Source organism: Schistocerca nitens, chromosome 11 (genome assembly GCF_023898315.1).
Source record: "Schistocerca nitens isolate TAMUIC-IGC-003100 chromosome 11, iqSchNite1.1, whole genome shotgun sequence".
Taxonomy (NCBI): Eukaryota; Metazoa; Arthropoda; class Insecta; order Orthoptera; family Acrididae; genus Schistocerca; species Schistocerca nitens.
The window spans coordinates 194,405,235-194,549,413 of NC_064624.1; the positions used below are offsets into that span (position 1 = coordinate 194,405,235).

At 44.0% G+C, this 144,179-nt stretch overlaps 1 protein-coding gene across 2 annotated transcripts; it reads left to right on the plus strand.

The window, feature by feature from the left end:
• Nucleotides 1-21,052: 21,052 nt before the first annotated feature.
• LOC126213595 (facilitated trehalose transporter Tret1-like) lies at nucleotides 21,053-75,878 on the plus strand. 2 transcript variants are annotated; one of them, XM_049941456.1, is made up of 5 exons: nucleotides 21,053-21,193; nucleotides 46,971-47,086; nucleotides 61,254-61,516; nucleotides 66,958-67,485; nucleotides 71,766-75,878. In XM_049941456.1, exons 2-5 carry the CDS (start codon nucleotides 46,984-46,986, stop codon nucleotides 72,327-72,329), a joined length of 1,458 nt encoding a protein of 485 aa, XP_049797413.1. In that variant the 5' UTR covers nucleotides 21,053-21,193; nucleotides 46,971-46,983; the 3' UTR covers nucleotides 72,330-75,878. The 2 variants fall into 2 exon arrangements, with proteins under 2 accessions (XP_049797413.1, XP_049797414.1); XM_049941457.1 differs by having other exon boundaries at nucleotides 46,974-47,086.
• The last annotated feature ends 68,301 nt before the right edge of the window (nucleotides 75,879-144,179 follow it).

Here is a 144,179-nt window from a genome sequence, read left to right on the forward strand (position 1 = left end):
GCGGTATGCAAACGTAGCTTCTTGTGCTGCCAACTGCCTATCCATTTCTGTTACTGATTTTAAGTTTCCATAGTAGTCACTCACGCATTTATTTGCTCTTTTCGTTTGATCACTCATGCGGTGTTTCTTAGTCTTAATGTGATTCACAATGTCAGACCTTCCACCATGACCAATAGCAAATTTTGATCTGCACAACGTACATTCTAAGTTTCTCCACTACCACTGATAAAAGGAAACTTGCTTTTTATGTTGCTGTTAAAATTACACTTTCGTTTGGCATAATGAAACACTGATTGCACAGTGCAAAACATTAACAGTGTGACGACGAAAGCCAGATAGCAAGTGTTAGTGGTGTAGAGTATCTCTGGAGCGAAAGGACGGATTCAGTGGATCGATTTAGAAGAGAAGAATCTCCCTTGTTATTCGTAACCTATAGTGCGTTTAAAATTACTTGCGAATTGTGACAGTTCGATACATGTTTGGGGTACGTTGAAAGTCATCACACGCTTCCTAGCGTAAATAATTGAGCAGTTAATAGCAAGTCAAACAACCAGTAGAGTAAAATACTCTAGCGTAGCGGAATCATAAAAAAACGGGACATTTGAGCGTCCCCAAAAAAACTTTCGGGACAGCGGGACATTTTGGTAAAAAACGGGACTGTCCGGAGAAAAACGGGACGAATGGACACCCTAGTCTACATGCGTCTATTGATACAGTAGAAAGAAGTTTTTTCAACATTGCGGCGTGCAGAGACATGGCTGAAGTCACAATGAGGGGGGATCGACTTAACAGCTTAGCTCTGTTCAACACTCACCCTGTCACTGATTCTTCTATTGACGATGTAATAAACCAGTTCGACAGGAAGGATAGGCGCATAGAATTCATCATTTAAGGGAGAGAATCACAATTGCAACTTTTTTATATCATAAGATAGCATTGTCTTGTATATGTGTATAATCAGTTTAATTAAAACTTTCCTAAACTTTGAATGTCACTTTATTTTTTATTACGGTAAAAGTAAAGGGAGCTCAAGATACCTTTAGTGCCCCCTCGATGTTTTTCTGTATCCGCCATTGCAGTCATGCGGCCATATGGCTATCAACGCTAGATGACAAAGGCACAGGATTCACACCTCAGCCAATTAGCACCAGATATCCGTAAATTAAACATACGAACCTATCTCGTGAATCACGTCACCTATTACAGAAAAACCGATCAATATCCCTACCACAGTTACTGATATTTTTGACAGATTGCAAGTGTGATGTAAGTTTGTAATGGCAAAAAATATTTTTTTATACGATATAATTATAGTTTAACAATTTTCGGAATTTCCCCTTTACTTATACAGCGAAACCTTGCTTCTTGCCAAAATTAATGATTCTAGATCAAGCGGAAGTGCCCTATAGGTTTTGATGGTGAGTTTGACAAATATCAAAATATGTGACATTGCTGTTGTTGTGGTCTTCATTCCAGAGACTGGTTTGATGCAGCTCTCTATGATACTCTGTCCTGTGCAAGCTTCTTCATCTCCCAGTACCTACTTCAACCTACATCCTTCTGAATCTGCTTAATGTATTCATCCCTTGGTCTCCCTCTACGATTTTTACCCTCCACACTGCCCTCCAGTACTAAATTTGTGATCCCTTGATGCCTCAGAACATGTCCTACCAACCGATCCCTTCTTCTGCTCAAATTGTGCCACAAATTTCTCTTCTCTCCAATTCCATTCAATACCTCCTCATTAGTTATGTGATCTACCCATCTAATCTTCAGTATTCTTCTGGATCACCACATTTCGAAAGCTTCTATTCTCTTCTTGTCTAAACTGTTTATCGTCCACGTTTCACTTCCATACATGGCTACACTCCATACAAATACTTTCAGAAACGACTTCGATGTTTACAAATTTCTCGTCTTCAGAAACGCTTTCCTTGCCATTGCCAGTCTACATTTTATATCCTCTCTAATTCGACCATCATCAGTTATTTTGCCGCCCAAATAGCAAAACTCCTTTACTGCTTTAAGTGTCTCATTTCCTAATCTAATTCCCTTAGCACCACCCGATTTAATTCGACTACATTCCATTATCCTCGTTTTGCTTTTGTTGATGTTCATCTTATATCATCCTTTCAAGACACTGTCCATTCCATTCAACTGCTCTTCCAGGTCCTTTGCTGTCTGTGACAGAATTACAATGTCATCGGCTGACCTCAAAGTTTTTATTTCTTCTACATGGATTCTAATTCCTACTCCGAATTTTTCTTTTGTTTCCTTTACTGCTTCCTCAATATTTGGATTGAATAACATCGGGGATAGGCTACAACCCTGTCTCACTCCCTTCCCAACCACTGCTTCCCTTTCATGTCCCTCGACTCTCATAACTGCCATCTAGTTTCTGTACAATAAATGGCAGTAACTTTTGATTAAACTGGGTTAGGAGCTTAAATTTTTAACACTGCCAACGGACCGTAGACCTTAGTGTGTCATATGAATTTCAACCTGATACGTCTGTCCATTTCTCAGAAAAAGAGGTTTTAACAGTCAGATAGACAAACGGATAGCACAATGATAAGAGTTCTCACTTTACCGATTGGCTTAAGGAACCTTTCTCTCTCTCTCTCTCTCTCTCTCTCTCTCTCTCTCTCTCTCACTCTCACATACACACAAACCTAATCTCCTATTGTTTTCCCTCTATATTTCCACATCATCCCCACCCTTCACCCAATCGAGATAGCTCGGTCAGCGAACTGCGTAGTACCTCAAAATAAAATGCATCTCTCAGATAACAAGACGTGCGGAATTCACTGATAAAGAGATAAGACCATTTCAAGTACCTTTTCAGACTTAATAACGTGGAAAAAGAGTCCATTTCCTTATGATGGACAGCGAATTGTCAACACCACGATAGCTAACATCCAGGGTTTCACAACGCTCCGTCTAGTCGATGGTCACAAAGTGTCCGCACAATCAGTGTCTGATGATCAGACTGTTCTTTAGAGGAAAGGTCTTGTTTTTGATTAGTCGTAGGAAATTTCAGAACTACATCTGCATCTACATATACATACATACTCCGCAATCCACCATACGGTGCGTGACGGAGGGTACCTCATACCACAACTAGCATCTTCTCTCCCTGTTCCACTCCCAAACAGAACGAGGGAAAAATGACTGCCTATATGCCTCTGTACGAGCCCTAATCTCATCTTATCTTTGTGGTCTTTCCGCGAAATGTAAGTTGGCGGCAGTGAAATTGTACTGCAGTCAGCCTCAAATGCTGATTCTCTAAATTTACTCACTAGCGATTTACGAAAAGAACGCCTCCTTTCCTCTAGAGACTCCCACCCGAGCTCCTGGAGCATTTCCGTAACACTCGCGTGATGATCAAACCTACCAGTAACAAATCTAGCAGCCCACCTCTGAATTGCTTCTATGTCCTCCCTCAATCTGACCTGATAAGGATCCCAAACGCTCGAGCAGTACTCAAGAATAGGTCGTATTAGTGTTTTATAAGCGGTCTCCTTTACAGATGAACCACATCTTCTCAAAATTCTACCGATGAACCGAAGACGCTTCCCCACAACTGCCATTAGACACTTGTCCCACCTCATATCGCTCTGCAATGTTACGCCCAAATATTTAATCGACGTGACTGTGTCAATGGAGTATTCAAACATTACAGGATTCTTTTTCCTATTCATCTGCATTAATTTACATTTATCTATATTTAGAGTTAGCTGCCGTTCTTTACACCAATCACAAATCTTGTCCAAGTCATCTTGTATCCTCCTACAGTCACTCAACGACGACACCTTCCCGTACACCACAGCATCATCAGCAAACAGCCGCACATTGCCATCCACCCTATCCAAAAGATCATTTATGTAGATAGAAAACAACAGCGGACCTACCACACTTCCCTGGGGCACTCCAGATGATACCCTCACACCCGATGAACTCTCACCATGGGGGACAACGTACTATTTGGACAGAGCAGAGCGAAAGCACCTCAGTACCCCGCTTCAGGATTTCAAGTACATCTTATCTACAAAAACAATTGAAACGCGACGTCTCACATCGCAGCAGTCCTGGCTGTGCCCGTCCACAAAACACTCTCATCTGCATCTGCATCTACGTCTACACTTACTGGCGACCCTGCAGTTCTCAACCAAGTGCGTGGCTGAGTGTTCATGGAAGCACCTTCTAGCTGTTTCGCCACTGTTCCAATCTCCAACAGCGTACTGGGAAAACGAACACTTAAATCTTTCTCTTATTTTATTATGATAGCTTTTTTCTCTATGTAGGTGGGTGCCAGCTTTCGGAAGAGCAAGTTGGTGATCGAAATTTCGTGGGAAGATTCCGCCGCAACCATAAACACCTTTGTTTTAATGAAGTCCACCCCGAAATAACGTATCATGTCAGTGACAGTCTCTCGCCTGTTTCGCGACAATACAAAACGTGCTGCTCTTCTCTGAACTTTCTCGATTTACTCCATTAATACTATCTGGTAACGATCCCACACATTGCAGAAGTTTTCCAAAAGAGGACGGACAAGCATAGTGTAAGCAGTCTCTTGAGAAGTTCTGTTACACTTTTCTAAGTGCATCGCCAATAAAACGCATTCTTTGGTTTGCCTTCCCCACAACATTTTCTGTGTGTTGTTTCTTGTTTAAATTGTTCGTAATTGTAAATGCTAAGCTTTTGACAATGTTGACTGGAATACTCTGTTTCAAATTCTGAAGGTGGCAGGGGCAAAATACAGGGAGCGAAAGGCTATTTACAATTTGTACAGAAACCAGATGGCAGTTATAGGAGTCGAGGGACATGAAAGGGAAACAGTGGTTGGGAAGGGAGTGAGACAGGGTTGTAGCCTATCCCCGATGCTATTCAATCTGTATATTGAGCAAGCAGTAAAGGAAACAAAAGAAAAGGTCGGAGTAGGTATTAAAATCCATGGAGAAGAAATAAAAACTTTGAGGTTCGCCGATGGCATTGTAATTCTGTCAGAGACTGCAAAGGACTTGGAAGAGCAGTTGAACGGAATGGACAGTGTCTTGAAAGGAGGGTACAAGATGAACATCAACAAAAGCAAAACGAGGATAATGGAATGTAGTCGAATTAAGTCAGGTGATGCTGAAGGAATTAGATTAGGAAATGAGACACTTAAAGTAGTAAAGGAGTTTTGCTATTTGGGGAGCAAAATAACTGATGATGGTCAAAGTATAGAGGATATAAAATGTAGACTGGCAATGTCAAGGAAAGTGTTTCTGAAGAAGAGAAATTTGTTAACATTGAGTATAGATTTAAGTGTCAGGAAGTTGTTTCTGAAAGTATTTGTATGGAGCGGAGCCATGTATGGAAGTTAAACATGGACGATAAATAGTTTGGAGAAGAAGAGAACTGAAGCTTTCGAAATGTGGTGCTACAGAAGAATACTGAAGATTAGATGGGTAGATCATGTAACTAATGAGGAGGTATTGTATAGAGTTGGGGAGAAGAGGCGTTTATGCCACAACTTGACAAGAAGAAGGGACCAGTTGGTAGGACATGTTCTGAGGCATCAAGGGATCACCAATTTAGTACTGGAGGGCAGCGTGGACGGTAAAAATCGTAGAGGGAGACCAAGAGATGAATATACTAAGCAGATTCAGAAGGATTTAGGCTGCAGTAGGTACTGGGAGTTGAAGAAGCTTGCAACAGGATAGAGTACCATGGAGAGCTGCATCAAACCAGTCTCAGGACTGAAGACCACAGCAAAAACAACAGGTATTTAGTTGAATTTACGGCCTTTAGATTCGACTGGCTTAGCGTGTAACTGAAGTTTCCTTTTAGTACTCATGTAGGCGACCCTACACTTTTCATTATTTAGGATCCAATGCCAGTTATCGCACCTTATAGATATCTCATTTAAATGATTTTGCAGTTTGTTTTGATCTTCTGATGAGTTCGGCAGAAAGCAAACGATGGCATCATTTGAAAACAGTCTACGAGGGCTGCTCAGATTGTCTCCTACAACGTTAGTGTAGGTAAGGAACAGGAGAGGGCCTACAACAGTACCTTGGGGATTTGTCCGGCGTCTTTCCGTCCATTAGTGCGAACTGTGACCTCCCTGACAGGAAATCACAAATCCACTCACATGTTGTTGTTGTGGTCTTCAGTCCTGAGACCGGTTTGATGCAGCTCTCCATGCTACCCTATCCTGTGCAAGCTTCTTCATCTCCCAGTACCTACTGCAGCCTATATCCTTCTGAATCTGCTTAGTGTATTCATCTCTTGGTCTCCCTCTACGATTTTTACCCTCCATGCTGCCCTCCAGTACCAAATTGCTGATCCCTTGATGCCTCAGAACATGTACCACCAACCGGTCCCTTCTTCTAGTCAAGTTGTGCCACAAACTCCTCTTCTCCCCAATTCTATTCAATACTTCCTCGTTAGTTATGTGATCTACCCATCTAATCTTCAGCATTCTTCTGTAGCACCACATTTCGAAAACGTCTGTTCTCTTCTTGTCCAAACTATTTATCTGGCTCTGAGCACTATGGGACTCAACTGCTGTGGTCATAAGTCCCCTAGAACTTAGAACTACTTAAACCTAACTAACCTAAGGACAGCACACAACACCCAGCCATCACGAGGCAGAGAAAATCCCTGACCCCGCCGGGAATCGAACCCGGGAACCCGAGCGTGGGAAGCGAGAACGCTACCGCACGACCACGAGATGCGAACTATTTATCGTCCACGTTTTACTTCCATACATGGCTACACTCCATACAAATACTTTCAGAAACGACTTCCTGACACTTAGAGCTATACTCGATGTTAACAAATTTCTCTTCTTCAGAAACGCTTTCCTTGCCATTGCCAGTCTACATTTTATATCTCTAGTTCGACCATCATCAGTTATTTTGCTCCCCCAATAGCAAAACTCCTTTACTACTTTAAGTGTCTCATTTCCTAATCTAAGAGACGCCCATAATAGGAAACCAATATCCTTAACATTGGTTTGCTGCAGATTTCTTTGACACATTCTGACTTCGAATATCAAAAAGTTTTTCAGACCGAAAAATGTTTGTCCGCAAATCAGGAAAAAATTAGTAAGCATCACTGATCCGAAACTCAGCTTTTCCTTTTTCTCACATAATGTCCTACAATACGTGGATGAAGCGCAACAGGCAGATTCCATATTTCTAGGTTTCCGAAAAGCATTTGAGGCCGTGTCCCGTTGCAGGCTGTTGGCGAAGGTCCTAGCATACGGTTCAAAATGGTTCAAATGGCTCTGAGCACTACGGGACTTAACATGTGAGGTCATCAGTCCCCTAGACCTTAGAACTACTTAAACCTAACTAACCTAAGGACATCACACACATCCATGCCCGAGGCAGGATTCGAACCTGCGACCGTAGCGGTCGCGCGGTTCCAGACTGAAGCGCCTATAACCGCTCGGTCACAGCGGCCGGCCTCCTAGCATTCGGAATGCGTTCCCAGATATGTGAGTGGCTCGAAGATCTTACGTAACAGATCCCAGTATGTTGTCCTCAACAGCGAGTGTTCATCAGAGACAAGAAGTGCGCCAGGAAAGCGTTATAGGATCGCTGCTATTTCCTACGTACATTAAGTAGGTTAGCGCCCACTGCTTCGCTCCCATACACTGTATGGCCGGCAGAGAATTTTTTTGTTTTGTTTTTATTTAATCGAATTTTCATGTTGTTCGCAAATTGAAACACCTTAAAAGCCTTTAACGCTAATTAAGATCTTTTAACCATGGTCTTTTCAGAATATATTTCTGACTAAAAAGCAATTTTCGTTAATCAGGCCTTATGCTTTCTTGTGGAGATATTTACATAAGAACTTCCATTCCTTACACACACAGTGGTTACGGTTACTACAAGCCACACCAGAAGTTGGGAAACGGGGCCAAATTTCTAGTAGTTTACTGTCGAGTTGAGATTTTCACATATGTTTTATTCGTATCTTACAGAAACTAGCAGCACGGCAATAAACAGCCTTTTCAACACGCCGCTAACGGCAACCAAGTAATTTACAGCAATGCAACAGTTTAAAAATTTCTTTTAAAAAAACGGCAATCAAGTAATTTATAGCAATACAACAGCATAAAAAATTTAAAGAACATTAGTAAACAGGCTACTAAAGTAAATACAGAACTTTGTTAATAAGGTACGGTGAGGTATTGAAGCTACCAACACCGCCATTAAAAAAAAAAAAAAATCAACGGTCTCAGCAAACACACGATTAATGGCAATAAAGGAATGGAGGAATTTTAAAAAAGTTTTTAAACAAAAGAGTCCTGGAATATCATTAGAACATAACAGACATGACGGACCCGTGTAAGGCGGCCACAAATCACCCACTCAGGGATGCTCAGGCTAGACAGAATACTGACCAATTTAAATACGCCCGTAAACACACTTGCCACTCTCAGGCTGGTCACTGCACAGACTTTTAGCCAGCGAAAACGTGTAATAAGATGGCTTAACTTGCTGACAGAATTAGAGCTAACCTCATGCAAGGAAACATTACACCACACAGTCCTGAATGAGCGACCACATGATCAACCAACAAGAAGCACGAATTTACTCATAACACACGACAGAACAGCGAAACAGTTAAACTGCTCAAAACTACACCTCCCATCGGACAGTAACGAGAGGAGGAGGAAAGGTCACTGTCTTCAATTACACCGGTGCCGGGGACAGGAAACCCGATCGCAGGAGGCCACAAGGCAGAAGAGACGCTGGTTACGCAAAATTATTACTTAATGATTAAACCTTCCACGAACTTAACTTGCAATTATGCTCGAACAGGCAGTACACGACCTCTGATGGCGAGCATCCACACATCCGACCTCGCACGCGTCGCCAGCGTACCCAACCAACACCGACTCAAAGGAAGGCCTCGGCGCTTGTTGGTGACGTCACGTCAGCTGGGCACGGCGAACGCCAGGTCTGTTGCAGGCAGAAACGCCCGGGCGCGCTTATCACTATAAATCAATTACTTTTGGACAAACTGTTTGGTATTGTTTTGGATTCTGCCGTTTTATTTAGATGAAAGATTTTCTTACTATCGTAAAGCTACAAATGGAGATCATAGTTCTGTATTACTGAATCCCGTCGAAACAAACGTAGATCAATATGAGAAGATGCTTTGCCACATTGCAAACTTCGGAAATTTTACATTCAAGAAACTATATTTACTTGACCCATTTTGTTATCGAAACTTACCCCAACCCCCTTACAATTAACTCGTTTCTTTTGTTTATTTATTTATTTTTGTTTGACATCGTCACTGGAAATGTGAACTAAATTACATGTGTAAACGTCCAACTGTTGCCAGTCATTAGATTACAGATTTGAACGAAAGGAATTCTAAACAGGAAACAAAATAGCTTCATGCATCGAAAGTACTCCTGAGCTTAAACTTTTTTAAACATGCACATTATAAAAGATAAATGTTCCCCTCTTGCAACTGAAAGGAGAAACTTTATAAGATAAAAAAATTTATTTGATAAAACAAGTATCTCTCTTTTGCCTCTTCTTCTGTCCCCCACCCCTTCCCCCAAGTGTACAATCGCAAGATATTTCATTAACATTCAGTGCTCCTCAGCCCATAGTGAACCAAGATACCTAAAGAAGAGCACCAATATGTTCACAGTTTCCTGTAAAAGCAACCCAGTACAAACGTAACTTCCTCAGATTTACAAATAAGGTAAAGAAGCACGAATTCTGTTGCTGCTGGACCATGAAGTTGTTTTTGTGTGTCAATCCTTAAAACAGGTGGAAATTTAAGTTCAGGAGTACACTATTTGTTAAGAAGTGTAACGAATTGCACTATTAATTGATTGCAGAAATCTCTCAGAACAATGTGTGTTGGTCAACTACGGCCAATAGTTTCACATTTTCCTGTGTCAGAGAGGGAGACACCACCATTACGAGTATGCCTGCAACAGACGTGGCGTTCGCCGTGCCTAGCTGACGTGACGTCACCAACAAGCGCCGAGGCCTTCTTGAGTCGGTGTTGACCCAACACGCCACGGTCGCGCGACAACACGCTCTGTCACCGGAGTTCACGTCTTCTCTGCAACGTTGACGGGTAGTGACCACTCCTTCGTGTCAGGTGTCTCCTTTTTAATCTCCAGTGTCGAAACGGTGGACTTAAAGAAGCTCGTTAACGCCCCACCGAGGCGAAACGAACAGCAACTACTCGTGGGGCGATTCTGTATACAACCGACACGCGGGGAGCTCTTTCGTCAACTCGACCCGCTCGTTACACACAGCCGACATACATCACGTGGCGACTCGGTACAACCGACCACGCCTGCTTCGCGCTGGAGAGCCACACTGCCCTCCCGTGTCCACCACACTCTCTCAGCGCGCAACGCCCCTACTTCCGCGCCACCACACGAAGTTACAACCGGTCAAAGATCTCACTTCCTCCATAGCAGTTTCCCGAAAGCAAACGCAGATATCTACATCTACATTTATACTCCACAAGCCAGCCAACGGTGTGTGGCGGAGGGCACTTTACGTGCCACTGTCATTACCTCCCTTTCCTGTTCCAGTCGCGTATGGTTCACGGGAAGAACGACTGTCTGAAAGCCTCCGTGCGCGCTCTAATCTCTCTAATTTTACATTCGTGATCTCCTCGGGAGGTATAAGTAGGGGGAAGCAATATATTCGATACCTCATCCAGAAACGCACCCTCTCGAAACCTGGCGAGCAAGCTACACCGCGATGCAGAGCGCCTCTCTTGCAGAGTCTGCCACTTGAGTTTATTAAACATCTCCGTAACGCTATCACGGTTACCAAATAACCCTGTGACGAAACGCGCCGCTCTTCTTTGGATCTTCTCTATCTCCTCCGTCAAACCGATCTGGTACGGATCCCACACTGACGAGCAATACTCAAGTATAGGTCGAACGAGTGTTTTGTAAGCCACCTCCTTTGTTGATGGACTACATTTTCTAAGCACTCTCCCAATGAATCTCAACCTGGTACCCGCCTTACCAACAATTAATTTTATATGATCTTTCCACTTCAAATCGTTCCGCACGCATACTCCCAGATATTTTACAGAAGTAACTGCTACCAGTGTTTGTTCCGCTATCATATAATCATACAATAAAGGATCCTTCTTTCTCTGTATTCGCAATACATTACATTTGTCTATGTTAAGGGACCGTTGCCACTCCCTGCACCAAGTGCCTATCCGCTGCAGATCTTCCTGCATTTCGCTACAATTTTCTAATGCTGCAACTTCTCTGTATACTACAGCATCATCCGCGAAAAGCCGCATGGAACTTCCGACACTATCTGCTAGGTCATTTATATATATTGTGAAAAGCAATGGTCCCATAACACTCCCCTGTGGCACGCCAGAGGTTACTTTAACGTCTGTAGACGTCTCTCCATTGATAACAACATGCTGTGTTCTGTTTGCTAAAAACTCTTCAGCCACACAGCTGGTCTGATATTCCGTAGGCTCTTACTTTGTTTATCAGGCGACAGTGCGGAACTGTATCGAACGCCTTCCGGAAGTCAAGAAAAATGGCATCTATCTGGGAGCCTGTATCTAATATTTTCTGGGTCTCGTGAACAAATAAAGCGAGTTGGGTCTCGCACGATCGCTGTTTACGGAATCCATGTTGATTCCTACAGAGTAGATTCTGGGTTTCCAAAAACGACATGATACTCGAGCAAATAACATGTTCTAAAATTCTACAACAGTTCGACGTCAGAGATATAGGTCTATAGTTTTGCGCATCTGCTCGACGACCCTTCTTGAAGACTGGGACAACCTGTGCTCTTTACCAATCATTTGGAACCCTCCGTTCCTCTAGAGACTTGCGGTACACGGCTGTTAGAAGGGGGGCAAGTTCTTTCGCGTACTCTGTGTAGAATCGAATTGGTATCCCGTCAGGTCCAGTGGACTTTATCGATAGCAGAGGGAAAAGACACCAGGAAGCCACTTAATGACAGACCACGTATCAAACAAACATATCAGGGGAAGGAAAGGAAAACCAATGCAATCTAATTACAAGGTGTAGCACGAGTCGACACACGGCTCAGTTACGGTTGGGTGGGAACAATATTTAAGAGTTAGGCAGGTGCTTCGGGAACTCGAAAGAGAATCCCCAAAGGGAAGGCGACATCCTTTTCGCGAAGCACTATTGGGAATATTTAGAAAACCGGCATTTGAAGTTGACTGCAGAACGAGTCTGCTGACGCCAACATGCATTTTGCGTAACAACCACCAAGATAAGACGAGAGAAATTAGAGTCGTTAAGCAGGCTTACAGACAGTCTATTTCCTCTCGTTCTGTTTGCAACTGGAAGCGGACAGCAAACAAGTAGTAGTCGTACATGATACGAACATCGTGAGAGAGCAGAATGGCGCGTTCCGCGGAACTCACGGACTTCGGACGTGGTCAGGTTATTGGGTGTCACTTGTGTCATACGTCTGTACTCGAGATTTCCACACTCGTAAACATCCCTAGTTCTACTGTTTCCGATGTGATAGTGAAGTGGAAACGTGAAGGGACACATACAGCACAAAAGCGTACAGGCTGACCTCCTCTGTTGACTGACAGAGGCCGCCGACAGTGGAAGAGATTCGTAATGTGTAATAGTCGGACATCTATCCAGACCATCACACAGCAATTCCAAACTGCATCAGGATCCATTGCAAGTACTATGACAGGCGGGAGGTGAGAAAACTTGTTCGAGCCGCTGCTCATAAGCCACACATCACGCCGGTAAATGCCAAACGACGCCTCGCTCGGTGTATGGAGCCTAAACGTTGGACGATTGAACACTGGAAAAACGTTGTGTGGAGTGACGAATCACGGTACAGTGTGGCGATCCGATGGCAGGGTGTGGGTATGGGGAATGCCCGGTGAACATCTGCCAGTGTGTGTAGTGCCAACAGTATAATTCGGAGAAGATGGTGCTATGGTGTGGGATGGAGGGAGCTTGCACCCCTTGTTTTGCGTGGCACTATCACAGCACAGGCCTACATTGATGTTTTAAGTACCTTCTTGCTTCCCACTCTTCGAAGAGCAATTCGAGGATGGCTATTCCATCTTTCAACTTGATCCAGCACCCTGTTCATAATGCACGGCCTTTGGCGGAGTGGTTACACGACAATAACATCCCTGTAATGGACTGTCCTCCACAGAGACCTGACCTGAATCCCATAAACACCTTTGGGATGTTTTGGATGGCCGACTTCGTGCCAGTCCTCGCTGACCGACATCGACACCTCTCCTGAGTGCCGCACTGCGTGGAGAATGGGCTGCCATTCCCCGGGAAACCTTCCAGCACCTGATTGAACGTATGCCTGCGAGAGTGGAGGCTGTCATCAAGACTAAGGGTGGGTCAACACCATATCGAATTCCGGCATTACCGATGGAGGGCGCCACGAACTTGTAAGTCATTTTTTACTGGGTGTCCGGATACTTTCGTCCAGATAGTGTATGTAGATGCAGATGTAGTTACATCAGTGAGTTATAACTTTTTAAACAGCATGATTCGTCGTTGGCAAGCACAAGCTTGATGAAACGTGGACTGCAGATAGAAAGAACTGCTGTAGTATAGTACAGAATAGCACATTCGAAGAAATATGGAATGGGTCGAAGAGAAATGACACTTTTATTCAAAGACAATAACTACACTGAAGTCATTGCGATTTCTGATGCTCTCACTGCTGACTGGGGTTTTTCCAGACATGTCTTCGGCCGGAGTCTGATTGAATGGGGTAGAACTGTGTTCAGTGATGGGCACCGTTGACCAGTAAAGAAGTGTGTGGATACGCCCCGGACAGTGATGGGGTGCCAATTACACTGCTGCCCGCCATATGGCCCGAGAACCAGGAATGATGGTCTGATGTGGCGCTTCCTTTCGTCGTGGGACCCCTTTGTTGACCATCCGCTGCACGCATACAAAACAGTCGTATGTCCACCGTATTCTACGTCTCGTTTTGTTTGCCCCTGATGGCAAGCCATTCTGGGCTTACATTTCATCAAAGTAATACCTGCCCACCGGCTCTCTCCCCAGTTGACAACGTCAGGAGCATTATGGGCAGGGCTCAATAATTAGCTCGAGATTTTTACGTTCTAACGTACCAGTTACACGCAATTTGGTATGATATCCCTCAGAAGGCCTTCAACAACTTTATCAATCAATAAAAAACTAACCTCTACCTAATCAGGACTTGAAGACCAAATGGTACCGACGGCCGCCGTGTCATCCTTCTCCCACAGGTGTCACTGGATGCAATATGGAGGGGCATATGGTCAGCACACAGCTCTCCCAGCCATTGTCAGTTCTCGTGACCGGAGTCGTTATTTACCAAGGCCTTGAAGGCTCAACGGGACCGACCGACCACCATGTCATCCTCATCCCACAGGCATCACTGGATGCAATATGGAGGGGCATCTGGTCAGCACACAGCTCTCCCAGCCATTGTCAGTTTTCGTAACCGTAGTCGCTATTTAGAAAGGCCTTGAAGGCTCAACGGGACCGACTGACCGCCGTGTCATCCTCATCCTACAAGGTGTCACTGGATGCATTATGGAGGGGAATGTGGTCAGCACAGCACTGTCCCAGGGAGTCTCAGTTTGCGTGACTGGAGTCGCTATTTACCAGGGGCTTGAAGGCCAAACGGTACCGACCGACCACCGTGTCATCCTCATCCCACAGGCGTCACTTTATGTAATATGGAGGGGCATATGGTCAGCATACAGCTCTTCTGGCCATTCTCAGTTTTCGTGACCGGAGTCGTTATTTACCAAGGCCTTGAAGTCTCAACGGTGCCGACCGACCGCCGTGTCATCCTCGTCCTACAGGTGTCACTGGATGCAATATTGAGGGGCATATGGTCAGCACGCAGCTCTCCCGGCGATTCTGTTTTCGTGACCAGAGTCGTTATTTACCAAGGCCAAACGGTATCGACCGACCGCCGTGTCATCCTCATTCTACAGGTGTCACTGGATGCAATATGGTCAGCACACAGCTCTCTTGGCCATTCTCAGTTTTCGTGTCTGGAGTCGTTATTTACGAAGGCCTTGAATGCCCAACGGTACCGACCGACCGCCACGTCACCCTCATCCCACAGGCGTCACTGGATGCAATATGGAGGGGCATATGGTCAGCACACAGCTCTCCCGGCCATTCTCATTTTTCGTTACCGGAACCGTTATTTACCAAGGCCTTGAAGGCTCAACGGGACAGACCGACCACCGTGTCATCCTCGTCCTACAGGCGCCACTGGATGGAATATGGAAGAGCATATGGTCAGCACACTGCTCTCCCAGCCATTCTCAGTTTTTGTGACCGGTGTCGTTATTTACCAAGGCCTCGAAGTCTCAACGGTACCGACCGACCACCGTCTCATGCTCATCCCACAGGCGTCACTAGATGCAATATGGAGGGGCACGTGGTCAGCACACAGCTCTCCCGTCCATTCTCAGTTTTCGTGACCGGAATCGCCACTTACCAATCGAGTAGCTGCTCAATTGGCCTCAAGAGGGATGAGCGCACCTCGCTAGCCGACAGCACTCGGCAGACCCAGACAATCACCCATAAGCCCGTTGACTCTGGCAGGCATATCAACCAGAGATGGACCAAACCGTTTCTCAGTTGCTCAGCGTGTCAAGCTCTCTCTCTCTCTCTCTCTCTCTCTCTCTCTCTCTCTCGCTCTCGCTCTCTCTCGAATAAAACATTCATCTTTTCTTTAATTTTAATCACACTGGAGCAACCAACAGAACGGAAGAGGCATGTGTATCCATATACAGAGATATGTAAACAGGTAGAATACGGCGCTGCGGTCGGCAACGACTATATAAGACGACAAGTGTCTGGTGTAGTTGTTAGATCGGTCATTGCTGCTACAACGTCAGGTTATCACGATTTAAGTGAGTTTCAACGTGGTATTATAGTCGACGCACCAGCGAAGGGACACAGCATCTCCGAGGTAGCGGTGAAATGGGCATCTTTCCGTACGACCATTTCACGAATGTATAGAGAATACCAGGAATCCGGTAAAATATCAAATCTCCGACATCACTGCGGCCGGAGAAAGACCCTGCATGAACATGACCGACGACGACTGAAGAGTATCGTTCAATATGACTGAAGTGCAACCCTTCCCCAAATTGCTGCATATTTCAATGCTGGGCCATAAACAAGTGTCATCATGCCAGCCACTCAACGAAACATCATCGATATGGACTTTCGGAGCCGAAGACCCACTCTTGTACCCTTGATGACTGTACAACACAAAGCTTTGTGCCTCACCAGGGCCCGTCAACACTGACATTGGACTCTTGATGATCGGAAACGTGTTGCCTGGTCAGACAAGCCTCGTTTCAATTTGTGTAGAGCAGATGGACATGTACGGGTATGGAGACAACCTCATGAATCCATGGACCCTGCATGTCAGCAGGGGACTGTTCAAGCTGGTGGAGGCTCTGTAATGGTGTGGGGAGTGTTCAGTTGGAGTGATATGGGACCCCTGACAGATGACATGTACGTAAGCAACCTGCCTGATCACCTGCGTCCATTCTCATCTACATCTACATGCTGACTCTGCAATTCACACTTAAGTGCCTGGCAGAGGGTTCATCGAACCATTTTCATACTACATCTCTACCATTCCACTCTCGAATGGCGCGTGGGAAAAAGGAAACACCTAAATCTTTCCGTTCGAGCTCTGATTTCTATCATTTTATTATGATGATCATTTCTTCTTACATAGGTGGGTGTCAACAAAATATTTTCGCATTCGGAAGAGAAAGTTGGTGATTGAAATTTCCTAAATATATCTCGCCGCAAAGAAAACCGCCTTTGTTTCAGTGACTGCCACCCCAACTCGCGTATCATATCAGTGACACTCTCACCCCTATAGCGCGATAACACGAAACGGGCTGCCCTTCTTTGCACTCCTTCGATGTCCACCGTCAATCCTACCTGGTAAGGATCCCATACTGCGCAGCAATATTTCAGCAGTGGATGGACACGTGTAATGTAGGCTGTCTCCTTAGTGGATTTGTCACATTTTCTAAGAGTTCTGCCAACAAAGCGCAGTCTTCGTTTCGCCTTCCCCACAATATTATGTACGTGGTCTTTCCAATTTAAGTTGCTCGTAATTGTAATTCCTAGGTATTTAGTTGAATTGACAGCCTTTAGATTTGTGCGATTTATCGTATACCCAAAATTTATTGGATTTCTTTTAGTACCCATGTCAATGACCTCGCACTTTTCTTTGTTTAGTGCTAATTGCCACTTTTCGCACCATACAGAAGTTCTCTCTAGATCATTTTGTAATTGGAATTGATTGTCTGATGATTTTACGAGACCGTACATTATAGCATCATCTGCAATCAATCTAAGGCGGCTGCTCAGATTATCACCTAGATCGTTTATGTAAATCAGGAACAGCAGATGGCCTATGACACTACCTTGGGGGAACGCCAGAAATCACTTATGTTCTACTCGATCATTTACAGTCTATCACTACGAACTGTGACCTCTCTGAGAGGAAATCACGAATCCAGTCACACAACTGATACTCCACATCCACGCAATTTCATTAATAGTCGCTTGTGAGGAACGGTATCAAAAGGCTTCTGGAAATCTAGGAATATAGAATCGATCTCCGATCCCTGTCGACAGCAGTCATTACTTCATGGGAATAAAGAGCTAGCTGTGTTGCACAAGAACGATATTTTCTGAATCCGTGTTGGTTATATATCAATAAGTCATTTTCTTTAAGGTGATTCATAATGTTCGAGTGCAGTATATGCTCCTAAATGCTACTGCAAACTGAGGTAAGTGATATGGGTCAGTAAATCAGTGGTTACTCCTATTTCCTTTCTTGAATATTGGTGTGACCTGTGCTACTCAAATGGTTCAAATGGCTCTGTGCACTATGGGACTTAACATCTTAGGTCATCAGTCCCCTAGAACTTAGAACTAGTTAAACGTAACTAACCTAAGGACATCACTCACATCCATGCCCGAGGCAGGATTCGAACCTGCGACCGTAGCAGTGGACCTGTGCTACTTTCCAGTCTTCAGGAACAGACCTTCCGTCAAGTGATCGGTTGTATATGATTGCTAAGAAAGGCGCTATTGTGTCTGCATACTCTGAAAGAAAAGGAACCTGACTGGTATACCATCTGGACCGGAATCCTTGCCTTTCTTAAGTGATTTGAGTTGTTTTGCGACACCTAAGATATCTACTTTTATGTCACTCATGCTAACAGCTGTTCTGGTTTCGAATTCTGGAACATTTACTTCGTCTTATTTCGTGAAGGAACTACGGAAAACTGTATTTAGTAACTCCGCTTTAGCGGCACCATCATCGCTAACATTTCCACCGCTATCGCGCAGTCGCGGTATTGACTGTTTTTTGCCACTGGTGTACTTTACACACGACCAAAATCTCTTTGCGTATTCTACCATATTTTGAGACAATATTTCATTGTGGAAACTATTAAAAGCATCTCGCATTGACGTCCGCACTAAATTTCGAGCTTCCGTTAATCTTGGCCAGTTTTGGGGATTTTCCATTCTTCTGAATTTGGCATGCTATTTTTTTTCTTTTTGGTTGCTTCTGCAACAGTGTTCTGACGTGTTTTGTGTAACATGGTGGATCAGTGAAGTCCCTTATTAACTTATGCGGTATGAATGAATCTATTCGTGTCCGTTGTGCATTCCGACGGAGTTGGGCAGTTCCAACAGGACAATGCGACACCGTACACGTCCAGAATTGCCACAGAGAGGCTCCAGGAAGGGTCTTCTGAGTTTAAACACTTCCGCTGACTACCTAACTTCCGGGACATGAACATTGTTGAACATATCTGAGCTGCCTTGCAACGTGCTGTCCAGAAGAGATCTCCACCCCGTCGTACTCTTACGGATTTATGGACAGCCCTGCAGGGTCCGTGGTGTAAATTGCCTCCAGCATTGCTTCAGAGATATGTCGAGTCCATGCGGCACTTCTACATGCTCGCGGGAGCCCTACACGATATTACACTACTGGCCATTAAAATTGCTACACCACGAAGATTACGTGCTACAGACGCGAAATTTAACCGACAGGAAGAAGATGCTGTCATATGCAAATGATTAGCTTTTCAGAGCATTCACACAAGTTCGGCGCCAGTGGCGACACCTACAACGTGCTGACATGAGCAAAGTTTCCAACCGATTTCTCATACACGAACAGCAGTTGACCGGCGTTGCCTGGTCAAACGTTGTTGTGATGCCTCGTGTAAGGAGGAGAAATGTGTACCACCAAGTTTCCGACTTTGATAAAGGTCGGATTGTAGCCTATCGCGATTGCGGTTTATCGTATCGCGACATTGCTGCTCGCGTTGATCGAGATCCAATGACTGTTAGCAGAATATGGAATCGGTGGGTTCAGCAGGGTAATACGGAACGCCGTGCTGGATCCCAACGGCGTCGTATCACTAGCAGTCGAGATGACAGGCATCTTATCCGCATGGGTGTAACGGATCGTGCAGCCACGTCTCGATCCCCGAGTCAACAGATGGGGACGTTTGCAAGACAACAACCATCTGCACGAACAGTTCGACGACGTTTGTAGCAGCACGGACCATCAGCTCAGAGACCATGGCTGCGATTACTCTTGACGCTGCATCACAGACAGGAGCGCCTGCGATGGTGTACTCAACGACGAACCTGTGTGCACGAATGACAAAACGTCATTTTTTCGGTTGAATCCAGGTTCTGTTTGCAGCATCACGATGGTCTCATCCGTGTTTGGTGACATTGTGGTGAATGTACATTGGAAGCATGTATCTGTCATCACCATACTGGCATATCACCTGGCGTGATGGTATGGGGTGCCATTGGTTACACGTCTGGGTCATCTCTTGTTCGCATTGGCGACACTGTGAACAGTGGACGTTACATTTCAGATGTGTTACGACCCGTGGCTCTACCCTTCATTCGATCCCTGTGAAACCCTACATTCCAGGAGGATAATGCACGGCCGCATGTTGCAGGTACTGTATAGGCCTTTCTGGATACAGAAAATGTTCGACTGCTGCCCTGGCCAGCACATTCTCCAGGTCTCTCACCAATTGAAAACGTCTGGTCAATGGTGGCCGAGAAACTGGCTTGTCACAATCCGCCAATCACTACTCTTGATGAACTGTGGTATCTTGTTGTAGGTGCATGGGCAGCTGTACCTGTACACGCCATCAAAGCTCTGTTTGACTCAATGCCCAGGCGTATTGAGGCCACTATCACAGCCCGAAGTGGTTGTTCTGGGTAGTGATTTATCAGGATCTATGCACCCAAATTGTGTGAAAATGTAATCACATGTCAGTCCTATTATAATATATTTGTCCAATGAATACGCGTTTATCACCTGCATTTCTTCTTGGTGTAGCGATTTAAATGGCCAGTAGTGTAGGTAGGTGTACCGTTTTCTTTGGGTATAAAGTGTTTGTTTGTGTGTACACGTGTATGTAATCTACCGATTTTGTGTCCCATTCGGATAGTCCCTTTGTGGTTCGTCCCTTTTTTTGTCTTAGACTGTAGTTTTTTTTAATGACCTTGAAAATGACCATGGAAATGGAAATGGTCGTTTGGGGTCAGTGGGCGGGAGTTCCCAGTCGGGAAGTTTTGTCGCCAGTTGCAATGGGGATGAAACGATGAGGAGGACAGCACAACAGCGAGTCCGTGAGGGGAGAAAATCTCCCGCCCCAGCCGGGAATCGAACCCGGGCCCCCGTGCGTGGCATTCCAACGCGCTGACCATTCAGCTAATGGGGCGGACGACTGGAGTGTATCAGCAACAGCAGGCGGTCCTACTGATGACCACTACGTGAGCAACAGGTGGTGTCACTAGTCGGGTCCCCGGACCGCGCGTCTGTGTTTCTACGCACGCGTATGGCCGGCGACATTACGGAGGCAACAGACGCGGACCGCCGTGTGACGTCAGACGGCGCGTGAGGGGCCAGATAACAGCGGGGGTCGGCTGCCGTCGTTCTGGATTAGTGTCAGACGCCGGCGGCAGCTGATCCGTGCTGCTCTGTATCCGGCGATAAGGCACAGGCGGTCTCCCAAGTCGCGAGGTCTGGAGACGGCGGCAGCGAACACAACCAGCCGCGTCTGCACCTACAGGTTTTCAGGAGCGCCGGCAACGGTGAGTAGACCCTGTCCGACAGCTGCATCCAATCAACACCGACTCAGAGGAAGGCCTCGGCGCTTGTTGGTGACTTCACGTCAGCTAGGCACGGCGAACGCCAGGTCTGTCGCAGGCATACTCATAATGGTGGTGTCTCCCTCTCTGACACAGGGAAATGTGAAACTATTGGCGGTAGTTGACCAACACACACTGTTCTGAGAGATTTCTGCAATCAATTAATTGTGCAATACATTACACTTCTTAACAAATAGTGTACTCCTGAACTTAAATTTCCATTTGTTTTAACGATTGAGATACAAAAACAACTTCATGGTCCAGCAGCAACAGAATTCGTGCTTCTTTACCTTATTTGTAAATCTGAGGACGTTACGTTTGTACTGGGTTGCTTTTACAAGAAACTGTGAACATATTGGGGCTCTTCTTTATGTATCTTGGTTTACTATGGGGTGAGGAGCACTGAATGTTAATGAAATATCTTACGATTGTACACGTTGGGGGAGGGGGTGGGGGACAGAAGAAGAGGCAAAAGAGAGATTCTCGTTTTATCAAATAAAATTTTTTTATCTTATGAAGTTTCTCCTTTCAATTACAAGAGGGGAATATTTATGTTTTCTAATGTGCATGTTTAAAAAAGTTTAAGCTCAGCAGTATTTTCGATGTATGAAGCTATTTTGTTTCCTGTTTAGAACTTCGTTGAAATCGACTGTAATCTAATGACTGGCAACAGTTGGACATTTACACGTGTAAATTAGTTCACATTTCCAGTGACGATGTCAAACGAAAATAAATAAATAAAAAAAAAAGAAACGAGTTAATTGTAAGGGAGTTGGGGTAAGTTTCGATAACAAAATGGATCAAGTACATATAGTTACTTGAATGTAAAATTTCCGAAGCTTGCAATGGGCATCTTCTCATATTGATCTACGGTTGTTTCGACAGGATTCAGTAATACAGAACTATATTCTTCATTTGTAGCTTTACGACAGAAAGAAAATCTTTCATCTAAATAAAACTGCAGAATCCAAAACAATACCAAACCAAACGCGCAGGCGTTTCTGCCTGCAACAGACCTGGCGTTCGCCGTGCCTAGCTGACGTGACGTCACCAACAAGCGCCGAGGCCTTCTTCCTTTGAGTCGGTGTTGGTCCACTGCCGCGTAGGCCGATCGCATTAGAACCACCTGCTAGAAGTACGCTAGCGGCAAGTTACAATCGATGCCTTCACTGCGCGATAGCGATGGAAATACTATCGACGACAGTGCTGCCGAAGCAGAGTTACTAACCACAGTCTCCCGAAATTCCTTCACCAGAGAAGACGAAGTAAATATTGCAGAATTCGAATCGACAACAGCTGCCAACGTGATTAACTTTCAAGTACCAGTCGTGTTTTTTAAGTAAGTACTGTTTTGAAATTAAAAAAAGACGTGCTAAGATATCTCAATAATTTTATTTTTACATGAAAGCCTGTATCTTAATCTACGCGTTGACGTCATTACAGTCTGATTCTTCCTTGTTTACGTTGTGTACTGAGTGTTTGAGTTGCCTCCGATAATCGCTACTCCCGCCGACTGTGAAGTACGGGCTGTTGTAAATTTCTTAGCGCTAAAGGCCTAAAAGCGATCGATATTCATCGTTGAGATCTGTGCAGTTTACGGAGAAAACATTATGAGTGATGGAATGGTAAGAAAGTGGGTGAGTACATTTAAAGATGGCCGCACAAATGTGCACGATGAACGACGGAGTGGGCGTCCTTCGGTCGTTAATGAAAGTTTGGTGCGGGAAGTGGACAATAAGGTGAGAGAAAACAGACGCTTTACGACTTCCTCCTTGCGGGATGACTTTCATGATGTTTCTCGTAGTGTTTTATACGGCTTTGTGACCGAGCACTTGAAATACCAAAAATTGTGCGCACGTTGGGTACCGAAAATGTTGACCTCTTAAGTAATAGAACCCAGTACGTTGTCCTCGACGGTGAGTGTTCATCGGAGGTGAGGGTATCATCTGGAGTGCCCCAGGGAAGTGTGGTAGGTCCGCTGTTGTTTTCTATCTACATAAATGATCTTTTGGATAGGGTGGATACCAATGTGCGGCTGTTTGCTGATGATGCTGTGATGTACGGGAAGGTGTCGTCGTTGAGCGACTGTAGGAGGATACGAGATGACTTGGACAGGATTTGTGATTGGTGTACAGAGTGGCAGCTAACTATAATATAGATAAATGTAAATTAATGCAGATGAATAGGAAAAAGAACCCTGTAATGTTTGAATACTCCATAAGTAGTGTAGCGCTTGACACAGTCACGTTGATTAAATATTTGGGCGTAACATTGCAGAGCGATATGAAGTGGGACAAGCATGTAATGGCAGTTGTGGGGAAGGCGTATAGTCGTCTTCGGTTCATTGGTAGAATTTTGGGAAGATGTGGTTCATCTGTAAAGGAGACCGCTTATAAAACACTAATACGACCTATTCTTGAGTACTGCTTGAGCGTTTGGGATCCCTATCTGGTGGGATTGAGGGAGGACATAGAAGCAATTCAGAGGCGGGCTGCTAGATTTGTTACTGGTAGGTTTGATCATCACGCGAGTGTTACGGAAATGCTTCAGGAACTCGGGTGGGAGTCTCTAGAGGAAAGGAGGCGTTCTTTTCGTGAATGGCTACTGAGGAAATTTAGAGAGAACCAGCATTTGAGGCTGACTGCAGTACAATTTTACTGCCGCCAACTTACATTTCGCGGTAAGACCACAAAGATAAGATAAGAGAGATTAGGGTTCGTACAGGGCATATAGGCAGTCATTTTTCCCTCGCTTTGTTTGGGAGTGGAACAGGGAGAGAAGATACTAGTTGTGGTACGAGGTATCGTCCGCCACGCACCGTATGGTGGATTGCGGAGTATGTATGTAGCTGTGGATGACGTATGTGCACAAAACCAAACATTTAGACAGTGCATTGACTTTCGTTGAGCGGTACCACAACGACGGTGATAATTTGTCAAGCCAAATTGTTACGGGCGATGAAACACGGGTGGCCTACGTCACACCAGAATCGAAGCAACAGTCCATAGAAGTTGAGCAAGGGCATCGGTTTGCTGCAAGACAATGCCCGTCCGCAGGTGGCGCATCAGCCCAAAGATCTCATCACATCTTTTCGATGGGAAACTCTATATCATCCTCCGTACAGCCCCCATCTTGCGCCCAGTGACTACCATCTGTTCCTGCACTTGAAGAAACACCTGGGCGGTCAGCGTCTTCGAGACAATGACGAAGTCAAAACAATGGTGATGCAGTGGTTAACAAGTCAGGCGGCAGGCTTCTGTGAGGAGGGTATTCAAAAACTGGTACAACGTCATGACAAGTGCCTCAGTATTGACGGAAATTATGTAAAAAGTAGATTCAGGTACAGGCTATCCTGCAAAAATAAAATTATTGAGATATCTTAGCACATCTTTTTTTTTACTTTCAAAACGGTACTTACTTTAAAAAACACGCCTCGCAGATATCGTCGGAATGGTGAAGCAGCGTAAATCACTCAATGAAAGCAAGTCTCCCGGTCCAGACTGTTAGATTCCTTTCAGAGCACGCTGATGCAATAGCTCCGTACTTAACAATCATACACAACCGCTCGCTCGGCGAAAGGTCGGTACCCAAATGCTGGGAAGTAAATATTCCAGAATTCAAATCAACAAAACCTGCCGATACGAGCAACTTAGAAGTAGAATACCTTGGAGTAAGGAAGCAACGGAAATCACCTAATAACAGAAGATCTTCCGGTCCAGACTGTATATCAGTTAGCTTCATTTCAGAGTACGCTGATGCTCCGTTGTTAAGAATCGTATACAACCGATAGTTCGACGGAAGATCCGTACCCAAAGACTGGAAAGTTGCACAGGTCACACCAATATTCAACAAATTTAGAAGGAGTAATCCACTTAATTACAGGCCCACATCGTTAACGTCCATAGGAAGCAGGACTTTCGAACATATACACGGTGGTCCATTGATAGTGACCAGGCCAAATATCTCACGAAATAAGCGTCAAACGAAAAAACTACAAAGAACGAAACTCGTCTAGCTTGAAGGGGAAAACCAGATGGCGCTATGGTTGGCCCGCTGGATAGCGCTGTCATACGTCAAACGGATATCAACTGCATTTTTTAAAACAGGAACATTTTTATTATATTTTCGTGTACTACGTAAACAAATATGAAAGTTTTAGTTGGACCACTTTTTTCGCTTTGTGATAGATGGCGCTGTAATAGTCACAAACGTATAAGTACGTGGTTATCACGTAACATACCGCCAGTGCGGACGGTATTTGCTTCGTGATACATTACCCGTGTTAAAATGGACCGTTTACCAATTGCGGAAAAGGTCGACATCGTGTTGATGTATGGCTATTGTGATCAAAATGCCCAACGGGCGTGTGCTATGTATGTTGCTCGGTATCCTGGACGACATCATCCAAGTGTCCGGACCGTTCGCCGGATAGTTGCGTTATATAAGGAAACAGGAAGTGTTCAGCCACGTGTGAAACGTCAACCACGACCTGCAACAAATGATGATGCCCAAGTAGGTGTTTTAGCTGTTGTCGCGGCTAATCCGCACATCAGTAGCAGACAAATTGCGCGAGAATCGGAAACGTCAAAAACGACGGTGTTGAGAATGCTACATCAACATCGATTGCACCCGTACCGTATTTCTATGCACCAGGAATTGCGTAGCGACGACTTTGAACGTCGTGTACAGTTCTGCCACTGGGCACAAGAGAAATTACAGGACGATGACAGATTTTTTTGCACGCGTTCTATTTAGCGACGAAGCGTCATTCGCCAACAGCGGTAACGTAAACCGGCATAATATGCACTATTGGGCAACGGAAAATCCACGTTGGTAATCTAAATGGTGCAATGTGTACTGATTTCCTACGTAATGTTGTACCGATTTTACTACAAGATGTTTCACTGCATGACAAAATGGTGATGTACTTCCAACATGATGTATGTCCGGCACACAGCTCGCGTGCCGTTGAAGCGGTATTGAATAGCGTATTTCATGACAGGTGGATTGGTCGTCGAAGCACCATACCGTGGCCCGCACGTTCACCGGATCTGACGTCCCCGGATTTCTTTCTGTGGGGAATGTTGAAGGATATTTGCTATCGCGATCCACCGATAACGCCTGACAACGTGCGTCAGCGCATTGTCAATGCATGTGCGAACATTACGGAAGGCGAACTACTAGCTGTTGAGAGGAATGTCGTTACAAGTATTGCCAAATGCATTGATGTTGACAGACATCATTTTGAGCATGTATTGCATTAATGTGGTATTTACAGGTGATCCCGCTTTAACAGCATGCGTTCTCAGAAATGATAAGTTCACAAAGGTACATGTATCACATTGGAACAACCGAAACGAAATGTTCAAAGGTACCTACGTTCTGTATTTTAATTTAAAAAACCTACCTGTTATCAACTGTTCGTCTAAAATAGTGAGCCATATGTTTGTGACTATTAGAGCGCCATCTATCACAAAGCGAAAAAAGTGGTCCAACTAGAACATTCATATTTCTTTACGTACTAAACGGACATGTGATAAAAATGGGGGTTCCTATTTAAAAAACGCAGTTGATATCCGTTTGACCAATGGCAGCGCCATCCAGCGGGCCAATCATAGCGCCATCTGGTTTCCCTCTTCAAGCTAGACAAGTTTCGTTCTATGTAGTTTTTTCGTTTGACAGTTATTTCGTGAGATATTTGGCCCGGTCACGATCAATGGACCACCCTTTATTGTGATCGAATATTATAAATTACTTCGACACCTAGTCAACACAGATTTAGAAAACATCGTTCTCATGAAACACAACTAGCACGAAGTGCTGAGTGCTATTGACCTTGAATTTCAAATTGATTCCGTACTTCCAGATGTCCAGAATGCTTACACTGTACCTCACAAGCGGCTTCTAGTGAAACTGTGTGATTATGGAATATCGTCTCAGTTATGTGACTGTGTGACGTTCGCCTGCTTTATTTCTTCGTTGATAGTCCTCGGCGTCGACGTACTGCTTTGTTATATTGGCTGAAAATTGGGTGGGGGAGGGGGGGGGGCGGTAGAAGTTCAACACTGACTACTGCAACTGTTGTAGCTGACAATCGCACAATTGCGTTTCACAGTGCTTCGGTTCAAATGCCTCTAAGCACTATGTGACTTAACAACAGTCCCCTAGACTTAGAAGTATTTAAACCTAACTAACCTAAGGACATCAGACACACGCATGCCCGAGGCAGGATTCGAACCTGCGACTGTGGCTGCCACGTGGTTCTTGACTGAAGCACCTAGAACTGCTCGGCCACAGCGGCCGGCTCATAGTACTTTAATTTCACTGTTCACAACTCCCCCCCCCCCTCGCCCCCTCCCAGTATTGCACAGTTATATGGCCAGCTCACTACTCCTGAGTGTTGATAAGCCTCATTAACAGGTCGCAGGCAACATCAGCACACTGCTACAATAGTCTGCTGTTGAACATCTATGAGCAGTAAAAACCTAAGCATACATTCACAGTACTTGCAGAATTATACGGTACTTGTGGCACCATTTTTCAAATAAATTAAACAGATAGCGTCATTAATTGTTCTAACACACGGCCTATTTGCTTACCTTATTCCAGTGTTGAGTTGATACATTGTTCTTAATGTAACCAATACAATTTTCACTTCTGAAATTCGGCCGTGAACTGAGTGACTGTCTCGGGACCAAAAATCGGTCCTTCATATACCCCCACAATAATAGGCACTGAAACTATATACTGTTCGATGTTTAAGTTACAGAAATTACAATTAACCCTTGAATGCATAGTGTAGCTGATCAGCTACAGACTTAATTTCTTCGATGTATCGTATACTGAGCAACATTTTGTATCAAATTCCTTATAAAGTGTATAGCCTACACTCTACTGCAGCTGCTAGTAATTCTTCACACCGATCGTAAATGGCAGGATGAACTGGCCCTGTTCGACAATTAGCTGTGTGAATGTACTGCCGCGCGTGTGTTTTCTGGCGGAAAGTAGAGACGTTTTTTTGGTGTTTGTGCATTGATTTGTGGGTTTGAAAATTACTTTTTTATTTTGAAAACGTAAGTAGATATGGTGTAGACAGCTAATTCGAGTGTCTTTGCGATAGATTTGAGATCAGACCTGTTTTTGTGTTTGTAGCGATTGTCAACAATAATGCTTTGTTAATTTCATTAAAAAATTTTATCAAAATTTTTTCGTAATGTAGGCAATATAACTAAACGTGGTAATTTTTACAGCTTGAAATAAGAAATCATGCATTTAAGGGTTAAAACATAACTCATTCATCTTCAACTTTTGCAGTCTTGTCTTCCTCAGTTGCGTGTAATATCACGGTATATTGATAATTTTTACTTACGGACCGTCTGACACACACACACACACACACACACACACACACACACACACACACACACAAATGCATACACGAACAGATCACAGATACTTCAATAATTACACTCGAAAGTTTGGCAATAACATTATATCTTTGACAAAAACATTTGATAGTCGGCAACAGAAACCAAAACATTGCATTGAAACAAGCGTTCAGTTCATAGTGCTGTGGTATGTGGGAAAAAAAACCGCAAAGTGGCATTCATAAGAAGAAGAACAACACCAAAAATGCAACAGGAGCGTAATATGTAAGAAATTGTCCACACAACCTGTAAGTACAGTTCAAAACATTACTACTTAATAGGAAATACCAACCACCAGAACTGTTTATAACCTATAGGCACAGTGACAAAAATGTAAATTAAATAGCTAACATACGTACATATTCCAGGCCACTGTTGATGCCTTGCAGAAAATAAAGGCGAAACACGTATGGCACTAAAATTGTGTTTTATTCAGTTGTTGTCAGACGGTCCATAAGTAAAAATTATCAATATACCGTGATATAACTCATTCAGTTAACTGAATACATCGAGAAATTCCTTCGTTTCAACAGTTCCTTCTACCACAAAGGTTAGGCCGAATTATTTGTTTAAATAACGAAAGTAACACATCTAGTTATACAAACAAAACTTTTGACAAACGTGGTAATTATTTTGGAATTAATTAAGGACTGGCTTTGCTAATATAGTTTCAAATAGGGCCAAATAAATACTTTCAGAATCCTAGTAGTTCTTCTTTGTTTATAATTAGTAGGGAATTTATATTTGTTTGTAAGTCAAAAATAGAATCTATGTATCCGCCTGCTTAGCTGGGTGGTAACGTGCTCGCCTCCCATGCAAGTGGGCCCGGGTTCGATTTCCGGCCGGGTTGGAGGTTTTCCCCGCTCGGGGACTGGGTGTTGTGTTGTCCTCATTTCATCCAAACCACCGGGTAAGTCGCCCATTGTGGTGTCCAATGAAATAAGACTTGCACTTGACGGACGAACTTCCCCGAAAGGGGCCTCCCGGTCAACGCTGCCATACGCTCACTTCCATTTTAAGGAGTCCGCCGCCGTTAACTCAGTGGTCAGCGTGGCGGAATGGCCCGGCTGGGGCAGGAGGTTTTCTCCGCTCGGGGACTGGGCGTTGTGTTGTCCTCATCACCATTTCATCCCCATCTCCGACGTACGTTCATTTCCATTAGAATCTAACTCATGAAACAATTACTGACTTTGCCCCAGTGTTCGATTTGTGCTTTTACCAGTGGGGGGGGGGGGGATGTCTTAGGGGGTTAGTATAATTATACGAGGGCAGTTCAATAAGTAATGCAACACATTTTTTTTCTGAAACAGGGGTTGTTTTATTCAGCATTGAAATACACCAGGTTATTCCCCAATCTTTTAGCTACACAACATTATTTTTCAACGTAATCTCCATTCAATGCTACGGCCTTACGCCACCTTGAAATGAGGGCCTGTATGCCTGCACGGTACCATTCCACTGGTCGATGTCGGAGCCAACGTCGTACTGCATCAATAACTTCTTCATCATCCGCGTAGTGCGTCCCACGGATTGCGTCCTTCATTGGGCCATACATATGGAAATCCGACGGTGCGAGATCGGGGCTGTAGGGTGCACGAGGAAGAACAGTCCACTGAAGTTTTCTGAGCTCGTCTCGGGTGCGAAGACTTGTGTGAGGTCTTGCGTTGTCATGAAGAAGGAGAAGTTCGTTCTGATTTTTGTGCCTACGAACACGCTGAAGTCGTTTCTTCAATTTCTGAAGAGTAGCACAATACACTTCAGAGTTGATCGTTTGACCGTGGGGAAGGACATCGAACAGAATAACCCCTTCAGCGTCCCAGAAGACTGTAACCGTGACTTTACCGGCTGAGGGTATGGCTTTAAACTTTTTCTTGGTAGGGGAGTGGGTGTGGCGCCACTCCATTGATTGCCGTTTTGTTTCAGGTTCGAAGTGATGAACCCATGTTTCATCGCCTGTAACAATCTTTGACAAGAAATTGTCACCCTCAGCCACATGACGAGCAAGCAATTCCGCACAGATGGTTCTCCTTTGCTCTTTATGGTGTTCGGTTAGACAACGAGGGGCCCAGCGGGAACAAACCTTTGAATATCCCAACTGGTGAACAATTGTGACAGCACTACCAACAGAGATGTCAAGTTGAGCACTGAGTTGTTTGATGGTGATCCGTCGATCATCTCGAACGAGTGTGTTCGCACGCTCCGCCATTGCAGGAGTCACAGCTGTGCACGGCCGGCCCGCACGCGGGAGATCAGACAGTCTTGCTTGACCTTGCGGCGATGATGACACACGGTTTGCCCAACGACTCACCGTGCTTTTGTCCACTGCCAGATCACCGTAGACATTATGCAAGCGCCTATGAATATCTGAGATGCCCTGGTTTTCCGCCAAAAGAAACTCGATCACTGCCCGTTGTTTGCAACACACATCCGTTACAGACGCCATTTTAACAGCTCCATACAGCGCTGGCACCTGTCGGAAGTCAATGAAACTATACGAGACGAAGCGGGAATGTTTGAAATTATTCCACAAGAAATTTCCGGTTTTTTCAACCAAAATTAGCCGAGAAAAAAAATGTGTTGCATTACTTATTGAACTGCCCTCGTATATGTCACTAGCTTGGACCGTGGCGTTACCTATGGTTAAACAGTTATTTATAAATAGATGTTAATGCCGAAACTCACTATTCACGCGTAAGCACTACCAGAAAAGCCATCCCTTGTTATATCTTTAAAAGTACATTATAGGTAAAGCTTATTTACAAAATCATCTACATACAGGTATACGAGGGGAATTCAAAAAGTAAAGGCACATTTGTGAAAAGCTGTACATATTCTGATGATAGAAAACTGAAACATGCGTTATTTTTCTACGTAACCTCCCTGGACTTCAATGCACTTTTCCCGACGTTTTACGAGTTTTTTTATTTCATCAGAAAATACATTTATCGGTTGCATCTGTAACCAATTTTGCACCGCAGCAATGACGCCTTCATCACTTTCAAATCTTCTTCCCTGTAGTGCTTCCGTTAAGGGTTCAAACATGTGAAAATCGCTTGGAGCCAGGTCTGGACTGTATGGTGGATGCTCCAGCACCTCGAATCTGAACTCCTTTATCGCGTCGGCTGTCCGTTTGGCAGAATGTGGGCGAGCGTTATCTTGCTGCATGATGACACCTCTTCACAGTGTTCCACGACGTTTCGATCTGATTGCAGGTTTTAATTTCGTACGCAACAAATCCACCATACAATACAGACCTGGCTCTAAAGCCTCGTTTACACTGGGGCGACGTCTGGTAACATTGTAGCATGCTACGGAAATGTGGCATGCGTCGTCTTGTCGTTTAGTTCTAAATGTTTTGAAATGCTTACCTACTACATAACACTTTTTCAAAATTAATAAGCAAACATATTAATAGTTAAACTGTATTAAAAACTTTCACTGTTAGGCTCCACAAATTTAAATTATGTGTGAAGTTTTACTCCAGTGCGTGGGAAATAAAAATCCCAGGTTGGGATGCATAAACTAAAACCAGATGAGGGGATGGTCTGATGCAGAGGGAGGGAAATCCCCGCCATCCCCCTCTGCAAATCTCACACTTTTTACCCTATCTGTAGCATAAGATATTAACTAGGAATGGTCAAAATAAATTTGGAAATCAATTACATTGAAAAAACTAAGCACAGAATTAGACCTGGTGCTATATTCCTTAGGACTGAGGACCAACCTTACACGTTTGTGGAAATGCAGATTATACTCATGCATGTTAATGGTAATGACACAAAAACGAAAACAAAATGAATTTAAGGAGGCAGATGGCGAAACAACAAAGTAAAGAGATGCCAACCTGCTTCGTCACAGCTGATTTCCTGTCAGAGAGGTCACAGCTTGTAGTGACTGGCGAGAAGTTGTCGAGTAAAATAGAGATGATTTCTGGCGTTACCCAAGGTAGTGTTATAGACCCTCTGCTGTTCCTTATCCGCACAGACGATTTAGGAGACAATCTGAGCAGCCATCTGAAGTTGTTTGCAGATGACGGTGTAGTTTATCGTCCAGTAAAGTCATCAGAAGATCAAAACAAATTGCAAAACGATTTAGAAAAGATATCTGTATGGTCAGAGGATTCGTTTTTGACCCTAAATAACGAAAAGTTTGGGGTCATCCACATGAGTGCTAAAAGGAATCCGTTAAACTTCACTTACGTGGTAAATCGGTCGAATCTGTTGTTGTTGTTGTGGTCTTCAGTCCTGAGACCGGTTTGATGCAGCTCCCCCATGCTACTCTATCCTGTGCAAGCTTCTTCATCTCCCAGTACCTACTGCAATCTAAATTCTTCTGAATCTGCATAGTGTATTCATCTCTTGGTATCCCTCTACGATTTTTACCCTCAACGCTGCCCTCCAATACTAAATTGGTCATCCCTTGATGCCTCAGAACATTTCCTACCAACCGATCCCTTCTTCTAGTCAAGTTGTGCCACAAACTCCTCTTCTCCCCAATCCTGCTCAATACCTCCTCATTAGTTACGTGGTCTATCCATCTAATCTTCGCCGGCCAGGGTGGCCGTGCGTCTCTAGGCAATACAATCTGGAACCGCGCGACCGCTACGGTCGCAGGTTCGAATCCTTCCTCGGGCATGGATGTGTGTGATGTCCTTAGGTTAGTTAGGTTTAAGTAGTTCTAAGTTCTAGGTGCATGATGAACTCAGAAGTTAAGTCCCATAGTGCTCAGAGCCATTTGAACCATCTAATCTTCAGCATTCTTCTGTAGCACCACATTTCGAAAGCTTCTATTCTTTTCTTGTCCAAACTATTTATCATCCACGTTTCACTTCCATACATGGCTACACTCCATACAAATACTTTTAGACATGACTTCCTGACACTTAAATGTATACCCGATGTTAACAAATTTCTCTTCTTCAGAAACGCTTTCCTTGCCATTGCCAGTCTACATTTTATATGCTCTCTACTTCGACTATCATCAATAATGTTGCTCCCCAAGTAGCAAAACTCCTTCACTACTTTAAGTGTCTCATTTCCTTATCTAATTCCCTCAGCATCGCCCGACTTAGATCCTCCTTTCAAGACACTGTCCATTCCTTTCAACTGCTCTTCCAAGTCGTTTGCTGTCGAATCTAAGGGTCGTAAATTCAGCTACAATACGAACAACTTAAACTAGAACGAAGATACAGAAAATGTTGTGGGGGAGACGAAGCAGAGAATGGGTTTTATTGACAGAGCACTCAGAAAATGCAACATAGCTACTAAGGATACTGCCTACACTGCGCTTGTCCGCCCGGCTTAGAAATACTGCCGCGCGGTGTGGGATGCTTATCAGATAGGATTGACGGAGTACATCGACATAGTTCATAGAAGGGCAGCTCGTTTCGTATTATCCAGAAATAGATGAGAGAGTGTCACCGACAGGATATATGATTTGGGGTTGACATCATTAAAACAAAGGCGTTACTCGTTGCGATGGTATCTTCTCACGAAATTTCGGTATCCAACTTTGTTCTCCGAATACGAAAATACACCACGAAGATGACGTGCTACAGACGCGAAATTTAACCGACAGGAAGAAGATGCTGTGATATGCAAATGATTAGCTTTTCAGAGCATTCACACAAGGTGCTGACGTGAGGAAAGTTTCCAACCGATTTCTCATACACAAACAGCAGTTGACCGGCGTTGCCTGGTGAAACGTTGTTGTGATGCCTCATGTAAGGAGGAGAAATGCGTACCATCACGTTTCCGACTTTGATAAAGGTCAGATTGTAGCTATCGAGATTGCGGTTTATTGTATCGCGACATTACTGCTCGCGTTGGTCGAGATCCGATGACTGTTAGCAGAATATGGAATCGATGAGTTCAGGAGGGTAATACGGAACGCCGTACTGGATCGCAACGGCCTCGTATCACTAGCAGCCGAGATGAGAGGCATCTTATCCGCTTGGCTGTAACGGATCGTGCAGCCACGTCTCGATCCCTGAGTCAAGAGATGGGGACGTTTGCAAGACAACAACCATCTGCACGAACAGTTCGACGACGTTTGCAGCAACACGGACTATCAGCTCGGGGACCATGGCTGCGGTTACTCTTGGCGCTGCATCACAGACAGGAGCGCCTGCGATGGTGTACTCGACGACGAACCTGGGTGCACGAATGGCAAAACGTCGTTTTTTCCTACGAATCCAGGTTCTGTTTACAGCATCATGATGGTCGCATCCGTGTTTGGCGACATCGCGGTGAACGCACATTGGAAGCGTGTATTCGTCATCGCCATACTGGCGTATCACCCGGCGTGATGGTATGAGGTGCCATTGGTTACACGTCGCAGTCGCCTCTTGTTTGTATTGACGGCACTTTGAACAGTGGACGTTACATTTCAGATGTGTTACGACCCGTGGCTCTACCCTTCATTCGGTGCCTGTGAAATCCTACATTTCGGCAGGATAATGCACGACCGAATGTTGCAGGTCCTGTACGGGCCGCTCTGGATACAGAAAATGTTCGACTGCTGCCGTGGCCAGCACGTTCTCCAGATCTCTCACCAACTGAAAGCGTCTGGTCAATGGTGGTTGAGCAACTGGCTCGTCACAATACGCCAGTCATTACTCTTGATGAACAGTGGTATCATGTTGAAACTGGTTGAAGCTTCATGGGCAGCTGTACCTGTACACGCCATCCAAGCTCTCTTTGACTCAATGGCGAGGCGTATCAAGGCCGTTTTTACGGCTAGAGGTGGTTGTTCTGGGTACTGATTTCTCAGGATCTATGCACCCCAATTGCATGAAAATGTAATCACATGTCAGTTCTAGTATAATACACTCCTGGAAATGGAAAAAAGAACACATTGACACCGGTGTGTCAGACCCACCATACTTGCTCCGGACACTGCGAGAGGGCTGTACAAGCAATGATCACACGCACGGCACAGCGGACACACCAGGAACCGCGGTGTTGGCCGTCGAATGGCGCTAGCTGTGCAGCATTTGTGCACCGCCGCCGTCAGTGTCAGCCAGTTTGCCGTGGCATATGGAGCTCCATCGCAGTCTTTAACACTGGTAGCATGCCGCGACAGCGTGGACGTGAACCGTATGTGCAGTTGACGGACTTTGAGCGAGGGAGTATAGTGGGCATGCGGGAGGCCGGGTGGACGTACTGCCGAATTGCTCAACACGTGGGGCGTGAGGTCTCCACAGTACATCGATGTTGTCGCCAGTGGTAGGCGGAAGGTGCACGTGCCCGTCGACCTGGGACCGGACCGCAGCGACGCACGGTTGCACGCCAAGACCGTAGGATCCTACGCAGTGCCGTAGGGGACCGCACCGCCACTTCCCAGCAAATTAGGGACACTGTTGCTCCTGGGGTATCGGCGAGGACCATTCGCAACCGTCTCCATGAAGCTGGGTTACGGTCCCGCACACCGTTAGGCCGTCTTCCGCTCACGCCCCAACATCGTGCAGCCCGCCTCCAGTGGTGTCGCGACAGGCGTGAAGCGTGAATGGAGGGACGAATGGAGACGTGTCGTCTTCAGCGATGAGAGTCGCTTCTGCCTTGGTGCCAATGATGGTCGTATGCGTGTTTGGCGCCGTGCAGGTGAGCGCCACAATCAGGACTGCATACGACCGAGGCACACAGGGCCAACACCCAGCATCATGGTGTGGGGAGCGATCTCCTACACTGGCCATACACCACTGGTGATCGTCGAGGGGACACTGAATAGTGCACGGTACATCCAAACCGTCATCGAACCCATCGTTCTACCATTCCTAGACCGGCAAGGGAACTTGCTGTTCCAACAGGACAATGCACGTCCGCATGTATCCCGTGCCACCCAACGTGCTCTAGAAGGTGTAAGTCAACTACCCTGGCCAGCAAGATCTCCGGATCTGTCCCCCATTGAGCATGTTTGGGACTGGATGAAGCGTCGTCTCACGCGGTCTGCACGTCCAGCACGAACGCTGGTCCAACTGAGGCGCCAGGTGGAAATGGCATGGCAAGCCGTTCCACAGGACTACATCCAGCATCTCTACGATCGTCTCCATGGGAGAATAGCAGCCTGCATTGCTGCAAAAGGTGGATATACACTGTACTAGTGCCGACATTGTGCATGCTCTGTTGCCTGTATCTATGTGCCTGTGGTTCTGTCAGTGTGATCATGTGATGTATCTGACCCCAGGAATGTGTCAATAAAGTTTCCCCTTCCTGGGACAATGAATTCACGGTGTTCTTATTTCAATTTCCAGGAGTGTATATTTGTCCAATGAATACCCGTTTATCATCTGCATTTCTTCTTGGTGTAGCAATTTTAATGGCCAGTAGTGTATTTTGCTGACACCGATCTATATAAGAGAAATCAGAGCTCGCACGGAAACATATAGGTGTTCATTTTTACCGCGCGCTGTTCGAAATTGGAATAATAGGGAATTATTTTGAAGGTTGTTCGACGAACCCTCTGCCAGGCACTTAAGTGTGATTTTCAGATATCCATGTAGATGTAGATGTTAATAGCGATCTGGTCTGCGTGTCCAAAACAGAACAGCAGCCAATCTGCGTGGCTATCTATTCCGCAAGACGTCTCGTTACCTTTCGGCAGATATGTGCTAGCACATGCCTATGTACAGGCCACGCTATCCCTGGAAGATACCATACTCCGTCAATCCTATGTGGTAAGGATCCCAGACCGCGCAGCAGTACTCCAAATGAGGACGGACAAGTGTCGTGTAGGCGGTCTCTGTAGCAGATCTGTTGCATCCTCTAAGTGTTCTGCCAATAAAAAGGTCTTTGGTATGCCTTCCACGTAACATTTTCTGTGTGTTCTTTCCAATTTAATTGTTCGTAATTGTAATTACTAGCTATTTAGTGGAATTTACCACGTATAGATTGGTGTCATTTATAGTGTAACCGAAGTTTAACGGATTCGTGTGGATGACTTCACACTTTTCATTATTTAGGGTCAACTGCAATTAACACACCTTACATACCATCAGAATCGTATCTGATCAATGTAACTCCATCTTCTGGTGGAGTATGGGACTACGGCTGTTCAGTGTTTAATAAAAACAATACCAGTCGCCATTGTATAGGTTTATTTCTAGGCAACCAGTTTCGACGTTACACTACGTCATCTTCAGGCCTAAACTGTGGAAGATGTAACAGAGAAATAATCACATATTGAAATACAGAGCATATTGACTAAAAGAATCAAGTGCTGCACATTACTTTACGTAATTAGAATTATACAGCGATGTTTTATCACAGCAATAAATCATATTGAAATACAGTGTGTTACATGTAAATTTCCTTAATTACAAGATCTCGGTCTTAATAAAACTCCATAATACACTGTAATATACACTACCAGATTTAATTAGTTTTCATACATATTGTAAAATCTTCAGTATCGTCATGTATTGATAAAACAGAAGTATAGCCATCGGTCCAGCATATTTATTGTCTTCAAAACGTATGACTCTACATGGCAGACGCCTTGTTTAGTCAAAAGGCGAAAGACGGGTAAGAGGGACCAACAAATCACACGTAAAACAGACTGATGGTTACATTACATGGTTACATTTTGAGCATTTATTGCATTAATGTGGCGTTTACAGGTAATCACGCTGTAACAGCATGCGTTCTCAGAAATAATAAGTTCACAAAGGTATACGTATCACATTGGAACAAGGGAAATAAAATGTGCAAACGTACCTACGTTCTGTATTTTAATTTATAAAACCTACATGTTACCAACTGTTCGTCTAAAATTGTGAGCCATACGTTTGTGACTATTAGAGCGCCATCTATCACAAAGCGAGAAAAGTAGTCCAACTAGAACAGGGCTTCACAACATACGTGCTCGCGGAGCAAGCTGTGAGCAGCAAGGCGCGAGCACGGAGCCAGCGCGAGCACGCTACCCCCACTACCGGACCAGAGGGGAGAGTGGGGAGAGTCACGTGGGGCACACAACAGCTGCCGCCAGTCAACGTAAATCCGCGGCCACCTGCAGGGATATCACTCACGAATTATTACTGCGAAAAATGAAACAAATAAAGGAGAATGTACACGTGCCACATAATTTTATTAGCTTAGTGTATGCCTCTACATTCGCATTAATTTGTGAAATGTTACACAATAAAAGGTGTCACTGAAGTGTGGGATTCTCGGTTACCTTGTACTTTTTGCCCTTTACAATTGCGTCTATGTTCGGAGTAATTGTTCTTGTGCACTGTAGGCGCAACGTGCAGTTTAAATTTCGATCAGACAATGCGTTTCTCAGGCGCGTCTTGTTACATTTCATTGCAGAGAACAGTTGTTCACAAACATACGGGGAACCGAACATTGATGTTATTGTAGCCGCCAATTTGTGTAAACGAGGAAATCTATCCTGAGGGAAGTGTCTGTAGAATTCCAAAATGTTTTTCTTGTTCTGAAATTTGTCTGTATTCTCTGTCACACTGGAGGTCAATAATTTCTAGTTGCAGCTCAGGACGAATCTCTTCAATATTCGCTGAATATGGAGAGGAGAACAGATCAAAATCACTGTCTAGTGCTGTCAGATCTTGAAAGCGTTGATCAAATTCTTCCTTAAGGGCAACTAAACTATGTGAATAACGTTCACAGCCCTTGTAAACATCTTGCACGGATGATAATTTAGGAAAATGAGCTAGATTTCCTGTTCCCAGTTGACTCACCCAAAGCGTCAATTTCATTTTAAAAGTTCGTGTTCGATCTATGAAATGAGTAATTAGCAGATCTTTACCTTGTAGTGAAATGTTCAAAGCATTCAGATGGCTAGTTAAACCTGCTAAGAACGCGAGATCACATTTCCATGAAGGCTCTTTCAATTCAGGAACACACATGTTATTTATTTCCATGAACATATTTATCCCATCTAATAGGCAAAAAAATCGATTTAATAATTCGCCACGACTAAGCCAGCGGACCTCGCTGTAATAAGGCAGCCTACCATACTGGCTTTCATGCTCAAGAAAGCTTTTAAATTGCCTGTGTTGTAGCCCATGCTTCCTTATATAATTGGTTGTACGAACAACCACACTCATCACATTTTTTAGAGTGATACTCTTTGCACATAAGTTTTCCTGGTGGATCACAAAGGTATCGTCGTTATATTTTAATTGTATTCAAATGCATGTTATTATTATTATGACCGACCAAGTCGTAACAAATCGCGCGGCGTGCGTTTTTAACGATAGCTTTGCACTCGCCCAGCCTTTATTCATGCGTCTACCCAACGGGAGGCCCTAGCCACACGGCATTTATATATAAATATACAGACAGGACCGAAAGATCGATCTCTCTACCGTAACCAATAGAGGCAAATACGCTATTCAAGTTCCGTTACCTCTATCTTGACTCGTATTGTTACATTAGGTTTAAATAGTTCTCAGTTCTTGGGGACTGATGACCTCAGATGTTAAGTCCCATAGTGCTCTGGTCAGCTATCCACGAAACGACGTTCTGTTTTTCGAGTGGCGTAGCGCACAACACGTTACACACTACACGTCGTAAACACGTTCAGTTGTGTACAAGTAAATAGGAAGCTAAACTGAAACAATGGACGTGTGACTAAAAGCTTGCGTAGTTTTATTCAATTGTTGCCGACGCGTTCAGTGTGACAGCGGAAGGAAGAAACCGGGGGCGAGGGAGCAGGAGCATTAACTCTCTCTGCTTGTTCCTCTTCTGTAACGATTTCGCTACGCAGTTGCTTCTCGGTTATCGATTGCACGCAGTTGTGCGGTCAATCAGTGAGACATCATAACTAGATCGAGCTAGAGACCGCCAGTCTAAATTTTTAAAATATTGTAAACATAAAGCGAAAATATGTATCGTCACTAGTTTTTAGTTAAAATACGCAATAACCGTTGAAAAGGAGCCAAATATGCAGATGCATATGCAACATGCAAATGCATATAATCTGGTCTCTAATTATAACACTTAAGCTCATGAAATCGTCGAAGATGACTGCAATGTAGGAACCAAAATTACTAATGTTATGTAGGTCGACATCGCACGATTTTTAAACTACGGAAACTTGTCGTCACGTTTGGCAGTTAGCAGTACACCTTGAGGAAGGCGTCTTGCAATAGTCGCCGAAACGTCGGAATTTTATTGTTGACGCTGCGGCTTCAAACCCAGAAGAATTTTATTGACTGTGACAACGAAGATTAGATGGGTATATCACATAACTAATGAGGAGATACTGAATAGAATTGGGGAGAAGAGGAGTTTGTGGCACAACTTGACAAGAAGAAGGGACCGCTTGGTAGGACACGTTCTGAGGCATCAAGGTATCAAAAATTTAGCATTGGAGGGCAGCGTGGAGGGTAAAAATCGTAGAGGGAGACCAAGAGATGAATACACTAAGCAGATTCAGAAGGATGTAGGTTGCAGTAGGTACTGGAAGGTGAAGAAGCTTGCACAGGATAGAGTAGCATGGAGAGCTACATCAAACCGGTCTCTGGACTGAAGGCCACAACAACAACGTGACAACGGCCGCGGAAGCCTACGTTTACAAATGTAGTGTTGATTTCACAGTTTCAGAACGATCGCGGGAAGGAATTACTTGCATAAAATATCAGGAAGTGTGGGTAGGGAGCGGTTTAAAGTGGAACGACCACATAAAATTCACCATGGGTAAAGCAGATACAAGATTCATATTGACTGGAAGAGTCCTCAGGAAGTGTAGTACACATACGAGGGTCACTCCGAAAGAAAAGCACACTATTTTTTTTAAATCCATATTTTATTGTACATGTTTGAAAGTTAAACAATGTGTGGATACAGCCTTTAGGAACAATATTTTCATTTCTCCACACAATTTCCATCCCTCTCAACTGCCTTACGCCATCTTGCAACCAGCGCCTGTATACCCACACGATACAATTCTGGACCAACCTGTTGGAGCCACTGTTTGGCAGCGTGCACAAGGGAGTCATCATCTTCAACCTTGTTCCATGAAGAGAGTCTTTCAGTTTCCCAAAGAGATGATAGTCACATGGAGCCAGGTCAGGACTGTAAGGCGGGTGTTTCAGTGTTGTCCATCTGAGTTTTGTGATCGCTTCCACGGTTTTTCGACTGACATGTGGCCGTGCATTTTCGTGCAACAGCAAAACGTCCTGCTTTTGCCGATGTGGTCGAACACGACTCAGTCGAGCTCGAAGTTTCTTCAGTGTCATCACATATGCATCAGAATTTATGGTGGTTCCACTTGGCACGATGTCCACAAGCAAGAGTCCTTCGGAATCCAAAAACACCGTAGTCATATTTTTTCCAGCAGAAGGTGTGGTTTTGAATTTTTTTTTTCTTGGGTGAATTTGCATGATGCCACTCCACTGATTGCCTCTTCGTGTCTGGTGAAAAATGATGGAGCCATGTTTCATCACCTGTCACAATTCTTCCAAGAAATTCATCTCCACCATTCTCGTACTTTTCCAAACGTTCGCTGCATACCGTCTTTCTTGATTCTTTGTGAGCCACTGTCAACATCCTGGCAACCCACCTGGCACAAACCTTTTTTAACGCCAACACTTTCAGTATTTTGCAAACACTTCCTTCCCCTATCCCAACGTAGAGTGACAATTCGTTCACTGTGATGTGTCTGTCAGCAGTCACCAATTCGTTAACTCTCTGCACATTGTCTGGAGTGTGTGCAGTACGAGGCCTGGCCACTGTGAGGTCAATCCTCAATACTGCCGTGCGCGCTTTCATCGCGTAACCTGCTTACCCACCGACTAACTGTACTGCGATCGACAGCGGCATCTCCGTACACCTTTTTCAACCTCTTGTGGATGTTTCCCACTGTCTCGTTTTCACAGCACAGGAATTCTATGACAGCACGTTGCTTCTGACGAACTTCAAGTGCAGCATCCATCTTGAAGACATGCTGTGACAGTGCCACTCACGGGAACAGGTTAAACTAAGTTTGAAAACAAGCGGGAAGGATGTACCTGCACACTGTAAACTTTCACACATGCAAAATGAAAACTGTATTTTTACAAAAATAGTGTGCATTTCTTTTGGATTGGATTGGATTGTTTGGGGGAAGAGACCAAACAGCGAGGTCATCGGTCTCATAGGATTAGGGAAGGAAGGGGAAGGAAGTCGGCCATGCCCTTTCAAAGGAACCATCCCGGCATTTGCCTGGAGCAATTTATGGAAATCACGGAAAACACAAATCAGGATGGCCGGACGCGAGATTGAACCGTCGTCCTCCCGAATGCGAGTCCAGTGTGCTAACCTCTGCATTTGTTTTGGAAGTGACCCTCGTATGAAGGAGGTAGCTTATAAAGGCCTCGATCTACCAAAGCCTGAATATTGCTCGTCAGTCTCGGTTCCATACCAGACAGGACAAACAGAGAAGATCCAAAGAAGAGCAGCGCATTTCTTTACAAGTTCAATTAATGAGCGCGAAAGTACCAGAGAGAGGCTCAGTGAACTCCTGTGGCAGACGCTGCATGAGAGGCATTCTGCATCATGGTGTGGTCTACTGTTAAAGTTTCGAGTCCTTACAAGAGTTAACCAATATATTGTTTACTCCTACACTCATGCTCATAAATTAAGGATAATTGCAGAATGTGGGGCCACACAACGTGGTACTACACAAAACTGGCGCTAATAACATAGCCACATAGGGAACACACACGACACAGATCTGTAAGTCCACGGTATTGGTGATAAGTTGAGAAAACCGCCCTGAAACACATGTGCTACAAAACGCCACTGTTTCCTGCGCATGTACCACGACATGAATATGGGATATGATCACCATGCACACGTACACTGACCACACAATGGGTTGGCATACTCTGGATCAGGTGGTCGAGCAGCTGCTGGGGTATAGCCTCCCATTCTTGCACCAGTGCCTGTCGGAGCTCCTGAAGTGTCGTGGGGGTTTGAAGACGTGCAGCAATATGTTGACCAAGAGCATCCCAGATGTGCTCAATGGGGCTTAGGTCTGGAGAAGAGGCAGGCCACTCCATCCACCTGATATCTTCTGTTTCAAGGTACTCTTCCACGAAGGCACCTCGGTGGGGCTGTGCATTACCATCCATCAGGAGAAAGGTGGGACCCACTGCACTCCTGAAAAGGCAGACATACTACTGCAAAATGACGTCCCGATACACCTGACCTGTTACAGTTCCTCTGTCAAAGACATGCAGGTGTGTACGTGCACCAATCATAATCCCATCCCACATCATCAAACCACGACCTCCACGCAGGTCCCTTTCAAGAACATTAAGGGGTTGGTATCTGGTTCCTGGTTCACACCAGATGAAAACCCGGCCAGAATCAATGTTCAGACTATACCTGGACTCGTCCGTGAACATAACCTGGGACCACTGTTCCAATGACCACGTACTTTATGGGCTCTCCTGTGACCAGGGGTCAGTGGAATGCACCTTGCAGGTCTCTGGGGGAATAAACCGTGTCTGTTCAGTCGTCTGTAGACTGTGTGTCTGGAGACAACTGTTCCAGTGGCTGCGGTAAGGTCCCGAGCGAGGCTACCTGAAGTACTCCGTGGCCGTCTGTGGGCACTGATGGTGAGATATCGGTCTTCTTGTGGTGTTGTACACTGTGGACGTCCAGTACTGTAGCGCCTGGACACGTTTCATGTCTGCTGGAATCGTTGCCATAATCTTGAGATCACACTTTGTGGCACACGGAAGGCCCTTGCTACGACCTGCTGTGACCAGCCTCCAGTCGCCCTAGTATTCTACCCCTCATAATGTCATCAATATGTGTTCTTTGAGCCATTTTCAATACACAGTCACCATTAGCACGTCTGAAAACGTCTGTATACTTAGTCGCTGCACCATGCTCTGACATGCACAAACACACCTCTGCATATGTGGACTGCTGCCAGCGCCACCATGTGACGACCGCAGGTCAAATGCACCACATGGTCATACCCCAAGGTGATTTAAACCCGCAAACCGCCCACTAGAGCGCTGTTTCACCATGTATCAGCATTATCCTTAATTTATGGGCATGAGTGTACATACAGGGTAGAAAAAAAATTGTGTTATAAAATTTTTACCCTGGATGGCTGATGCCAGTAGGGACCAAAATTACTAATGTTGTGTAGGTCGACAAGCGCCATTTTTGAACTGCGGAAACTTGGCGCCATGCACTCTGATTGGCCATGGGATTGCCTTGTTGCCGTTCGTCGGTTGACGGGCAGCGCTATGGTTCTAGGTCCACACACACACAAACTTACCTCGCCCCGTCACTGCCCCAACGTGATACGCACACGTGTCCAATAGACCTTGCCATTTGCCTCCACCTCATGTCAGAGGCATTCACACGCAAGCTTTGCCTCAGAGCACACATACGTCACCTGCGATCTAGTCACACAGTAAGCATGGTGGCACAGTATTCATTTGAAGAACGACGAGATATGGTTTTTGTTTATGGACTAGCCGACGGTAACTAGCATGAAGTTCGACGGTTGTATGAGGAACAGCACCCAGCAAGACGCCACCCACACCCACAAACGTTTACAGCAGTTCACGGGTGACTTGGCGAAACAAGCTAGTTTGAGGGATATCATGGTGATGCTGAAAGACCTCGAACACGATGGGATGCTGCATTTGACGAGACTGTTATCGAACGCATCGGGGAAGCATCTATGACAAGTACTCGAGTGGCTGGACATGACGTGGGGGTCACTGATTGGTTTGAGAGATAACGGCCAGCATCCATTTAGTTTTCGCCCTGTCCAAGACCTAAAACCTGTGGCCGACTATGAACAAAGGATAGGGTTTTGCGGTGGTTCAGCAAAGTGTTGCACTTGATCCCGACTTCCTCTCCATTGCGTTGTTTACTGGCGAGTGCACCTTCCATCGGGATGGTCTTTTCAACACTCGAAACGTTCATTACTGTGCAAGGGGAAATCCTCATGTCACGGACACCAGGAATGATTTTCGCTCAACGTCTGGGCAGTCATTGTGGCTGACCATCTGATTGGGCTGGTCCATCTACCTCCTCGACGTACCATGGCAAATAGCCTTCACTTTTTGCAAGAAACTCTACCCGCCCTGCTGGAAGATGTTTCCCTGGACATATGGCTACCCATGTGGTTGCAACATGATGGGGAGTGGATATTTAAATGAACTCTTTGACGGCCAGGTAACTGGCAGAGGTGCTTCTAGGACATGGCCCCCGTGATCACCAGACCTTACTCCACCAGACTTTTCCCTGTGGGGATTATTCGAGGTTGTAGTTCACGCATCTAGAAGCGAACCACCTAGAAACGTTGAGGAATTAATGGATCACATTCAGCATGCCACCAATCACATCAGGAGAATGCCAGGAATCTTTGAAAGAATTCTACAAGTCACCTTTCGACGTTACCAAGCTTGTGTCGCATCAGGGGGTCGCCAGTTCGAGCACCAGCTTTAAGTAAACAATGTCCCTGCTACAAAATGAAGGCTCTTTTCAGGACCGACACAATTTGTAAAAGACTTTCTGTACGTGAACTAACAGCTATTGATGGGTTTGTTTACAGTACATCTTATCATGAAACTACAATGGATGTGTCGGGACCATGGAGGATTCGCCCCCAGGCACCCTGAGTGGAAGACTGGCGTGCTACCACCAAGCATGCGGGCTGTCTCGGATACATCGCAATCTCTGGCAGGCATAGCATTCGAGGTCATGCATTGTACAGAGCATCTGGCAACAGGGTAATCCAGCAGCCAATTGGAGAGTGTGGTGCCAAGTTTCTGTAGTTTAGAAATTTTCCATTGTCGACCTACACAACATTAGTAATTTTGGTCCATACTGGCATCAGGTATCCAGGGTTAAAATTTAGTGACATAATTTTTCTTCATGCTGTATATCTCGCGAGAAGGCCAAGAGGGTAAGATTTGAGAGACCCAAACTCACATGGAGGCTTACCAACAACCATTCATCCCATGAACTGTTCGCGAATGGAACAGGAAAACGAGAAAGTGACACCGGTGCACAAAGTACCCTCCGCCACACACCGCAACGTAGCTTCCTGAGTACAGATGTAGCTGATGATGTAGATCCAGATGTATATGCCATTTTTTCAAAGGAACCATCCCTACATTTGCCTTGTTGATGACAGATGTCTCTCCTGAATGGAATAGAAGTTTAGTCAGATAATTACTGTTACGTGATGAACAACTTTTCGTACTTTGAAGGATCACTGTGCAACATTTCCCTTTCACATTAGTATACTAATTCACGTTGCTTTTACTATTGACACATGCATGTTTGCAATGAATCGTTTTGCCTTTACAGCAGGCAGTACATCATGACCATTTCAGTCGAGCTGGAGATGAAGCCGCCTCCTGAACATGCAGCAGAAGGAAGCCGAAGAGCCAGTAGACTGAGGCAGCACCTGGCCGCCATTGCTAGTAAGTAAAAGTCTGCCAACTGCCTTACACACAGCTGGTCCAATGTGATTGCTCAACACCATATCCCTAAAAATAGTTACACCTAGCAGTAGTGGAGCTGTACCAGTACAAAGACAGTCTGCATTGTTGCCAGATCTTCCAAAATTCAGGGGTCAAGCTTACACTGTTGCCAGATCTCCCAAAAGGGTCAATGTCCTAAGGCAGTTATCCTCTGTATCTTCAAGGCCATGGCCAATGTCCTACTTTGTCAGAGTCCTGTAAGACCGGTCGCACGAGACTTTTGTATGCAGTCCACTTTGTGCTTTGTGCACTGTCTGTGTTAATATTCTACCAATGAATAATAGTCTGTTATCTGAATTACCTATGATTAGGCCAACTGATCATTCCATTTAACATCCTTAGAAACTGCTACTCCCAGGTATTTCTATGAGCTGACCTGTACCAGTTGTGACTCGTTGATATAGTAGTCAGAGAGCTCTACGTTTATGTGTCTTTCGCAAAATAAAACAAAAATTTCACGCTGCTCAGCATTGATAATTTTTGCACGAATCTGGAATCTCAGAAAGCTCTCATCGGACACATGTCCAGGTTTGGTTTTCAGATAGCTACTGTGTCAGACCTCGTACACTTCAAAAGCGAGGAGAAAAAAGTGCAGTAGACATGATGATGAACTTGCACCATATGCTATAGCATCTAAATTAATTTATTTAATAATCATCAGTACACCACTACATTTGAAGTAGAAAGGACATCGAGACTGTTTTCAATTTCTTGCCATGTTCTTTGTAACACATGCTCAGGCACTGTTGCAATCACATCAGATGTCTCAACATAGTCATGTTATCCACTATGATTGCATCCACACAGCCCTCTTCGATTCTCCACAAACGAAAAAATGGCTGACATCGAAATATGTGTCCAAGGAATAGAGAAGCAACTGAAATCACTCAACATAGGAAAGTCCACTGGACCTGACGGGATACCAATTCGATTCTACACAGAGTACGCGAAAGAACTTGCCCCACTTCTAACAGCCGTGTACCGCAAGTCTCTAGAGGAACGGAAGGTTCCAAATGATTGGAAAAGAGCACAGGTAGTCCCAGTCTTCAAGAAGGGTCGTCGAGCAGACGCACAGAACTATAGACCTATATCTCTGACATCGATCTGTTGTAGAATTTTAGAACATGTTTTTTGCTCGCGTATCATGTCGTTTCTGGAAACCCAGAATCTACTCTGTAGGAATCAACATGGATTCCGGAAACAGCGATCGTGTGAGACCCAACTCGCTTTATTTGTTCATGAGACCCAGAAAATATTAGATACAGGCTCCCAGGTAGATGCCATTTTCCTTGACTTCCGGGAGGCGTTCGATACAGTTCTGCACTGTCGCATGATAGACAAAGTAAGAGCCTACGGAATATCAGACCAGCTGTGTGGCTGGATTGAAGAGTTTTTAGCAAACAGAACACAGCATGTTGTTCTCAATGGAGCGACGTCTACAGACGTTAAAGTAACCTCTGGCGTGCCACAGGGGAGTGTTATGGGACCATTTCTTTTCACAATATATATAAATGACCTAGCAGATAGTGTCGGAAGTTCCATGCGGCTTTTTGCGGATGATGCTGTAGTATACAGAGAAGTTGCAGCATTAGAAAATTGCAGCGAAATGCAGGAAGATGTGCAGCGGATAGGCACTTGGTGCAGGGAGTGGCAACTCACCCTTAACATAAACAAATGTAATGTATTGCGAATACATAGAAAGAAGGACCCTTTATTCTATGATTATATGATAGTGGAACAAATACTGGTAGCAGTTACTTCTGTAAAATATCTGGGAGTATGCGTGCGGAACGATATGAAGTGGAATGATCATATAAAATTAATTGTTGGTAAGGTGGGTACCAGGTTGAGATTCATAGGGAGAGTCCTTGGAAAATGTAGTCCATCAACAAAGGAGGTGGCTTACAAAACACTCGTTCGACCTATACTTGAGTATTGCTCATCAGTGTGGGATCCGTACCAGATCGGGTTGGCAGAGGAGATAGAGAAGATGCAAAGAAGAGCGGCGCGTTTCGTCAAAGGTTTATTTGGTTAGCGTGATAGCGTTACGGAGATGTTTAGCAAACTCGAGTGGCAGACTCTGCAAGAGAGGCCCTCTACATCGCGGTGTAGCTCGCTGTCCAGGTTTCGAGAGGGTCGCGTTTCTGGATGAGGTATCGAATATATTGCTTCCCCCTACTTATACCTCCCGAGGAGATCACGAATGTAAAATTAGAGGGATTCGAGCGCGCACAGAGGCTTTCCGGCAGTCGTTCTTCCCGCGAACCATACGCGACTGAAACAGGAAAGGGAGGTAACGACAGTGGCACGATAAGTGCCCTCAGCCACACACCATTGGGTGGCTTGCGGAGTATAAATGTAGATGTAGATGTAGAAACTGAGCGTAGAAAAGTCAGGGGAAAGGTGGCCAGGCATTGGGTCCTCTGCATCTGATCCAGCGAGTAGGAAATTTCTTAGCCATTAACTTGTGAACAGTCATTGACCAATGCAGGGGAACTTAGTCCTGTAGGAAGATGGTTTTGCGTTGCCAGTCTCGTATCTGACAGTATGCAAACTGCTCCAACATGTCCAGACACACTGACCCGTTCAGTGTGTTCTCTGCAAAGAAGAACAGTCCAGCAATGCAAGACGTTCAGTTTAGCGCCATTATGAACATGTTCAGTGAAAGTGTGCAGATTTTGCAAGTCCCAGATCTGAATGTTATACCGATTAATCGTTCCTGATACATGAAGGGTTGCCTCATCTGAGAACAGCCATCTTTCAAGGAACTGGGTGTTCATGCCAGTATGCTGCAGCATATCCGTAGAAAACTGTTGTCGCCTCGGTTTGTCATTCGCCATCAAATGTTACAGACCGTGCACTTCGTAAGCATACAAACAAAGATGTTATTGTACTACAGGATGTAATGTCGCCTGGAGCACATTAACTTGCCTAGATGTCTGTGGAATTCATACAGGGTGTAACACCTCGGTTCAGTTTACAGTGATAAAAACTATGGAAAGAATAATTTAAAATTAAGAATAGAATTTTTAGAGAGGAAAATAGTGTAGATTCAGAGTTCGGTAATTGCAGATCAAAATTATAGTATATCAGCAAGTAGTTTAACGTCTAAGTACAGCAAAGTCAGGGAAGTTCCGTCATGGAGAAGGCAGTGACGTTAAACTCTTGTGTTGAAAAACCTATAAAAAGGCCTGATCGTCATTGTTGCCGCCTTTTTTCCTTGATCGTTTCGTTAAAGGGCGGGGAACCCGTGTCAGTCAGCGAGACAATAAATACATTGGACTTTATCGTGTTAAGATTCACGACAAACTGTTAGAATATTACGGAGATTAAAAGTGATGTAGTGTACGATCTCTGACTGTTGGTAGCAACGGAGTATTAAGGGGATTTTAGGACTTTAGTGCTAGTTTGTAACTTTACGGACATATAGACGACAGAAACTCAAATCATCTGCTGATACGAGTGAATTCAGAGGTACCGGTTGTAACATACCCTTTTATTTATCCGCTCGTTCCGGATCAAAATAGCAGCCCAAAATTAGATAATTGATTAATGTGACCGTGTACCTAATGGGCTGGCAATCGGATTGGACTGCTCAGGGGATGTTACATTCCGTATTGTCCTTCACAAATACTGTAATACGTACTGTTTGGTGGTAAGAAGGACACAACACAGTTTCACAAACAAGATCTATATTCTTAGCAAAAGCACAAAATAAGGAAACAGCCACTGCCTTCGTCAATACACTGTTAATGACGGCTAATCTCAGCACAGGTTTCTTTAGTTATTCTTAATCGTCACACGCAACATCCAATCACTGTAATCCAAGTAATGCCGGCGCGGTAGACGCGGAAGTTCAATAGCGGCACTCAATATCACTGAAATCACTCTATAATTAAACTTTCTCACTTTCCCGTATAATACTAACACAAAGGGGTTAAACCGCGGCGATGGCCACTCCCTTTGTCGATAATTTACATTAATTCAACTGCTGGCTTCTGCACAGCTCTGCCCGCCTCGCGGGAACCTACCACACCCTGACTTCAGCACATCTCCACACTAACTCTTACTAACTGCTCTCCGCCCAGTTCTTCCCGCCTCGCGGGAATCTACCCAAGCAGCACTCGGCACTTCGGTGAATCCCCTCTAGCTCTCGCGCCCTGCACACACTACTCGGTAGTTGCCCTGTCGACCTGTGTGAGCGCAAACTTAGCAGTAAGGGCCTGCGGACCCCTTACACGGTATTCAGATATTAACGCGTGGACTTTTGAAAGTGTCGTGTGCCGCTAGTTGCGAATCTGGACGTAGAGCGCGTGCATATCGGCATTTGCGGACTATTTAGATTCCTCTAGGCTAGGAACCTTTTAAATAGACCTTCATCCATCGCCATCTTAATCCTTGAATATCGAGTGAAAGTGAAATACAAGAGTGTTGAACTTATTTCATTTACCTAGTGCTAATCAGTGAAGGTTTTACGGAACCAAAGCTATTCAGCAGTAAGTCAGCACCATCTAGCGGAAAGCGTAGGCGTTAACTGATAACGCTAGCTGAAGTGGACGTGTACGTGTTTTACGGACTGCTTAATATGAACTTTTGTGACTCTTTGACGTCCCCACTCCCTCCGAAAGGTGGCGCAGGCTGTCTTAATCATAAAAGGGGAGGGTTTTAGCCGGGCAAATTACTAAATAAAAGCGATATATGGAAGACTCGCAGTAATAGCAAAACACAAGGCCCGCACCCCAAAGGAGAGTCGTCGCTGTCACGTCGGGAAGTAAAGGCGGAAAACCTACCGACGATACGTATCTACGAGCAGACGTCGACGTGGAGTACCTAAAAAGTGAACCACAAAACAGTTGGGGCATCTAGAGGGTTGGATCCCCTCCTTCGAAAGCGTCAGATTGCAAAGCCTGGGCTACTCTCAGGGTGGAATCTCCATCTTCGAGGATTGTGTCTGTCTGTCTGTCTGTCCGCCCGCCCGCCCGCCGCTTGCTGCTGTAGCTGTTCGTCCGTCCGCCTGCCCACTCGCTGTCCATCGCCGTCGCCGTAATCGCCGCCGCCGCCGCCTGCTGCCCGTCCGTCTGTCCGTCGCCGTTCGTCTGAGTCCTCCCACCTCCACTGTCATCTACACCTCCCCCTCCCCCTCTCCCACAGTCACTTCCTGGAGTGCCGCCCCTGGTCTCCCTCCTTACACCTCCCCTCCCCTTCCCCCACTTACCCATCCCCCTGTCTCCTCCCCTGCTGTATACCCACACCTCTACACCCTTCCTCCAGCCTCCACATCCTCAACAACTCCCACTACTACCCCAGCCATCACGTACGCTTCTGTTGCCACCTCTGCTGCCACCCCTCAGGTGGTCGGCTTCCCCTCTCTCACCCACCCTCTCACTTTGTCATCTGCATCTCCCGCACGCATCATGTCGCTCAGCCCGGTGATCACAGAGGATGAAGTGTTGGCAGACCTGAATTCCCACACGGACTTGGAAATCCGCTCTGCCCACCGTATCCACAATGCCTCTGGTCCCACCTACCTCACGCGGGTGTTCTCTGAGTCTGCTCCATCCATTGACCATCTCCTCACCCAGGGTGCCCTGATATACCACCGTCGCCACCCTGTCGAATCTTCCAAATCCCCTCCCCAATCCTACCGTTGCCAGCGGTGCCTGATGTACAATGACCACCTGACTCCCAACTGCAAAAACCCCTCCACCTGTCCCCATTGCAAGGCCTCCCACTTTCTTAAGAACTGCCCCAACCTCGCTGCTCCTCCTTCCTGTAACACCTGCAATGCCCCCCATCCCACCTACTCCCACAAGTGTAAAGCTAAACCGCCTCCAGCCACCCCTGAGCTTACAATCCCAGTTCATCCTGTCGATCCCCCTGTCCATCCCAACAATTCCCTCCGTCCACCCCCCGCGGCCGAGGACATCATCCGGTTCCTTACCGTTGTACTCCAAAACATTCACCCTTTTCAGTGCCCCCAGACCTTCCGACAAATCTCCCTTGCTGCTCGCTCCATTTTCCACCTGAACACCTTCGCCACCTACTCCCACAACCAAGCCCACTTCACCTTCACCTGCCTCAGCACCCTAGTTTAAGTCTCTTCCCTTCCCTTTCTTCCCCACCTCCTTCCCACCATGGCGCGGCATGAGTATCGCATCCTCTTCCAGAACATTCGCTCCTTCCGCACCAACAAATACCTCCTCATGCACACCCTCTCCCACCACCAGGTCGACACCTTCCTCTTGAACGAAACCTTCCTCCAGCCCCACCATTCTATCCACACCTCTCCCTATACCCTCCATCACACTGACGCCCCTGGTCCTCGTGCACAGGGTGGCGTCGTGATTGGCCACCTTAAGCATATCCCCGTCCGGCCACAACCTCTCCTCAATGACCCCACTGAACACCTTATCCTTAGCGTCTTCTTCCCCTCCCTCACCATTACCTGTGCCACCATCTATGTCCCTCCACTTCTCCTCTTCCTTCATTTCGCACATTGACTGCACCTTCTCCACCTATGTGATTGCCGCCGACCTCAACATCCATAGCCACACTCCTGCTGCCCTTCGGCGGTGGCATCAGTTCCTCCACAATCCAAGGTGACCTTGTTCCCCTTCCCCAGCACACCCGACCCGAATGTGACACCACCCCCGATGTTGTCATTGCCTCCGCCAACCACCTTGGGCGTATCACTGTCGCTGTCCTTGACCCCACAGGTAGCGATCACCTCCCTGTCCTTCTCACCATAACGTCTGCTCACCGCCCCCCTCCGGCTCCGCACCCTGCACCCCCTCCCAAGGTCGTCCATGACTATCACCGTGCCAACTGGGATGCCTACCGGGACTCCATCTCCACCCAGGTCGAAGGCCACCCTCTTACCTATCGCCATCCTGATGACATCATCCATGCCTCGTACTTCCTTCAGAAGGTAATTACTGACGCTGTGGAGGCCCATGTTCCTACTAAAACCATCCACCCACACCGTCCCACTCTCCTCCGCAGGCTGTCCTCCTCCTCCGTGACTCCCGCTGCCTCTATCGCTCCTACCTGCGCACTCGTGACAGGGATACACTCCAACGCCACCGGCAAATACAGCGACACGTACGGAACCTTATTACAGTAACGAAACGCCGAGACTGGCGCCAGACCTGCACATGACTCAACGCCACCCTCCCTATCAACTCCTCCAAGTACTCGTCCGCCTTCCATCGCCTTACTGGTTCCCTTTCCACTCCCCACTACCCCCTTCTCCATAACGCTCGCCCCCTTCCTGACAACCTCAGTAAGGCCAACCACTTCGCTTCCCACCTTTCCGAGGTCTTCTCCATCCCCGATGATCCCCACTTTGATTATTCTCTTTTCCCCACCGTCGTGGGATGTGCTGATACCTCGATCACTCCACTTGCTCCTAGTCTCCAGTACTTGGGGCAGTTGCCCCCCTCCAACATAAACACTCCCATCACAGCACAAGACATTAAACTTATCCTCCGGTCCAAACGCAACATGGCCCCTGGTCACGACTGTGTCACCTACCGTCACCTTTGAGAAAGCCTCTATTCCTTCCTGACTGTCCTCGCCCATCTCTATAATGTCATCCTCTCTACTGGCTTCTACCCTGACCTGTGGAAGACCTCCCGCGTCCTCATATTCCTCAAACCCAACAAACCCCCTTCTGCCACCTCTTCCTATCGTCCCATCTGCCTCACCTCCGTCTTCAGTAAGGTCCTTGAATCCATCCTCTCCCACCGTATCCATCAGCACCTTGCTCAACACCATCTCCTCCCCCTTACCCAGTGTGGCTTCCGACCCTCCTCCTCTGCTGAAGACCAACTCCTCAACCTTGTTCACCTTCTGTCCCTCCAGCTCAACTCCCGTCCCTCCGCCATTTTTGTTTCCCTTGACCTCCAAAATGCCTACGACCGTGTATGGCATCCTGGTCTCCTCTTTAAACTCCAAACCTACGCCCTGTCTATCAGTTTTGTCCGTCTGGTCGCTTCCTTCCTCTCGCACCGTCCTTCCTATGTCACCCTCCACAACACCAACTCCGGTATCTTTTATCCCACGGCTGGCGTCCCCCAGGGTTCTGTCCTCTCCCCTCTCCTTTATCTCTTGTATGCAGCTGATATGCCCAAGCCACCCCCACCAGTCCACCTTCTCCAGTATGCTGATGACACCACCTCCCTGGCTCTCTATCCTACCCTTCAACGTTCTCAACGTACCCTCCAAACCCACCTTCACCAGTTCACCACTTGGTGTAACCAGTGGTTCCTCCGTCTCAACCCCTCCAAAACCCAGGCAATCATCATAGGCCGCACCATTCGCTCCTTTCGCCTCCATGATTTCTACCTCACCTTTTATGGTCATCCCATCCAGCTCACCCCCACCCTGAAATACCTTGGCCTCACCCTCGACCGACACCTCACCTGGACCCCTCATCTCCAGACCGTCCAGCAGAAAGCCCATTCCCGTCTCCGCCTTCTGAAACTCCTGTCTGGCCAGACATGGGGATTGCATCCTTCTACCATCCTCCACACCTACAAATCCCTCATCCGTCCTCTCCTCTGTTTTGCCAGCGTTGCCTGGATCTCCGCCCCCACCCGCTTTTACAAGGCCCTCCAAATCCTTGAACGCCATGAGCTCCGCCTTGCCTTCCGTATCCGCCTTCCTTCCCCCACACGGCTCCTGTATGAACTGATCCCCTTCCCCCACCTCCTCCTGTTCCTCCAACATCTCCGCATCCTTCACATTGTCCGCAGGCTTGATACCCCCCCACCCTCTGGTTTCCTCCTTCCTCTCCACCCCCCGCCCGTTGCCGCGCCTCTATCGCTGTATCCCTCCCTCTCTCCACCTCCACACCCTCCATCTCCTTCATCAGGACAATTTCCAACGCCTCCCCCTCCCGGATGACGAACTTCGCCGTGACATCTACCCTTCCTTCCACCTATAACCTGGCCTTGTTCCCCCCCCCCTCCCCAGGGCCCCCTTTTTTCCTCTTCCCTCCTTCTCCCAGAGCGGATTTTCCTCCTTCCCCCCCCCCTCCCCTGAGACCCTGCACCCCATACTTGCCTCTTTCCTTCCTACATCCCTCCCTACCTGGCCCTCTTCAGCCCACTGCCCGCTCATCTCCATCTCTTCCCCTCCCTCCCTTCTTCCAGTCTCCCTCACCTCCTTCCGCCTGGCAGATCCTCTGTATTGATCATCGTCAGTGTGCCACATCAGTGTTGTGTTTAGTGCTGTTTCTCCTGTGCGTCAAGAGGTGTGATTTTAATTGTGTACTGCCTTGAAGTTCGCCATCAGTGTTTGTTATGTGCTACGCCATCCGTCTACACCTTTTATGCTCCAGTCATACTGTGCCTTGTGTTCTTTTAATTGTCACAGTGTGTGGCTTTTTGTGTGTGCTACTTTTAAACAGTTTTAACAGTTTTTTATCTCCATCTTACGGTCACCCCGTTTTTTTTCTATTGCCTTCCATGATGTTCCCCCTTTTTTATATCTATGTTCACCTTATTCTCTCCTTTGCTGTTTTTAAATGTCTTCTATAGTTTGTTCTATGTCTTTCAGCTGAAGAGCAGCGCATATGCTGCTGCCAGTCTGCCCCAATGGGGAATTGAAATACAATAAAGAAAAAAAAAAAACAGTTGGGGATGCTTCAAGGGGCTTTTGAGAAATGCTTTTCTCGTGTCCTCCACTGTCTCTAATGAAACATTACGATGTGCACCACCCAAATGATTCAGAACACTTCCAGTTGCCAGAAACCTATATAATACTAGTCCTTAATTGTTTTCACAGCAGCTGCCTCACATCCATACTGCCGGGCTGTGGTGGCTGAGCGGTTCTAGGTGCTACAGTCGCACAGGTTCGAATCCTCCTTCGGGCATGGATGTGTGTTATGTCCTTAGGTTAGTTAGGTTTAAGTAGTTCCAAGTTCTAGGAGACTGATGACCTCAGAAGTTAAGTCCCATAGTGCTCAGAGCCATTTGAACCATTTGAACATCCATACCACCTACGATAATTTATTTCCTTAGTAATCGGCGAATATCTTTCTGAAAATCACACTACCCATTGTGCGCATTGCTACACTCTGGCGGCAGTAGTTGGCAGAACTGATATGTGGTTAGAAATTCTTTGAGATTGTCTAGCCTATGGAGCAATTTCACTATCATATCTATTGTAGTTTGGTCTTTGATATGTGAAAGGCCTGAGAGAGACAAACCGCAGACTGTCTGGCAGAAAAAGTGGAGCACCCAGAAAGGGGACAGGAAACGAAATGAAAATTAACGAACTGAGAGTGCATGTGAAGTTACTTCAGTGATTACAAAATGGAGTCAAATTACGCGTAAATTTAAGAGTGCAGGAAATCTGTGGCCCACTGTTGTGCCATCAGGATTCAATCAGTCCCCAACAGCTGTGACCTGAAGCCATAATCGATGGCTTTGCGCACTTCTTCACCAGGAGTAACACTAATGTGGCTCTCCAAAACATTTTAAGGATGGGAACTCTCCCTAAAAATGGTTCAAATGGCTCTGAGCACTATGGGACTTAACATCTGAGGTCATCAGTCCCCCAGAACTTAGAACTACTTAAACCTAACTAACCTAAGGACATCACACGCATCCATGCCCGAGGCAGGATTCGAACCTGCGACCGTAGCGGTCACGCGGTTCCAGACTGAACCGCCTAGAACCGCTCGGCCACCGGGCCGGCTGGACCTCTCCCTGTGTCGCCACAATACTCACTGGAATGGTCATCTGCGGTAGTGCCGAACCATGATTCATTCCGAATACAATGAAATGCTTTCATCAACACACCATCATTCCCAGGCACAGCATTATATTTCAACAGGTTACATAAATGGGTAACTGGTGGCACCACAGACTTTTGAAACAGTGCACGGGCGCAGTCGAAATAGAAAATGTCCATTCCTCTTGGAGTGCTAGTCTTGCAAATTTCACACGAAAACGTCTTTGAAGTTTGGATGGTAGCAGCTGTATTCGCGGAAGAGCTGTGGGGAAGAGTCACGGGTCGTGCTTGAGTAGATCAACCGGTAGAGCACTTTCCAACGAAAGGCAAAGGTCCCGAGTTCGACTCTCTATCCAGCACACAGTTTTAATGTGCCAGCAACGTTGAAAAAGTATACTTCAGTAAAACAAAAAAAACAAAAACTATCTCCATCCATAGCCTAGGTATTACAGCATGTATACCTTCCTCACTGGATAACGTGTCCTCGATGTCAGCATTTGTTCTTGTGGTGGGCACTGATCATAATGTTTTGGTTAGTCAACGTATACCTATGGGAGATACGAATTTGATAACCTATAAGGAGGGACTTGACTACAAGCCAGGGAGTAAACACACTATATGAGGAAAATTATCCAGACACCTGGCTGATTACCTACAAGTTCACGGCGCCCTCCATCGGTAATGCTGGAATTCAGTATGCTGTCGGTCCACCCTTAGCCTTGATGAGAGCTTCCACTCTCGCAGGCACACTTTTAATCAGGTGCTGGAAGGTTTCTTGGCGAATGGCAGCCCATTCTTCACGGAGTGCTGCGCTGAGGACAGGTATTGATGTCATTCAGTGAGGCCCGGCACGAACTCGGCGATCCAAAACATTCCAAAGGTATCCAGAATGAGATTTTCACTCTGCAGCGGACTGTGCGCTGATATGAAACTTCCTGGCAGATTAAAACTGTGTGCCCGACCGAGATTTGTACTCGGGACCTTTGCCTTTCGCGGGCAAGTGCTCCACCAACTGAGCTACCCAAGCACGACTCACGCCCCGTCCTCACAGGTTTACTTCTGCCAGTACCTCGTCTCCTACCTTCCAAACTTAACAGAAGCTTTCCTGCGAACCTTGCAGAAATAGCACTTGCCCGCGAAAGGCAAAGGTGCCGAGTTCCGAGTCTCGGTCCAGCACACAGTTTTAATCTGCCAGGCAGTTTCATCCCAAAGGTAGTTCCATAGGATCCAGATCAGGACTATGTGCAGGCCACACCATTATAGGGATGTTATTGTCGTGTAACCACTCTGCCACATGCCGTGCATTATGAACAGTTGGTCGATTGTGTTGAAAGGTGCAGTCACCATCCCCAAATTGCTCTTCAACAGTGGGGAGCAACAAGGCGCTTAAAACATCAATATAGGCCTGTGCTGTTATAGTGCCAGGCAAAACAACAAGGGGTGTTAGCCACGTCCATGAAAAACACGATCACACCATAACACCACCGCATCCAAATTTTACTGTGGGCACTACACAGTGTGGCAGATGACGTTCACTGGGCATTCGTCATACCCACACATTGCCATTGGATGCCCACATTGTGTACCATGGTGTGTCACTCGACACAACGTTTATCTGCTGTTCGCACGTTCAATGTTTACCCTCTTCACACGAAGCAAGGCATCGTTTGGCAATTACCGGCGTGCTGTGTGGCTTATGAGCAACCGCTCGCCCATGAAATCCAAGTTATCTCACCTCCTGCCTATCTATCATAGTACTTGCAGTGGATCTTTATGCAGTTTGGAATTCCTCTGTGATGGTCTGGATTGATGTCTGTCTATTACACATTACGACCCTATTCATCTGTTGGCGGTCTCTGTCAGTCAACAGAGGAGGTCAGCCTGTACGCTTTTGTGCTGTATGTGTCCCTTCATGTTCCCACTTCACTAACACATCGGAAACAGAGGAGCTAGGGATGTTTAGGAGTGTGGAAATCTCGCGTAGAGATGTATGACACAAGTGACACCCAAACACCTGACCACATTCGAAGTCCGTGAGTTCCACTAAGCGCCCCATTCTGCTCTCTCGCAATGACTACATGGAGTACCTGGCAGTAGGCGGCAACACAATGCAGCTAATATGAAAAACGTATTTTTCTGGGGCTGTCCGGATACTTTTGTTCGCATAGTGTAACTATGTCTCAATTTGATGATCATGACCCTGTCGTGATCTATTGGCGGAATATTGCACTTGTCTGTCACGATCATTTGGCCAGCTATTGAGGACTTTACCTGCCTGACACGACGACATATTCTACTATTGAAACTTCCTGGCAGATTAAAACTGTGTGCCGGACCGAGACTCGAACTGGGGACCTTTGCCTTCCGCGGGCAAGTGCTCTACCAACTGAGCTACCCAAGCACGACTCACGCCCCGTCCTCACAGCTTTACTTCTGCCAGTATCTCGTCTCCTACCTTCCAAACGTTACAGAAGCTCTCCTGCACAACTAGCACTCCTGAAAGAAAGGATATTGCGGAGACATGGCTTAGCTACAGCCTGGGGGATGTTTCCAGAATGAGATTTTCACTCTGCAGCGGAGTGTGCGCTGATATATAACTTCCTGGCAGATTAAAACTGTGTGCCAGACCGAGACTCGAACTCGTGACCTTTGCCTTCCGCGAGCAAGTGCTCTACCAACTGAGCTACCCGAGCACGACTCACGCCCCGTCCTCGCAGCTTTACTTCTTCCAGTACCTCGTCTCCTAACTTCCAAACTTTAGAGAAGCTCTCCTGCGAACCTTGCAGGACTACCACTCCTGAAAGAACGGATATTGCGGAGACATGTCTTAGCCACAGCCTGGGGGATGTTTCCAGAATGAGATTTTCACTCTGCAGCGGAGTGTGCGCTGATATGAAACTTCCTGGCAGATTAAAACTGTGTGCTGGACCGAGACTCGAACTCGGGAGCTTTGCCTTTCGCGGGCAAGTGCTCTACCAACTGAGCTACCCGAGCACGACTCACGCCCCGTCCTCACAGCTTTACTTCTGCCAGTACCTCGTCTCCTAGCTACCAAACTTAACAGAAGCTCTCCTGTGAAACTTGCAGGACTAGCACTCCTGAAAGAAAGGATATTGCAGAGACGTGGCTTAGCCACAGCCTGGGGGATGTTTCCAGAATGAGATTTTCACTCTGCAGCAGAGTGTGCGCTGATATGAAACTTCCTGGCAGATTAAAACTGTGTGCCAGACCGAGAGAGGTTCATATCAGCGCACACTCCGCTGCAGAGTGAAAATCTCGTTCTGGATATTCTACTGTTTTTGTGAGAGCCACCAGCAGACACCCACAGTCCCAGACTGACCTCGGCCCCACCCGGACCTGTCCGCAGTGAGCATCGGGGCGCTGGGCACGACACTCGGCTGGACCAGCGTGGCCATCCCGGAGCTGCAGTGCGGCTACGCGTCTGCGGCCGGAGCGCAGTGCTACCAGTCGTGGCAGATGTCCTGGGTGTCGGGCTGCATGTCGCTGGGGGCGCTGGCGTTCTCGCTGCCCGTGGGGAGGCTGGCCGACGTGCTGGGCCGCAAGCGGGCCGGGCTCTGCCTGGGACCCCTATTCCTGGCCGGCTGGGCCTTCCTCATCTGGGGAGACTCGGTGAGTCCTTGAGTACACCTCCGCACCACCACACCGCACGCTGTTCTTACGGGATCGCAATTATTGGACTACACTACTGGCCATTAAAATTACTACACCACGAAGATGACGTGCTACAGACGCGAAATTTAACCGACAGGAAGAAGGTGCTGTGATATGCAAATGATGAGCTTTTCAGAGCATTCACATAAGGCTGGCGCCGGTGGCGACACCTACAGCGTGCTGACACGAGGAAAGTTTCCGACCGATTTCTCATAAACAAACTGCAGTTGACCGGCGTTGCCTGGTGAAACTTTGTTGTGATGCCTCGTGTAAGCAGGAGAAATGCGTACCATCACGTTTCCGACTTTGATAAAGGTCGGATTGTAGCCTATCGCGACACTGATGCTCGCGTTGGACGAGATCCGATGACTGTTAGCAGAATATGGAATCGGTGGGTTCAGTAGGGTAATACGGAACGCCGTGCTGGATACCAACGGCCTCGTATCACTAGCAGTCGAGATGACAGGCATCCTATCTGCATGGCTGTAACGGATCGTGCAGCCACGTCTCGAGTCCTGAGTCAACAGATGGGGACGATTGCAAGACAACAACCATCTGCACGAACAGTTCGACGACGGTTGCAGCAGCACGGACTATCAGCTCAGAGACCATGTCTGCGGTTACCCTTGACGCTGCATCACAGACAGGAGCGCCTGCGATGGTGTACTCGACGATGAACCTGGGTGCACGAATGGAAAAACGTAATTTTTTCGGATGAATCGAGGTTCTGTTTACAGCATCGTGACGGTCGCATCCGTGTTTGGCGACATCGCGGTGAACGCACATTGGAAGCGTGTAATCGTCATCGCCATACTGGCGTATCACCCTGCGTGATGATATGGGGTGCCATTGGTTACACGTCTCGGTCATCTCTCGTTCGCATTGACGGCACTTTGAACAGAGGACGTTACATTTCAGATGTGTTACGACCCGTAGCTCTACCCTTCATTTGATCCCTGCGAAACCCTACATTTCAGCAGGATAATGCACGACCGCATGTTCTGTACGGGCCTTACTGGATACACAAGATGTTCGACTGCTGCCCTGGCCACCACATTCTCCAGATCTCTCACCAACTGAAAACGTCTGGTCAATGGTGGCCGAGACTGGCTCGTCACAATACGCCAGTCACTACTCTTGATGAACTGTGGTATTGTGTTGAAACTGCATGGGCAGCTGTACCTGTACACGCCATCTGAGCTCTGTTTGACTCAATGCCCAGGCGTATCGAGGCCGTTTTTATGGGCAGAGGTGGTTGTTCTGCGTATTGATTTCTCAGGATCTATGCACCCAAATTGCGTGAAAATGTATTCACATGTCAGTTCCAGTATAATATATTTGTCCAATGAATACCCGTTTATCATCTGCATTTCTTCTTAGTGTAGCAATTTTAATGGGCAGTGGTGTACATCAAATAACGGTTTGCATTATGACATTCCGACTGCACAGTTGGCTCCAGGGCACCGTGGAAATTAGTATGTGCATTGTATTGTTTAATTCGTTTGGTTTAGCAACTAAGCCCTCTTTCATTTGGATGGGTTCTGCAATAAGCAGAACTAGCGCATTAGAGGGACTGAGAATCCGCATTTCGCAATCGCGAAGTCCCCACGCTAAATGGGTGACTGTGTGGTGGACAGTGTCCAGTCATGGAATAATCAGTGCGATATTCTTCAATACCATGGTAACTACCGAACGGTATGTGAAGGTTTTGGAAGAGGATTTCATTCCTGTTTTCCAAAGTGACTCTGATTTCGACGAGATGTGATTCATGCGAGACAGAGCTCGACACCATCAAAGCAAGGGAGTGTTTGATGTCTTGGAGGAGCACTTTGGGGACCGCATTCTCGTTCCGAGCTACTCAGAGGCCATTGGCAAGAGCCTCCATTGTCCCCCATATTCTCTGGATCTGAACACATGCGACTCCATTTTGTGGGGCTGTACTAAAGACAAGGTGTACAACAACGACCTCAAAACCATTGATCAGCTGAAAACAGGCATCGATGTTCTGACACTTCAGCGATCACACAGAATTTCGGTAATGATGGCAGGCAGGCCGAATATGTCATAACCTAAATCCGAACATCTGTAGTGACGTTTACATATTGAATAAAGTGTGTGAACGCCGTAGTTTCTAACTAATTTATGTTTGTCTTCATACAGTTCAATAAATATCACCGTGTAGCTTCATGTCTAGTTGCGGCGAGGTTCAAAGTGATTTTGCGATGGTATAAGCTGAGAGTATCATTCGGAATGCTATACTGTTGTATGGTAGTGTGTGCAGACTGCATAACCTGTGGAATTTTGTGATCCTCCAGCACCAGTGTTCACAGCCTATACTACCACTTCTGCGCCCTGTCGCACAATGAATACACTCTGATGTTCTTAAACATCCTTATGTTTTGGGGACATGTGTTCATCTTTTATTTACCAACGTAAGCCTGTTTTTAGTAAATACGACGCGCTCCAACGATTATTTAATGACCTGTTACGATTTTACATCTGGCATTTCGTGGGGAACCAATATTTTTCTAAATCTTTGGCCAACTTTGAACTTGACAACGTGCTGAGTGTCGTGCAATATATGCTAAAGGCATAAAATCAAATACCTGAAAATGACATGATGGACCGAAACCTGGGTTGTACTTAAATGAACAGTAGAAGATACAAGTGGTGGTTTATTCCTCCAAAAAAAAATATTGCCGTAAGGTGACATTGTATGTCCTATGCCGCCAATGTTAAATTTTATCTAATTTTGTGACCCATTATCGTGGAAACTCTTTAAGACACCAACTTACAATTTTCCATAATTATTGAATGCACCTTTCTAGATACACTGAACTAGAATTATTACTAAAATTGTATTGTGGGGCATGTCCTCTTTTTTCCAAACACTCATTTTTTGACTGATTTTGTGAATAAATGATCATAAAAACAAAACAACTCAGGATATTTTAATTATTCTAGTTCCATGTGTGTTGAATCTCACTCTTGGCATGATGTGAAAGTTTCATGTCTCTACCATGAGTAGTTTCTTAGAAAAAGGGTCATTTATTGCAAAAAATATATTTCATAGATATTGAGGTTTAAAACTTTTTTATTACAAATTCTTATACATACTTATATTTATGCGTCTTTTATGCACTAGAATTGCCCTGGCCCATAGTCTGTGTCTTCTTCAGTCTCACAACAGTCCAGTGCCTGCCGCCTCCTCCTTCTTTGTTGCTTCTCTTGTCATTTGGTGAGCAGCCGGCTGTGCTTATTAGGGGAGTTGTTGAGATTAAAGTAGCGAGCAGCGTTGTAAACACGGATGCAGGTTTTTTTTTACACTCTGCTTTGAATCCTGCTCTTTCCCTTGTCAAAAAAGGAAAGGACAGAGTCAATGTTATCTCACTTGCTAGTTCTTAGTCTTTTACTGTCGATGCCTCTCACTTTGGTCATCCTTGGTGGTACTAGTGAACAGTGTGTGTTTGTGTGTGTGTGTGTGTGTGTGTGTGTGTGTGTGTGTGTGTGTGTCTGTGTCTGTGTGTTATTATTCCAGAATTACTCCAAGAACTGAGCTTTTAAATTTGCTCGTACATCTCATGTCTGTTGCAGTTTGTGCCTTGAAAATGACGGGGTGTACTCCAGCCGAAATACACTATATGATCAAAAGTATCTGACCAACCCAGAAACGTAGTTTTCCATATTAGGTGCACTGTGCTGTCACCTACTGTCAGGTACTCCACATCAGCGACCTCAGTTGTTATTAGACATCGTGAGAGAGCAGAATGGGGCGCTTCACGGAACACATGGACTTCGAATGTGGTCAGGTGATTGGGTATCACTTGGGTCATACGTCTGTACGCGAGATTTCCACACTCCTTAACGTCCCTAGCTCCAGTGTTTCCGATGTGATAGTGAAGTGGAAACGTGAAGGAACACGAACAGCACAAAAGCGTACAGGCCGACCTCGTCTGTTGACTGGCAGAGTCCGCCAACAGTTGAAGAGGGTCGTAATGTCTAATAGGCAGACATCTATCCAGACCATCACACAGGAATTCCAAACTGCATCAGCATCCACTGCAAGTACTATGACAGGCGAGAGGTGAGAAAACGTGGATTTCATGGTCGAGCGGCTGCTCATCAGCCACACATCACGCTGATAAATGCCAAACGACGCCTCGCTTGGTGTGACGAGCCTGAACATTGGACGGTTGAACAATGGAAAAACGTTGTGTGGAGTGACGAATCTCGATACACAATGTGACGATCCGATGGCAGGGTGTGAGTGTGGCGAATGACTGGTGAACATCATCTACCAGAGTATTTAGTGCCAAGAGTAAAATTCGGAGGCGCTGGTGTTATGGTGTGGTCGTACTTCTCATGGAGGAGCTTGCGCCCATTGTTGATTTGCGTGGCACTATCACAGCACAGGCCTACATTGATGTTTTAAGCGCCTTCTTGCTTCCCACTGTTGAAGAGCAATTCGGGGATGGTGATTACATCTTTCAACACCATCGACCACCCATTCATGATCCACGGCCTGTGGCGGAGTGGTTACCCGATGATAAAATCCCTGTAATCTACTGGCCTGCACAGAATCCTGACCTGAATGCTATAGGACACCTTTGGGATGTTTTGGAACTCCTCACCGACCGACATCGATACCTCTCCTCCATGCAACACTCTGTGAAAACTGGGCTGCCATTTCCCAAGAAAGCTTCGAGCACCTGATTGACCATAGGCCTGCGAGAGTGGAAGCTGTCATCAAGGCTAAGGATGGGCCAACACCATATTGAATTCCAGCATTACCGATGGAGGGGCCGGCCGCGGTGGTCGAGCGTTCTAGGCGCTTCAGTCCGGAACTGTGTGACTGCTACGGTCACAGGTTCGAATCCTGCCTCGGGTATGGATGTGTGTGATGTCCTTAATTTAGTTAGGTTTAAGTAGGTCTACGTTCTAGGGGACTGTTGACCTCAGATGTTAAGTCCCATAGTGCTCAGAGCCATTTGAACCGATGGAGGGCGCCCCGAACTTGTAAGTAATTTTCAGTCAGGTGTCCGGATACTTTTGATCACATAGTTATAGGCGGTCGCTGTAAATATTATCTGGCTGGATTTCCTGAAGTGGTTTAAAAATCATGTAAAAATTACTGCTTCTCTGCTGACAACATCTCGTTTTATACTGTAGGGGCCCACCTCTCATGATATCTAGTGGTGAATTCCACACTACATATGACTGACTTGGTTCTTTTGATCAGAGAGTATAAATTGGAGACTAACAAAAACAACAAAGTGGCTGCTGAGGTTTTTTTCAAATCATCTACATTGCTCCTCACAAACAGTGTTCTCTTTTGAAGGGGTGACCAATTGTGTGTCCAGACATACATGTTAGATTACTCAGGGAGCCTCTATCTGCAGCTGGCGTTGCTGTGCGTGGGCCGCCTGCTGACCGGTGCTGCGGGAGGAGCCTTCAACGTGCTGGCGCCGGTGTACATCGCCGAGGTGGCCCAGAAGGAAGTCCGGGGAGCGCTGTGCGGCTACTTCCAACTGCTGCTCACCGTCGGCACCCTCTACGTCTACGTGCTGGGTGCGGTGACCGGCCTGTTCTGGACCTCTGTGGGCTGCGCCTTGGTGCCTGCGGTCTTCCTGGTGGCACTCTCGCTGGTGCCCGAGACTCCCCCCTACCTGCTGCAGGGTAGCCGGGAGGCCGAGGCCCGGGCGGCCCTCCGCTGGCTGAGGGGACCGCGCTGGGACACGGAGGCGGAGCTGGCCGAGGCGAGGGCGGCTCTGGAGGAGGAATCCGGGAACGGGGGGTCCGGGTCCCTCCGTGAGGGGCTGAGCACCCCTGCTGCCGGTCGGGGAATCGTCGCGGGGCTGGGGCTCGTCACGTGCTTCCAGCTCTGTGGCATCAACGCTGTGCTTTTCTACGCGTCCGATATCTTCCTGGTGAGCAAAATCTGCCAGTGACTCTTGTGACGATTCACAGTGAGGGAAGTTTGGCCAAGAGAATGCACCATCTAAGATAGTCCGCACTAGTACAAATCTAACTTAGTTGGTTTCTGGGATTAAAGGGACCAGACTGCTACGGTCATCGGTCCCTTGGTCCAAATCTGAAAACACCCACAGAGAATAAAAACGACTATGGAAAAGACGACAGACGACACAAGACAAGAAAGACATACACAGAGACCAGACAAAACGAATTAAAATCACACAGAGTGTGACAGTGGTTGGCCGACCATAGAGATAATAAAGGAAAAGCCAACCACCGAGAAACACACTAAAACCCAGTCTAAAATCGTAGGCCAAAGGCCAGACTCAAAACAAAAAAGGCATAACTAACACTCAGATTACGTGATTAAAAACCCCCTGCCCGAATAAAACGCAGAACTAAGCCTGCCATGGCAGTGTCATTTGTTAAAAGGGCAGGGAACGTGTCAGGTAGCGCTAACGTCTGCCTGAGCACAGCTAAAAGCGGACACTCCAACAAAATGTGGACCACCGTCAAAGCGGATCGGCACCGACATAGAGGTGGGTCCTCACGGCGCAATAAGTGGCCTTGCATCACATGTGAGTGCCCAATGCGCTGCGGGCATAGGACAACGGACTCCTTGCGAGAGACCCACATGGATGACCGCCACACACTCGTCGTCTCCTTGATAGGACGGAGTTTGTCTGGCGTGGTCAGGTTGCGCCATTCAGTGTCCCAAAGTTGGAAAACTTTGCGGCGTAACATCGCTCGCAAATCAATCTCCGGGAGGCTAATGTCCAGAGATGGTTTACTGGTGGCTTGTTTGGCCAGGCTGTCAACATGTTCATTGCCGGGTATCCCAATATGGTCTGGGGTCCACACAAAGACCACAGAGCGGCCATAATGGGCAAGAGTACAAATCTTTTTTTAATGTTATTTTTACAATCTAGTGCCCCTTCTTATTGGGTTAAAATTTCATCTGTGGCACCTTGAGAAGCTGTGGTCATGAACATTGCTGGTATTGTTATCTATCCCTTCATATTCACCCATGAATGTGACACATTTTTTCCAACAGTGCATCACTTAGTTGTACAAGACTGAATTTTGGCTGTTGAAGAAACATTCCACCTTGAAAATCACTGTGTCCTGGTTCTGGATACGCAAGAAGGCCAAGGGTGCCGTATCAGGAGAATAAGGGAGATGAGGAAAAATTTTGCACGGCAAAGAGACACACTGTGTGACTGTGACCTGTCCAGGGCAATCTGGGGCATTGAAGTTAAAATGCTCTGGGTTGTTTGATCGTGTCAAAAAATGGTTCAAATGGCTCTGAGCACTATGGGACTCAACCTATGAGATCATCAGTCCCCTAGAACTTAGAACTACTTAAACCTAACTAACCTAAGGACAGCACACACACATCCATGCCCGAGGCAGGATTCGAACCTGCGACTGTAGCGGTCTCGCGGTTCCAGACTGTAATGCCTAGAATCGCACAGCCACTCTGGCCAGCCTAATCGTGTCATATTTCTCAGAGTGATCGACATTCCAACCCCTCTGCTGGGATCTACTTCAGGATCTTTTACTGTCCGTTGTAGACTGAGACAATCTGCAGCATAAGATCTTGAGGAAGATCCCAGCACAGGGGTCGAAACAGCGACCGTGCGAAGAAATATGACGTGGCCTAACGACTCAGCAGATTTCAACTTCAGTGACAATGGTCACAGAATCCTACAGACTGTGCATTTTCATCGACCAGTGGCACCTAGTCGGACAGCTTCTCGCTACACTTCATCATCACAGCCTCCCATAACCTTGCAAGAGATTTCAGTTGTATGCTCCTGTGACTGATTTACACTTACGAGTGTAATCTGCTAGTAGACCAACCACACTGTAGCAGTCGCGAACACACACATCATCAGCTTCTCCGATATTGGTTGAGTTTTCGAGTTTTCTGATAGTGATGAATGCACATGTTCTTGCTTTGCTCTTTTGTCTCAGTGTCCCTGTAATACACCCAGTACTTCGGCCATGGAGATCAGGCAGCTAAAGAAGTCCTCTGGACTGGCCTCAGAGAGTTGCCGCATCTTCACAGCTGCATCGATTTGGTGGCCTTTACAATTGGCATAAGCAGTCAGGAAGCCATTGGGTGGCGACCTTTGCCATGCTCAATGGGCCATCCAAGATAATGAAAACTGATCTGTGACTAATTCTGACATTTCTCACTATCAGATTGACTGTGATACCCCTGGTCTCCAAACATTGATGCCTCCACCTCTCTTCCACTTTCTTGTTCTTCACACAGATACAGTTCTTTCTCATTCAGCTTTTTTGTTTTTTGCTGCACTAAAAGCATTCCTGCCAGCTAACCACATGGCATATGGTGGTTCACTGTTGGTGTACACTTCTACCAATTCAACATGGATTGTTGTCACATTGTTAACCTACTAATGCAGGAAAGGAATGACCCCCACCAATCTCAAATCTGGCAATCGGCAGCGCCATTTTATTTTGGCTCATCTAACAGCATGCCGTGGTACTGTGGTGGAGTCATTTCAATCAGAACAAGAGATATGTAACTATGAACAAAAGAAAAAATAATTATGTAACTTTGCTGCTGTGCAGTTTCGAATTTGGGGCAGCATAGTGTGGAAGACTGCAACAACAGATCCACAGTTCAGTTCTGGGGTTGGTTTCCCACCATATCCCCATCCCCCCCCCACGACCACTCCTCCCAAATATCACATATTGCGAAACTCACATTTAATACCGAGTGATGTGGCGCAGTGGTTAGCACACTGGATTCGCATTTGGGAGTATGATGGTTCAACCCGCTTCTGGCCATCCTGATTTACGTTTTCTGTGATTTCCCTAAATTTCTTTGGGAAATGCTGGGATGGTTCCCCACCCTTCCATAACCCAATGGGACTGGTGACCTTCCTGTTTTGTTCCTTCCCCTCAAGTCAACCAACCAACCAACTACATTTAACACTCTACAGATTTCTAGAATTTAAATAATAGCAACAATACACTGCCTGACAAAAAGCCGAACACCCAGAGGGAGGAAAAAACGAAGAAACTTGACGGGGTGGGAGGATGTGTGATGTTACTTCAGTAATTTCAAATTAAATCCAAATTGAAAAAGAAATTGGCAGTATGAGCCCACTTACTAGTGCGGCGTTACCCTACCTGTGGCCTGGATGTACGTGCTGATTTGGTTGAGAAGAAGCCGTGAAACAGTTATACCGCATCCTGAGGCAAGCTGGCCCACAGGTGTTTCACCTGACCCTTAATATCTGGATGCTGACACTAAGTCAGTTGACATTTAACGTGGTTCCACACATCTTCTGTTGGGAATAGATCTGGAGATCGTGCTGGCCATGTGATTACCTCAACATGGTGCACAAATTTCATAAAGAAATTTGGCACGTGTGAACGACCAGTATCCTGTTGACAAATGGCACATGAGACTGTCACATGAGAGAGAAGAGATGAGGATGTCCTTGAAGTGCTTTTGTACCACCAGGATTCACTCAATCCCCACCAGCTAGGACACGAGGTGATATCCAAACACTGATCATATCATGACTCCAGGAGTGTCTGTCTCTTCAAAACAATGGAAATTTGGACTTTGCTAACAATGATCAAACAGTGTAATGCAGAACTGCTGAGCGATTCAAGTGTGAGATCCAGGCCTAGTGCCATGCGATTATCATGTATTCAGCAAGATGAAAGACGATCTCAGTGGACGACGATTCCGAAACAATGACATAGTGAAAGCAGCTGTATCCAGGTGGTCACATTGCGCTGGGGGTGATTTCTCCGCATCTGGAATCGAAAACTTGGTTGCTCATTCCGAGGAATTTTTACAGTCTGTTGGAGACTCTATGGGGAACTGAACTTACATTGCATATTGCCGTAGCTGTGTTCCCTATGTGTATGTGGTTTAATAAATGGCCATAACTTGGAAGTGTAACATACTCTTTGATTTGCCTTTGTATCAATATTTCTCCATCACCTTCACCTTCACTATCATCATCATCATTCTGAGACACCATCCGTGTGAGTGGGCATGTGTGGTGCTCACACAGTGAACTGTGTCCTAGACACAGCACGACCCACGTAGAAGTGGGCACATGCTCCCCTGCCCTACCTTCATTGATTGCATCCCAGTGTGCAACCCGCCTTACTGTATCTGTCATCTACGTTGCCTTCCAAAAGCAGGGACCTGAGATGTTTCGACATGTCGGTGTTGCAGAGAGCGTCGGGCGGAGCCCTGGAGGCGGATACGTCTGCTGTGGTGGTGGGCGCCATGCAGGTGGTGGCGACGCTGGTGGCGTCACTGGTGGTGGACCGCGCGGGTCGCAGGCCGCTGCTCGTGGCGTCCGCCGCAGTGGTGGGGCTGTGCGCACTGCTCCTGGGAGCCTACTTCCAGCTGGACTCCAGTGGCGAGGCCGAGGGCCTGGACTGGCTGCCCCTCGCCAGCCTCTGCCTGTTCGTGGTGGCCTTCTCGCTGGGGCTCGGGCCCGTCACCTGGGTGCTGCTCGGAGAGCTGTACGCCCCCGAGGTGCGCGCCTTTGCGGGCTCCCTCTGCTGCCTCGTCAGCTGGACTTTCTCCTTCCTGGTCACCACCTTCTTCAGCGAGCTCAGCTCCGCCGTCGGCGTCCAGGGAACCTTCTGGATCTTCGGCTCTGTGGCAGTCGCCGGCGCCCTGTTCGTGTTCTTCGTGGTTCCCGAGACGAAGGACCGGTCACTGGAGGAGGTGCAGAGGCAGCTGTCTGGCGGGGCCCGAGTGTGGAGTTTGTCCTGCACCTGCAGATGAGCCTCCTCACCTCGACAAATCTGGATGTTACAGTGATCACCATTCCTCTGGATGAACCCACATTCGTACACGAATCAGCGAATGGTAGTAACACGGTCTCACTTTTTCTAACATCAGACATTCACTTGATCACTTGGAACAATGTATTGGACCACAACAGGAACCCAGGCTCTCATCTGCCACCAGTAATGCTCTTCCAACTGAGCCACTACCTTTTTTTCATAAAATGATACAAGTTTCCAGCTCATGGACTTTATCACATTCATTAGCTGATGTAAATAGTGCTCCAGATCACGATTCATGACTTTTCTCAAGTAAAGCAGTTACCATATACTTACCATGCACTTACATACCATCCTGTATGCCTTATTGGACCCGCTACAGTTGCAGGTTCGAATCCTGCCTCGGGCATCGATGTGTGTGATGTCCTTAGGTTAGTTAGGCTTAAGTAGCTCTAATTTCTAGGGGACTGATGACCTCAAATGTTAAGTCCCATAGTGCTCAGAGCCATTTGACCATTTTTTACCTTATCGCCTGTTCCATATGCCACCTTGATCTCTTAGCCACCTGCTGTTCCAACACAGCACGCTTCTGTGTGAATAAAATGGTCCCTGGTGTAAGCTACTAATGAAATATTGTTTCCAGCTGAATGGTATTGTCGAGATAATCTGACACGCCACACTCATAACTTTTTGATATAGTGACTTTGCCTGAAAATGGTTTGGGCGAGACTGGGGGATGTCTCATGGTATCTCAACACTGCCATCCGACTGGATACCTGAGAGCCATTCATCAAGTACACGTCGTTTACAACCATCTCAGTTCCCTTCTGTAAGCCTTATCACACTCCCCTTAACCTGAATACTACTCCCTAACGTTAAGTAAACTACGACATTGCTGAAACCTCCTTTGCCACAAGATCTCGTGTTTCTGAAAACCACGATTCTGTTCATGAGGACACTCAGTGAACACAAACTTCAAACCCTTGTCCTCAATGTGACCTTCTTACAGGCTTACAAAGTGAAGACACAGTCCACAATCTGTGTGTTGAGATGAAGTTCTCAGTGCTCGACTTAGGTACACCACTGTTCATCAACAATCCCTAAAGCATTCACCATCTTACCCAATCACTTTCCTGTAAGCTGTGAAACCTTTTTCCCGTCATTCTAATCCTCTTGACTTTCTCACAGGCACAGCTAAGACCTTCTCTATCTCCAGCACTACCATCACTCTCAATGCCCACAGTAACTTCCCCGTGTCAGAATCAAGTGCTGGTGTCTAATGACTCTTTCCATGGTCACACAATCACTATCCCACTTTTAACCTACCATTCCAGCTAAATCACTGCAGAAAACATCATCACTGGAATCAAGTATCAAACGGTCTATCCGATTGTCGCTCTATAGACCCTACCTGGATGCGAAATCCCAATAGTTTACCTGTTCACATCCAGGACTACCTCCACATATGATTGTAAACCTATTGGGAAGCCTTAGGTATAAAACTTTGAAGCCAATCACTTCTATCGCAACAGTCTAATAGCGTGCCTTTCTTTCTTCAGAAGACTTTCCCCATTTGTCATATCGAGCCACACTGCAGCAAAGCCTATATGTCCCAATGCTATCTGCTCTCTGCTACTCCCTCTACCGAACAACGTCTCCAGAATTAACCACTTTACAATCTATCCTAATGACATCACCCACAATGACGCGAACTTTGACCAGTCCCTACTCCACAAAGTTTAAAACTACACAATCTGTCCCATCCCAGACTCTCGGCTTGCTGCACACGATGTCAAACCGTTGCTAAAAATATGTACCATCTTTTCTCATTATATCTGCATCACTATTGATACCAAAAGTAATGGCTTACCCTGTATTTAGTAACCCTACCTTAATTCTGCAAAACCGAGCGAGGTGGCGCAGTGGTTAGCACACTGGAATCGCATTCGGGAGGACGACGGTTCAATCCCGCGTCCGGCCATCCTGATTTAGGTTTTCCGTGATTTCCCTAAATCGCTCCAGGGAAATGCTGGGATGGTTCCTTTGAAAGGGCACGGCCGACTTCCTTTCCCATCCTTTCCTAATCCGAGCTTGTGCTCCGTCTCTAATGACCTCGTTGTCGCTGGGACGTTAAACACCAATATCCTCCTCATAATTCTGCAAACATTTGTACCAGCACATACTATCTCACTATTACTCAAGTTGTCTCATTCAATCAGGGTAACTAATGTAGAAAGAAGTACCAGTGAGTGGCCATGGGTGGTTTTTACATTATTGTGAACTTCACCAATAAACATTTCAATTTGTATGTATTACAAATGACTTCACTAATTACTATAGAGTTGAAGGTACGCAATAACGTAAAAGAATTAGCCAGCTACACTTCAGGAATGAAGCTTCCCCACCATTATTTACATTTTCAAACCTTGGTGTATAAAGTGCACACCTTTTTAAATGTGACTTGGCCACCTGAACCCCAAAATTGTACAAGTATTTTAAGTCTTCAAACAGCATTCACTTCTCGTTCTCTGTCCCTTTCTTGTCCCGCAGGTGAGTCAATTAGCCACTCATCAAATTATGTCCTCTCTTCACTGTGAATGAACACATGAGAATATCCTACAGCTCCAAAATACCTGATACCATCCAAAGTATCTTTTCTTGTCTAGCCTCCTGTCTTTACACACTGCCACGTCTGTAACAGCTCATACCTCTACCTTACACCTACATAATTTTCACATCATCTCCTAGAACATTTTCATTGAACCCCTTTTGACTCAGCTGTCATGGGCCCTTTCTTTCTTTCTCCATATCCATACTCGCCTCTTTCTCTTCTCTGTACTAATCTTTCATTTATTACCCATTATTCCTGTTTTTATTATCCCTCCATTCAGCTCTCCAGAAAAACCTTCACAACTTCACGCCCAATATCCATTCCACACCTAATCCATTACCTGTTTACTAAAGTACTTAACTTCCATATTCATTTTTTCCAGACTCCAAAAATCTTTAAGTGAAGGCCCACCACATAGAATCGAGAGTTTGTGTGATTTTCATCCTTCACTTCATATTGGTCTCTTTGCATTGCTCACACTACATAATTACAATGAATCGTTTCATTCAGTTTATAGATTGTGAAATAACTATCATGTTGTACCTAAAATCATGTATTTTAAGGACTCTGTCGATATATTAAGATAAATTTTTGTATACTTCTAAAATTTTTGATCGTATAAACGTTATAATTTTGTACCACTATTATCCCTCACTAACCGTATTGAGTGAAGGGTAAGAAAAGATAATAAAAGAAAAATAACCATCGCTTCTGTATGTCATAGATGACGGAAATCCCATTGATGAGATGTATTCAGAGAATGCCGATATTTTCATGAGTGTCAATAAGTGTCTGCATTGTTTAACTCAAGTAAAAATGTTTCGAAAAAGGTTTTTCTGCTACACAGACAATATCAACACGAACATGCAATTTCACTCCTAGGTTCCTTTCACTCAGTGTGTAACATCGACTTCTTTGGCCAAACGAGCAAACTGCTTCAAGAAGACTTTTAAAAAAGCATTTTATTTATATTTCACGTCCGTGGTACCATGCTATCCTAAGCTACTTGGTCATGGAATGAGTCTATATACACAGTAATTATAAGTCTGTGAAACATTTCAGAAATTTGGTAGAGATAAACAGCCAAGAATAACGTAATAAATGATACAGTATATGAAAGACGGACCTCACAATATTTTTTACAATGTTTATAAATGTTCTATGTGTCCATCCTTCCTCATACTGTACACATAATCGGTAGTCCAACTCTGCTCATACCCAACATATCTGGGTAGACAGTAAGAACAGCTGCTCCACTGTGTGTCGCAAGTATTGAGGTTCTGCCGTAGAACTGGGACAGAAGTGCAAACCTCGATGTAACCCCACAGGAAAAAAATCTGAAGGTGTCAAGTCCGGCGACCTCTGTGGACACTCGAGTAGCACCTGGAGAGTGCCCGCGTCACGGCCTATCCTGAGATGTGGCAACATCTCGTTCCGGTAATCTCGTATACACAGCTGTGGAGGTGTGCGCGGGGGGGGGGGGGGGGAGGGGGGGGGCGCGCTATAGTGCTGCAAGATGAAACTCCTGCTTTCAGTTTCAAGTTGTGGCACGATTTACAATTGCAGCACTTCGAGGTAGGTGATACTATTGGCAGTTCTCTCGAAAAAGAAGCGGTCCGTAGACTGTCTTGTTGGAAACGGCACAGGTGGTATCACGTCAAAGGCCTTTGAATAGTCACTGACGATTGGCAGCGGGCAAATTCCAGCGCACAAAATGCTTTAACTGCCTCGTAAGCAGACATTTTCAGCAACTACACTCTGTGGCGCCCCTGTCGACAGTTTTCAAAACTAACGGGCAGGTACCTCATTCACAACAATTTGAGAGATTGCCTTTCACTTTTTTTTTCCTTTATTGAATTTCGATTCCCCCCGAAGGGGGCGGGCTGGCAGCAGCTTAGTAAGCCGCTCTTCAGCCTACAGACTTTGTTTTGAAAAGGTGAAGATAATATAGAATAAAAAACAGGCGATAAAAACGGAGACTGAAAGGGTAACGTGGCGAAAAAATCGTGGAACTTAAAACATACAACAAAGGGATGATGATGCTAATAAAATACATATGAAGCAGACAGATAAAATAATAGACAGACAATTAAAAAAAAAACACCGCGACAGTCTGGTTTCTGTTCGTAAAAGACATAAAATTCACACCCAGCGACAGCATGGTTTCTGTTCACAACACTTGGAAAGACGAAACAACACTGAACATTCACTGGAACACTGCACTAAAATATGACATACCACAGCCGAGAGCAGGTGGGGGCGAACTGGGCAGATGATGGGAAAATAAAAAAGGGGGGAAGGTGAGGAAAAGCGAAGGGGGGGAGGGGGGAAAGGAGCCAATGGAGGATTAGGACCCATAAGAGGGGTCGGGGGTGTTGGGCAGACGCAACAGGGAGTGGGGAAGGCAGAGGATGGGAATACAAAAGGACTTGGGGGGGGGGGGGAAGGGACGTAGGGAGAGGTTAGGTAGGGAGAAACACAGGATGGAATGGGGCAAGAGGGAGCCCAGAGAAAGGACGGAGGAAAGGAGGGGGGGTGGGGGGAGGGCTACTGTATCGTTTTTTACGTTGTCTTCAGCCATTTGTGCATACTGTTACTTGTATTTTAAATGTTTAATTAATTTTACAATTAACACACACAAATAAGCGTCAAACGAGAAAACTACAAAGAACGAAACTCGTCTAGCTTGAAGGGGGAAATCAGATGGCGCTATGGTTGGCCCGCTCGATGGCGCTGCCATAGGTCAAACGGATATCAACAGCGTTTATTTTTTTAAATAGGAACCCCCATTTTTATTACATATTCGTGTAGTACATAAAGAAATATGAATGTTTTATTGGACCACTTTTTTCGCTTTGTGATAGATGCTGTTGTAATAGTCGCAAACGTGGTATCACGTAATATTCCCCCAGTGCGGACGGTTTTTTGCTTCGTGATACATTACCCGTGTTAAAATGGACAGTTTACCAACTGCGGAAAAGGTCGATGTTGTGTTGATATATAGCTACTGTGATCAAAATGCCCAACGGGGGTGTGCTATGTATGCTGCTCGGTATCCTGGACGACATCATCCAAGTGTCCGGACCGTTCGCCCGATAGTTAGGTTATTTAAGGAAACAGGAAGTGTTCACCCACGTGTGAAACGTCAAACCACGACCTGCAACAAATTATGATGCCCAAGTAGGTGTTTTAGCTGCTGTCGCAGCTAATCCGCACATCAGTAGCAGACAAATTGCGTGAAAATCGGGAATCTCGAAAACGTCGGTGTTGAGAATGCTACATCAACATCGATTGCACCCATACCATATTTCTATCCACCAGGAATTGCATGGCGATGACTTTGAACGTCGTGTACAGTTCTGCCACTGGGCACAAGAGAAATTAAAGGACGATAACAGATTTTTCGCACGCGTTCTTTTTTTTGCGACGAAGCGTCATTCACCAACAGCGGTAACGTAGACCGGCATAATATGCACTATTGGGCAACGGAAAATCCACGATGGCTGCGACAAGTGGAACATCAGCTACCTTGGCGGATTAAAGTACGGTGCGGCATTATGGGAGGAAGGATAATAGGACCCCATTTTATCGGTGACAATCGAAATTGTGCAATGTGTGCTGATTTTCTATGTAATGTTGTACAGATGTTACTACAAGATGTTTCACTGCATGACAGAATGGCGATGTACGTCCAACATGATGGATGTCCGGCACATAGCTCGTGTGCGGTTGAAGTGGCATTGAATAGCATATTTCATGACAGGTGGATTGGTCATCGAAGCACCATACCGTGGCCCGCACGTTCACCGGATCTGAAGTCCTCAGATTTATTTCTGTGGAAAAAGTTGAAGGATATTTGCTATCGTGATCCACCGAGAACGCGTGACAGCATGCGTCAGCGCATTGTCAATGCATGTGCGAACATTACGGAAGGCGAACTACTCGCTGTTGAGAAGAATGTCGTTACACGTATTGCCAAATGCATTGAGGTTAACGGACATCATTTTGAGCATTTATTGCATTAATGCGGTAATTACAGTTAATCACGCAGTAACAGTATGTGTTCTCAGAAATGATAAGTTCACAAAGGTACATGTATCACATTGGAACAACCGAATTAAAATGTTCAAATGTACCTACGTTCTGTATTTTAATTTAAAAAAACCTGGCTGTTACCAACTGTTCGTCTAAAATTGTGAGCCATACGTTTGTGACGATTACAGCGCCATCTATCACAAAGAGAAAAAAAGTGGTCCAACTAGAACATTCATATTTCTTTACGTACTACACGAATATGTAATAAAAAATGGGGGTTCCCATTTTTAAAAAACGCAGTTGATATCCGTTTGACATATGGCAGCGCCATCTAGCGACCCAACCATAGCGCCATCTGGTTTCCCCCTTCAAGCTAGTCAAGTTTCGTTCTTTATAGTTTTTTTCGTTTGAAGATTATTTCGTGACATATTTGGCCCAGTCACGATCAATGGACCACCCAGTACCTGTGTATTTGTGCGCGTGCTACCCAAAAATGGGCCTAATTCTTTTCCATATAAATCGATTCCGCATCAACGCATTAGCATACCTACCAGGTTTCGCTAGCATACGATAATTACAGCCCACACTGGACCTGTGCGATTCTGTGTGGGCTGTAACTATTTCCTCTCGTGTTGCAGTTTCGTTTTTGCAGTGAGTAGCTGTCAGCCAAAACAAATACTGGCCATCCAATGTGTCTTGTGACGCGCCATAACAGTCAAAATGACTTTTAAAGTGTATTTTACGAGTTCATTCGATAGAACTGACGCAAATTAGTCTTGTACGGCATCTGTTCTCTAGGTATGTATTAAAAGTTACAGTTATAGATGAAGAATAACAGACTGCATTCTAATCTCTACACCCTTCATCTCCTTTCCCAAGGTGGCTTCCATCAACTCCCCCTCCTGGATGATGCCCTCTCTCCCTTCGTTTACACCTCCTATCAACTCTGATCCTCACCCCCTCCTTTCCTCTGTCCTTTTCCTGGGCTCCCTCTCTCCCCCCTTCCATCCTCTTTTTTCCCCCACCTACCCTCTCTCTGCCCCACTTCTCTCCCCTGAGTCCTTTTGCATTTCCCTCCTCTGCCTCTTCTCATTCCCTCTCGTGTCTGCCCTGACCCTCCCCCTCCCTTATGAGTCCTCTGCCTCCTTTGGTCCCCCCCCCTTCGTTTTTCCTCTCCTCCCTCCTTGTTCTCCCCCTCATCTGTCCAGATCCACCCCCGCATCTGCCCTCGGCTATAGTGTGTTATCTTTGTGCCGCCATTTTAGTACAGTGTTTACAGTGAGTGTTCAGTGGTGCGAACAGACATCATACTGTCGCTGGGTGTGATTTTATGTCTTGCGAACAGAAACCAGACTGTCGCCATGTTGTTTTTTTCTAAACTGTCTGTCTACTATGTTACCTGTCTGCTTCCTGTGTATTTTATTAGCTTTGCCAGCCCTTTGCTTTATGTATTAACTTTCCTCAATTTCCGCCGTTTTACAATTTCAGTCACCGTTTTATCGCCTATTTTTTTTGTTTCTTATCTTCTTTCTTACGTTTTAAAAAGTCTGTAGGCTGCAGAGCAGCGTAATAAGCTGCTGCCAGCCCGCCCCTTTCAGGGGAAATCGAAATACAATAAAGGAAAAAAACTGCATTCTAGCAGCGAGTGAGCACCGCTACGATGAACACCCCTTACAAAAGACGTCTGCGATCCATTCTAGAATACTGCTCAAATGTGTGGCATCTGTTCCAAATATGACTAACAGTGTGTATGATGTGTATCCGCAGAAATTCACCCAAGAGACGTCAAGATTCTCAAATAACCACTTTTAATGTAACTGATCCGGTGAGTTTTTGAACGTACAGCGCTTGAAAACCTAAGGATGACCGAAATTACTCGGACAGTATTGCATCTGAAACGGATGATAGGTATCCAGTAAACGCTTATAGGCAGAATACTATGACACCGAAATGGTACGACATTTCATTTCTACATATTTCATCGTATTAATATGAGTGTCACTGAAGAGCCAAAGAAACTGGTACACCTGTCTAATATCGTGCAAGGCCACCGCGAGCACGCGGAAGTGGCGCAACACCACGTGGCATGGTCCGAACTAATGTCTGAAGTAGTACTGGAGGAAACTGACACCATGGATCCTGTAGGGCTGTCCATAAATCTGTAAGAGTACGAGGGGGTGGAGATCCCTTCTGAACAGCACGTTGCAAGGCATCCCAGATATGTTCAACAATGTTCATGTCTGGGAAGTTTGGTGGCCAGCGGAAGTGTTTAAACTCAGAAGGGTGTTCCTGGAGCCGCATGGCAGCAATTCCGGACGTTTGGAGTGTCACATTGTCCTGCTGGAAGTGCTCAAGTCCGTCAGAACCCACAACGGACGTGAAAGGATGCAGTTGATCAGACAGGATGCTTACTTACATGTCACCTGTCAGATTCATATCTAGACGTATCAGGAGTCCCATATCACTCCAACTGTACACGCCCCACACCATACACAGCCTCCACCAGCTTGAACAGTCCCCTGCTGACATGCAGGGTCCATGGATATGTTCGTACACCAAAATTTTTGGTAAAATTTTCAAAGGTGCTAAGGATGCCAGAATGAGGCAGCTCGTAGTCCACTTTTGAGTCAGAGTCTCTTAAATAAAGAGCACCATATTCGCCTTTTTTCCGATAGGAGCATTTTTCCGCCGGTTCCCTTCTTTTCCCTGCTACAGGAGGACATATGAGGGTGGTGTGGAAAGTTCTCAGAACGGAATAGAAAAAAAACTACTTATGTCACTGAAACTTTTTTTATTCTTCAATGTAGTCTCCTTATAGATTAATGTACTTGGTCCAACGATGTTCCAGTGCCTTGATCCCATCTCGAAAATGAGTTTCCTCTAGGCCAGCAAAATAGTAGTTAACTCTGGCTATCAATTCTTCATTTGAAGTGAATCTTCGTCCACCAAGAAACATTTTCAGTTTTGGGAAGAGGTGCACGTCTGACGGAGCCATATCATGTGAATAAGGTGGGTGTGGGAACAATTTATACCTTAGTCCGTGTAATTTTGCCATGGCGACGGCACATGTGTGCAGGCGCGCATTGTCTTGAGGGAAGATGACTTTCTTCCTTGCTAAACCTGGCCTTCTCTCGCGTATCTCTAGCTTCAATTTGTGCAGGAGGTTAGCATAGTTTTCTCCAGTAATTGTTTGCCCAGCGGAGAGACAATCTACAAACAGAACACTGATACTGTGACCTTTCCCACTGTAGGAATTGTCTCGGCTTTCTTTGGTGGCAGAGAATCAGCATGTTTCCACTGTTTTGACTGTTGTTTTGTCTCTGGAGTATAGTATCGCACACAATTTTCATCTGTGGTCACAAATGGGAGTAAAAAAGCTTGCTCATTTCTCCTAAGACGGGCCAAACATTGTTCCAATATGTCCATTCTCGTGCGTTTTTGATCCATCATGAAGAGTCACGGCACCCCGCTTGCAGATAATTTTTTATTTCTAATTCTTCAGTTAAAAAGTGATGATATACTCTTTCAGATGGCATCTGGCAAGAGTGAGCACTTTCACGCACTTTCAGTCGGCGATCCTCCGTGCACTTTTGCAGTGATTTCTGGAGTAGTGACACATCTTGGCCGACCACTCAGCGGATCATCGTCTACGCTCTCCCGACCAAATTTAAATTCATTTGTCCACTTGGCAACAGTGGAATATGAAGGAGCATAGTCCCCCAGTGTACTCGTGAAACCGGCATAAATGTCCTTAGCTTTCATACCTTTCTTTACGAAGTACTTACTGCTCGAATATCGATTTTTTCCAATCTTCGCAAATCACTACGCGGGAACAACAAGAGAGCCACGTCACCGACACATCTCTCTTCCAAGACCACTGACCTGGCACGTGTTTACAGGCAACAGTCCAATGAATATCACGTGAACAACTCGTTGCGCTAGCGCTGACCTCTCGTGGTGGTTCCGAGAACTTTTTAAACCACTCTCGTATGTCACCATGTACTGGGTGTTTCAAAAATGACCGGTATATTTGAAACGGCAATACAAACTAAACGAGCAGCGATAGAAATACACCGTTTGTTGCAATATGCTTGGGACAACAGTACATTTTCAGGCAGACAAACTTTCGAAATTACAGTAGTTACAATTGTCAACAACAGAAGGCGCTGCGGTCTGGGAAACTCTATAGTACGATATTTTCCACATATCCACCATGCGTAGCAATAATATGGCGTAGTCTCTGAATGAAATTACCCGAAACCTTTGACAACGTGTCTGGCGGAATGGCTTCACATGCAGATGAGATGTACTGCTTGAGCTGTTCAATTGTTTCTGGATTCTGGCGGTACACCTGGTCTTTCACGTGTCCCCACAGAAAGAAGTCACAGGGGTTCATGTCTGGCGAATAGGGAGGCCAATCCACGCCGCCTCCTGTATGTTTTGGATAGCCCAAAGCAATCACACGATCATCGAAATATTCATTCAGGAAATTAAAGACGTCGGCCGTGCGATGTGGCCGGGCACCATCTTGCATAAACCACGAGGTGTTCGCAGTGTCGTCTAAGGCAGTTTGTACCGCCACAAATTCACGAAGAATGTCCAGATAGCGAGATGCAGTAATCGTTTCGGATCTGAGAAATGGGCCAATGATTCCTTTGGAAGAAATGGCGGCCCAGACCAGTACTTTTTGAGGATGCAGGGACGATGGGACTGCAACATGGGGCTTTCCGGTTCCCCATATGCGCCAGTTCTGTTTATTGACAAAGCCGTCCAGGTAAAAATAAGCTTCGTCAGTAAACCAAATGCTGCCCACATGCATATCGCCGTCATCAATCCTGTGCACTATATCGTTAGCGAATGTCTCTCGTGCAGCAATGGTAGCGGTGCTGAGGGGTTGCCGCGTTTGAATTTTGTACGGATAGAGGTGTAAACTCTGGCACACAAGACGATACGTGGACGTCGGCGTCATTTGGACCGCAGCTGCAACACGGCGAACGGAAACCCGAGGCCGCTGTCGGATCACCTGCTGCACTAGCTGCGCGTTGCCCTCTGTGGTTGCCGTACGCGGTCGCCCTACCTTTCCAGCACGTTCATCCGTCACGTTTCCAGTCCGTTGAAATTTTTCAAACAGATCCTTTATTGTATCGCTTTTCGGTCCTTTGGTTACATTAAACCTCCGTTGAAAACTTTGTCTTGTTGCAACAACACTGTGTTCTAGGCGGTGGAATTCCAACACCAGAAAAATCCTCTGTTCTAAGGAATAAACCATGTTGTCCACAGCACACTTGCACGTTGTGAACAGCACACGCTTACAGCAGAAAGACGACGTACAGAATGGCGCACCCACAGACTGCGTTGTCTTCTATATCTTTCACATCACTTGCAGCGCCATCTGTTGTTGACAATTGTAACTACTGTAATTTCGAAAGTTTGTCCGCCTGAAAATGTACTGTTGTCCCAAGCATATTGCAACAAACGGTGTATTTCTATCGCTGCTCGTTTAGTTTTTATTGCCGTTTCAAATATACCGGTCATTTTTGAAACACCCTGTACCTTGTATATGTACATATCTGAATCCTGATGTACCTTACCAGTGGCTGTAATACCCAAATCTCGTACTTGTAAACTGTTCTCCAGTCTAGACGGTGCTGATAGACAAAAACAAATATTCAATTCTCTGGCTGCAGCTTTTGAAAACAGTTCTTGTGTAACATACAAAAGAACATTTTATTGCTAGTTTAGATACATAGTCATTAATATGGATTGAATTGCGAATGTCCCAATTGTGTACGAACACCGATTTATCACGTCTTATTGTATTTATGTGAGCAGCCATCTTAAGTTATTTGCAGATGATGCTGTCGTTTTTAGTCTAGCAAAGTCATCAGAAGATCAAAACAAATTGCAAAACGATTTAGGAACGATATCTGTATGGTGGGGAAATTGGCAATTTACTCTAAATAATGAAAAGTGTGAGGTCATCCACATGAGTGCTAAAAGGAATCCATTAAACTTCGGTTACACGATAAATCAGTCAAATCTAAAAGCCTTAAATTCAAGTAAATACCTAGGAATTATAATTACAGACAACTTAAACTGGAAAGAACACATACAAAATGGTATTGGGAAGCTAACCAAAGACTGCATTTTATTGGCAAACAGAAAATGCAACAGATTTACTAAAGTGCTGCCTACACTACGCTTTTCCGTCCTCTTTTAGAATACTGCTGCCTGGTGAGGGATCCTTACCAGATGGGACTGACGGAGTACATCGGGAAAGTTCAAAGAAGAGCAGCAAGTTTAGTGTCATCGACAAATAGGGGAGAGAGTGTCACTGGCATGATACAGAATTTGGGTTGGACATCTTTAAAATAAAGGCGTTTTTCTCAGAAATTTCGATCACCAACTTTCTCCTGCGAATGCGAAAATATTTTGCTGACGGCGACCAAACATGGGGAGGAAGTATAACCATGATAAAATAAGGGAAATCAGAGCTCGCACACAAAGACATTGGCGCTCGTTTCTTCCGCCCGCTGTTCGAGATTGGAATGACAGAGAATTATTGTGAAGGGAGTTCGACAAACCCTCTGCCACACACTGAAGTTTAATATGCAGAGTATCCATCTAAGTGTGGATGTTGGCGTAGGCTGTGTTACCAGTAGCATACAATACTACCCTGTGTCTCCTGTGCTACATTTCGCCCTGTTAGATGGTTTCAGTATACTGAGGAAGTAGAATCTGTTTTACCTCGGTATTTGTCCTATGTTGGGCCTATGTAACATCGTAACAGCGTACGACTTAAAACAACGTATACTCTGAGCTGTCTCGACAAATTATACTATAATGCTTCCAGTTTTGAGATGGCTGTGTGGGCAATTTCCGAAACCCAATAAATGAAAAATAGTCTTCACTCACATATTTGGGAACCTAGTCTGTACGCTCGGACTTTTGTTAGCAGTCTGCAGTGGGCACCGTGTCAAACACTTTCCGGTAACCTACACTGTGTGATCAAAAGTATCCGGACACCCTCAAAAACATACGTTTTTCATATTAGGGGCATTGTGCTGCCACCTACTGCCAGGTACTCCATATCAGCCACCTCGGTAGTCATCAGACACCGTGAGAGAGCAGAATGGGGCGCTCTGCAGAACTCACGAACTTCGTACGTGGTCAGGTGATTGGCTGTCACTTGTGTCACACATCTGTGCGCGACATTTCCACTCTCCTAAACATCCCTAGGTCTATTGATTCCGATATGATGCTGAAGTGGAAATATGAAGGGACACGTACAGCACAAAAGCGTACAGGCCGACCTTGTCTGTTGACTGACAGAGAGCACCGACAGTTGAAGAGGGTCGTAATGTGTAATAGGCAGACATCTATCCAGGCCATCAAACTGTATCAGGATTGACTACATGACAGTTAGGCAGGAGGTGAGAAAACTTGGATTTCGTGCTCGAGCCATTGTTCATAAGCCACACATCACTCCGGTAAATGCCAAACGACGCCTTGCTTGTTGTAAGGAGCGTAAACATTGGGCGACTGAACAGTGGAAAAACGTTGTGTGGAGTGACGAGTCACGGAACACAATGTGGCGATCCGGTGCGAGGGTGTGGATATGGCGAATGCCCAGCGAACGTCATTTGACAGCGTGTGTTGTGCCAACAGTAAAATTGGGAGGCGGTGGTGTTATGGTGTAGTCGTGTTTTTCATGGAGGGGGCTTGCTCTATGTACAGACTGAATGACATTGGGGATAGGCTACAGTCCTGCCTCACTCCCTTCTCAGCCACTGTTGCCCTTTCGTGCCCCTCGACTCTTTTAACTGCCATCTGGTTTCTGTACAAATTGTAAATAGCCTTTCGCTCCTTGTATTTTATGCCTGCCACCTTGAAAATTTGAATGAGCTTGTTCCAGTCAACACTGAAAAAAGCTCTCTATGCCTACAAATGCTATAAACGTAAGTTTGTCTTTCCTTAACTTAGCTTCTAAGTGGTGGTAGTTGGTGGTAGTTAGTGTTTAACGTCCCGTCGACAACGAGGTCATTAAAGACGGAGCGCAAGCTCGGGTTTAGGGAAGGATTGGGAAGGAAATCGGCCGTGCCCTTTCAAAGGAACCATCCCGGCATTTGCCTGAAACGATTTAGGGAAATCACGGAAAACCTAAATCAGGATGGCCGGAGACGGGATTGAACCGTCGTCCTCCCGAATGCGAGTCCAGTGTGCTAACCACTGCGCCACCTCGCTCGGTAGCTTCTAAGTACTAGGGTTAGTATTGGCTTGCGTTTTCCTACATTTTTGCAGAGCGGAGATGTATCTACCCTGGGTTCATCGTCCACCAGATTTTTCCATGCGTGTGTTTTGCAATGGTAACTCATTAAACTTTCAGCACGGTACTTTTCACATCTGTCAGCAGCAGCTTTATGTGGAATTGGAATTATAATACTCTTCTTCATGTCTGAGGGTATTTCGAATGTGTCACCCATCTTTCTCACCAGGTGTAAGAGTTCTGTCATGGCTTTCTTACCCAAGGATATCAGTAGTTCTAACAGAACACTCAGGGCCTTGTTTCAACTTTGGTGTTTCAGTGCACTGTCGAATTCTTCATGCAGTATCATACCTCCCACCTCATCTTCATCTATGTCCTCTTCCATTTCCATAACACTGCCATCAAGTATATCACCACTGTGCGGAAACTCTACATAATCCTTCCATCTTCTTGTTTCCCCTTCATTGCTTAGGACTGGTTTTCCATCTGAGCTCTTGATAATCATACAGGTGGATCTCTTTCCTCCAAAGGCTCCATAATTTTTCTGTAGGCGGCACTTATCTTTCCCCTAATGATTTATGCTTCTATGTCCTTACATATGTCCTCTAATTATTCACACTTAGACATTTTGCAGTTCCTGTTGATCTCATGTTTGAGCTGTTTGTATTTAATTTTGCCTGCTTGATTTGTTGCATTTTTTATATTTTCTCCTTTCATCAATTAAATTCAATATCTCTTTTGTTGCCCAAGGATTTCTACTAGCTCTCGTCTTTTTACCCACTTTATCCTCTGCTGTCTACACTATTTCATCTCTCAAATCTACCCATACTACTTCTACTGTTTTCCTTTCCCCTGTTCTTGTCAACTGTTCTCTAATGCTCTCTCTGAAACTCTGTTCAATGTCTGGTTCTTTCAGTTTATCTGGGTCCCATCTCTTTAAATTGCTACCTTTTTGCAGTTTCTTCAGTTTTAATCTATAGTCTGTAACGAATAAATTGTGGTCAGAGTCTACATCTACCTCTGGAAATGTCATACAATTTAAAAACTGGTTTCCAACCCTCTGTCTTACCGTTATATAATCAATCTGAAATCTGTCAGTGGCTCCAGGTATTTTTCACATATACAGCCTTCTTTCATAATTCTTAAACATCCATATTCACCTACTACTTTAATTCTCTTCCTTTTCCTACTACCGAATTCCAGTCCCCAGCAACTATTAAATTTTAGTCTCCCTTAACTATCTGAATAATTTCTTTTTTCTCACCATACATTTCTTCAATCTCTTCATCATCTGCAGAGCTTGTTGGCATATAAACTTGTACTACTGTGGTAGGCATTCACTATGATTTTCATAGTAGGTTATCTGCATTCCTAATTTTTATTCATCATTAAACCTATTCCTGCATTATGCCTATCTGATTTTGTATTTATAGCCCATAATTCCAATTTGTCCTGCCACTGAACTAATTAACTCTCACTATATCTAACATTAACCTATCCATTTCCCTTTTTAAATTTGCTAACCTACCAGCCCAATTAAGGGATCTGACTTTCAACACTCTGATTCATAAACCCCAGTTTTTTTTTCTCCTGATAACGATACTTTCCTCATTAGTACCTGAACGGAGATCGAAATGAGGAAATATTATACCTCTGCAATATTTTGCCCAAGAGGATGCCATCATTTAACCACACATCAAAGCTGGATGCCCTCAGCAAATCTTACGGGTGTAGTTTCCCCTTTCTTTCAGTGGTTTGCAGTGTGAGCACAGCAAGGCCATTTGCTTGATGTTGAAAGGCCAGTTCAGTCAGTCATCCAGACTGTTGCCCCTGCAACTTCTAAAAAGGCTGCTGCCCTTCTTCAGGAAACACCCATTTATCTGACATCTTAAAAGATACACCTCCATTGCAGTTGCGCCTGTGGTACAGCTGTCTGTATCGCTGAGGCATGCAAGCCTTCCCATAGGGATTTAATTCATTTCCAAGATAGAAATCTAATTTCATTTAAATAGTGTGTGCACATGTAACATACACAAAATTAGTTGATGCGCCACAGTGGTCTTACTCTATGCCTGTTAATAGCTTTCATAAACTGTTGCCAGATATTTTATGAAACTGCCCACATTACCGTTATCATTTTATTTCAGGGCATCTGCAAGTAGTTGCACTGCATGGCAATAGCCATCTTCAGTCTCCTTAGATTTGGTTGGTGTTGAAGATCTGGGTGTAGCACATCCTCCTGATTCCACATTGGTTGTGGTGGCAGTTGCTGTTCCAGTATTTATTTGTTTATTCTCCATGGAAAAATACAAGGTTCTGTTTTGGATAGTTTACATATTGATTATTTCCCCTTATAATACTGTGAGAAACAGTTATATACAAAAGACCTACAGATAAAAAATTATGTTGCTTTTTTTTGTACATGTAAACACTATTTATACAAATGAAAGTATTCTACTCATCTGAGAGGAATTCCTTAATACTATAAAAACAATTATTGCTGAGTAACTCCTTCAAGGCAATTTCAAAGCAGCTTCCACTTGAGCTTTTTAACTTTTTTTGGAAGTTTGTTATGAAATTTGATCCCCATGTAATAGGGGCTCTTGTCTGCAATTTCTGTATTATTTCTTTCCAGGTGATAATCATTAGCCCTCCTAGTGCTGTAAAAGTGCACTTCTCTATTTAGATGATTGTACTGCTTGTATTTTAGCATCAGCTGAATAGTTTTATAAATATATGGTAATGGGAGTGTTATTAGTTTCTTTATTTTGAAAGTTTCTTTTCAGGACTCATTATATCTAAGCTTACACATGATTCTGTCTTTTTTTGAAGGAAGAATACCCTATTGACATGTTTGGCAACAGCACATCCCCATGCTTCAATTCCATATGTGAGGTATGGAGACGCTAAAGCACAGTAGAATATACTCATTTGCTCATATTTAAGAACTTGTGACATTGTCCACATTGCATAAATTGATTGGCTTAGTTTTTAGCATAATAAATGGATATGATGCTCCCAAGAGAGATGCTGATCTAACATTACACCAAGGAAGGAAGTTTTATCATTCAATTTCATTTCTGAAAAATCATCAGACACAGCACTCCATTGCATTTCATCTTGTTTGTGGTGTATTTGAAATTCCATTAGATTTGTTTTATTGATGTCTAAGCTTAAGTGATTGTTTTGGAAGTAATTCTTCAATCCAAATAAGACACCAGAACAATTTTGGGCCAAAACATTCTCGTTGGTTCCCCAGTTAACAACGGTTGTGTCATCCGCTTAATTAAGTATCTTGTTGTGTTCTGTGGGCACATCATTAACATGTAGTATGAACAATAAAGGACCCAGAACTGACCCTTGGGGTACACAATACTTTACTATAGCTGGACTAGAGCTGTACTTATTAATAACACTGTCCACTTTGTGTGTGACTTGTGTGACCTGATTTCTGTCTTGTAGGTATGACTGTATGAGACTTTTGGCTATTCCTCTGATACCATAAGTTTCCAGTTTCTCAAGTAGCAGTTCATGAGATACTGTGCCGAATGCCTGTGATAAATCTAGGAACAAACATGCCACCAGAACAAATATGACACCCTTTCTTTTTCATCTAATTTCATAAGTATCGTCTGTACTATATCACATATGGCAGATGGTGTTGAATAGCCTTCCCTAAAACCATGTTGGGTTTCTAGTAGCACTTTTTCTTCGACAAGAAAGTTTCCTAACTGTAGTGAAATAATCTTTTGCTTAGGATTGGAATTAAGCTAATGGGTCGGAAGTTTTCGACTTTGTCGATACTACGTTTTTGTGCAATGGCTTGACTATTGTATATTTTAATTCGGATGGAAACACACCTTTATTCAAACATTCATTGAAGAGGTGGACCAGAACAGGTATGAGTGAATGTTTGTATTGTTTTAATATAATGGTGGAGATTTCATCCCATCTCGTAGAGAATTTGTTTTGCATTTTATTTATGATTCCCTCCGCTTCAGTTGTATCTGTTTCATACATGAACACTGATTTTTGTACCTGGTAAAGAGTTCTGTAATCATCAGTGTCAGAGGTAACACGCATGTTACCTGAATTTATAAAGTGGGTATTAAAAACATTGCTGATCGTATATGGATCTGAAATATTTACATTATCAGTCATTAGTTGGATATTGTTGACACTAGGCTTTGGTTTTCTGCTGATTATCTCATTTACACAGTTCCACACTGATTTGCTTATGTTATCTGAGATAGCAAAGTTTTGTTGTATAATTTCCTTTATGTATATATGTAGTGCTTGTTTATAGGCTTTTCGACATGTTTGGTAGTTGTCCCTAGTTGTGTCTGAGAACTCTTTATAGATTTTCTAAGTAATAAACTTTTTCTTCTTCAGCTGTTTTACTTCTGAAGGAAGTCTTATGTGGTTTTGAGTATATTTCTTTTTGAAAGTAACTGGACATGTTTCACTGAAATGGGCAAAGAGAGTGTTATAAAAGTTATTCCATTTGTCTGCAACATTTTCTGCATAATATATGTCATTTCATGTCTCAGACTGCAGTGCTGACTCCAATTTCTCTAAACGTTTTTCATTTGTACATCTTATTTCCATCATGTCATATGTACTTTGTGAATCTTACATGTTCAATATTTTCATTATCTGGCAAAGATGATCACAGAGGTGAAGGTTTATTATGTCAACTCTGCGGTTATCTAAGTAGTTGTAAAAGTCATCTATACAGCTAGAGGAGTCTTTAGTTAGTCTGGTTGGCCCATTAACTCTGTCTCACAAATTATAGCTACACAGAATTACATTTACTTTTTCGTAATCTTTATTATACTTCAAGGAATCTATATTAAAATCACCAGCTGTAACAGTACTTATGTTCTTATAATTATTACATATAATTTCTATCTTTTCTCCATGTTTTGTAAGAAACTGCCCGCAATACTACTAGGAAATCAGTACAGACCTATAGCAATCAGGGGTACTTTGTTTACCAACAGCTTTATTGCTGAAATTTCAAATGTCATTTCCCCACTAAGTTCTGTGATAAAATCCAGTTTTGTGACATGTAGATGGTCTTTACAATATATGGCAATCCCCCCCACTTATTCACGCAGCAACTCCACGACATTCTGAAGGCTCTGCGGCACTATTGGTGGAAGCTGCTACAGCATCACTTTCATGTCATGAGCTTCAACCTCTCTGAATTGTACAAAATAATGATTTAGATGTAGGAGGAAGAGATCAATATATAACGTCTCTACAAAAATGAGGTCATTACAGATAGGCCACAAGCTCAGATTAGCAAAGGATGGCGAAGGAAATAAGTTCGTGCACTTTGAAAGGAACCATCCCGGCATTTCGCTGAAGTGATTTAGAGAAATGACTGAACATCTAAACTAGGATGCTTGGACGCAGGTTTGAACCACTATCTTTCTGAATACAATCGTATTGTGCTATCCACTGCTCCACCTCGTTCAGTATGATTTAGATATAGTAGCCTGTTTGGTGTTCTGGATAGTGTAGACAAAAAATTAATTATTTAGTATCTGCAGGTCACAATAAATGCACACATAAAGTTCTGATATCTTTGGTTCTATAACTTGTAGCTGCAGCAGTAGATTTAGTGGTAGTACTAGCAGATGCAAAAATTGCATTTCTATAAATTATATTTAGCGTGAAATATCCAAACAGTAATAAACTAAGATATGGAGAAGTTAAGTTGAATCGAGTAATCTGTACATTCCTGCTGCTAGTAATTATTAAAATCATTGCACAAACATACTGCCATCAATTAAAGGTTGTTTCTCTTAATAGGTCACAAAGAGACCTACGCAAATATGAAAACTTATCAGAGAAATTTAGTTACTGTGACAGCAGAAGTGAAGAGACATATGAAGTTTTCACTTTGACACAGTAAGTGCTGTTTCACACAGCAAGGTTGGATGAGATTTCTGGATGAAGTAGGGGAAGAGTGGAAACAGTGAGATACAAAACTTGAAATCCAAATTACACTTTTAAAAAATCTTTATTGGTTTAATATCTTATGGAAACCATGTATACCATGCTTAAGAGTGTTCTAAGTGGTACAATAATATTTTAATGTATTGTATTTCCTTTTAAAAAAATTAACCATGAAAGTGTCTCACTGTACCTATGAATTTTTAATGGTGGGTACAGTGAGACAGTGCCTCAAATTCTAACGAACATCATAAGGAGCAAAGTTGATCTCAAATGAAACAGCATATTGTTGTCTTTTTGTCTTGCTATGTGTTGTAGTATGGTTAGGCAATAACACTTTTATGCATTTTGTGTCAATGAACGAAATATTTTGAATTACAGGCATCACAAATTTGTTATCTAGTTTCAAACTTTTCCTAAGAAATGTAACTTCACATTTTGGTGACTCTCCTACAATTGAAAGAATTTTTCCTACATGATATATTTCCTTTATTGCCTCAAACTCTACTAAAACAAAGTCACTCACTTTGGGTGAGCGCTATAAGTTTTCAAAGTTTACCATTTCCGGTTCTGGAATCAGTTGTGTCTGATCAAAGGTCTCATGATCTCAAGAATTGTGAAAAATTAATTCACTTTCGTCAACTAGGAATAAAGCTCGCTTTGCTTTTGGTCCCTTAATGTCTTTTCGTTTCTTTTTCATTTGTAGTTCATTCCTTTCTGGTGTGTCGGTCGCAATCATCCTCCTTCCTTTAGGCCGTCAGCGACTGCAACTTTTTCTTGGTTTTGCCTTTGGGAAACCTCATATGTCTTCTGGAGAGAGATAAGACATTGGTGCAGATCTTCCATGTGACTGTGAAGCACTGGATGCTATAGACTGTGGTTCACTTTCATCATGTGACGGGTGTCCCACATCAGTTTCAGGTTTAAGGTCTTTTTCGGGTGATATGTGTGTTTCCAGGCTTTCATTTAGAGGTCTGTCAGTATCAGAGGATGGAAGAAAATCATCCTCATTGAACACATGGCGATCTAAAGGAAATATTCCTGTCTTGTTATATCTGCCAATGATACTGAGAAGAGTCATTCCTCGGGCATATGCTATCCCCACACAGTGAGCAACATTGTAAACTGAAAATGTTTCACGTGGATGGGACATCACCCATGTATCTACACTCCTGGAAATTGAAATAAGAACACCGTGAATTCATTGTCCCAGGAAGGGGAAACTTTATTGACACATTCCTGGGGTCAGATACATCACATGATCACACTGACAGAACCACAGGCACATAGACACAGGCAACAGAGCATGCACAATGTCGGCACTAGTACAGTGTATATCCACCTTTCGCAGCAATGCAGGCTGCTATTCTCCCATGGAGACGATCGTAGAGATGCTGGATGTAGTCCTGTGGAACGGCTTGCCATACCATTTCCACCTGGCGCCTCAGTTGGACCAGCGTTCGTGCTGGACGTGCAGACCGCGTGAGACGACGCTTCATCCAGTCCCAAACATGCTCAATGGGGGACAGATCCGGAGATCTTGCTGGCCAGGGTAGTTGACTTACACCTTCTAGAGCACGTTGGGTGGCACGGGATACATGCGGACGTGCATTGTCCTGTTGGAACAGCAAGTTCCCTTGCCGGTCTAGGAATGGTAGAACGATGGGTTCGATGACGGTTTGGATGTACCGTGCACTATTCAGTGTCCCCTCGACGATCACCAGTGGTGTACGGCCAGTGTAGGAGATCGCTCCCCACACCATGATGCCGGGTGTTGGCCCTGTGTGCCTCGGTCGTATGCAGTCCTGATTGTGGCGCTCACCTGCACGGTGCCAAACACGCATACGACCATCATTGGCACCAAGGCAGAAGCGACTCTCATCGCTGAAGACGACACGTCTCCATTCGTCCCTCCATTCACGCCTGTCGCGACACCACTGGAGGCGGGATGCACGATGTTGGGGCGTGAGCGGAAGACGGCCTAACGGTGTGCGGGACCGTAGCCCAGCTTCATGGAGACGGTTGCGAATGGTCCTCGCCGATACCCCAGGAACCACAGTGTCCCTAATTTGCTGGGAAGTGGCGGTGCGGTCCCCTACGGCACTGCGTAGGATCCTACGGTCTTGGCGTGCATCCGTGCGTCGCTGCGGTCCGGTCCCAGGTCGACGGGCACGTGCACCTTCCGCCGACCACTGGCGACAACATCGATGTACTGTGGAGACCTCACGCCCCACGTGTTGAGCAATTCGGCGGTACGTCCACCCGGCCTCCCGCATGCCCACTATACGCCCTCGCTCAAAGTCCGTCAACTGCACATACGGTTCACGTCCACGCTGTCGCGGCATGCTACCAGTGTTAAAGACTGCGATGGAGCTCCGTATGCCACGGCAAACTGGCTGACACTGACGGCGGCGGTGCACAAATGCTGCGCAGCTAGCGCCATTCGACGGCCAACACCGCGGGTCCTGGTGTGTCCGCTGTGCCGTGCGTGTGATCATTGCTTGTACAGCCCTCTCGCAGTGTCCGGAGCAAGTATGGTGGGTCTGACACACCGGTGTCAATGTGTTCTTTTTTCCATTTCCAGGAGTGTACAATAGCATCATAAAATGTATGGAAAGATTTCACGATGCTGGCCTCAAGAGGCTGCAGTTTATTGGTGCACTGAGGTGGAATTGTCAGAATTCTCAATGCACAGATCTATTGCCTCTATTGAGAGCTGGCTCTCGTCATTATCCATCAGTAACAAAGATGGATTTTATTTTGAGCTCGCAGAGAAGTCGATGAAGTGATGAATGACCTTCTCGAAACATTCTGAGTTCACCCAGCCTCCTTTAACGGCAAGACCTAATGTGCCAGCAGGTGCTCCTAATATCATATGATCTTTAAAATTCACACGTGGAAATATCATGACAGGGGGTAGGCTGTCGCTGAGAGCATTTACACTACTGGCCATTAAAACTGCTACACCAAGAAGAAATGCAGATGATAAAAGGGTATTCATTGGACAAATATATTATACTAGAACTGACATGTGATTACATTTTCACGCAATTTAGGTGCATAGATCCTGTGAAATCAGTACCCAGAACAACCACCTCTGGCCATAATAACGGCCTCGATACGCCTAGGCATTGAGTCAAACAGAGCTCAGATGGTGTGTACAGGTACAGCTGCCCATGCAGCTTCAACACGATACCACAGTTCATCAAGAGTAGTGACTGGCGTATTGTGATGAGCCAGTTGCTCAGCCACCATTGATCAGACATTTTCAGTTGGTGAGAGATCTGGAGAATGTGTTGGTCAGGGCAGCAGTCGAACATTTTCTGTATCCAGAAAGGCCCATACATGACCTGCAACGTGCGGTTGTGCATGTTGTTGTTGTTGTGGTCTTCAGTCCTGAGACTGGTTTGATGCAGCTCTCCATGCTACTCTATCCTGTGCAAGCTTCTTCATCTCCCAGTACCTACTGCAACCTACATCCTTCTGAATCTGCTTAGTGTATTCATCTCTTGGTCTCCCCCTACGATTTTTACCCTCCACACTGCTCTCCAATACTAAATTGGTGATCCCTTGATGCCTCAGAACATGTCCTACCAACCGATCCCTTCTTCTGGTCAAGTTGTGCCACAAACTCCACTTCTCCCCAATCCTATTCAGTACCTCCTCATTAGTTATGTGATCTACCCATCTAATCTTCAGCATTCTTCTGTAGCACCACATTTCGAAAGCTTCTATTCTCTTCTTGTCCAAACTATTTATCGTCCATGTTTCACTTCCATACATGGCTACACTCCATACAAATACTTTCAGAAATGATTTCCTGACACTTAAATCTATACTCGATGTTAACAAATTTCTCTTCTTGAGAAACGCTTTCCTTGCCATTGCCAGTCTACATTTTATATCCTCTCTACTTCGACCATCATCAGTTATTTTGCTCCCCAAATAGCAAAACTCCTTTGTGCATAATCCTGCTGAAATGTAGGGTTTCGCAGGGATCGAATGAAGGGTAGAGCCACGGATCGTAACACATCTGAAATGGAACGTCCACTGTTCAAAGTGCCGTGAAAGCGAACAAGAAGTGACCGAGACGTGTAACCTATGGCACCCCATACCACCATGCCGGGTGATACACCAGTATGGCGATGACGAATACACACTTCCAATGTGCGTTCACTGTGATGTCGCCAAACACGGATGCGAGCATTATGATACTGTAAATAGAACCTGGATTCATCCGAAAAAATAACGTGTTGCCATTCGTGCACCCAGGTTCGACGTCGAGTACACCATCGCAGGCGCTCCTGTCTGTGATGCAGCGTCAAGGGTAACCACAGCCACGTTCTCCGAGCTGATAGTCTGTGCTGCTGCAAACGTCGTCGAACTGTTCGTGCAGATGATTGTTGTGTTGCAAACGTCCCCGTCTGTTGACTCAGGGCTCAAGATGTGGCTGCACGATCCGTTACAGCCGTGTGGATAAGATGCTTGTCATCTAGACTGCCAGTGATACGAGGCTGTTGGGATCCAGCACGGCATTCCGTATTACCCTCCTGAACCCACCGATTCCATATACTGCTAACAGTCATTGTATCACAACCAACTCGAGCAGCAATGTCGCGATACAATAAACCGCAATTACGATAGGCTACAATTCGACCTTGATCAAAGTCGGAAACGTGATGGTACGCATTTCTCCTCCTTACACGAGGCATCACAACGTTTCGCCAGGCAATGCCGGTCAACTGCTGCTTGTGTATGAGAAATCGGTTGGAAACTTTCTTCACGTCAGCACGTTGTGGGCGTCGCCACTGGTGCCAACCTTGTGTGAATGCTCTGTCAAGCTGACCATGTGCATATCACAGCATCTTCTTCCTGTCGGTTAAATTTCGCGTCTGTAGCACGTCATCTTCGTGGTGTAGCAATTTTAATGGCCAATAGTGTATAATACAACATGTCGTAACCAGTGTTCCATGTTCTCCACTGGTTGCCTTGTTAACTTGTTTCATACCCTTCAAGGCCAAAACATTCTGTGACTTCAGAACCATTGTTCTTCCAGTTTCATCAAGACTGAAAATACGTGATCCATCAGGAAAATTTGGATGACGTTTGATTACTTCTTCCAGTTTATCAAAGAAATTTGACACATTAAATTTATTAAAGCCTTTATCTCTAGATAAGCTGCGTCCTTCTGGAGTTCGAAGAGACAGTTGAGGGAACCTCTGTCGAAAGCCTTTCATCCAGTCAATGGATGCTTTCTCACTTTCAGTTCAGGTTTTGGGTAAAACAGTGTTATTTTTAATACCTAATTCAGAAGCTAAAGTGGGCAGTTGTTCATAGCAAGTCCATAGAACACACAACTAGATATTTACACAAACTTAGCTCCAATTCTGGTGGAAAAATGCGGTTCACTGAACAGTTGGGACACATGTTTGAAGTGTTATCCTCACGATATTTCTTAACGTATCGACTAACGGTTTCAAAGGATAAGCCTTTCAGCTTAGATGCACTCCTGATGCTCATTTTATTTTCGATCACCAGCATGACAGCTTCCATCATTGAAGATTCTGAAAACCTTCCTATTTCCTTACCAGTCTTCTTTCTCCTGGCCATTTTATAACCTAAAAGAAAAGTTTGCGCACTTGAATCTATAGAAACCACTGTTTTATGCAGCAAGTACGCATTGTCAGACATCACTGTTCCCAGTTGCAAACTTTTTTCAAAATGGCTCCAAACACATTCAGCTTAAAGCAACATTTCAATGAAGGAGATTTTTTATGTCTTGGAAAAACTATAGTTTTGAGTGACTAATGAAATGATTTGAAAATACCAATGGTCTACTGAGAAACCGTAAATTTAGTATAAATATACTTTTCTTACCTCTGAGCACAAATATACCAACAACGAAATCACAACAAGAATGTCAATTACGAAACAAGGAAATCCATAGACTAAATAATAGTGGTTACCACATTCACAGTAGGTAGCAATAACTGAAACCAAAATTCCAGAGATAAAACTAATGTCTCACTGTTCCCACTCTTCCCCTACTGTTCCCATCCTCATTATTTTTATGTAAAGACACACAAAATATCTCATTTACGTGTTACATACAAGCCTGCTGCATATCGACGTATGCTACATGTAAGACACTTATTTCTAAAATCTGCAAACAATCCGCAACCTAAATGTAACAAAAATAACCGAAGGATACATGCATACAATCAACTTATACCAAACGGAAGGACAAAAACCGTTTTAAGTAGGTAACTGGAACTACATTCAATAGGTGTTGATGAAATTGCCTTGCCCTTTTAGAAATTCATGTTCTGATGATGGTGTACAGCTTGCGCAAACAGTAGAAAATCATTAGCACCTAACGGCAGCAAGTGCGAGAATTTATTTCGATACTGGTGCGGGGTTTACCATCAAGTTCTTTTTTTTTTTTTTTCTTTATTGTAATTTGAACACCCCATACAAAGGTGGGCTGGCAGCGGAACAGTGTACTCCGCTCTTCAGCCATAGGCAGTACAATAAAAAAGAAAGGGAGACAGACAAGTAACAGAATGGCGGTTTAAAAAACAGGAGATACAATAGTTAAAAAACATGAAGCCGTGCACACTCGACGAAACAACAAGAAAAACGGCGGCACTGGGCACAAACACTGACGAGGTAGACGACGCACGTGAACGAAGGAGCGTGGACGGCGAAAAACACTGATGCACAGACACGACGGCACAAACACTAAACCGAGGGCGACGATCTCCGGCGCGCGAAAGTTCACGATCCGTGTGCGAGTCCGGGGACCTGCCAAGAGAGGAGGAGGAGGAGGAGGAGGAGGAGGAGGAGGAGGAGGAGGAGGGGGAGGGGGAGGGGGAGGAGGAGGAGGGGGAGTGGGAAAGCGAGAGGGGAGAGCAGGGACGCCACGGGCAAGGGAAAGAGGGGGGGAGAGAGGAAGGGGGAGGGGAAGCCCGGAAGAAGAGGGGGGAGGGAGGGGACGGGGAAAAGGAAAGAGAAGGGAAGGGAAGAGAAGGGAGGGAGGGTGCCTAAGGGAAAGGACACCAGGAGTGAGGGGGGGGCGGGGTCATAGTTGATAGGAGGGGTAGATGGAGGGGACGAGGACATCATCAGGGAGGGGGAGCTGGCGGAAGCCACCTTGGGAGAGGGTAAGGAGGGTGGAGAGATGGAGACCGGGTGGGACATGGGAGTACAGGCGCGGCAGCGGGCGGGGGTGGGAGAGGATCGGGGAGACGAGCGGGTGAGGAGGATCGAGTTTACGGGAGGTGTAGAGGATGCGTATTCGTTCGAGGAAGAGGAGGAGGTGGGGGAAGGGGATAAGATCATACAGGATCCGCGTGGGGGAGGGGAGACGGATGCGATAGGCAAGGCGGAGAGCATGGCGTTCAAGGATTTGGAGGGATTTATAAAAGGAAGGGGGGGCGGAGATCCAGGCGGGATGGGCGTAACAGAGGATAGGGCGGATGAGGGACTTATAGGTGTGGAGGATGGTGGAGGGGTCCAGACCCCACGTACGGCCGGAAAGGAGCTTGAGGAGACGGAGTCGGGAACGTGCCTTGGCTTGGATTGTCTGGAGATGGGGAGTCCAGGAGAGGCGACGGTCGAGGGTGACGCCAAGGTACTTAAGGGTGGGGGTGAGAGCGATGGGACGGCCATAAACGGTGAGATAGAAATCAAGGAGGCGGAAGGAAGGGGTGGTGTTGCCTACAATGATCGCCTGGGTTTTGGAGGGATTGACCTTGAGCAACCACTGGTTGCACCAAGCGGTGAACCGGTCAAGATGGGATTGGAGAAGGTGTTGGGAGCGTTGCAGGGTGGGGGCAAGGGCAAGGAAGGCGGTGTCATCGGCAAACTGGAGAAGGTGGACGGGGGGTGGCGGCGGCGGCATGTCCGCCGTGTACAACAAGTACAGAAGGGGGGAGAGGACGGAGCCTTGGGGCACACCGGCGGAGGGGAAGAAGGTGTAGGAATCGGCGTTATGGATGGTGACATGGGAAGGACGGTGGGAGAGAAAGGAACCGATCAGACGAACGTAGTTAATGGGAAGGGCGAAGGTTTGGAGCTTGAAGAGGAGACCGGAATGCCATACGCGGTCATATGCGCGTTCGAGGTCAAGAGAGAGGAAGATTGCGGAGCGACGGGAATTGAGCTGTTCGGAAAGAAGATGAGTGAGGTGAAGGAGAAGATCGTCGGAAGAGAAGGACGGCCGAAAGCCACACTGGGTAACGGGAAGGAGGCGGTGCTGGCGGAGATGCTGGTGGATGCGGCGGGTGAGGATAGATTCCAGGACCTTGCTGAAGACCGAGGTAAGGCTGATGGGACGGTAGGAGGAGACGGCGGACGGCGGTTTGCCAGGTTTGAGGAACATGAGGATACGAGAGGTTTTCCACAGGTCGGGGTAGTAACCAGTGGACAGGACTACATTGTAGAGCCTGGACAGGGCGGAGAGGAAAGAGACAGGAGCTTCACGAAGGTGACGGTAGGTGACACGATCGTGACCAGGAGCGGTGTTGCGTTTGGTGCGGAGTGTAGTAATGAGATCCTGTGTAGTGATGGGGGCATTAAGTTCCGTGTGTGGAATGTTGTCCAAGTACTGGAAACCAGGAGCGAGGGGAGGGACAGAGGTGTCAGTTCGATCGCGGATATCTGGGAAGAGGGAGTAATCGAACCGAGGATCATCAGGGATGGAAAACACATCGGACAGGTAGGAGGCAAAGTGGTTGGCCTTACTAAGGGCGTCAGGGAAGGGGTGGTCATCGTGGAGAAGAGGATAGTAGGGGGAGGGCTTAGTTCCAGTAAGGCGACGGAAGGCGGTCCAGAACTTGGACGAGTTTATAGGGAGGGTAGCATTTAAACGGGTGCATGTCTGTCGCCAGTCCCGGCGTTTCTTAGCCGTGAGCAAATTTCGAATGTGTCGCTGTAGTTGCCGGTGGCGTCGTAGGGTGTCCGGGTCACGCGTGCGGAGGAAGGCACGGTAGAGACGACGGGATTCACGGAGGAGGAGGACGGCCTGTGGCGGCAAGGTAGGACGGTGGGGGTGGATGGCAACAGTAGGGACGTGGGCCTCCACGGCCTCAGACAAGGTCTGCTGGAGAAAGGAGGCGGCATGGGAGACATCATCGGGACGGCGGTAGGCGAGAGGGTGGCTGTCGACCTGAGTGGAGAGGGTATCCCGGTAGGCATTCCAGTTGGCACGGGAATAGTCATGGATGTACTTGGGGGGAGGGTCATGACGAGGGTCGGGGCGGGGGCGACGACCGTCTGAAACAGTGAGGAGGACAGGGAGATGGTCACTACCAATAGGCTCCAGGACATCCACCGCAATGCGACCAAGGAGGTTGGGGGAGGAGAGAATAACATCGGGAGTGGAATTGGATTCGGGGCGGGTGTGCTGGGGGATGGGGATGAGGTCGCCTTGAAGGGAGGAGAGGAACCGATGCCACCGCCGTAACTGGGCAGCGGAGCGACTATGGATGTTAAGGTCGGCGGCGATCACATAGGAGGAGTAGGTACGGTCGATGTGGGAGAGGAAGTCGAAGGGAAGAGGGGCGTTGGGGCGGACATAGATGGTGGCACAGGTAACGGTAAGGCCGGGGAAGAAGAGACTAAGGATCAGGTGTTCGGTGGGGTCGGGAAGGAGAGGTTGGAGCCGAACGGGGATCTGGCGGTGGTGGCCAATGGCAACTCCGCCACGCGCAACTGGGAGGGGATTATCGGATCGGTGGAGGAGATAGGGGGAGGTGTGGATGGAGTGGTGGGGTTGGAGGAAGGTTTCATTGAGGAGGAAAGCATCCACACGGTGGGTAGCAAGGGTGTGCAGGAAGAGGTTCTTGTTGGCGGGAAGGGAGCGGATATTGTTGAACAGGATACGATGCTGTCGCGCCATGATAAGGACTTAGACGAGGGTGTCAAGGCGGGAGAAGGTGAAATGGGCCTGGTTATGGGAATAGGTGGCGTACATTTTAAGGTGGAAGATGGAACGGGCGGCGAGGGAGATCTGTTGGAGGGTGTGGGGGCGCTGAAAGGGATGGACGTTTTGGAGGACAATAGTGAGGAACCTGATGATGTCCTCAGCAGTGGGGGGGGGGACGAAGGGAATTGCCAGGAGGGGTGGGGGCGTCCAGGGGACGGACAGGTACGGTGAGTTCAGGGGTGGTGGGAGGGGGTCGGGCTTTACACTTTTGGGAGTAGGTAGGGTGGGGGAGGCTGCAGGTATTACAGGAGGGAGGGGATTGAAGGTTGGGGCACTGCCGGAGGAAGTGCGCTTGTCGACAATGCGGGCAGGTGGGGGCCTCGCGGCACTCGGCTGTTGTATGTGCATTGTAGCGCAGACATCTCTGGCAGCGCAGGGATTGAGGGGGGGAACGGGAGGGGTCTACCTTGTACCGCTGATTGAAGAGGAGGGCACCCTCCTTCAGGAGGCGGTCAATGGAGGGGGCGTCCTCAGAGAACACTCGCATAAGGCGGGTGGGGCCGGTCGCGTTAAAAATGCGGCGGACTGCCCGCACCTCCAGGGTGGGATGGGCCTTCAGCTCTGCCAACACCTCCTCCTCCGTGATCGACGGACTAAGCCGAGTGATCACGGCGGTGAGGGTCGGCGGGCGACGCGGGGGTTGGGGTTGGCGGGTAGGAGATGGGGAGGGAGCAGGGGTGAGGGAGGCGTTAGGACCAAAACGGGCGATGGGGAGGCGGGAGAGGATGTCAGTATGGAGGGTTGGGCTGGGGGAGGAGATAAGAACAGAGTCCCGTCTGGGAGTAAGGAGAGATATGGGGGCGCCAGGGAAATGTTGGCGGAGGAGGAGGGAGAGATTCCGGGCCTCGAGGAAGGAAGGATCGGGACGGGACAGGAGATATTTGTAGAGACCGGGTGTGGAGGAGGAGGAGGAGGAGGAGGAGGGAGTGGGGCCTGGTGGGGAGACGTCCATGGCATTTTGGGGTGGGGATGTGGGGCGGGGTGGAGCCTTTTTAGGAGCAGAGGAAGTGGGGGCGCCACTAGGGCGTTTGACAGCGGCCGATGGGCGGGTGGTGATAAGAGGGACGGGAACGATGGGGAGGTGGCGGGAAGGGACAGGTCCCGGCACGGACGCAGCAGTCGGCGCCGGAGATAATGACTGTGACGGTGCAGGCGAAGGCGTCAGTGATGGTGAAGGCGACGATGATGGCGGTGGTGGTGGTGGTGGTGGTGGTGGCGGCGGCGATGGCGATGGCGATGGCGATGGCGATGGCGATGGCGATGGCGACGGGGAGAGCTGGGCGTGGGCAGTGGCCCGACGGGCCACCACCCGAGCTGGAGCTGCAGTGACAGGCTGGGGGAGAGGGGGGAAGGGATCAGAACGAGAGGAAGAAGCGGGAGAGGGGGCGACAAAGAGCGAGGGCGAAGGGATAGAGAGGAGGGGAGGGATGGAAGGAGGGGGGTGGGACTGGGCACACCAAGTGATAGTGGTGGAGGCGGCGGAAGGGGACGTATACACGATGGCGGTGGTGGTAGTAGTGATGGTGGTGGTGGGGGCGGACATGACGACAAGGAGAAGAAAGAAAAAAACACAGCACTAAAAGGACAGGACACACACTGGCGGACGGCGGACGGCGGACGGCGACGGCGACGGCGACGGCGACGGCGACGGCGACGGCGACGGCGACGGCGACGGCGACGGCGACGGCGACGGCGACGGCGAGAGGCAGGAACGCTGCTGCCGCGGACGGGGCCGGGGCGGCGGCTGCTGCTGCTGCTGCTGCTGCTGCTGGCTGGACCGCTGCTGGCACCGGAGGGCTGGCTGGCTGGCTGGCTGGCTGGCTGGCTGGCTGGCTGCGGGACCACTGCTGCAGGCCGGGACCGGGAACTGCTGCTGCTGCTGCTGCTGCTGCTGCTGGGCTGGCTGGCACCTGGAACACCTAACACTTCGATAAGCGCTAGAAGTGCACTATCGAAGGGCGGTAACCTTGCGGTGTACCGCCGAAGATGCATCAAGTTCTGTGCGTGTGTTGTTTATAATGCAAAAGGTGACGTTGAATCCTTACAGAACCTTTTCCACCTACATGTCTCATACTGTCTGCCCATTTACGAAACTCTGCCGCTCTATCCGGTTGCATAATTGATGGTTTAAAACACTTTCCACGAGGAAACTGTTTTGATAGGAAGTCCGAAGTTGACAGCATAGTGAGATGAGATGCATTTCGCTTTGCTGTGCTTGAGTTTTGTCGTGTTTACGAAGGCAACGTGTCGGTCTGCCATCTGTCGGCAACACTAAGCAACAAGTGTGATCGGGAGTTTCTCGCATATTACTTGCCCCCATTTCGCATATGGAAGCTTCACAAGAAAATCCTACAAATAACAAACATCTACTGCAAGACATCAACTATTTGTACATATTTTATTAATAGAATTGTTGTAAGCTGCAATGCCTGTACACTATTTCGAGTGAAAATATTTCACATTCAGCAATGTTTGTGGTAAATCGTTGTATATATTTATCAACCGCAATGCGAGGCTGTGCAAGGATTGATGGGGCAGTGTGTCATTTAATAACATAAATTTTTGAAGGACATGGAGACCTGTAACCGTGTCTGAGAAACATAACGAAATGCGGGTGCGAGCGATGTGTATTGTAGTACAGGGAAATGATATCTTGCACGCAAGTCATCGCAGCAATTCGTGTAGTGCATCTGCACATTGCTGTCAGACGAACTTTCAGCTTGTGAACAGTTCTTGCGTTTAACTTCCACCGTTGCTGGAAGTCAGAACTGGTGATCGAAGTGTTTCCTAATTTCCCCTTTCGGACAAATCGGAGGTTTGGTACGCTTGTTTAGTGTTGGAAACAGTACCGATTAGCCCATGTCATTTTTACTCTCCTAATTATGTCCTTGCCTGCCCATCACTATCTTCAATTTCCGTAAATGTGAACGCTCAGCCTTATTTTCTATGAGTTTTACCTGCTTGTTGCTTGTGTGTTGCTGGTACGTTGCGTTCACGACGGTAGTCCAGGGGTGGAGAAGGCAAGATGTATAACGGCGGAAAACCGACACCTGGCCGGCTGCACCTAGTCTAGAGGAGCGGCGTGAGAGGGCAGCAGCTGCCCCTGCCTGTGAAAGTATGGCCGTCATTGCGTACGTACGGCTTACAGCTGATTGCACTTTGTGGCATTTGTAGCCACGTTGGTCATGAACGTTGTTCGTTTAAAATAGCAAGTAATGTATATTTTTGTCTTGAATAAGTCAAACAAAGCTGTGCTTTTAGCTGCTCTTTCGATGCCAAGAAGAGAGGGAAGCAGCAAGAGGAAGAATATGGCTGATGAACATCTGCAGAGCAAGTTGGCAGAACACAAAAGCAACTGCATTGTGTGGAGTAAGTGCAATTTTCACGCATTAACGTAGATTAGAAAATGTAAGATTCCCCGCCTAGTATGTCACGTAGCAAAGACGTGCAGTATTTTACTTGTACAGCTCGTGACGTAACTAGCTGCAGAATGTTGAGGTTAAATGCGTAACGTACATTCTAGGTGCTTTTACTGGTGAACACTTGTTGGAAAAACACAAAATAATGTCACCAGTAACTGAGCCAGCAAACCAAAATCTCGTTTCAACTTGTAGCGTGCAGTTCCTGAAGCATGCTTTTCTCATTTGTTTATTTCTGTTCAGTGTAACATCACGGGAAGTGACGAATTGAAACGAGACAAACGTGAAAGGAAAACAAATATAATGAGAACAGTATAGTTGATTTCTTAATTTCTCGTTATTTTACAGCTGTTGCGTAAAAGACTGTTGCAGTAAACGATTTCAAGTGCAAATAGAGCTTCAACATGTTGTTGTGGTTGTTGTGGTCTTCAGTCCTGAGACTGGTTTGATGCAGCTCTCCATGCTACTCTATCCTGTGCAAGCTTCTTCATCTCCCAGTACCTACTGCAACCTACATCCTTCTGAATCTGTTTAGTGTATTCATCTCTTGGTCTCCCTCTACGATTTTTACCCTCCACGCTGCCCTCCAATGCTAAATTTGTCATCCCTTGATGCCTCAAAACATGTCCTACCAACCGATCCCTTCTTCTAGTCAAGTTGTGCCACAAACTTCTCTTCTCCCCAATCCTATTCAATACCTCCTCATTAGTTACGTGATCTACCCACCTTATCTTCAGCATTCTTCTGTAGCACCACATTTCGAAAGCTTCTATTCTCTTCTTGTCCAAACTAGTTATTGTCCATGTTTCACTTCCATACATGCCTACACTCCATACAAATACTTTCAGAAACGACTTCCTGACACTTAAATCTATACTCGATGTTAACAAATTTCTCTTCTTGAGAAACGCTTTCCTTGCCATTGCCAGTCTACATTTTATATCCTCTCTACTTCGACCATCATCAGTTATTTTACTCCCTAAATAGCGAAACTCCTTTACTACTTTAAGTGTCTCATTTCCTAATCTAATTCCCTCAGCATCACCCGATTTAATTTGACTGCATTCCATTATCCTCGTTTTGGTTTTGTTGGTGTTCATCTTATATCCTCCTTTCAAGACACTGTCCATTCCGTTCAACTGCTCTTCCAAGTCCTTTGCTGTCTCTGACAGAATTACAATGTCAAGCTTCAACATGTGTGTAAAATATTGCGGTACTGGAACACATACCAAGTAATGAACGTTACATAAGAGGAGATGTTAAGTTTTTCAATTAAAAATTAAATTGCTTTCGAGCAATTCAGTAAGTGGAATGCCACAGATGAGAAGATATCATGTGCACTTTGTGTGTTGTCAGTAACAGTAATATTTCTAAGCTTTTTTTTTTGTTTTGTAGATGAATATGTTTATTTCCAAATATAATTGTAATAGTTGTTGAGCTATATAGGCCAAGGGAAATGTTTGATCCTAATTTATGGGATCGGAAGCTGCTGTCAAGGGAAGTGTCAGAGTCCAGATGATATTGTGTTTAGTGGAATTGGGGAGTTTTGTGATGATTTTTCGTGTGGTTTTGTATGGCGGTGGGTGTCTACATTTGTTTATATTTAGTTTGCCCCCACCCAAAAAAACGCCATTTCCCGCGCTTCTCCCGTTAGTGTCATTAGGCTTTTTTTGGAAATTGTGGGTGTTTGTTTTTCGATGTATTTTCGTCGTCATAATGTGTACGTAACGACTTTATACGTGCCATATTGGAATCTTGGTTTGTGGTCGTTTCTGCCATATTTGTGACGTCATGGGTCAAAGCAGACGGGCGGGATCGGACACTTCCGTATTTCCAAATATGCCTGTGGGAGATAGGTTGCATGCAAAAATTAGTAATGTGCACCTTGTATTCATACTATAGTTTGCTGCCGAATCACACTGCCTGAAATACAATAGGAATACCTACTTCCGATTTTATGGTTTAATTAACAGGATGTTAAACATTCTGACCCACCAGCCTGGTGATTGTAAACTGACCTCTACAAGATACTTAAGTATTCCAGGGAAAGAAGTGAGCATAATTACCTGGTATATGCTGTGGAAGAAAAACTAGGTTCAGTGACTATTTAAAGAAAAATTCCTTTTTATTGTTTTGTATTTTTTTAAATTGGACAATAAGTATAAAATAATTTCATCCAAGCCCATACAGATACCCATGAAAATGAGTGATTGTGAAACTGTAATAGCTATATAAATGCTTGTAAGACTTAAAATGAGAAGTGTGGTGTGCATTCAGTAGATAGTCGATGCATCAATAGTTCACCTCTTTGGTATCACCTTAAGCATGCAATTATTCCATAATACATTACTGTGCAGAAATATGCTAAAGACATCTGCATTATTAATTTGTCAGAATATGTGTATTTCTGGATATGTTTTAGACTTTCATTAAAATGCAGTAGTTTTGTTCAATACGAACTTGAACTATCATGGACTTGAAATAAATTTCCCTTTCCCACTAACAATTTGTTGCACATCAGTTGTTTCAGCCTGAGCTGTGTCAATAAATATGCTTTGATTCGGGTTCCTACTATCTTCCTGTTCACAAGTTGCAAAATTCACTACCAAAATCAGATTAAAACACCAAATTAATGGTTCCAGTAATTTTTACCTCTCGGAATCCTCCAAGAAGTGCATTAAAATCCTCACAAACTGATGAATGCTTCAGCTTCTTTGACAGATAGCTCAATAATTCATCTAGATTTCTCTTAAATCACTGAAAGTCTCGCATACCCCCTGAGGAGTGTTATAATTAGAAGTGTACTATTCTTAGTAACAACTGTCAAGCACATGCTTTTACATTGCGATCTACAGAGAAAGTGCTTGTTTCTATATTTTTGCTTTTGTGTTAAAACTCCTTTTTCCAAGTTAACTGTACACACAAATGATGCTAGCCCGTAATCCCTTACACCTTATTTCTCCATCACTGTGCATACATGGTGTACAGAGAGGCACAAAACACACATACGAATTTCACACACCTTCCTTACATAAAAGATCATCTACCTCTTTATTCAACATCCAAATGTTTTGACGGACCAAACATTTAACTTTCCTGGAAACTATTCCGTATTTTATGGTTCTGTGCAGTTCTAATTCCTATCAAAGCTGTCTGTCTCTAATCTGACTAACCGAAAGATGGGTTGCCTTACACATCCTGCAAGATGCTCCTCTAGTATCTCTCCCTACACACCCTATTCAGTTGCAGACCATAATTAGCATATCCACATCTGCAAATTGGAGTGACAGTAACAGCACACACACGAGAGATTGATTCAATCGAAATCAGTTCACTCAGCACCCAGATTACATGGCTGACAGTTGTTTTATATCACGGCTGGTTGTGTTGCCGCAATACTTAAACATTAGAGTGTGCTGTTACTTCCTGTATTTTCTCCGGATCAGCTTCCATTCTCTTCTCTAAGTTGACAGAACTATTTAAGTGAAACAAGTCCAAAACGCATTCTAGACTCTGTTCCTTTCTTTGGCAGGAGGCAGGTTGTTGGGGTCATCTGGGTCATGGTGGACTGTTTTTTGAGGAGGGAGGCATGTGGACCAAAGATGATGGCTGGTAGGCATTGCAGTAGGTGGGTTTACAAATCAGAATCAGTGGATTTGATGATTGCTGGTTCTTTGCATGGTATGAGTTGTGATAAGTTTGGAGGGTACTTCTCTTCTCTTCTTTTTTTAGGGAAAGTGTTTCAGGATTGGGGAATCCGAAATCAGGATGAAGGAATGTGATGTAGGACATGTGTGGGCTGGGATGGGATGGGATTTGGCCGCATAGGTTCGGGTGTGTGGAGCAAATGGGGGTGGGTGTCCCAGATACGTGAGGTACCTGTCTTAGGTGGGTTACTGGGATCGTTTCAGGATGGGGTGTCGGAGGATATTGACTGTGGGGTGGGACAAGATTTTGAATGCCTTTTCTAACTTTTCTTCCCTTTAGCAAGTGGGTTCAGGCCAATGCAGATGTAGCCCGTGCGGTGACAACTATGGCATAGGTTGTAGGTGTTGGTTTGTTGTTGCTGGAGTAGGTGGGGATGCTAGGAAGCTGCTTCTGCACCCAGATGTAGTGATAGTGATGTGGAAATGAAGCAAGAGTGAGGATGAAGGGACAGCCGACTGGTGTAAGTGTCACAGCTGGCACGGTTGGCAGCACTGGCAATGGAGCTGCAGTCCGTGCTCGACTGGTGTCATCTGCAAATGAGCAGTCGGTCACATGTGGGAAGGCAGGGTGTGTGTGTGTGTGGGGGGGGGGGGGATGGATGGAGTCATCTGAGTAGTACGATAGGAGAGATCAGTTCAGTGCCGAACCGTGTTTTGGCATAAACAACAATAACAAATTCCACTTTTATCTCAGTTGAGCTCCCTGGCAGTATTGCAATGGCCTCCCGTCTTGTTCTGCCTTTGTGACTTCAGCAGCCTTCAGCCGGAGGTGTAAATATTACAGATCTGTGACACACACGTATACGGTTTTAATGCTACCTTTCACATGCTTAGCAGTACCGTACGTTACAAAGGTACTTCTCACTGTCTTTCCTTCATTTGAGTTCCACTGAAAGTCTGTACCATCATACTACTCACAAGTCTGGTTTCTGTCACTGGAAATCATTCACAGGAAATTAAATTATAGTATTTGACATGGAAAAAACCAGTTTACAGATATTTTAGCATCATTTGTGTTGAGCGTGGCACATTTACCCACCGTGGCAATTAGATGATATGTGGTATAAAATGCAAGACTTTCAAATGATAGTTTAGAAGTGCAAACATTTTCTTGCACTGGTGTCAAATACTCCATGCCCGTGCTCACAAAGATGATACTTGACAACTGTGGGTTTTGAACCGCAACCTACTAATTTGCTGTGAACAGTTGGCATTCTTAATTATATGTTTGTGATTCAGATATACTAGCATGTGATATCTGTAGTTATAGGTACAATGACATATTTTTGGTTAGTATAAATAGTGATTTTAAAAGATTTCATTTGTCATCATCCATTTCATTGTATACATGATTGACGAGTTGTCATGTGTGACGTCTCATGGAAAGACCGAGTTTACAATTTGTAGCTAGAAATATTTATAACAACATAAACATTTCAGTGAATCATTTATAAGTTACAGTCATAATTTACCAATCTTCTTCCCAGGCAGTTAGAGAGACAAATTCTTGACTCTCTTGATATATTTGCACAGGTAAGTGAGGTCTTTATACTAGTTGTAAGCATTCTATGGTTGAGCAGGTGCAGTTTTGAGCAGCATGAGAAGAATCTAACTTAAATAATAGTGAAACAAGCATTGTGTGTGTGTTGCTAGTTAACATGTCGTTCTGTGCTGTAGGCACTTCTTTCAAGTTAAGTGAGCATAAAAGATATTTCCAATCTCTGATATGGGGAGCTTTTGGGTGTATTTTTTCTGGACTATTGGACCTAAGAGTACAGCTTAAATATACAGAGGAGTAAAAATGGGTCAGGGAGCAGACTGGCTGGTTGGACGTAATTTCAGCTATAATGGGAATGTATTGCAAGTGTGCAAGACATGTAGCCAAGGGAATTGATGGTTGATTGAACAAGGAAGGTTTCCTCGCATTCAAAGACACACGGCAAAAATATGGACATGATGACTTCAATTCAGAAACAAATACCTCTTCATAGGTTATCCAATCTACACACCTATTCTTCAGCATTCTTCTGCAGCACCACATTTACACAACTACCATTTTCATCCTGTGTATGCTATTTGTTGTCCATGGTTAACTTCCATATCCAGTTACACTCCAGACAAATACTTTCAAGAAACGACTTTTCAGTACTCAAATTTTCTCTCTCTCTCTTTTTTTTTCCAGAAAAGCTTTTTTTTTCTATAGTGCTGCACTGCATTTTACATCCTCTGTAGTTTGGTCATTGTCAGACATGTTGCTGCCAAAATACAAGGTGTACAACTTTGCTTCTGCCGTTTGCTGATAGGTGGTGACAACGGTAAGTAGCAGTCTAAACAGATCGCAGATGTCAGGCAGCTAGCTTGGACCTCGGTCAGCACAACCTCATTCAAACAATCGTCGATTTGTGTCTGCATCATAAAGTTGTTCTTGATTGAAAATCTCAGTCTACAAGCCTAATTCTCGTCATTTGGGAGGTGTTACTGTTTTGTTTCAATATGAAGAAAACAGCAACTGAGTCTCATCGAATGCTCTTGAGTACGTATGGCAATGACGCTATTAGTGAAAGAAAGTGTCGTGAGTGGTTTCAATGCTTCAAGAATGTCTTACACCAGCATATTGGTGAAAGAGAGTAAGTTTTTGAAGGTGCAGAGTGAAGACTCACACCAACTCAAGAAGAATTGGTACGATTAGTGAGAGTGACACAGCAAGCCATTTCGAAACATCTCAAGGCTATGGACATGATTCAGAAAGAAGGAACTTGGGTCCCGTGTGAGCTGAAACCGAGAGACGTTGAACGGTGTTTGTGTGTTTGTGAACAGTTGCTTCAGAGGCAAAAACAGAAGGGATTTCTGCATCGCATTGAGACCGGTGTTAAAACCACGTGAAACAATCACAGGTGTTGTTATAGAATGCAATTAATGCGTTGGAGTCGACTCCACATTCCAAAAGAGGTCAAAAGGTACTTGGAAATGTTAAAATGGGAAGTCCTATCCCACTTGCCGTATTCTCCAGACATTGCTGCCTCTGACTATCACCTGTTTAGATCAATGGAGCATGGCCTGGCTGACCAACACTTCCAATCTCATGAAGAAGTCACAAATTGCGTCAATTCGTGGATCGCTTCAAAAGATGAAAATTTTTTCAATGTGGGATTCGTACAGTACCTGAAATATGGGAGAAAGTAGTGGCTAGTGATGGATAATACTTTGAATGATACTTGTGTGACCAATTTGTTTCATTAAAGCCTCAAATGTTGGGAAAAAAACGGCTGAAGTGAAGTTGTACACCTTGTAGTAAAATTCGCCAAATCCTTTTAGTGTGCCATTTCCTGGGTCGACCAAAGCATCCGATCCCACCCGTCAGCTTTGACCCGTGACGTAAGGCTATTGTGGTGTGTGACGTCACGACGGCGCGGAATTTAGTTTGTGAGAGTGGCGTGTTTAATTCCTTGTGCATTACCTGCTGTAATTTGACTACCTCCCTTTACCTTGCTTTACATTTTCCAGTGGTTTCTGTTTACTTGCATCCAGAGTCCTAGAGGACATGTTTAATGATTCAGCTAAGCTCTTCACCTCAATACTTCTGAAGCCACTATACATAACTATATTAATGCAAATGAAACAATGTGTTTACTCTTACCAGTCACAGTTTAATTTATTTCCTCAATATGCTTCAAATATTTAAACCTCCATTATCAGGTGGATTATTTGTAATAATATGATGTGTGTATTGTGTTGAGATTTTTGGCTAACCCCAGCCACTGTACGTAGGGAAACAAATCAGTATTTAGAATGCGGCTCTGTAGATATCTTTGACTAAACCCTAAACGTAAATCTAAATGTACAAACAAAACAGTTACAACAGAATACCTCTGTTTGCCACAGGCTCGTTTCTGTGTGACTATACATCACAATAAACCAACACAGTGTTAACAAAGATGATGTTTAGAAACTGATAGATACAAAGAACGTACAGCAGAAACACTATTTCAAAATACTAAGTGCGTACAGTAAAACAGACCATTATTTCTGAGTAAGCGTTAAAGTATTGTGCATATCTGTGGTTGAGTACATCAATAGATATTTTAGATTTAGTATTTAAAGTGGTACATGACTCTTTTCTTTTAAATTTACATAACTTAAACTTTGTACACATTTGTGTGTTCAGGTGTCCTGTTGAAAACATGAAATGTGATAATTATATAGCTAAAATTTGGATAATTATACATAAATATCAATTTGATTTGGGATTCAGAGGATGAAAGGAGTAACAGAAGAAGAGCAAGCTATTGGTTATCCCAGAGCTATGGGTTTGCTAGGCTTCCATCTGTTGCATCTTATAAAAACTAGGTTGACATTGGATCCAAACTGTTTTGTCATTTTAAGTAGATCTAACATGTGCTGGGAGTATGCTAGTCAAATGTACATTTAGAAAATATTAATGAAGCACAAATTACAAAATTCATGGTAAATATGAAGTGGAGCAAAAAGGTAGAGTGTGTGTGTGTGTGTGTGTGTGTGTGTGTGTGTGTGTGTGTGTGTGTGTGTGTGAGGGGGGGGGGGGAGACAGAGAGAGAGCGCTTGTGCATGTGCATTGCAAATCTGATGGTGCAGGCTACTGTTACAAAGATTACAGATAGTTGTATATATTGTCAATTGGGATGGACTCTGTCTGTTTTCTTTGATATTTATATACCTGCAGTGTTTCAAGGATGCCTAATTTTCTGCCCAATCATGTTGCGCATGACAAAAGATACGTTTATGGGTTCACGTATCAAGATATTGGCGATCTGATATGCAATACTACCCACAGATGGTATTGTATGGAAGAACTTATTTTATGTTTGTTTTCTGTACTGTGATTCTTTTGCAATCATTTGAGTTTTTCAGGGAGTATACTATGGAGGTGTTTTATTATTTCAATATCTTGTTTACATTTATCTTCAGAGTGTTGTAGTTGGGTTGCTGTTCCTGTTGACAACATACCAGAATGCTGCCATTTTGGGGCTGTGGGATGACAGGAGGAATTGTGGATGGCAGAGTGTTGGGAAATACAGAAGCGTCCGATCCAGCCCGTCTGCTTTGACCCACGACGTCACAAATATGGCGGAAACGACCATAAACCACAATTCCAATATGGCGCATTAAAGTCGTTACGTACACATTATGAGGAGGAAAATATATCGAAAAACAAAACACACACACGTTCCACAAAGAGCCTAATGATGCTAACTGGACAAGCGCGGGAAGTAGGGGGTTTTGGGTGGGGACAAACTAAATATAAACCAATTTAGACACCCAACCCCATACAAAACTACGCAAAATGACGAAAAAAAACCGACATCACAAAACTCCCCAAGTACCACTAAACACAATATCATCTGGAATCGGACACTTCCCTTGACCTATATTGCTCAACAGGAGCTCCCGATCTCATAAATTGGGATCGAACACTTCCCTTGACCTATATAGCTCAACAGCAGCTCCCGATCTCATAAATTGGGATCTAACACTTCCCTTGACCTGTTATCTTTATGACATCTCCACATACAGCCATCCCTGGTCCAAAACGCCAGAACTTTAAGTAAGCCTCATTTCTTCACGACATACTGAACACTTCACGACTTCATCCAAAAATCCAAATAGTTGAAGAAATTTTATCAGAGACAATGCACTGTCACCCATCATAGCTGACGACCGAAAACTGTTGACCCTGTCAGTCATATCCATACCTACCAAAGATATAAAAAAAGCAATTTACCAAAATTCACACACGACACCACACTCGCAAACTAAACCAGAAACATCACCTAACACACCACCAGAGAGCACCACCGATCGCATCAAAACAACACCTACAAACACGCCACTCTCACAAACTAAATTCCGCACCGTTATGATGTCACACACCACAACAGCCTTAAGTCACGGGTCAAAGCCGACGGGTGGGATCGGATGCTTTGGTCGACCCGAGTGTTGCTGTAGATTTCCAATAAATTTCAATTTGATGTCTATTATTCATTATTCTAATGGTCCAGTCTAATAAGTTTACAGTGTCTCTTACTTGGTTCTCAACTGTGATCTTCATACCCTCATCGGAGGTGCTGGATGATTAGTTAACTCATTGCTAGTTTATTGTGATGCATATGACCCAGAAAGGAGCCTGTGGCCACTGGAGGTATTACATTTTAGTTATTTTATTTACATATTTAGATTTATGTTCAGGTTTTAGCCAGTGACCTCCACACAGACATGTTCTAAAATAGCGGATTTGTTTCTTTACACACACCCTAAAATCCTAAGACAATACACACCTCGCATTAACACAAATAAATCCACCTGTTGACTGAAATATTTGTATGGACTGTAGCCTTATATGGAAGTGAAACTTGGATAATAAACAGCATAGACAAGAGGAAAATAGAAGCTGTTTAAATGTAGTGCCGCAGAAGAATGTTAAAGATTAGGTGGGTAGTCTGAATCACCAATGAAGAGGTATTTGTTTTTGAACAGTGTCCCAAATGTACACTCTATCCTTTTATATTACCAATTTCAAAAAATGTCTCTGAGCACTATGGGGCTTAACTTCTAAGGTCATCAGTCCCCTAGAACTTAGAACTACTTAAACCTAACTAACCTAAGGACATCACACACATCCATGCCCGAGGCAGGATTCGAACCTGCGACCGTAGCGGTCGCGCGGTTCCAGACTATAGTGCCTAGAACCGCTCGGCCACCACGGCCGGCCCACCAATTTCATGTTTGTGACTAGTTTTTCCAGCTGCGACCCATGACAATGCCCCATTCCAGATCATTTATGTGGCAGATCCCAAAATTAATGGCAAAGACTGGAATATAAACAAATAAAATAAAAACAATGTAGTATGCCCAAGGCACTATACTATCACAAATAGTTTATCATTTGCTTACCCACAAATAAAAATTCTCCAATGAAAATAATCTAGAAGATCATTATCGATAAAGAGGTATATAATCTGGGAGGATAGAAATTTATAGCACCCCCTGCCTAAAAGTACAGTCACGTTAACAGGAAACATCATGAGGTTAAAAGTAACAATCAATTGGGTACTGGAGGGACGTGTTGGAAATAAAAATTTTGGAGAGAGACAAAGCCTTGAATACTGTAGGTACGTTCAAATGGATGTAGGTTGCAGTAGTTATTCAAAGATGAAGAGGCTTGCACATGACGGATTAGCTTGGAGATACGTACGAAATCAGTCTTGGGAGTGATGACCACAACAATATCCAAGCAGCAGTAATGTAGATAGACCACAGGCAAGAAAAGCCGCATGCTGGCTGACCCTCTTTGAATTCCAAAAAGGTGTTTGTTCTTCTTCTGTTTGTCTCTTACTTTCCATTTCTCATCATCAGTGAAGAGTCCAACTGCAGCCTTTGGGTCCACCAGATTTGTATACGTCTATTCTGCTTGAAAATTTCAACAACTGTTACATTCTTTCAAATAACAAACCTTATACAAAAGTCACAAATGCACAGAGCCACAGAGAAAGGAACAGAGTCTAGAATGCGTTTTGGACTTGTTTCACTTAAATAGTTCTGTCAACTTAGAGCAGAGAATGGAAGCTGATCCGGAGAAAATACAGGAAGTAACAGCACACTCTAATGTTTAAGTATTGCGGCACCACAACCAGCCGTGATATAAAACAACTGTCAGCCGTGTAACCTGGGTGCTGAGTGAACTGATTTCGATTGAATCAATATCTCGTGTGTGCTGTTACTGTCACTCCAATTTGCACATGTGGATATGCTAATTATGGCCTGCATCTGAATAGGGTGTGTAGGGAGAGATAGTAGAGGAGCATCTTGCACGATGTGTAAGGCAACCCATCTTTTGCTGCGATTGATGGGGGTGGACCCAGGGATCTCAGTGGGGGAAGTTTGTGGAAGCTAAGACCCAATCCTGTCATGCAGATACGAAAAGCCCTTTGAATTAGCCGCAATTCTGGCCCTGTATTCGTCATTTGCATCTTTTCCAAAGACACCTCAACCGTAGATCACCACCATCAGAACGCAGCGTTCATCTATTACTGGTCCCTGAGACCACCATTGCCACAAATTCCTGATCTAAAATGATCATTTAACTCCCAACTGCAAAAACTGTCCTGCCTATACCTACTGCAAAGCTAGCCACCTGTACCAGCGCTTCCAATCCTTAGTCCCCAGCCACTTGCAACACCTGCAAGAAATCCAATTCCAGTTTCGCCTATTTATGCAGCCAAACCTGCTCCCACCAAACCCGACCTGACTGTCACACTCTGCCCTATTGACACACCACTCCATCCAATTTGCTACTTCCCACTTTTACTGCCGAAGGAGCATCCACATACCCTCCTTGAGGTCACATTCTCAGTTTCTTATGTATTTCATTTGTATACCACTGCTACATATTCCCAATCCCACTTCCAGTTCCTCTTTTCCCAAGTAGGCATCCTCGCCTAATAAATTACCACTTAACTCGGCAATTACAGACCTTTTCTTGAAAACACCTTGTTTTCTGATAATAATGATAGGACATCACACAAATTGGATGACTATATTTTCACTCTGTTATGTTTGTTAGAAAGGAACTTTTGGACTTAATTTTAAGCCTGTTGAAAGCCTAAACAGATTTTCACAAGCTTTTTGTACTTAATACGAGGGCTATCCACAAAGTACATTATGTTTTGGAATTAAAAATAAATAAAGTATTGGAAATTTTTTATTATGTACAGATGAAAGCCACACTTAAATACTACTTTTCTACATAGTTGCCATTTAAATTAAGGCACTTATCGTAGCGATGGACGAGCTTGGAAATTCCTTCGTCGTAAAATTCGGCCACTTGCGCCTTCAGCCACGCGGCCACCTCTCCTTGAAGCTGTGCGTCGTCATCAAAACGCTGCATAGCCAACCACTTCTTCATATCTGGGAATAAGTGGAAGTCGCTCGGTACCAGGTCGGGACCGTACGGCGGATGAGGAAACAACTCCCACTTAAAAGATTCGAGAACTTCACGAGTGGCATTTGCCGTGTGGGCCCGGGCGTTGTTGTGAATCGGCAAGATCTTTGAGCCCAACTTTCCCCTGCACTTGTTTTGTATTGCTCTTCTGAGGTTGTGCAGCGTTTGGCGATACCTTTGAGAGTTTATTGTAGTGCCTCTTTCCAGGAAATCCACAAAAATCACACCTTTTCTGTCGCAAAAGACAGTCGCCATGTGGTTGAAGGCGCAGGCGGCCGAATTTTACGACGAAGGAATTTCCAAGCTCGTCCATCGCTACGACAAGTGCCTTAATTTAAATGGCAACTATGTAGAAAAGTAGTATTTAAGTGTGGCTTTCATCTGTATATAATTACAAAAATTTCCAATACTTTATTTATTTTTAATTCCAAAACGTAATATACTTTGTGGATAGCCCTCGTATAATAAAGCTTATTAGTCATAATGTTTTCCTGTTACACTTGCCAATAGTAACGGTAGTCGCATTAAAGTAACAACAGTTCGTTGCTGCTGGTTACAGAGATGACAGCTTAACTTTATGCATTAAGTCTGGGTACCGACGTTGCTAATGTATAGCACATTTCTCTACATGTAGGGGATTAGTTTTTAGCTCTACAGTAAACACCAATCAGTTCAGACCTTCTCATGTGCAGCAGTAATGAGAATGTGGCTGCACAAATGGTAAGAGTAACACATCCCTCTACGAGTGAAGTGCCAACTAACAAATTAACTGAGCTGCCTTCAAAATCTGCACTGCAAACCAGAGCTGTGGTGCGTGTACACACAGTTCATACAGCTGTGTTTTGTTTCACTTGTGCCAGTGTTCGATTTGTGCTTTTACCAGTGGGGGGGGGGGGGATGTCTTAGGGGGTTAGTATAATTATATATGTTACTAGCTCGGACCGTGGCGTTACCTATGGTTAACCAGTTACTTATAAATAGATGTTAATGCCGAAACTCACTATTCACGCATAAGCACTATCAGAAAAGCCATCCCTTGTTATATCTTTAAAAGTACATTATAGGTAAAGCTTATTTACAGAATCATCTACATACAGGTATACGAGGGGAATTCAAAAAGTAAAGGCACATTTGTGAAAAGCTGTACTTATTCCGATGATAGAAAACTGAAACATGCCTTATTTTTCTACGTAACCTCCCTGGACTTCAATGCAGTTTTCCCGAAGTTTTACGAGTTTTTTTATTTCATCAGAAAATACGTTTATCGGTTGCATCTGTAACCAATTTTGCACCGCAGCAATGACGTCTTCATCACTTTCAAATCATCTTCCCCGTAGTGCTTCCGTTAAGGGTTCAAACATGTGAAAATCACTTGGAGCCAGGTCTGGACTGTACGGTGGATGTTCCAGCACCTCGAATCTCAACTCCTTTATTGCATCAGCTGTCTGTTTGAAAGAATGTGGATGAGCGATATCTTGCTGCAGGATGACACCTCTTCACAGTTTTCCACGATGTTTGGATCTGATTGCAGGTTTTAGTTTCGTACGCAACACATCCACCATACAATACAGACCTGGCTCTAAAGCCTCATTTATGCTGGGGCGACGTCTGGCAACATTGTGGCATGCTACGGAAATGTGGCGTGCGTCGTCTTGTCGTTTAGTTGTAAATGTTTTGAAATGCTTACCTACTACATAACACTTTTTCAAAATTAATAAGCAAACATATTAATAGTAAGACTGTATTAAAAACTTTCAGTGTTAGGCTCCACAAATTTAAATTATGTGTGAAGTTTTACTCCAGTGCGTGGGGAATAAACATCCCAGGTTGGGATTCATAAACTAAAACCAGAGGAGGGGATGGTCTGATGCAGAGGGAGGGAGGGGGGGGGGAACCCCCAATTCCCCCCTGCAAATCGCACACTGACTTGTGCACTTCTAAAATCTGGTTCCCATAGAGTTACTCAGATCTACAAATAATATAGCATTTTTGGACACCAATGTAGCATATAGCACTTCACCATGCACTACTACAAGAGAGTATAACCTAATGAAGCTGTACCCATAAATGTATGCCATATCACACAGTCTTCAGACTGGCCAGGTATATTACGATTTGGTAGTACAGAGGCGTTGTTGTTGTTGTCATCGTTGTCTGCAGTCCAAAGACTGGTTTGATGCAACTCTCCATGCTACTCTATCCTGCACAAACCTCTTCATCTCAGAGTAACTACTGCAACCTACATCCTCTTCTAGTCAATTTGTTCCACACATTTCCTTCTCCTCAATTGTATTCAGTCCCTCCTCATTAGTTACTTCATCTACCCATCTAATCTTCACCATTCTTTTGTAGTGCCACATTCCAAAAGCTTCTGTTCTCTTCTTGTCTAAACTTTTATCACCTATGTTTCACTTCTGTACATGGCTACATTCCATACAAATACTCTCAGAAAATACTTCCTGACACTTAAATCTATACTCTATTTTAACAAATTTCTATTCTTCACAGTTGCTTTCCTTGTCATTGCCTGTCTACATTTTATATCTTCTCTACTTTCATCATCAATTATTTTGCTGCCCGAATAGAAAAACACCTCTACTACTTCAATTGTCTGATTTCCTCATCTGATTCACTCCGCATCACCTGATTTAATTCGACTACATTCCATTATCCTCATTCTCCTTTTGTTGATGCTCATCATCCAAGACACTGTTAATACTGTTCAGCTGCTTTTCCAGCTCCTTTGCTGTCTCAGATAGAATTACAGTGCCATCAGTAGCATTGTAAAACTCCCGGGAATTTAAAATTGAAGAAATATTCCCAGAGAATATTGCCAGCAATATTCCCAAAATTCATAAATTCCTGAGAATTTATGGTTAATTAGCAAGATAGCTCAAAAAACTGTCATTAGGTAAAAGCAGTAATAATATGGTGAAATCTTATATGGATCTGGACTTAACCTCCTTGTTAGAAATAAACAAATTTTTTGGTTTTCAATGTTTTGAATATCAAAGAATTAGCCCTAGAACTGAGAATCATTGACATTTATGACTCTTACATTTCCTAGAACTGCTGATATCTAAATAATCAATCTTTAGGAAAACAGAGTTTATAGTATTGATGTGCCATCTAGTGAATAACTAATAATACTAAAATACACAGGGGGGTTTGTTTATTCAGTTTGTTAAGTTTTCTATTGTCCTAGAGGCATTTTAGGCTATAAAGTTTATTTTAAACTTGCAAATTTTGTAAACATTAGTAATTGAAAATGATATTTTGGGGAAAGAATTATGTGAATAAACAGACCGAGAATTATGATTTACTTGAAAATACAAGTAATTTTATTGACATAGAACATGGTGAAATATTAGTTAACAATTCTAAAAGTGAAAGTGTTTGCGATATTTTGGAAAATAATTTTAGAAATTATAATTCATCCAAGGAAATGAGGAGTCTTTGCATTCTGAAAGCGAAACCCCTCTAGACATTCATTTGGAAAAATTGATAAATACTACAGATAGCGGCTGGCTGAGAATTACGTGTCCAGAGAAATATTTTGTAAGTTAATGTTTCATTCAGAGAAATGTGGGGTTTCAACTTGGCTAAAAATAGTAGGCCTAGTGAATATTTTAAATTATTTTTTCCACCAGACTTAACGTAAATGATGTTTTGGATGGAATTTGCAAGGAAATTAATACATGGAATGGTAAATCTTGGTTTAAAAGGTATGAATTTACGTAGTTAACCTAGTTTTAAGGTTCCTTAACTGTTAATAAGAGTTAAAACATTCAAAATCTAAAAATGTTCATAAATTCCCAGTTTTTGGGACTCTTCCCAGGCCAAAGAAATATTTCCAGCAATATTCCTATTTTATAAGTTCCCTCCCACTGGGAATATACCCAGCCCACATCACTAGCCTTCAACAAACCTTTTTAATTGCTACTCCAAATTTTTCTTTTGTTTCCTTTACTGCTTGCTCAATATACAAATTGAATAACACTGGGGATAGGCTACAGCCTTGTCTCACTCACTTCTCAATCACTGCTCCTCGTGCTCCTCGACTCTTTATAACTGCCATCTGGTTTCTGTACAAATTGTAAATAGCCTTTTGCTCCCTGTATTTTATGGCTGCCACCTTGAGAATTTGAAAGAGCTTGTTCGAATCAACATCATCAAAAGCTCTATATGCCTATAAATGCCAGAAGCATAGGTTGCCTATAAATGCTAGAAGTGTAGGTTGGTCTTTCCTTAACTTAGGTTCTAAGATAAGTAGTAGGGTCAGTATAGGTTGCATGTTCCTACATTTCTACAGAAACCAAACTGATATCCTGAGGTCATCTTCTACCAGTTTTTCCATTCGTCTGTTTGGCAACAGTGACTTATTAAACGCATAATTCGGTAATTTCCACCCCTGTCACCAACTGCTTTCTGTGGAACTGGAATTATTATATTCTTCACGAAGTCCGAGGGTATTTCGCCTGTCTCATACATCTTGCTCACCAGATGGTAGAGTTTTGTCATGGCTGGCTCACCCAAGGGTATCAGTAGTTCTAGTGGAATGTTGTATACACTCAGGGCCTCGTTTCAACTTTAGTGTTTCAGTGCGCTGTCGAATTCTTCATGCAGTATCGTATCTCCCATCTCTTCTTCATCTGTGTCCTCTTCCATTTCATAATAGTGCCATCGAGTACATCACCATTGTGCGGAACCTCTATATACTCCTTCCACCTTCGTGCTTTCCCTTCTTTGCTTAGGGCTGGTTTTCCACCTGAGCCCTTCATATTCATACAGGTGGTTCTCTTTTCTCCAAAGGTCCTTTAATTTTTCTTTAGGTGGAACCTATCTTTCCCCTAGTGATTTATGCTTCTACATCCTTACAATATGTCCTCGAGTCACACACACTTAGCCATTTTGCACTTCCTGTTGATCTCAATTTTGAGACGTTGGTCTTCCTTTTTGACTGCTTCATTTCCTGCATTTTTATATTTTCTCCTTTCATCAATTAAATTCAATCTCTCTCTTGTTACCCAAGGATTTCTACTAGATCTCGTCTTTTTACCTACTAGGTCCTCTGCTCCCTTCACTATTTCATCTCTCAAAGCTACCCATGCTTCTTCTACTGTATTCCTTTCCCCTGTTTTTGTCAATTGTTCTCTAATGCTCTCTCTGAAACTCTGTACAATGTCTGGTTCTTTCAGTTTACCTGGGTCCCATCTCCTTACATTCCTACCTTTTTGCAGTTTCTTCAGTTTTAATCTATAGTCCATAACCAATAAATTGTGGTCAGTCCACATCTGCCCCTGGAAATATCATACAATTTAAAACCCGGTTCCGAAATCTGTTTTACCATTATATAATCAATCTGAAATCTTTTGGTGTCTCCAGATTTTCCACATATACAACCTTCTTTCATGATTCTTAAACATCCATATTCACCTACTACTTTCATTCTCTTCCCTTGCCAACTACCAAATTCCAGTCCCCAATGACTATTAAATTTTAGTCCCCATTAAGTAGCTGAATAATTTCTTTTATTGCATCATACAGTTGGCATATAAACGTGTACTACTGTGGTAGGCGTTCACCCTGCTGCTCATAGTAGCTTATCCGCATTCCCAATTTTTATTCGTTATTAAACCTACTCCCGCATTACCCCTATCTGATTTTGTGTTTATAACCCTGTATTCACTTGACCAGAAGTCCAGTTTGTCCTACCACTGACCCAATTAATTATCACTATATCTAATGTTAACCTATCCATATCCCTTTTTAAATTTTTTAGTCTACCTGCCCAATTAAGGGATCTGACATTCAACGCTCCAATCCGTAAACCCCAGTTTTCTTTCTCCTGATAATGACGTTCTCCTGAGTAGTTCCTGAATGGAGATCGAAATGAGGGAATATTATACCTAAGCAATATTTTACCCAAGAGGATGCCATCATTTAACCGTACAGTTATGCTACATGCCCTCGGGAAAACTTACGGCCTGTAGTTTCCTCTTGCTTTCAGCCGTTTGCAGTGTGAGCACAGCAAGGCCGTTTTGGTTAAAAGCCCAGACCATTGCCCCTGCAACTACTGAAAAGGCTGCTGCCCCTCTTCAGGAACCACATGTTTGTCTGGCCTCTCAACAGACACCCCTCCGTTGCGGTTGCACATACAATACAGTTACCTGTATCGCTGAGGCACGCAAGCCTCCCCACCAATGGCAAGGTCCATGGTTCATGGTGAGGGAGGGGCAGTAGAGAGCTACATAATTACAATCGAGCCAAGTGTCATGTGAAAGCACACACATTCAGTTTTCTCAGGAAGTAATAAGGGTTTTGTTCATTTCCAAGATAGAAATCAAATTTGATTTAAATAGTGTGCACACATGTAACATACACAGAATTTATTGATGTACTACAGTAATCTTGCTCTATAATTGTTTTCACAAACTGTTGCCATATATTTTATGAAAGTGCCCACATTCCCATAAACATTTTATTTCAGGGTATCTGCAAGTAGTTGTGCTGCATGAAAATAGCCATCTTCAGTCTCCTTAGATTTTGTTGGTGTGGAAGATCTGGGTAGAGTACATCCTCCTGATTCCACATTGTTTGTGGTGGTGGTAGCTGTTCCATTGTCCAGTCTGATGTGCGCAGAAACTCCATGCCATTTCCTTCTGTAGGCTCTGCAGCACTATTTCACTATTGGTGGAAGCTGCTACAGCATCACTTTCATGTCGTGAGCTGCTATCTTTCTGAAATGTACAAAACAAGGATTTAGACATGGAAGGAGATCACTTAACTTCTTGTCAAAAACAAGGTAATTAGAGATAGACCACAAGCTCAGATTAGCAAAGGGTGCTGGAGGAAATATGGACATGCACTTCGAAAAGAACCATCCTGGCATTTCATTGAAGTGATTTAGGTCAATGACAGAATACCTAAATGAGGGTGCCTCAACATATGTTTGTATCACTGTCTTTCGGAATACGATTCCATTGTGCTATCCACTGCTCCACCTCGTCCAGTATGATTTAGAATTAGTAGCCTGTTTGGTGTTCTGGGTAGTGTAGGCAAAAATTAATTACTTGGTATCTGCATGTCAGTAAATACCCACAGAAAGTTCTGATATCTGCGGCTCTATAACTGCAGCAGTAGATTTAGCAGTAGTACTAGCAGATGCAAAAATTGCATTTCTATAAATTATATTTAGCCTAAAGTATCCAAACAGCAATGAACTAAGATATGGCGAAGTTAATTTGAATCGGGTAACTGTACATTCTTGAAGCTGGAAATTATTAAAATCTTTGCTCAAACATACTGCCATCAATTAAAGGTTGTTTCACTTAATAAGTCACAAAGTGACCTATGCAAATATGAAAACTTATCTGAGAAATACAGATAATGTGGCAGAAGAAGTGAAGAGTCATATGAAGTTTCGACTTTGACACAATAACTGCTGATTCACATATCAAGGTTGGCTGAGGTTTCTGGATGAAGTACTGTTGCCATCCTCACTATTTTTATGTAATGACGCTTCCATCTTGAATTAAGATCACAAAATATCTCATTTATGTGTTACATACAAGCGTGCTGTATAAACACACTCACTAATGGCAGGGGATCAGAATGCAAATTGACATATACTACTCGCAGAACACTTATTTCCAAAAGCTGCAAAGAATCCACAACCTGAATTGTACAAATATAACTGAAGAGTACATGCATGCTATTAACTTACAACAAATGCAAGGGCAAAAACTGTTTTAGTAAGTTAAACGTAGAAACTTATAAACTGGAATTACGTTCAATAGCTGTTAATGAAGTTGCCATGCTATTTAGATATAAGTATTGCTCTTTTTAAAATTCAAGGTCTGATGTTAGCATACAGCCGGCGCAAACAGCTGAAAATGATTAGCAGCTAATTGTGCAAGTGCGAGAATTTATTTGGAGACTGCTGTAGGATATACTATCAAGAACTGTACGTGGGTTGTTCGTAATGCAACAGGTGAATGCCGAATCCTCACAGAATCTGTTCCACCTACACTTCTCATACTATCTTCCCATTTGTGAAACTTTGCCGATTTATTCGGTAGCATAATTGAGGGTTTAAAACACACCTGTTTGTCCTTCCATGAGGAAGCCATTTTGCTAGGAAGTCCAAAGTTGGCAGCTTCGTAAGTTGAGATGCACTTCACTTTGCGGCGCTGCAGTTGCGGTGTGTTTACCAAGGTAGTAAAGCTCTGTGTAAAGGGAAGTGCTATTCCCCTGTGTTTGCCGCCATCTGCAGTTCAGGATTGGCTGAAACCGCATCACGTTTCATTAGCACCCCTTGTGGATCCCAAGTCTTACGTGGGAAGTTTGTATTTCGAAGTTTTAGGTAGAATAATACCTCAGTGCTGTGCTTCTGGCTTTTCGTTTCGAGGCAAAAAGGGAGGAAAACTGTACAGAATTCCTTATGAAGGGAGAGATGAAACAAGAAGGTGAATATGGCTGATGAAAATCAGCCCACGAGGAACTCTAGTCTGTGTCCGTTAAGTACAGTTTTTATTCATTAGTGCAAATCATCTCAAGGTTTAAGATTACCTGTGTAACAAACTTGCTGTACCTTGACTCACTTCGTGATCAGATTTGGTGCATCATTATACGCAGTTAGCCTCAAACTTGTCAACTTTGTTTTTAAAAGGTACGTCATTTGCAAGCCTATTTTTTGGACAAACCGTAGTGAAATCTACATATTTCTAGTAAATCTGTAATGTACCGACTGCTACAAAGGCGTATTTTTTGCTGCACGAAAGATGTAATAAGTAAACGTTGTTTCTCATTTTGTAGTTAGTGTGTAGGCCCAACTGTTGAAGCTGGAAATTGCAGTTTTTGCATGGTTTAGTGTATGTTATTGCGTACTCCAAAGAATATGCCATTATGGCTGTCTGTACTTCAATGCTACATTTTCTGTAAGTTTTGTGAAAATAATTGACGTGTTAAGGACGTGCTTCTTTAAAGTACCTACTACTTGCATTTAGTTGTGTAGGCTAACCGTTTCGACAACAATTGAAATAAATGACAAGAATAGCATAGTTGGATTGCAACGTGAGTCATAACAGTACAGTATATTATTCTTTTAATACAGCTTCTTGTGTACTCGGCAGTCTGATGCAAATACTAGGTAGGCCTACAATATGTGCATCATACAATATTTGTTGTTACACAGGAAGCCTAAATGTAATGAAAATTGAACTTGAATAAAGATACATTACCTAAAAGATGATAGTTATCTCATATAAAATGAAATTTTTCAATTAGTTTGCATTCAGAAGCTGAGAGATTGATACGTGTTAAAATGTTTCTGTATAGCTACTGTACCTAATTCATAGGCACTGAGCTTCATGTACTGTATGTAGTTACAAGTAGCATGTGCTCTGTTCTATTTATATCACAGATTTACATATGTTATATTACAAAATATAGTTATCATGTATAGTTTTGAAATTTTTATATTGCTTAAATAACAAAGTTGGTAATTAAATTGGCTGATGGTACTGTTTCTGTTTACCAGAATCACTTCACTCCAGACCAGTTTCAAACAAATTGAGCTGGTGGAGTGATAAAACTTAAACCAGATGCTGTGCCAACCAGTTGTGGTGATCGTAAGCTACCAGAGGGAACCCTCAGTTGTGTACAGAAGTAGACTCAAACATTTCATTTATAACAGCTGCATATTTTTCAAACTGGCATATCCAGGGTCTGTTGAGGTTGAGAATAAAATACTTTGTCACAAATTAATTTAGCAAACAGGACCACATCTCTTACATACACACTCCACTTCTATTGCTATCTGGTGAAATAAACAGTGATGTCTTTTCTCATACCTTTCAGCTATATTGTTTCTACTGCTAGTCATTGGATACTGTATATACGGTATTCCAATTTACAGTTAAACATTATGCCTAAGTGAGAAAATCGATGCTTTGATTTGTTACCACAGCTGTTTAAATTTTACGTCAAAGTGTATGGCTTTTCCTTACCATTTATGTTTTTTAAACACTGTATACAGAGCTTTGCATTTGTTGCCAATACGTGGCACAACAGGTACTACGATGTGTAATGTTGTGGTTAGTTTTGTTCCTGATTAAATAATCTTGTATTATAAATAATATTCACTTGCACTTAACTGTAATCCACATTAAAACCCACATCGGAAGTACCCCTGGCCTCACAGCTCTTATAATTTTAAGTATTCAGGCCTCACATGCTCTGTTGTTATTGAACTGTGGTATAGTGAAGGTCTGTTGAATTCCATTGCTGTCGGATTTCTGTGTTGCTAAGCAAACAGCTAAGGATTTTTGTAAACACTGTGGTAGTGTTTGTTGGGAATTAAATATAATTGGTCACCTATAATTTCACTTCATATATGGGATTACTTTCCCATTTCATAGTATCACTCATATTGTTGTAGATTTGCCTCTGTCCCTTGAAACTAAGATTTTGGCATCTTACGAATCTTTAAATCACATACCACAGCCTACTGAGAAACAATTTCTGGCCGCTTGACAACATATTATAGTATTAAATGCTTTTTATTTTTGACGATTGTAATATTGCAAATTTGTGTTCCAGAGGTTGGAGAGCCTTCAAATGTGACCAATGACATCAGTCCTGCGGAGAACTTGGACACTACAGAAGATGATGTCCCCACCCTGAAGAACCTAGTACAACAGCTTTAGGCTGGAATTGAGGCTTTAGAGGGAAAACTCAACCTCTCTCAGAAAGAGAAATGAGAGTGTGTTTAGAAAAAGACAACCTCCTTGCCAGTCTGCATGGTTTATTTGGTGCAGACTGGTTTGCAGTATTAACAAAGGGGACATGTAGAGGTAGCAAATGGTCAGTGGAAACACTGCAGAAGTGGCTAAAAATTAGACTAGCTTGTGGTGGTATGGGGAACAAACCCCTGTCTTGTGTTACGCGAATGCACGTCGGAGCACTTAGTTTCATTATTTTTATGGCCCACAAAGAATGTTAGCAATTTGTACAGATAAAAGGAATATACTGTTAGATAATTATGTTGTACAAAGGTTTCCCTACATGAATTGTGAGGCAATACTGACCTTACGACTTATCTTAGAAGAAAGATTAAGGAAAGGTAAACCTACATTTCTAGCATTTGTAGACTTAGAGAAAGCTTTGGACTATGTTGACTGGAATACTCTCTTTCAAATTCTAAAGGTGGCAGGGGTAAAATACAGGGAGTGAAAGGCTATTTACAATTTGTACAGAAACCAGATGGCAGTTATGAGTCGAGGGGTGTGAAAGGAAAGCAGTGGTTGGGAAGGTAGTGAGACAGGGTTGTAGCCTCTCCCCGATGTTATTCAATCTGTATATTGAGCAAGCAGTAAAGGAAACAAAAGGAAAATGCGGAGTAGGTATTACAATCCATGGAGGTTCGCCAATGACATTGTAATTCTGTCAGAGACAGCAAAGGCCTTGGAAGAGAAGATGAGCGGAATGGACAGTGTCTTGAAAGGAGGATATAAGATGAACATCAACAAAAGCAAAACGAGGATAATGGAATGTAGTCAAATTAAGTCGTGTGATGCTGAGGGTATTAGATTACGAAAAGAAACACTTAAAGTAGTAAAGGAGTTTTGCTATTTGGGGAACAAAATAACTGATGATGGTCGAAGCAGAGAGGATATAAAATGTAGACTGGCAATGGCAAGGAAAACGTTTCTGAAGAAGAGAAATTTGTTAACATCGAGTATAGATTTAAGTGTCAGGAAATCGTTTCTGAAAGTATTTGTATGGAGTGTAGGCATGTATGGAAGTGAAACATGGACGATAAATAGTTTGGACAAGAAGAGAATAGAAGCTTTCGAAATGTGGTGCTACAGAAGAATGCTGAAGATTAGATGGGTAGATCATGTAACTAATGAGGAGGTATTGTATAGAGTTGGGGAGAAGAGGCGTTTATGCCACAACTTGACAAGAAGAAGGGACCAGTTGGTAGGACATGTTCTGAGGCATCAAGGGATCACAAGTTTAGCATTGGAGGGCAGCGTGGAGGGTAAAAATCGTAGAGGGAGACAAAGAGATGAATACACTAATCAGATTCAGAGGGATGTAGGTTGCAGTAGTTACTGGGAGATGAAGAAGCTTGCACAGGATAGAGTAGCATGGAGAGCTGCATCAAACCAGTCTCAGGACTGAAGACCACAACAACAACAACAACAACATGAATCTCTGTATCCCCAGCAATGCATGGTCCTGATTGCTCTTTTATTCAGTGTTAGGATTCTGTTCATGTGTCTATCAGCAGCACATCCCCATACCTCAATTCCGTAATTAATATATACAAATATTGTCCCATAATAAGCAGTATTTAATGTTTGTTCAGAGCCTAATATTAATAGTTTGCTAATTAAGTGCAGTGAAATGCTGATTTTATTGCATACAATATTGATATGGTCTACCCATCTAAGATTTACGTCTAGGTATATCCCCAAAAATTTACATTTGTCAGTGTCTACTTTTTTGATGCCACTTATATTATCAATACAGATTTGGTATGAATTACCAAGTTCAAATGGTAATAGCTGGGATTTGCTAATATTGACTTTTAGACCTTGATCGTGGAAGTAAGTAGTTATTTGATTTAAGCCGTCAGTTGCAGCCAATGTCAAGTCATTAGTTTGTTTGCAAGAGAACAAAAGTGAGGTATCATCTGCATAACTTACTAATTGGGAGTACAGAGGTGCCTCTAAATCACTAATCTACACCAGGAAAAGGAAAGGGCCCAATACGTAGCCCTGAGATAACACTTCGTTTTGCTGTTTCATAGCTGGATTGGAAATGTTTGATCTGATCATTAATTTCATAACGCAGTTTTGTACACAGCTTACGATTGGTTAGATATGTGAGCAGTAGTTGTATGGATGTGGCATTTATATTGTAAGTTTCCAGTTTGCTTAGATGTAGCTCATGGTTCACTGAGTGAAATGCTTTCATAAGGTCTAGAAATATCCCTGCTGTCTGCATTCCCTCATCCAGGGCATCATACACCTTGTGGAGAAATTCGGTAATTGCTGTAATGCTTCCTGAAGTCGTGCTGTGTTTCTGCTAGTAAATTATTCTTTGTGAAATAATCAATAAGTCGTGCCAACAAAACAGTTTCAGATATTTTACCGAAAATTGGTATTAGTGATATGGGCCTGAAGTTTGATAGCTCTTCTTTCGATCCTTTTTTATGCACAGGTTTAACTGTACTTTTCTTCAATAAATTTGGAAATGTGTGCTCCCTGATACTACTGTTGATGATATGGGTTATTATTCCAACTTTATTCCACACTCACTAACTTGAAAAGCAGTTTCCAGCCTAGGGTAATGCTTTGCCATCGGAATAAAGCCTTTGTTATTAAATGCATTTACAGCTGTAGATATACAATATACATTAAATGTATTGCAGATTTTATCTGGATCATTAATATAGTTTCCTTCATGTAGGATTCTGTCAATTTGAGCATCTAACTTGGGGGCAGCTTTGCGATATCTATTTATTAAATTTCATGAAGTCTTCCCTATATTTGTGGACTGAGCTATTTCCTTATCTAGGATATGTTTTCCTACATTTGAGAGCTGTTCCCAAAATTGTTTTTTAGCTTGATTGTACTTATCCTTAAATATTTGCAATTTAGTTGACTTATGTAGCACACTTAGATCCTCAGTATTTTGCCTGAGGTTAATCATGTAAGCTGGAAGAGTCAGTCTGCCGTTTTTTACATTTTGGTTGTGAGTTACTACTTTCTTAATTTCTTACACTGGGCAGCAAAAATTAAGATACTGAAAACATCATAAAATTTGTCCCATTTGTATTCGGACCCTTTTTGCTGAGGAACTAGTTGCCATTCCTCAGATGCTAGTTTACTTTTAAGAACATTAATGTTTTTCTCTTTAAGCATTCTTTTATGTACTATGTCCCGAGTCTTTTCTTGGATGCTTTGTTCATAGGTTACAAATTAACATCTGAGTAGTGGAAGTCCACATTCCAGCATCTAATACCATCCTTTACCTCTTTGCTAAGTATTATGTAGTCTATTCTTCTAGAAGGAGACTGAGTTACTCTTGTATCCGAGTTTACTGCATTCATAAGATTATAGGAGTTAAGGGTATCTGTTAGCCTCCTGTTACGGTTATTGCAAGATGTTGCCTCTGTATTAAAGTCACCAAGTATTGTTACCTTGTTTGGGTCAGTGTCCCACTATTCTACTAAAAATTTATATGAAACGCCCTACCTCTGATTTTGGTGGACGATAAATCTCAATAATTTTCTGTTTCACTGTGCCCTTTCCGCAACCTTTGATATGTAGTTCAACGCCGGCCGAAGTGGCCGTGCGGTTAAAGGCGCTGCAGTCTGGAACCGCAAGACCGCTACGGTCGCAGGTTCGAATCCTGCCTCGGGCATGGATGTTTGTGATGTCCTTAGGTTAGTTAGGTTTAACTAGTTCTAAGTTCTAGGGGACTAATGACCTCAGCAGTTGAGTCCCATAGTGCTCAGAGCCATTTGAACCATTTTTTTTTTTTGGTAGTTTAACGACTGTCACTTCAATCAAGCCTTCATTATTAATTTATTTACTTTGAGCTGCTCTCTAACAAATACTGCTACACCTCCACCTTTATGATGCTGTCTACAGTAGCTATTTCCTGGGAAATAGCCATCTAGTTTAAAGTAAATAATTTCCTCAGATTTCAGACCATGCTCGGTTAACACAACTACATGAGGTGAATGATCATTTACAAAAGTCTGCAAAACATTGAGCTTATTTCTAAGATATTGTATATTTATAATAGAGGGAAACATTCCACGTAGGAAAAATATATCTAAAAACAAAGATGATGTGACTTAACAAATGAAAGTGCTGGCAGGTCGACAGACACACAAACGAACACAAACATACACACAAAATTCAAGCTTTCGCAACAAACTGTTGCCTCATCAGGAAAGAGGGAAGGAGAGGGAAAGACGAAAGGATGTGGGTTTTAAGGGAGAGGGTAAGGAGTCATTCCAATCCACCCGTCCTTTTTTCCCCCTAAGGTAAGTCTTTCCGCTCCCGGGATTGGAATGACTCCTTACCCTCTCCCTTAAAACCCACATCCTTTCGTCTTTCCCTCTCCTTCCCTCTTTCCTGATGAGGCAACAGTTTGTTGCGAAAGCTTGAATTTTGTGTTTATGTTCGTGTTTGTTTGTGTGTCTGTCGACCTGCCAGCACTTTCATTTGGTAAGTCACATCATCTTTATTTTTAGATATATTGTATATTTAAGTGCATGAGCCTTAATGGTACTTTCAGTTTGTCACTCTGAATTTCCCCCTGTTCTGGATAGTTTATATTGGGCCAAATCCGGTTGGAGTTGGTCCTTTCCACTAGATTCACTGCGTGTTGGGATTTAGGGCGATAGTCCGTCTGTTTTCACAGCTGTTTTAACGAATTATTACGTCAACAGCTTTGTTTATGTCTGATTCAAGTCTCTTTTTACCAGTTAGATTTAAATGTTGACCATGTGTTGTGAAACTAGTGTTTTTGTATCTGTTGACATCAAGAAGTCTTACATTTTTAAACTTGGAGCAGAGATGTCATAATTTTTGATTTGTTCGTCAAATTTCATTATGTACACAGCACCAGTCTGCCAGATCAAATCTCAGAGTTAAATTTCCTACTATCACATTTGTAGTCGACAGCAACTGAAGGATAATGATCAGATTTCTTATAAATGCACTGGCCTCATAGCAGTAACATTGTTTGATCCTGCTATGAGAAAAACACAGTCACTTTTAGTGGAACTGGCAGATTCTTTTTGTATATATTGCTGGTTACATTTCTAAATTTCGCTCCAGGCCTAATAACAGCTGACGCAGATTTTGATACAAAGTTTGAAACATTGCGTGCATGGCTGTCTTCAAATATTTTTAATTTGAATGCATGATGTATTTGTTTTTACATGGCTGAAGAATTGTTCTTTGGAGATTTCGTGTTTGTTTTTGTGATTTTTAACACTGCAAAGCAGTCTTCAACATTGTCAGACACAAGCTTTTTTTTTGTTCTGGTTTTGAATATTTATGAAATGTTGGTGCTCGTCTGCTATTCTTACATGAATTATCCTGTTCTATTTTTTTTGGCTGCAGCACATTTCTTGGGTACACATGATTTAACAGTTACAGTACATTTGTTTTCATTTACTTTTAAATTATTGCTGCTCCCCAGGATTTTGCATTTGTGTTCTAAAGCAGCACACTTTATTTGTAGGGCTTCAATATCACTTTGCAACATTTCAATTATTGAATCCTTGTCTCTGATAATATTTGTATACTTCTTTTCACACGTTTCTGTTACACACACATCACACGACCACAAGTAGTCCACAGTTATTAATTTTACGCTTATTTTGCAACAGTTTTCATGAAACTACCCCGAAAGTCAAGCTTGATCTCCTGCTACCAGATGACGGATGAGGGTAGTATCATTCCATCATTGGAATATGATTGAAGCATTAGTTGTTATGCTGGGTAGTATTACCTCAAGATGGGAACAAACAATAGGTTACCATTACACAGGCCATCATCTTCCAGTTCTCATGTCAAAAGCATCATTATAAGCATTTAGTGAATCTGAGGCACTCGGTATCAATGTTCGCTATGTCATGTCAGATACAGGAGGGCAAAATCAAGCTGTATGGTGAGAATTTGGAATTGTTGTTGTTAGGTTTTCAAAATTAGTCAAATTTTGCCAGTGTCCTTGTGGTGATAACAGGAAGCTAGTTTTCGCCAGATATACACCACACATTTTGAAAATATGAGGAACCACTTAGTCAGTGAGCAGTCAGTCTTCCTTTCACAAAATGTTGTCAGGGAACAATATCTACCGTGTAATGAGGTACATATAAATCATGTAAAGCAGTCGCTTGAGATAGACAATGGTTGAAGTCTTAAACTGGCTCCACAACTGCGTGAGAGGTGTTTGATGCCAAACCTTTATGATAAAATGAAAGTTGGCTTGGCTACTGCCCTAATTATCAGCCAGACTGCAGCAGCCATTGAGTATGGTGTCAGGACAGAGAAACTGCAGAAAGATGCTTTAACCACAGCATGGTTTCTAAAGCACGTTCATAAGTGGTTTCGCCTCATGACATGTAGAGCTCCAGTTATGGCTCTGAGTCGTTCTGATGAACAAACATACAGTGAGGCTTTCTGTCATCTTAAGGACACCCTGTGTTTATTTTGGAATTGCAGGACAAATTCCTGAATGAGAAGAATTTGAAATTTCTGCTAACAAGTAGATTTGCACAAGATGCCTTAGAAAATCTGTTTTCAATGGTCCGTTTCAAAAATCCAGAATTAGCGCGGTGAGAACTGAAAACAGCACTGATGGTTATTACTCTTTCTTAATTCTTTACTTCTACCACTGATAATGAAAATAGAGACAGTAGTTTCCTGGCAGAATTAGTGGGGTAATCTGTAAGTGAAGATAAGTGTGCTGAGGAAGTTGACGAGCCACTTGTAACATGGTGTGTGATGATGAGCACGAGTCTCTCTACTATTTATGTTGTCACAATGTTAGGCAAGCTATGAAGCGCCATGCGCTTTGCGAATTTTGTGAGGAGAGCCTAATCGCATCTAAAGAAAATTCCTGTACGTGTGTGAACATTCTTTTACATCTGTAGTCCTTTACAGATACCTCACTTATTCAGCCATCAAGTGTGAAATTACTCACAGGTGAATTTTTGCTCTCTGATATAGCCACTTCTGTGTTTGCATCAGTGGAGGAGAAAGTAGTTTTCGTAGCCTGCCACAGTGTACAGAAAAAAATATTTCACAGTTTGTTGGCAACAAGATAACATATGCTTCTAAATGAGGCAAATAAAAGATACCAGGGTGTAGTGACACAGGGCAGTAGAAGCATGGCCATGAGAAAATTATTGCAGAATCTGTGACTTCCAAAATCACTTTTTACTAAATAATTTGGAAAATTGACATTGAAACTTCTTTAGGTTGTCATTAACATCTTGAGGCACAAAATCTGTGGTAACATTTTCTCTTCAAATAATCTCATTTTTGTTTGACTTAGAGATTTTTATAAAATTTTTGTTCCATGTTTCTTTCTGAGTGTGTAATGTTATTATTATCTCATGTAATATTTGTTACATTTTGCAAGCAGACTCTGTCCCTGTCAAGGGTTAAGAATGATACATATATAAATAAAAACTTCATCCTTCAACCTGTGTACATATTTGACATTTGTGCTTTACCATCACCTTTGTTTCTTCCTTATGCTTCATTTGCTTTCTTTAATTTGTTTCTCTTGATTTTAATAGGCTATTATACATACAGTGTATCTACATTTTATGTAATATTGTAGAGAGGGAAAAAGTATAAATACTTCCAGGAAGAAATTAGCTTGTACTCCATACTCTTTCCTAGCCCAGAATGAAATAGCACGTACAAAATCTGGTGATGGTTCACAGGTAGGCCACCCTTTTTGAAGAATACTTGTTTCAAAACATGGTGAAATATGAAGGTTATTTCATGTAAATGTCATGCACATTTTGTATTGTAACTGCTATTTTTATTTCTCTTCATAATCTGACAATTTATGTTGAAATCACGAATGTGTGAGCGGAAATGCAGTCAACTGTGGTACATGCTGTAGTTAAAGTTACTGAATGCTTCTGATAGTGAAAATAGACAAGTTAACCTATTGCTGTAATATTTTAATATTTATACTGATAAAGTTACACTGCCATTCTGGTTAAGTTTAGCTTAGTCTTAGACAACACTTATTTTATCTACATGGAATTCCGTGGGTAACTTTTTAGCCATTAAAAAAAGTAAATCGGTGGTTAGTAAGTAGTTTAAACAAATTGTTCTAGTTCAGTAATGCAGGTTTCCTTTGAAATTTAAAGATATTTGTATAGACCTGTTATTAACAGTTTTAATTTAAGTGGATATAAATGCAAAAATAAGATTTTTTCAGGGTATTTTTAACAACATGTATTACAAATAATAGTGCACAGATTGTCTTCAAAGTAGAACAACACTTTCAGCAATACTATATAGTAAATACATTCCCTCAGACATTTTCAGATACTAAGTGTAGATGTTCAGTTCTGTTATGGACCATTCCCCTTTCTGTTAACAGGTATTGGGTGAGATTTATCTTTTCTATTGATAAACTGTCTTTACAGTACAAAACTCCATCTTAGCCTTCAGGTTCAAAACCTGTTTCTTTTTTCCTTTCTTTGTCCTGGAAATGCAACTTATTTAAAAAAACCTTGTTTTATATATCTGCTGCAGTGACTTTTCCAGCATATGATTTACCTTCATATAGTGTAATGACAACCATTTATTTGAAAACCATATTCAAAAACTAATTTAAATTTGGTGACAAAGTCCCCCAGCAATCTTGTTCCCATTTTCATTATTGGTAGTGCAGAAATGCTGTTCACACGTTCCCATGATCGTGAGCATGCAACTGCTGTTTACACCTAATTCAGCTAATTTCAGGCTACTATCAGGAGCATTATTTTAATTTCAGTGTCTAACCACTGCAGCAAAAGTCCTTATACATTTGCTTGTTTTGGGGTTTATCTTGGTCACAATGGGAAAGGTTGCAGGAACTTGACTTAATGATTCAGTTAAATTTATTTATTTATGGCCTTTTGTCTTTCTACATTTCTGTTACTTAGTTTCCAGTCCATTCGAACAGCAAAAAAAAGTCAGAAGAGCTAATAGGATGGTTTGATTGGAATTTAATTACAAAATAGAAATTTTGGAGATAAAACTGACACTGTTAAAGCATAAAACGAGAAATAGTGAGCGGTGCCATAGAAAGTTATCATGACTGGTAAAAAAATTGACCGTAAAGTAGGGTTTAAACTCATATTTAGGATGCTCATAATAAAAAATTGTACTTTGTTCAAGACAATATAATATAAAAAAAGTAAATTTATGCACTACGCAAGTATTGAATCTATGACCTTTTATTTAGCAACCATTGTTACCAGGAGACTATTATTACAATTGCCACCTGGTTGCTAAAAAGAATTTATTAAGACAAATACAGTTATTACTGTTTGCTACATACTCATTTTGATCGTAGACCTAGTTTTGTTTGAACACATTTCAAAAATACTGTATTCTTAATCATTTTTCTAATGTCATAGGACAATTGCACACAAAATTTTATAGCATACATCTGACAAAAATAAAAGGAATGTGTAATCATATAGGCACGTTTATCAGTTCTATTTACTAACGTACCATGCATATCTATTTGAATCCAATGCTTTATTTTGTATTAAAAAAAGACATTGGTCGTATTTTCGTAGTACCAAGTAGCAGGAACAAGAAGTCGATATAGAGCTTTACATTAGCAATAGATTTTTCCTTGCGCTTGGAAAATATTGGTTCCCCTGACACCTATGAGTATTTGATAATAATAATAATAATAATAATAATAATAATAATAATAATAATGATTTTATTGTCTTTAGGCCATTACAGCAATTGACAATGCCAAATAAAGATACAATTTATAATACAGTGTGATAAGGTATTGACTATTGAAATATTTTAGCTTATATTACAATAAATGTACAGTGGGTCATCTGTTGGATTACTGCAGTTTACAGTTGAAGAATTCATTGATATCATAGAACGGGTGGGCAATAAACCATTCATGCAGTCTTTCTTTCAATTTATGTTCAGGAAGATCCTTTATAGCATGTGGCAGCTTATTAAATAGTTTGTGCCCTGTGACTTCATAGCTATTTATTGATTTTGATAATCTGTGGTAAGCCGTGTATATGTGCTTGATGCTTATTATGTTGTAGCAATATACATTTTCTCTACGTTTCACATCTTGTAGGTTCTTCTTCGTAAAGATTAAGACGTTGTATATATAGAGGTTTATTACTGTCATAATTTCTGGTTAGTAAATAAGGGTTTGCAGTGAGCCCTATGTGAAGAATTTGTAATTATCCTAATGGCTTTCTTCTGCAATAATAGGATGTCATGTATATGACTACAGTTACCTCACAAGATAATGCCATAGGATATTATACTTTGGGAAAATGCAAATTAAGATAATCTGATGTGTGTTTCAGGTACACAATTTCTGAATTGTCTTAATAAATAAATTACTTTAGATAGCTTACTACTAATATAGTTTACATGTTGGCCCCAGGATAACTTTTTGTCTAAATAAACTCCCAGGAATTTAACAGAACTAGGGTCATCAGATAGTGGCTCATCTCTTAGAGTGAAGATTATCTGCTGCGTTTTATTTTCATTTAGCAGGAAACCATTTGCTCTGAACCAATATGCTGCGTGAGTGAGTGTATTTTCAACGCAGGTTTTAAGATTGTTACTGATATGAAGAAAAGTCGTATCATTTGCATACAATACAGTGGTGGATCTAATAAACGAGGGGAGGTCATTGATCATTATCAGAAACAGGAAGGGGCCCAGTACACATCCCTGGGGCACACCTACTTTAACATATTCTATGTTTGACATTTCCTTACCAACACAAACTACCTGTTTGCAGTTGTTGAGATAAGCTTTTAATAGTCTGAGACTGTTTCCTTTGATGCCGTAGAATTCTAGTTTCTGTAGTAGGGGCGTGTGCTCGACACAGTCGAAGGCCTCGCTTAGGTCACAGAATGAGACCTGAGCAAAGCCTTTGTTCTCAAAAACTTTGAGAATGTAACTGACTACCGTGTCGATTGCGTCGATGGTCGACAGATTCTTCCTAAACCCGTATTGTGTAGCATTAATTATTCCCAGATTCTCAAAGTGAGATGATAATTGTTGGTACATCATGCATTCTATTACCTTGGAGAATGCGGGTACTCTTGAAATAGGCCTGTAACTAGATGAAGAGTCTTCATCTCCCTTTTTGTATACTGGGACGATCCTAGACAGTTTTAACTCATCAGGAAATATCCCTCAAGTAAGCACTTGTTTATGCAATGGTTAAAGGGTACAGAATGCAATCACACACTTTTTTTAGCAGGTTGCAAATGCCATATATATCTAAGCCATCAGATGATTTCAGTTGTTTTATGACCCCTTGTACAAATCTCGGCGATACTTCGGAGTAGGTTAGTGTGCTTGTATTTAGTGACTGTCCACCCCAATTTTGGGAGAGTAACTCTGATGGACTAGTGTCTGGTTTGATAATTGTGTCTCCTATTTCTTTCACTGAATCAATGAGAAACTCATTGAGTGTTTGAGGTGGAATTTTGTCTTTTTTAGTATATGTGGCAGCACTGTTAATTACTTTCCAAGTGGTTTTGCATTTATTGGTGGAATTATGTATGCTGTTGGCATTGTAGGTTTTTTGGCTTGCAGGATGGCTTTTTTGTATTCATTCCTACATTCCACATAGGCTGATTTGGCATAGCCAGACTTCATACATTGAATATGTTGCACAGTAACAAAACTTGTTTCTTTAGATCTGTCAGCTGTTTAGTGTACCATATAATTTGTCTGTTTTGAGATCTGGATTTGTGGCTGCTGTCCATTTTCTTTATGGGAATACTATGGTTAATTAGGGTCAAGAATGCATTAAAAAAATCTAGCAAATATTATTTTGGCTGGCAGTTCATTACTTGATGTGAAATGTCCATTGACACTACAATGGCCAAACCAGTCTCTGTCAGCAAGGGAATTACGAAATGTGTTAATTTTATCCTCAGTTACGGGTCTGGTATTCACAACTGTTGGGACAGGTCTGTTTGCATTGCTCCTATTGAGGGGAATTTTACTTGCATAATTTAGAGATACGGAGTCGTGGTCAGAGAATGGGAACACTACAACTTCGCATGTGTTTTCAGTGATCTTGAAGTTTACAAAGGTGTTTAAACATGCTTTGTTTCTTGTGGACCTGTTATTGATGTGATGTAAATTGTATTGTCTTCGTAAGTTTTCCAGATCTGCAACACTACCCTTACATTTAGTAACATCAAAAACAGCATTCAAATCACCTCCTATTGCAATATCATAGTGTAGCCATTTAATATTACTTAATTCACTCAGTAGCATGTCCATTTTTTTCAAAAAAATATGTTAATGCTTCCCTTTGGTGATCTGTGCATGGATACTACTATTAGCTTATGACTATTAATGATTATACCCGTAACTTCAAAGTGCTGTTCATCACACAAGGAATTTAGGTCTAGTTTGGTTATTGTACGATTGAGTGACTGGTTGGAATAAATTGCCACACCACCTCTAATGTGCTCTATCCTACAGTAGCTATTTACTATACTAAAATTGTCAAATTTGGTAACTGCAAGTTCATTCGCATTAGTCCAGTGTTCACTCAGACAAAAAATACCAAACTGGTTATCAAGACCAAACTCATTTATGATAAGTTCTTTATCTTTCAGTCCTTGAATGTTAAGGTAACCTATTTTAAGATCCACACTCCTATTGCTTACACACTGAACACTATGGTGATTGGTTTTCAAACCTTTTACAAGGCTTATCTTTTGGATTTCTGCCTCTTGTTGCCTTTTACTAAAAAATTTTGTTCACTTGGAGTGGTAGCACATCTACTGTTGTATGCCTACCTCTTCCCTCCTTGTGGTGATATTGTAGATGAGGCTGCTACTATAGGAATGGATGGAACTGCTGTTATGGTGTGTGGAGGAACTGTTATGGCATCTGGTGACTTGAGGAGATAAGGTTGTTGCTTCTTCTTCTGCTGCTGCTGTTGAATCTTGCTAATGAAGTGTGGTAGGTACTGCTTGATTGATTGATTTTTATTGTTGTAGAGACCTCAGAGATCAACTGAGGCATTACGAAATGAATATTACACAGTCTAAATGTTACACAAATAATTACAAAAACAAGAAAAATATTACACAATATAAATATTACACAAATAATTTTGGTACCTTCACACAAATACAAAACAGAGAAACTTCTGGAACAAATCGATATTGCATAGTAAATTTAGCCAATTACAGACTTACTCATATATAGAAGCATATAAAAACTGATCACAAAGTGTAGTCATACCATATTCTTTGCCTCCCTTAAATATTCATCAGTTTCATAACTGCTGAGTTCAAGAAGAAATTCTTTTACTTTTTTTTTTTTTAATTGTTGAATTGGAAGATCCCTGATATGTTGGGGTATGGCATTAAAAAATTTTAAGGACTTTTATAAGAAGCACTTTTGTGTTTTTTTTATAGTTACATCAGTAAGAAACTAGGTCCTGCTTGTTTCTTGTGTTATAATTATGTCGCATGTCATACTGTTGATAACTCGGATAGTTTTCCTTAATATGCATTACACACTGTAGTACAAATATTGACGGCAGGGTCATAATCAGTAATTTTTTAAAGCTTGGCCTACAGTGAGCTCTGGGTGCCAAGCTACATATGTCTTATTGCCTTCTTTTGTAGTTTGAAGACATTAGCTGCCTTGCTTTGATGTCCCCACAGTATTGTACCATAGGAAATGTGACTGTGTATTAAAGCAAAATAAACCACTTTAAGTACTGGCACGTTTAGACAAAGACGCAGCTTCCTTAGAGCAAATATTCCTTTGCAAATTCTGCTTCCCACATTTTCTATATGGCTACCCCAGGATAATTTTGATTCAATTGAGATTCCAAGGAAATTAACAGCATTTGAGCTCTGCTCAAGTTCAGTGTTGTTATTCCACGATACATACAGGTATTGTATTTTTTTTTTTTTTTCGGTTGACACAAAGGGGATTAGCTTTACACCAATTTTCAACTTTGACAGTGCACTGGTCTGCTTCATATTTCACCTTCTGGGCTGTTTCTGCAGTTACCTGCTGCAGCGTTTGTTATGTGTGTAGGCACAATTGCTGCTTCCG

Bases quoted from the DNA above. Each gene is read 5' to 3' on its own strand.
- LOC126213595 (XM_049941456.1), top strand. From the start codon at position 46,984: ATGACCATTTCAGTCGAGCTGGAGATGAAGCCGCCTCCTGAACATGCA. The intron at 47,087-61,253 runs GTAAGTAAAAGT...ACCTGTCCGCAG, and splicing joins GCACCTGGCCGCCATTGCTA to TGAGCATCGGGGCGCTGGGC. The intron at 61,517-66,957 runs GTGAGTCCTTGA...CTCTATCTGCAG, and splicing joins TCCTCATCTGGGGAGACTCG to CTGGCGTTGCTGTGCGTGGG.